The sequence below is a fragment of the Scomber scombrus genome, chromosome 10 (genome assembly GCF_963691925.1).
Source record: "Scomber scombrus chromosome 10, fScoSco1.1, whole genome shotgun sequence".
In the NCBI taxonomy this organism is placed as follows: domain Eukaryota; kingdom Metazoa; phylum Chordata; class Actinopteri; order Scombriformes; family Scombridae; genus Scomber; species Scomber scombrus.
In genome coordinates this window covers 24913772-25026682 of record NC_084979.1, presented here as the reverse complement: position 1 = coordinate 25026682, position 112911 = coordinate 24913772, and the positions used below count along the sequence as shown (strand labels likewise).

General features: G+C 38.7%; 8 protein-coding genes across 13 annotated transcripts; 5 read left to right on the top strand and 3 right to left on the bottom strand.

The window, feature by feature from the left end:
• The first annotated feature begins 12335 nt into the window (after positions 1 to 12335).
• On the top strand, positions 12336 to 23313 carry rap1aa (RAP1A, member of RAS oncogene family a). The gene is made up of 9 exons (XM_062427891.1): positions 12336 to 12366; positions 14663 to 14828; positions 16931 to 17018; positions 17544 to 17612; positions 17725 to 17781; positions 17887 to 18027; positions 20060 to 20203; positions 20390 to 20522; positions 22526 to 23313. Exons 3-8 carry the CDS (start codon positions 16962 to 16964, stop codon positions 20477 to 20479), a joined length of 558 nt encoding a protein of 185 aa, XP_062283875.1. The 5' UTR covers positions 12336 to 12366; positions 14663 to 14828; positions 16931 to 16961; the 3' UTR covers positions 20480 to 20522; positions 22526 to 23313.
• Positions 23314 to 25787: 2474 nt separating this feature from the next.
• Positions 25788 to 30275, top strand: xkr7a (XK related 7a). 2 transcript variants are annotated; one of them, XM_062427650.1, is made up of 3 exons: positions 25788 to 26326; positions 28888 to 29087; positions 29320 to 30275. In XM_062427650.1, exons 1-3 carry the CDS (start codon positions 25788 to 25790, stop codon positions 30273 to 30275), a joined length of 1695 nt encoding a protein of 564 aa, XP_062283634.1. The 2 variants fall into 2 exon arrangements, with proteins under 2 accessions (XP_062283634.1, XP_062283635.1); XM_062427651.1 differs by lacking the exon at positions 25788 to 26326 and adding an exon at positions 27130 to 27182.
• A 6047-nt stretch (positions 30276 to 36322) lies between these two features.
• Positions 36323 to 44074, top strand: cables2a (Cdk5 and Abl enzyme substrate 2a). Of its 3 annotated transcripts, none has more exons than XM_062427653.1 (9): positions 36323 to 36894; positions 37976 to 38068; positions 39976 to 40053; positions 40231 to 40330; positions 41324 to 41489; positions 41601 to 41698; positions 42026 to 42132; positions 42265 to 42469; positions 43400 to 44074. In XM_062427653.1, exons 1-9 carry the CDS (start codon positions 36323 to 36325, stop codon positions 43538 to 43540), a joined length of 1560 nt encoding a protein of 519 aa, XP_062283637.1. In that variant the 3' UTR covers positions 43541 to 44074. The 3 variants fall into 3 exon arrangements, with proteins under 3 accessions (XP_062283637.1, XP_062283636.1, XP_062283639.1); XM_062427652.1 differs by having other exon boundaries at positions 41324 to 41504; XM_062427655.1 differs by lacking the exon at positions 39976 to 40053 and having other exon boundaries at positions 41324 to 41504.
• A 2159-nt stretch (positions 44075 to 46233) lies between these two features.
• LOC133987182 (proteasomal ubiquitin receptor ADRM1-like) lies at positions 46234 to 53086 on the bottom strand. Its single transcript, XM_062426466.1, has 9 exons — positions 52856 to 53086; positions 52651 to 52767; positions 50905 to 51028; positions 50707 to 50793; positions 50494 to 50590; positions 49175 to 49416; positions 47541 to 47698; positions 47054 to 47156; positions 46234 to 46583 (listed from the first exon to the last, which is right to left on the bottom strand). The coding sequence occupies exons 1-9, from the start codon at positions 53063 to 53065 to the stop codon at positions 46480 to 46482; spliced, it is 1242 nt and encodes a 413-aa protein (XP_062282450.1). The 5' UTR covers positions 53066 to 53086; the 3' UTR covers positions 46234 to 46479.
• A 3598-nt stretch (positions 53087 to 56684) lies between these two features.
• Positions 56685 to 60145, top strand: LOC133987699 (serine/threonine-protein kinase pim-2-like). The gene is made up of 8 exons (XM_062427143.1): positions 56685 to 56733; positions 57463 to 57831; positions 58012 to 58106; positions 58209 to 58256; positions 58347 to 58553; positions 59060 to 59195; positions 59347 to 59529; positions 60054 to 60145. The coding sequence occupies exons 1-8, from the start codon at positions 56685 to 56687 to the stop codon at positions 60143 to 60145; spliced, it is 1179 nt and encodes a 392-aa protein (XP_062283127.1).
• A 1530-nt stretch (positions 60146 to 61675) lies between these two features.
• Positions 61676 to 75165, bottom strand: LOC133987881 (oxysterol-binding protein-related protein 2-like). Of its 3 annotated transcripts, none has more exons than XM_062427359.1 (14): positions 75085 to 75165; positions 74655 to 74775; positions 72900 to 73011; positions 72557 to 72632; positions 71781 to 71915; positions 71532 to 71629; positions 71243 to 71425; positions 70077 to 70184; positions 69893 to 69982; positions 69681 to 69807; positions 68088 to 68207; positions 67127 to 67250; positions 66921 to 67011; positions 61676 to 64525 (listed from the first exon to the last, which is right to left on the bottom strand). In XM_062427359.1, the coding sequence occupies exons 2-14, from the start codon at positions 74689 to 74691 to the stop codon at positions 64423 to 64425; spliced, it is 1404 nt and encodes a 467-aa protein (XP_062283343.1). In that variant the 5' UTR covers positions 74692 to 74775; positions 75085 to 75165; the 3' UTR covers positions 61676 to 64422. The 3 variants fall into 3 exon arrangements, with proteins under 3 accessions (XP_062283343.1, XP_062283345.1, XP_062283344.1); XM_062427361.1 differs by lacking the exon at positions 75085 to 75165 and adding an exon at positions 75020 to 75040; XM_062427360.1 differs by lacking the exon at positions 75085 to 75165 and adding an exon at positions 74868 to 74897.
• Positions 75166 to 80146: 4981 nt separating this feature from the next.
• Positions 80147 to 87476, top strand: LOC133987698 (protein SOGA1-like; the record flags this gene model as incomplete). The annotated part of the gene is made up of 8 exons (XM_062427142.1): positions 80147 to 80359; positions 81073 to 81231; positions 83370 to 83441; positions 83566 to 83895; positions 84064 to 84723; positions 84818 to 84937; positions 86195 to 86244; positions 86321 to 87476. Coding segments are annotated over exons 1-8 (2745 nt in total), but the record flags the coding sequence as incomplete, so codon positions are not given.
• Positions 87477 to 97025: 9549 nt separating this feature from the next.
• On the bottom strand, positions 97026 to 111216 carry dnmt3ba (DNA (cytosine-5-)-methyltransferase 3 beta, duplicate a). Its single transcript, XM_062426478.1, has 25 exons — positions 111096 to 111216; positions 109822 to 109967; positions 109082 to 109247; positions 107216 to 108960; positions 107010 to 107121; positions 106762 to 106821; positions 106496 to 106539; positions 105882 to 106019; positions 104469 to 104531; positions 104242 to 104391; positions 104045 to 104152; positions 102194 to 102323; positions 101789 to 101908; positions 101602 to 101646; positions 101419 to 101498; positions 101151 to 101263; positions 100201 to 100384; positions 99693 to 99777; positions 99436 to 99581; positions 99135 to 99225; positions 98799 to 98947; positions 98608 to 98693; positions 98421 to 98490; positions 98141 to 98259; positions 97026 to 97283 (listed from the first exon to the last, which is right to left on the bottom strand). The coding sequence occupies exons 1-25, from the start codon at positions 111214 to 111216 to the stop codon at positions 97139 to 97141; spliced, it is 4416 nt and encodes a 1471-aa protein (XP_062282462.1). The 3' UTR covers positions 97026 to 97138.
• Positions 111217 to 112911: the final 1695 nt, after the last annotated feature.

The window sequence follows — 112911 nt, the reverse complement described above, 5'->3', positions numbered from 1 at the left end:
CCTTACATACATTTGTACATATGAAAGCAGGGTATTCATTTAAATTAAATAAGTCATATCATATTAAATAATTAAAAATTCTGACTGTGGAGCTCACAAACTTGATATCACATTAACTACATCTGTATTGGGAGCTACAGTGTGCGGACTTTCTTCTGCCTTTAACAGAGGTCACAAACTTTAAAATATTGGTGTTTTTTATTTTCTTTCTAACCTCAGTTTAAGGTTTTTGTTTTAAATCAATATATTTTTAGCAGCTAAACCTTAAAGAGTTCTTTTTAAGACCAGACCAGACGATCCAGATAATAAACTGCTCTTAAAACGGGGAGATAAAGACAGAGAGGAGGCGACTGGCAGCAGGTTCAGGAGGAGATCTATCAGCGTGAGACTATAAATCAGAGTCGTGATCATCCTGAAGAGCATCCTTGACTTGCTCTGCAGTCTTAAACTCATAGGTCATTTTCTACGTGCACCTGCCTTTTAAGAATAAACCCAACGTCCCTCTGATGGATGTTTTCTTCCTTCCACCCTCATTATTATCTCCTTCACTCACAGGTCACTTCTTTACTCTAAATGACAACTCTCAACCAACAATCAGCTCTGAGCCGCCCGCGAGCTCAAATGACACACAGCTGCCCAACAGACACAGGATGCGAGTGTCCAATTACTTTTAAACCTCTAATCTGTGGACACTGTGTGTTAAAGGGGCTAAAACTCTCACACTGTGCTTTCTATACTGATGTAAACCTGCTCAATTTAAAAACTGAGACACTTTAAAGCAGCATCTATTACTTTATTTCAAATTGAATGTGATTTTACCTAGTTATCTTTATGTTGCCTTCCTTCACCAACCCCTGTTTGTTTGTTGATCTGTGTTTTTGACATGTAACATATTAGATGTTGTTTGTGTGATTGAGGACAAGCTGCAAATGATTTTCCCTCCTTGGGATCAATGAAGTCATCTGATTCTGAATACATGTAAGTATACAAAGAAAAATATCACCTACTGTGTGGAAATTATAGATCCTGGAGGAAATCAGACAGAAGAAGAAGAGAAATTAGGAATTTATATGTGTCAGAGGCTCGAGATTGTGTGACTATAAAGCATCTATAGCACCTTCAGGTCATCATCAAGCAGCAGTAACGGCCTCTCTGAAGACCTGCAGAATAAAAAGGTTTGAATGATTCACTGTTTCTATAGCAACAACGAGGCAGTTCAAAGTACATAACGTGATTTAACAAAACAAATATAATTCAATATAAGAAAACTGTGAAAAAAGACTTATTTAAGTGTAGAAAGATTACTTCGCTGATGTGCTAATAAATAGCTACAATAACTGAGGATTTATCAGATTAAAAACATTATGGTGTTTTTTTTGTTGGAGCATATAGGATTGAGATAAATACCATAATCTTTTTATCACTGTTTGTTCAAATGTACAGATCAGATATTCTCAACAGGGTTTGTTGTAAAAACGTAAAACAGATGATGGTTTTCCTTTTTATCAAGATAGTCATCAAACCAGGGCCGGCTCTGACTAACCACATACAAGAAGGGAGAACAAGTGTGTATTTCCAAAAGCTTTATAAAAATGAGCGTGCCTGTTGGTAAGAAAAAAAAGCCAAAAGAAAAACATGTCCCACTCATTCGGTGCCCCCTCCCTTATTTGGCACCCTCGCCAACTGCCTGTGTGGCCTCCAACATAAACACTGACCATGTGATGGTGATTGCTTAAGATCAGAGCTCTGACTATTCAGAGTTGTATGTTTTTTTTTTTAAATAACTGGAATAAAACTGTAAGAAATGAATAAAACATGTGTTGCAAAACCAAGAAAAACACAATATATTATGCTGTTATATTCACTATATATATATTTCACACGTTTCTGCTGGACTTCTATCTGAAGTCTTTTGTGTTTTGGGGTTGAAATTTTCTCCTCTAACAGCAGGAAATGGTGCTCGGATAATGAAACAGCTCCTGATGTGAAGACAAATTAAATTCCTTTACTGGAATCTGCTGCCAAAACCACAGAGTTGTTTAATGACTGGACAGACAAAGACCGTTCAGTAGTACTCTGTATCTGCAGCAGCTTGTCTTCAATACAACAGTCACAACGTTCAACATATTCACCAGCTAAACAAATAAAACTGTGACTTTTCATTTGCATTTCATCAGTAATATCCACCTTCTGTATGTCTTTCTTGCAGATTTAATTTAGCCGAGATGTTACTTTGTCATTTCCCTTTAAGACGTTCAGCTCTTAATCTACTTCTCACTGAAGGGGGAGCCAAAACCCGGCAAGAAAGAGAGAAAGAGGAGGCAAAAAATATGACAAACATGGAGGAAGGTCATGACAGCTGAGACATAATAACATAATAGTAATAATAATACTGTCACACATTAAATACTTACTCCATAGATTTAGATGTGCAGTAAAATACGTCATATAGAAATTACAAAGAAAAGCAATGCTGAAGTAGAAAAGGACAAAAACATATTCATTTCTGCAAGTTCAAGATGGAAAATAAGAAATAAAGGAAACAAAGGAATTCATGATGACCTAAATTAAAAGGTAAATGTGAATTAGGAGGATTTGCAGAAGAAAATTAAACCTGTGAAAGTAAATATTAATAAAAACAGCACAAAAACAAGAGTTAATGTGTATTTCATGGTAGCACATAGTCTATCAGAGGTTACAACATAACACAAAACTATGCAGACAAACAGAAAACAGAGCATGGATGACATTTTAAGTAAGTTTGATGACACTCAAACACCAAAAAACCAACAACCTTTAACGGGGGGAAAACTGGAGTAAACCTCAACAAAGGAGAGATCGCTCCTCCAGGACAAACAGACATGAAACAGATGTTACAATTGGCCCAAAGAAGGAAAATTGACAAAAAAACAAAACCAGACACATAAACACTACAAGTGGCACGGACTGAAAATGAGCTGCAAAATACCAAAAGTTTAGTTCAGTCCAAGGCAATGTTTATTTACAAGGTATTTCAAAGTGCTTCACATAAAACATAAAAGACATCGAGGCAAAATAAAAAGACATTTAAATACAATTAAAAAGTGTTAAACTGGAAATTAAAAAAAAGCTCAAATAGATAAGACATAAAGCAGGAGAGTAAAAGTTACGGTGCAGTTTAAGATAATAATTAAAAGCCTCTAATTAGATTTAATAAAAAAGCAGCAGAAAACAGAAACGTCTTCAGTCTTCATTTAAAAGAAAGAGAGTTGCAGTTTTCTGAGAGTTTGTTGTTTAGATATGTGGAGCATAAAAACTGAACGTCTCCATGTTTAGTTTTAACTCTTTGGACAGAAAGAGACGTCTGGATGGTTCATAACGAAGCAGCAGATCAGAAATAAACTTCATACTTTATACAACTTTATAAATCAACAGCAGTATGTTAACCTTTACATACATATGAGATTCATATAAGAATCCCCTCCTAAAAAGTGTCTATACTAAATGTTGAACCACAAATCTGTTTAGAAAGCTTCAATAATCGATCTGACTGATCAATAAATGAGTGATTAAACTTTGATTAATGTTTCAGAGAGCAGAGAGTGTATTTTTTTTAGGTTTTATACCACTACTATCACACAATATCATATCCCAAAATATAACATCAATAATGATTTAAATGTATTTTATTGAAACTGAAAATTACAAGAACTTTATAGAACTGTGGGGTTTATTGTATAACCATTACAGCCATGAGTCATCACTGCTACATCATAAAAAGAAATCCTCATAACTTCTATCTTATTTTAAAAAAAGGGTTAAAATCAATTATTGGACAAACAGGAAGCCAGAGTAAAGATCTGAGAGCTGGACTGATGTGATCCACTTTCTTGGTCTTGGTAGCCAACAAACTTTAAATAATATATAATAAAATTAACCAATAATGAATTCTGCTGTGGTTTGTTCAACTTGCAGTATATTGTAATTGGTTGTGTTTTCTGTACTTGCAGAAAGTTGTATGTATATGTATGTGTTATCAAATTGGATGAGATAGAAAGATGGAAAGTACCATAAAGCATGTAAGTTTTCTTACTATATAGTAAACTGAATATCTCAGTGGATTCAAAGGCTGAAACGATCTAAACAGACTAACATAAGAAAGCAAAACTAGAAGTGAAGATGGAGACTTTTCTACAAAGACGAGCTCCATACAAGTCAGCTGGATTCACAGGATCACGGCTCTGTGTGACAAACCATGTGGTGCATCAGGTTGCTCCTGTGGCGTTGTAGTAATGAAATCCTGAATAAAAAGGACTCAGGATTATTTTGTTGGCAAATACTTCTTAACTTGAAGAATTTTTAAAAGTCCTGCAACGATTAGTTGATTCATTGAAGTATTATCATTTTTAAGATCTAAATTCTCTTATTTCACTTTCTTAAATGTGAATATTTTCTGGTTTCTTCTACACTGTTAACTGAAACAAGACATTTGAGGACATCATCTTGGTCTTTGGGAAACAGTGATCGACATGCTTCAGTTTTATAAATAATAATAAAATAATTGACAGATTAATTAATAATGAAATGAATCATTAGTTGCAGTGAAAACAATTTTATCTTTAATGAGAATATTGAAAAATGAATAATAAATTGGTTAAGATGTTTTCTTTATTTGCTCCTTTAGTTTTCAGTATACAACACATTGAGATGATGGATTATTGTCAATACATACTGCTGCTGATGAATTAATAATTAAAACAAACATTTAATCTTAAAATATATTTGATTTTGAGTTGAATTAATTGGATGATTCTTGGAGCAGGAAGTGACACCAGCTGTAAGGATATTAAAACCTTTTTATTTTACAGCTGAAGTCTTGTTTACTCTCCTGATAAACTGTTTATCACTTCTGTTGATGTGTCATTTATTTTACATATATTGTCCTAAAGTTGAATCACAAGCGCTGCACCGAAGTTTCAGACTCAAATAAGGAAGTGTGAATCTGTTTTTATAGTAATCTGCGCTGTGGTCAGTCTGTTTGTAGAACAAAAGCGAAACTCTTTATATAATCCTGTTTACTTTACTCACAATCTACTCATAAGCCTGTCACTTATAACTTTCATATCTATAATTTATGAATACAGCTGCGGTAATAACTCTTTAATTTGTTTGTTTGAATAAAAGCAGGGACCTTTTTTTTGTTTGTTTGACCGACATGGCGACTCTGACCTCAGCTCACAGTCCATCAAATTATATTTGCAGTCATAAGTCATGACGGTGCACAGCCTCTGGTCTGTCATGAACTCGATATCCATATTTAGCCAGCGTAATGAGGAAGATATGCGGTCAGAGAAACTCATCTAATCCATTCAGTCACTGGGCTGTGACCAGCTGTGTGTTTGTTTGTCATGCAGGGAGTCACAGGAAGCAGACACACAGCGAGGAAGCATGGAAATATAAAGTGGAGGATTAAATGAGGCAAACATTTAGATACTACCAGTAATGTAAATGTTATAGCTATAATATACAAATAAATGTGTCTCAGGAGCAAACATGAAGTGCAGACTGTGCTCGGTGCTTATCACAAAGCTCAGGGTGAGACAGTCTGATGAGAACATAAGAAAAGAGTGAACATGTTGGTGTTTTAGTTACATCATCTAACATGACGTGTGTGTGCTTTCAAAAGTGTCCTTAAAGACCTTAAAGGAGTTCTCCAAAGATTTAGTGTTAAACCTCCATAAAAAAAGAAACTGAAGCACTAGAAGCCTACATAATCTGTGTCGAGCTTTAAAAAAAAAAAAAAAAGCAGGATCCTACAATTCCCATAATGCAGCTCAACTCGGCGCCAGCTAATTGTCCTCGTCGTTCAGCCTCCAAACTCCCAGCAGGTTTAACTCAAAATAACTATGACACCAGCAGGGTTAGAGGGAGGTAACACATGTCATCAGTCACTATATAATATACAGAGCATCACATTCATCCTCCACCATTTTATTTTAGTGTCTGAATGCTGAGTGTTTAAATATATCCACTACATACTGCCCTCAAATGGAGGACACAATGGAATAAAAGAAAAAGGGTCTTGGCATGTAGACTACTTCCTGCTGATAATCTCAGAATGCAATGCTCCACATTTTAAAGATGTTGAAAACTACCGTCACGTGACTCAGCTGATGGTGAGGAGACAAAATGAGGACAATTAGTTAGTGTCTGAAATCTTGATTTGCTGCTCACGATTAAGCAAACTATATAGCATTTATTATATTGGTGAATGAGTGAAAGAGAGAGAAACTGTCTCTAAACTGATCTCTATGTAAACAAGTGTCATTTCCCCTGTTAATAATAAAGTGCCATTTAAAGTTCATACTAACCATTAGAAGATCTCTTCATAATACACTTTTGATGCTAGTCATCTACACTACTTCCTGCTGATAATCTCACAATGCAATGCTCCACAAGATAAAGACAAGTAAAAACTACCGTCACGTGACTCTACAGCTGATGGTGAGGAGACAAAATGAGGACGATTAGTCAGCGTATGAAATCTTGATTTGCTGCTTACTATTGAATTAACCCTTACATACTATTCAGGATTATATTTGACCCATTTTTACATTTGAGAGCTGTTAAAACACCATATACACATTTCTTTTTGCTAGACTTTTCCTTATATGAACCACAATATAGAAATGGAAATAAAATGCATCATTTTTAAAATATGTGTGCAGCTGATACACATTTCAATATATGTAAATATACAAATTTGACCTGAGTTCATAAAAAATAAAATTAAAAAATCAGCATTCAAACATGTTGTATTCATCATAGTCTATAAAATGTTGTCCTGGGCCATAAAATAGTGATTGTAAATGTCTTTTAATAAGATTAATCATATGTATTAATGACTGATGGGGAATTCATGATCGTGAATTGGTGTAGAGACTAATTATGAGTCAGAATATGAGCAGTATGTGATGGTTAACTATTTAGCATCTATTATATTGGTGAATGAGTGAATAAGAGAGTCAAAGCGTGCATGACATGTTAACTGATCTCTATGTGAAAAATGGCTGGATTTCCCCTTTATTAAAGTTTCATTTCCCCTGTTAATACTAAAGTGCCATTTAAAGTGAACCATTAGAAAATCTCTTCATAATACACTTTTGATGTAAGTCAAGTTTATTTATACAGCACTAAAACACAACAGAGGTTATCTAAGGGTACTTCTCACTCAGAGCAGGTCTAGACTCTTTAATTACAGAGACTCCAAACCTCCAAACACCTGGCGACAGCGGCGAGGAAAACCTTACCTTTAATGAGAAGAAACCTCAAACAGAACCGGGCTCTAGCTGGGCGGTCATCTACCTTGATTGATCGGACGTAGACAGTGTGATGCCCCAGCCCTTCCACACTCAACCTACCTTAAATTCATTGATGCTAGTGTGGTTATGAGTTATTGTTATGTGCTTTTGTGTGCATAAAAGTATCCGGGAGAATGTGGGTGCGGCAGCGAACCAGGTTTGGAGCACCTGGGTGTAACGCTCCCATAGGATAAAAGACCAACTCCCAGCGTCGTTCAGGCTCTCTCTCTCACCTGGACTCATTCCAGTCATTTTTGCTTTTTGTTTGACTTTAGTTCAGTTTTCTCTCCACAACACCTTACCACTCATTGTTCACACATTCACACCTACATCATGGTACTGGCCGACACACTGCATATTTTTAGTTATTTCCTCCGTTGTTTACTTTACTATAATAAATACTTTAATAATTTATCACCATCCGTTGTGTCCATTCCCATATTTGTCATGGCCTAGCAGTCGGGTTATGATATAATGGGGGCTTGTCCAGGAAAGAGGAGGAGAGGGGAGAGGGAGACCCAGAGTGATAAGAGAAATATGACTAATAATAATAATAATAATAATAACAGTAAGTGATGGGGGACAAAATCCACAAGCCTACTGCTGTGCAAAAATGTATTTAAAAGTTGAAGCTAAAATTAAGCTTCAGCCGTCCAAATGAATCAAATCCAGCTGACATCTTTTCAAGTTACATTGTTTTTAGTGTTAAATTCCCTCTTTTTTATGATCCTTTCCACTGCAGCTGAACAGGAAAACACTGTCGGGTCACAAAGAAGGAATTTATTTTACTAAAAAGGCTGTAACTGTGAAAGATATCTCCACTTTTGTGACTAATTTGGACAGCTCAAGCCTCATATTATCTCCAGTTTTAACTTTTAAATATACTTTTGCTCAAACGAGGACTTTGGATTTTGTCCCTCAGCACTTATTGTATATTGAGAGCACCTTTGAAGGGGATCTTTTAATACTCAGTATGAACAGGAGGAATGATTACAGTGTTCATATGGGCACTTGATGAAAAACTGTGAACCTGTCCTTTAAATCATAGATTTCATTATTATTATTATTATTATTATTCAGTGTGTGTGTTCAGTTCAGTACACAACAACCTCCGAAGGTGAAGGTGACTAAATTCTCCAGCATTTTATTGATTTTATCTAATTACCAAAACATTGGCAGGACAGATGTGATATGACTCAGATGTGCTGCCTCCAACACACTGACCACAGCTGGAAAGCTACGTGGGTGCAGCTACATTATCACATCACCTCTGTGTCCACTGACTGCTGGCAGGCACTCAGTCTGCTCGGCAGCACCATGTGATCTAAAAGTTAAATATGCACTTAGTTATCAGATTAGTAGTTAAGAGGGACACAGTATGGCAGGTACATGTATTTCGGTTTTAAGAGTGAGTCTACACCAAACGGCTGCGTCACACATGTTACACACGTGCTTTGAATCATCTATCCAGCAACCAGGGAATAACATCACAGGATTTTGATCTAAAAATACAATGAAACAGGAACAGAGCTGACTCAGATTCATGCTTTAAACCACACACATCAACGCCAGACACCAAAACACAAACAAAAACAACAGCCTGAGTTGAGATGTTGACCGTATAGATGTTGAATATAATGTGGTTATGTTATATAGACAGAGCTCATTGCAAATCTAAAATCCCAACGTACACAAACATGAGACTCTTTAAGTCACCTGGGGTGCATCAAAGCACTTGTTTTTGGATTCAACTTCAAACGTCACCTTAAAAATCACCTGCCAAACATCAGATCTCAGTGCAGCTGTGCTATTTTTCACAATCTGAAAAAAGTCTCTGCCGTCTATTTTCTTCTTATTTCTTATTTTTGTCTCCAAGTTTTTGAGTATCAGAGATGTGCTGAGATGCTGTGAGATGCTCGACTACAAATATAAACAAATTAAAAAAGAATAATACAGTTAAAATATATACTGCAGTATGCATTAGGTCTGCCCTCCACTGATCCTGATGCAGTGACATTACTTACAGCTGAAGCATCACACACATATAATATAAAACCTTTGTCAGTAATTTCAGAGTCTTTAAGGCTCCATAAATTTCAATATTTGTCAGTTTCTTCATGAAATATATCGTCCTTCCAGATTGTATCATTACCACCTGTAAATACAATCAATTACTTTCCTGGTCTACTTTGAAAAGTGGCAAATTCAAACTGTAAAACTGTTCATTTTACAAGTCCTGCATTGACAAGACAAACAGGACATAACAGACTAAAATGCTTTCATTGTCACTGCAAAACAGTGCAACAAGATTGAAGGTGCAACTTTCTCAAAGGTGCTAAAAACAAGATACGCTACAAATAGAGCTAGACAAGACAAATGAATGAAAAGCACTGTTGAATATATATGATTTATTTAGATACACATTGAGCATTCACACATGCTCATGTTTATGCATACTAACTCTTGGTTACACACATTTATATAAACCAGCCTTGTCATTGTTGGACACTCACAGTTATTAGATGGTCAGTATTGCACATAAAACTTACTGCACACATGTAAGGCAGTAAAACAGAGAAGTCGTGGGTTGGGGTGACGTTAGGAGGGGAGAGGCCTTTGCATAAATTAAGTGATTAGACATCAAGGCATCAAAGAAGGCTGATTATTGAAGGAGATAGTGACAACAAGTCGAGGCACTTTACTTTTAGAGCTGATTTTAACAATTTTACTCATTTGTGAGCAGTTTATTCTATAAATGCTTCATATTTTATAAACTCATTAGTATGTTTTGTGTGAAATAATGTAACATTTGTAACATGATGGCAAATAGATTTAGAGTAGTAAAAAGTGTAATAATTTCCTTTAAAATATAGTGGAAGATAAGTATAAGGTGGCATCAAATGAACAGTCACCATGCTGTGCCTCATTTCATTGATCTTTTTATTAGAACATTTAAAGTTTAATTTAACTAATTTTATATTTACGAGGAATTCAGTGAGCACTGAAACAGCTACGACATCTATGAATGCTACGATTCATTTCACATTTCACATATTGTTTGATAAGCTGAGCACAGACTAACTTATCTACACTAAATCTACTTGAAATTGTGTATAAAAGTGCTCTTAAAGCTCTGGACCAGCTTCCACAGCTGTCAATTTTTTAAATAAATATAAACTCCTGAGCTGAGAAATGTTAGTAAAATATGTTAATCTTTGTATTGTTATTCATTTTTTTTAAATAATACTGCTTCTCCTCCAGTTCAGACTTTTATAACACAAAGAACAAGCCCTCAGACTGCCAGACTGCATCATTTGTATTTTTTGTTTGACTGGTGGGTGTGTACTATTTGTTTACCGTCTGTGCATATGATCTATGTCGTGTACCAAGAATTTTACGAGATTCATTCATTTTATTATAATTTTAGCTTCAACATTTGGCCTGGGACAACAGATGGAAATTATCCTGCTAGGCTCTGGCTCATTTACAGTTCTTTCATCTTTGGATTAATGAGCATTGTTCCTGTTAAATAAATAAATAAAATGTTCCTGAAGACAACTTGTAAACAACAAAACTGACTATTCCACACGGTTGTTGGCAGTAGTGGAAACACTTTAAAGGTTAAAATTTTTTCTCTCTTAAAACATCAGTCAGGTGCCCATATGAACACTGAAAGAGGTTTTCCTCACTCTAAATATTCCTCCTTGTCTTACTATCCGAACTGATAGAGGCCGAAATCCACAGTGTGTCCGCAGTCATTTAAAAGTAGATGTAAAGCTTATGAGGCTTCAGCAGTCTGAGTTAGTCATATCAAGTGGATATCTGCCACATTTCCTGTCTTTTTAGTGTCAAATTCCCTCTTTCCCTGTTGAGCTGCAGTGGAAGTAAAGTAACAAAAAGAAGCACTTTAACACTATAAAGACTTTCTTCTCTCTGTCCAGTAATCCCCACATGACAAATACTGTTAAAGTCTGAGAATTGGCAATAAACTTCATGTGAAATTAATCTTTAGAGGCAGTAAAACGTTTACTTGGAACAAATAAAGTTACAAGATTCAATCTGTTTGTGTTCAACTTGGCTCTGTGGTCAAAAAAACTCAAACTGAGAGCTCTTGGCTAAGACATAATTAGTAGCCTAATTAAAGAAGCATTTCAACGTTTTACCCACTACAATATTACCATGAGCACTAAATCACTAAATGCACACTTAATGGCCACTTCATTAAGAACACCTGTGCAATTTAATGCTATCCAATACGACAGATCTGCTATAAATTCTACTTTTATGAAGCTTTTACATTTTCAGTTTTTGCTGGCATTGTCAGAAAGGTGGTAATTCTACTTCGTGCTCATTATTGAAGTCGTAGTGGGTGGTGGTAGTGTGCTGGGGTGCATTATATTCATCACTTGAGGGGGACAAAATATTAGGAACACTTTTCAAGATAATGCAATCCAGTACACCACCACCACCCAGGTACCCAGGTATACTGGATAGCATTAGGTTGCACAGGTGTACCTCATGAAGTGGCCGGTGAATGTATCTTATTAATTTTTAACATGGCTATAACATCTACATACCGTAATGTTGAAAGATATCAGCTTGATTTAACTAATTTGGGCACCTGAAGCTTCATATTAGTTTTAGATAAACCTTTAAATCATTGAGGGAGTCTTGAGGGAGTCTTGTGGATATTAATCCCTATATATAACTTTCATTTTAAGTGCATTATTAAAGGATCTTCTAATGGTCAATATGAACAGCAGGAATTATTACAGCAAGAAAAACATGTCTCAATGTTAATTTGGGCACCTGCTGATTGCTTTTAGTCATATTTTAACATTTGTGACCCCTTCCTTTAAAAACAAAAAGAGGATGTAAAAGTGTGTGTTTGAATTTAAGAGGTTTAAATTGTACCTTCACCTGGACGGCTCTGATTGGCTGACCGCGGTCCAATCAGCAGCCGCCGCTGCCCCGTCCCTTCCGTACATTCACTCAGTGTGATTTAGCGCACACACAGCGGAGCACGGTGAGTGTCCTGACAAGCTTTACTTTTTGTTGTTCAAATCAGTTTCATACCTAATCATCCAGGATTTGACCTTATTAGTTTAGCGATTAGTACGTTAATATGTGTGTGTCTGCCCGATGAAGACTTAAAAAATGACTTCTGGCTTGGGATAATAATTGTGAAGTTAAATGTAGCTTTTTTAGCTCAGACGCTAGAGGACCGGTGTTATGGCGAAGTTCGTCCCCCCCCTCTCGAATAATGTTCCCCCTCCTGTTAAAATTGTGTTTCTCATAGCAGCTTGGAGTTAGATTATGGTTACGGTTATCTGATTTTGGATAACTAAGCTTTGGATAAGGTTAAACACATTAGAAGATGAGTAATTTGGGGGTAATAGAGAAGGGGGAACACATAACAAGGGGGGTAACCAACTTCGCCGTAACACCGTAGTGAGAAGCTAACAGCGGCTAGCTATTAACTAAAGCTGTCGATACAAACACGGGCTGTACTTCAAGTGATTCAAGCTCCGACTGAGTCTTACCCGCCTTTAATTTAATAGTAGTTTCTCTACATTTTAAACGCGAATCCGGTTCATGGTTTAAAAGAAAAGTTTAAATACACAAAAAAAGCGAAATTAGACACTTCTTTTAGCGCTAACTGTGTGTAGCTAACTCACAGCGGTGTTAGCTTCACACTTTAAAAACCTGATAAGTGTTAACATTAATGTGTGACTTTTGATGTTTATCAGGTAATAATAAAATAGCGTCAAAACTGCAAGATCAACTTAGTTTCTGTTTCTACTTGGTGAGTTTAACGCGCTGTTTGCGCCGTGCGTGAAGTCACTGCTAGCTGCGTGTTAGCTACATTTAGGTTGTCATAGTTACTCTATCGTGATTAAACTAGTTTTTCACCAACGTTATGTTACCTCTAAACTTATCATTAAAGCTGCTTTTTAATTTTCTGTCGACCCCCTTTTAATTGTAGAGATATTTAACTGTGTGTATGTTTCACCGTGGTAGTCTGTGTGTTGCATTGGGAAACTAATAGCCACACCCTTCCTCTCCAAATCAACTACGCTGCAAGTTGGCACGTAAATAAGTTCATTTACATTTTATTTAGCTGTCAAATACCAACTTGAGCACTAATAGGTTTAACTTATGTAGTCGTACTTTTAAAAGATAAACTTAAAAAAAAAAAAAAGTTTTATAAAATGGTGTCAGCTGTTGGTATGGTTGAGCTCTTCTGCTAATAAAATGTATTTGGGACTTTCTGTATGTTTATGAACCGAGGAGTCGTTTTTTTTTTAAAGCACAGATTATCATAATAGGCTGAAAACATCTAACCAGTGGTGGAAGAAGTATTCAGATGCTTAATTGGGTAAAAGTATCAAATCAGCAATGTATAAATACTCCATTACAAGTAAAAGTCTTGCATGAAAACACCTACTTTACTAAAAGTACACAAGTATTGGCAGTAAAATGTAGGTAAAGTATAATAAAAGTAGTGGTTTGGTCTCTCTGACTGATATATTATTATATATGACATCATTAGATTATTAATACTGAAGCATCAGTGTTAGAGCAGCATGTTACTGTTGTAGCTAGTTTACACTACTTTATATACAGTTAGCTAGTTTAGTTCTGTAGTTCCCAACCTGAGGGTCAGGGCCCCTCCAACGGGTCAGCAGATTAAGGTGAGGGGTCATGAGATGATTAATGGGAGAGGAAAGAAGAAAAAACAAAGTTCTGATACACCAATGTGTTTTCAGTTTTTGGACTTTTTCTCTAATCTTTGATTTTTGGTGAAATAGTGGATCATTTGAACATTTATTGAAATGAAACCATGTGAGAAGTAGCATCAAATGAAAATACTCAAGTAATGTACAATTACCTCAAAACTGTACTCAAAGCTCAAGTACAGTACTTTAACAAATATATTTAGTCTCCACCACTGTACTATTCTTCTGATTAATGTTTTAGATCAACATATTTTAGCAGCAGCTCTTTGAATGAGTACGTTTTTTTTGTTATGCAACATGTGACCACTCACCTCCTGACATCATGAAGTAGGCGCACTCAGCACTTTAATTGGCAACAGAAAAGTCAAAAAGCATTAAAAGCATTCATCACCTCGCTGCGTTGGTCGCACTCACAGCACAGCAGAGCTAAAACGTATGCAGATGACTTTAACCTTTCCTTCACATCGGTTCCTCTTGTGTCAAATAGAAAAGCAAAGCGTCGAGTTTCAAATAAAATATTTCACTTTTATGTAAAACGGAGCTGATTTTGAATGTTAACTCTTCAATGTTGTTATAATTTAGGGTCAGCTTCCTATCTGAACAGTTTGGTGTAGTCCAGCTCTTCTGGCTCCCACAACCGACCCTCAGCACCCGCCCGCTGACGTCAGTGTACCTGAGGATCTGCCCCCCTCGTCCCCCCTGTCCCCAGATGTAGAGGGAGTTGACATCTGCAGCAGCCGTGTACACAGTAAGTTAACCTGCTTATCACAGCATGAATGTGTTTTTTTATTTGCTGTTAGTGTTTGTTGTCAGTAGGGTTGTTTAATTTTATAACATGATTTTAATATTTCAGCCTCTCAACAGCAACAACTAGGCGCTCCCGCTCCGTCAGCAGAGCTAGCTAAACCTTCAGTAGTAGGATCGGTGAAGGTTGCCACCTCGAGTGGCGGCTGATACTTGAAAATATGCGAGTCCAGGCTCATATCTTATCAGAGGAAGGCTTAGGTTTGTTATCTGATGTTGAGGCTTTTAGGAAAGTTTTTTCTGACACCCACGTTTAAAATGAGCATTTAAACACAGTTACAATATGCACATTTCTAGGCAAAAGCATCGGGTACATGTTGGCGTCATCCTTTAGGTGCAGCCCCCCACCCACCCTCCTCCTCCTCACCCTGGTAATGATTTCAGTGTAGCGTCCATGCATGCACCCTCTGATCTCTATTTTCTGTTTGTATGGTGTACTTGAGTAGAGGAGGGTCATTACAATGGCCCTTTGTAGAGGGCCTCGTGTGCCTGTCTCTCGCTGTGGGTTTCTGGTGGTGCTTCATACGTCGTAGTTAGAATTGCAAATGCCGGTCGAGTGTGACAGAGTGGTTTTTGTATTGTTTGTCTCAGCGTACGACAAAGGTCCCACAGACCTAAGTGTGATTAGTGGATTCAAAGAGGTTCTCAAATGAGAATTTACTGCGCATCAACCTCTCTTTGACATTTATACATCAAATGAATATTACATTTGCATTTTAAAATAGAGTTTAAAACATTGCTCTTTTCTTTTTTTTTTCTTTTTTTTTAATAAAGCTTTCCCCCACGCACATGCCGCTGTACATGTTTATGATGTTTCATTACTGGCTGCCCCAGATTATTTTTCTCTTTTTTCCCCCACCTTTTAAAATTTAATTTAATATCCAAAGTGCAGCATCAAGATGAAAAAAATGTTCTCATTTTCTCAGTTCCATTCAGTCACATCTCCTGTTACTATTGTAAAAGTACACAGCAAATAAGTGAGGTCAGTAAGTTTCACCCACAACAATGACATGTTGTACTATCAGTGCGAGGTTGTGATTTTACCACCGGTCTCACATTTTAACGACCGGACACAAAAGCACAGTGAATAAAAGCATTCAGTGTGTTTCATCGGCTGCTTAAATGATTCATTAACTATTGTTTTACATTTTAAATTCACGTTAAAGTCAGACTGATTTAAATAAAAGGCGTCTTTCTTCTCGTCTATGACTCTTCTCCTGACTGCTAGTGTGTTTTTTTCTAGGCCACGTACTAAAACTGTGTCAGGCTGATGGAGTTGATGGTGGGTCATCCTTCGTGGCCTTTCTCCTCCGTATCGTAATGAGATTAAGTTATTTGTGGCACTGGAACCTGCCGACTTGCTCTCCCTTTTTCAGGATATATTACATTTTCTGGCCTCTCAGTGGGTCTTTTGGGTTGAAGAGTTTTTTTTATTATAGACACACTGTCAGAAAAACCTCCACCAGGTGAAAGTCTGGACTCGACTCTTTGAGTTCAGGATCCAACGTTCAGTTTCTTTAAATCCGTCTTTTAATTTTTTGATATTTTTTTTTTAGAGGCAACGCCCGGATAATCATGACAGCTGAAGTCCCCTGGTAGTGGGTGGGAAACGGCTCTCTTTTTTTTGGCAGAGGAATCACGTTTTAATATGATGATGACAGTTTCGCTGTTGTACACACTGGATTGAAGGGGGGGATTCACACTGATCAGCTCAGTTAAAGGTTTCAGTTCTGTAGAGACTCAGTTAGTGACTTTGGCTGCAAATAAACTGAATTTCAGTGAGTTGTTGATGTTAAAAACAGCCTGAAACCAATGTTGGCGAGATTAAGGCTATTAAGACCTCATTTCAAAGGGAATATTACTGTAATACTTAACTAAGACAGAAATGAAATTCCCTAAGTTCTTCACAAGAATAAAACTTGAAAAGACTATAAAAACATGAAAGAAAGGGAAATAAAAACATACTCTTGGTGGGGTATGAGCAAGAAAATCTAATAATAATAACTATAAAATGACACTCTCTCGGTCTCTCTCTCTCTCTCTCAGACCTTTGTGCTGTCGAGTGAAGTTGCCCACCATGCGCGAGTACAAGCTAGTGGTGCTGGGATCAGGAGGCGTGGGAAAATCTGCACTGGTGAGTGATTGCCGCTGCCGTACGAGGCGCAGTACAGGACTGACAACTGAGTCCACGTGTTTATCACAGATTTATAGTAAAGTGAAGTGAACTATTGATGTGATTATGAAGTATTTTACAAAATTATAGCGCATTCTTTTGTGGTTACACTATTTGACATTTTCATGAACATTCAGTCTTGCTTTTGGTAAAAAAAAGGGTGCAAATGTCATTTCAAATGACATAAATACAAAATATACATTTAAACAAACCTGATGCTGCTTTTAAAACTATTTTTAAAGATATTTTTGAATTGCTCGTCTTGCCAAACCACTGACCCATAAATGATCCTTTTTGAGCAATTAAAACGACTTTAGCCGGAGCTGAATGTTAACGATGAATCATAATATTCAGTTATTTTTATGTTGGAAATAGTACAGCATGGTGCGCTTTAGTCTTCCTGTCTTTGGTTACTGATAAGTGCAGTTTTTGATTAGTAATGATTCCTGTCTTGATGTTTTTCCTTCCTTCATTTATCCACTTCAGACAGTCCAATTTGTGCAAGGCATTTTTGTGGAGAAGTACGACCCCACAATAGAAGACTCCTACAGAAAGGTAAGCTCAAAAATCAAAATCAAAAACACATCCTGAACGTATTTTTTTTAAAAGCAACTCAATTATTGTTTGTTTTTAATCCATAAAAAAATGTTTATTTTTCCTCCGACAGCAAGTCGAGGTCGACGGGCAGCAATGTATGCTTGAAATTTTGGACACGGCTGGAACAGTAAGTCGAGTTGGACGTGACGAATAAGACGCAGATGTGTAAGACGGATGAAAACAGGTCACTGATGGTTTTTCTCTCTCTCTGTCGTGTGTTCTCGCTCTATAGGAACAGTTCACAGCTATGAGGGACCTGTACATGAAGAATGGTCAAGGCTTTGCCCTGGTGTACTCCATTACAGCACAGTCAACATTTAATGACCTACAGGACCTCCGGGAACAGATCCTGCGAGTAAAGGACACCGAGGATGTAAGTGTTATACTCCCAGTTACAGGTTTAAATTGACTGTTTTTCTCCTCATTCCCCACTACTTACTGTAATTGTAAGTAATGAAGTAGTGTTTTTTTGCTTTGCTTTTTATAGTATTTATTGTAGTTTGGAGGAAACGTGGCAATATGAAAATAACACATTAAAATAATAGTCATTAATATCAATAAGGTCTTTTTAAATATATAATTTCAATGTGAAGAATAAGAATAAACTGAGGAATTAAAGGATAAAACCGGCAATTTCTACATTTTTCTTATCGTCAATAAATCTCATGTATACAGCCAAACCAATAATAAACTGACTTATTGTGTTGTGTGTATCCTCAGCCTGATATGTCTTATTCCTTTATGCTGTAGACCTCCACAATCGTCCAAAAATGATTAAAAACACGACAATGAGCGTCACCAAGAGGTCAAAATGTTGTGATTTGTTGCACATCAAGCTGACAAAGTACTGTAAATTACAAGGAACTTCTCTCCTGAGACTGAAAATATGATTATTGATGATTATTAGACTTTTGAGCCCCTTTCTTAACAAGCTACAGTAACTATTGTCTTGGAGGTGAATGAACATGTGACCCGGTGCAGCGGTGTGTTCAAGTTTAAGTGAGACCCTTTTTTGTGAAGCAGCTCCGTTTTATCTGAACACTCTGGACATTTTCAACCAAATATTTTTATTCACAAATGAAAAAAGGCAAAAATATAATTGTACGAGACTTCCTGTTTGAGGGAGAAGCTGGTGGTCACCACAAAGACCCAGCAGCACTTGTACTCCCCAAGTGTCTTTGTGTTTTTTAGCAGTTTTGGGACAATGGAGGTCTATGTTACAGAGATAAATATATACAATATATTTCAGGCTTTGGATACTCACATAATACTTACAAATAGGGCGAGTTCATCTTTGGTTTGGCTCTGCACATGAGATTTGTTAATGATAAGAAAAATATAGAAAACTTCAACCATATTCTTTTAAGATCAGTAAAAAATATCATATAATTTTGAATATTTTTGGTATCTTGCAAAAAACACTTCTTTATGAATAAAAATTAATCAAATTGGGTTTTTTGGATAGTTCATTTATCTAAAAACAGGAGGAGAAATCCCTCAACTCAGAAAAGGACACACTTGATCCTTCACTAAATGGTTTTCATTGGGCAGAGACACCGTTAGTTGATATTATACTGATATTATACTATTATTGATATTATACTAAATAGCATGAGTTACTTTTTGGTTTGGCTCTGCACATGGCATTTGTTAATGATAAAAAAAGATGCAGAAATGTCATGTCTTTATTAATTAAAATGTTAATGTCTGTTCTTTATGTAGTTTATTTATCTTAAAACAGGAAGAGAAATCCCTCAACTCACAAAGGGACACTTGATCATCACTATATCTGATATATCTATCAAAATATTTGGAGATATATAGTTTTAATTGGACAGAAGAAATATTAGTTGATTATATTTGATTTATCAGTATTAAAATGGTTCATTTTCTTCCATATCACCCTGTAACACTATGAAGCGTCTCCTCCCTCTGCAGAGACTTTCCCTACAGTGATAACCTTTCAGTCTCTCTCTCTCTCTCGCTCTGTGTGTGTGTGTGTAACCTCGCAGGCTCGCTGCTGCCTCGTTAGAGCGCACTCGCAGTGGGAGAGAGAGGGCAGAGCGGAGGGGGGGCAGGAACTTTATGACAGGGTGGAAATGTCAGAGCCGTTGTTAGATGCTATCTGCCACTTTCAGTCTAGGTTTCTTCATCTCTTGATTTAGATAGAGAGGGACAAACAGCATGCTGAGTGTATGCGTTATTTATTCATAGCAGGTTTCATGATTGGTCTTTGTGTCTTGGTTAATGTCTCACTTTGCTGTTGAGTAGAATTTACTTTAAATAAGATCCTTAACCAAGATTGGATGATTAAAAACACGAGTTACACACAGTTTATCAATATGTTTTAGATGTTGATGAATAAAGATTTGAGTGTTTTTTTAATGTCATTGTGAATCAATCAGGTTCCCATGATCCTGGTGGGAAACAAGTGCGACCTGGAGGACGAGCGTGTGGTTGGGAAGGAGCAGGGTCAGAATCTGGCTCGTCAGTGGAACAACTGTGCCTTTTTAGAGACTTCAGCTAAATCAAAGATCAATGTTAATGAGGTGAGTTCAAACACTACAAGAGATGAGACCACGTGAAAGTTTTTCCTGAGTGACTTTATTTTTATATCGAGAGCTTCAACAGTCTTTCTTATTTCCTTTTTTAATATTCTCTCTCTCCCATTTCACAACGAGACTACTTTAGCTCTGAAGCAAACGCTGACCATTCGAAACTTTCTCTTGTTGCAGATTTTCTATGATCTGGTGCGACAGATCAACAGAAAAACGCCGATGGAAAAGAAGAAGACAAAAAAGAAGTCGAGTTGCACACTGCTCTAAAAAAAACAACAAAAAAAGCCCTCCCACAGCAGCTCCAGGCCAGGTGAGTGGGTGTCGACCGAAACAGACATGTGCAAAAGCTCCCCCGCCTCCCCCGCTGCTCACTTAGCTCTGGATTGTCACTTAGCATTTAGAGGTGATAATTGTAAAAAGTAATTTCATTGTTTTTGACAGCAATCAGCAAGGTTTAGGGTTTGGTATGTGTGTTGTAAGAGCAGGAATAAAATGACAAATGACACACAGTAAAATGGCTGAAAGCTTTGTGATGACTCATGAAGTATTTCTGCATGTCTCGAAGACAAATCTGTGTGGTGGAGTTGAATAAATTTAAACCCTCTGCTCCCCTTTTTTTGCCTCGTGGTGCCATTCAGTTGTACCATTTTTTTTTTTTAAAGATGTGATGATAAAAGGTTAAAATCATTATATTTCTTTAGGGGAAATATGAAACCAGTGTTCAGTCACACCCAAATTACTAAAATCTAAAGAGGGAATATATTTTAGGGCTTTACTTTTACATTGTATGCAGGTTTTATGTAAATAATGTCCAATCTTTAAACCTTTAATGAATCAATGTTCTGGCTCCATCTGCTGTGAGAATATTGTAACTGTACTTCAAATATACCATTTTTAAAAATGTTTTGGCCCATTTTACTACAATCGATGCACCGCTCTCATGAACAAGATTTAAAATTACCAGCCACTGCACGCTGAAGTGTTTTTGTATGTGGATGTAAATCACTGGTTTATAGTCTTCTCCCTGATGTGAAAAAAACAGCCTCTAGAGACTTAAAGCATGACTGAAACATAATCCATCTCAGCCAAGATCATGTGAAGGATTATTGAATTTCAAATCAACGCAATATTAAAAAAAACATCTTTAAAAATCTGAAAACATGACAGCAAATGTGTCAGATTTGTATTTAAAGTTCAAAGATGAAGACAAACACTGTTATGGTCCCTTTAAGAAACGCTCTGATGAACTCACTCACATGAAAAGCAGCACAGAGCTTCTCATTTCGTGTGTACCGTGTCGACTGTGAGAAGAGGATGTGTCAGTCTCACTCACACCTGCAGGATTTGCAAGTAGTCAAAGTGTCGAAACTATCGTGTCGAGTTTCCGGTTAGTGCCACGATGCCCGTTAAGACTGAAACCATGTGGAGAGTTCATCAGAGCTCGCTGGGACACAATCGATTAACGAAGCATCACGCTGCTGCTCACGCAAACACATGACTCAGTGGAGCTTTGTTTCCTTTTGTCTCTTTATTCTAAACCATGAACAAATAAGTAGGAACAATATATTATGTAAAAAAAAATATATGTTATCTAGAAACATGTTGCACTGATGTTCATAGAAAAGACAGAACATGTTGAATTGTCTGATAAAACTTTTAATTTTAAGGGAAGGAACATATTACTTAAAATCACTACTAAAAAATATTTAATATCTTTATGTCAAAAACTCTTTTCAGTCTCTTTTAAAAAGAAACTGTTTGATGTTGAGTGATAATGGATGATGGAAGTTCTACTGTAATTTCATAGTCATTAGACACAAATAGAATTTAAGGCTGAATCCACAAACACCGTCTTTTATATCTGATTATTGCTGGTCCTAAAAGGCAAGAGTACTGCCAAACACTGTACTGGGGAAACATTAATTATGGGTCATGTGTGGGTAAAGTTCACTGCATGTTCAGTCTATTAAACTTTATTTTTTATAGCAGCTTTCATAAAGGATTGGGTTTGCTTTACAGATGACTGACAATGCTGATTTAAAAGACAGCGCAGATGTATCTATACACAAGAAATGCAAATAAAAAACCCTAACCCTCGGTCAACGTATTGAAACAGACACAATGTTCACAGTTTGTTTCATTCTCTCCACTGTGGAGTCAATTTTAAAATCTGCTCTCATTTTAATCAACTCCCCCAAAGCAAATTGAATTTCTAAAGCGAGGACTCCTGTTTGCTTCTGCAAACAGCTTGACAGCAATTTTTTTTTTAACGAGATGCACTGACATGATTTTTTTTCTCTCTTTCGTCTGCAGAAACTTGTAATGATTAACTGTTCCCAGCGGATCGTGCCAGCATTCCCAGTCCTCTCCAGAACATTTTGAAAGAAAAAAAAAAAGGCTGACGGAGATACTTCACCACTCGCAAAATGGCAGGAGATGGCACATAACTCAAGATACTCTTCTGTGCTTTTTTAAATGGCAAAGAAATCCACTTTTTTTTTTTTCCCCCCTATATCGTCAGCCTGATGACAGCTTTTGGTTTTTTTTCTTCGTCTTCTCCAAGGTGTCTTTCTTTTGGATCAATATCAATGTTTAAAGAAGAGGCAATGGGTTTAAATCCATATACTGTACGGGAGCTAAAAATGTTTTTTATTATTACTTAAAAAAATAACATCAATCTTTGGCATATTGTGACGATACATTTGCAAATGAAAACCATGTGAAAATGTTGGCCTTTCTCTTACATCTCTGCACTAACAGTGTCAACGAAGATGCATCATTGTCCATAAGTTACTCGATCCTACTTACAAAAAAGGATGTGTATTGACGAGATAACATCTTTCCTAAGTGACTTTGTTTTATATTGAGAGCTGCAAGCCTTCCATATTTCCCATAATATATTCTACTTCCATTTTTTGCATAATAAAGCTAAGAAAATTAGTATTTTATAGACTGATGGGGGGGGAATATGGTGCGTTCTGATTTGTGTCTTGAGGCTGAAAATATATTGTACTAAACCAACTCTAATATTGCTTCTTGTGTTACCCTGTCACAGATGATTTTCCAGCTTTTATGAATGATTAAATTTTAGTACATTTTCATTATTTTTGGTCTGGGTTCTTTTGTGTCGTCTTTTTATTTGTTGTTTTTTAACAATTATGAAATGTTTCTCTTCAGCAGGTAACTGAAGTTGATTTTGGTGTTTTATAAGCAGCGCCTCGACAAGCTCAAAGTGTTTCCTGGAGTCGAAAGAAATGAAAAGAAAGTCAAAGGTCAACACAGTTTGTGAAATAGGAACTCTTTTGACTTCATTCTGGCAACGGCAGGCGCACATGTGAAGTGAAGCAAACGAGGCCGAAAGCAGAATAGAAACTGATCAGATGATGACTCGAAGTGGAGGCGGAAAGGGTTCAGTCAGCTGCTGCGCCTCAGAGTGACGGTGAGACACAAAGGCCTCAGTGTCATCACACATAACCGTAAATATAACTTCCTGATTAACAAAAGAGATACACCAGAACGTTCAGCTATGATAATATCTGCACACGTTGACGGAGGGAAAAAGGCTTCTGATAGGATTATGTGCCTTTAAAACATGGTGTAAGCATTAATGGAAATAACATGGAAGTACATTTATTGAATTTTTAAGCATTTCAGTAAGTAAATGTTTATCCAGAACTTCAGATGTCATAAAGGGCTTTGAGTATTTCCATTTTATGTTATTTGATACTTTGACTCCACATTACAGAGGAAGTTATTGTGCATTTGGGCAGCTATGGTCTCACATTAGCTTTAGATAAACTTAAAATATGCACAGAAGGACTGTGGGTTTTGTCCTCCATCACTTACATTATAAATGTGTTATGAAGAGAGCTTCTAATGGTCCGTATGAAAAGGAGGAGTTTCAATGTTTCTATGCACACCTGATTTGGGGGAAATGGTTTTAAGACAGACTTGGAAAAACTGTGAACTTCTCCTTTAAGGTTTTTCATTTAGAAAAAAAATTCAAAGCATTAAATATTAAACTAGTGGTTCATTCATCTTTTGACTTTTGACTTTTGTGCTGTTTCAGATGTGAGTTTGTGGTTTCACCAAAAGTTTTAAAGCTGCTTCTCAGATCATTTAAATAATTGATTGAAGCCTGAGTCTATCTAATATTTAATGAAACTGAACTCTCTCCTTTCCCCTTAATCAGCTCAGGACCCCTCAGAATCATCTTGTAACTTTTTTAAGGGGGTCTGACCCCCAGGTTGGAAACCAATAGACTAAAAATACATTGCATAAAGTGGCAGCATCTCAACTAGCTGCAATTTGAAGGTTTTCATATATTTGATATATCGTTAAAAAATGAAGTGATGTAATGGTGGAAAGTAAACAGCAGATTTACTCAAGTACTGTATTTGAGTACAGTTTTGATGCACTTCGATGCTACTTTTTACTTCCACTCCACTACGTTTCAGAGTGAAATATTGACTGAATACTTTCTATTCCACTTACATTTATTTGACAGCTTTAGTTACTATTCAGATGAAGATTTGACACAATGGATGATAAAACAAGCTTTTAAAATACAACATATTGTTAAAGATGAAACCTTTTGTCTTTTGATGTCATACAAAAAGCAGTGTGTAGTCGGGCTCACATTTCAGATCTCTATAACTTAACAGCTCCACTGTCATTTTTTTTGTCATGGTTTCATTTCAATAAATCTTTAAATCATCCAATATTTCACGAAATATCAAAGGTTAGAGAAAAACCTAGTCTGAAAACAGATTTGTGTATCAGAACTTTTTTCTTCTTTCCTCTCCCATTAATCATCTGCTGACCCTTTGGAGGGGCCTGACCCTTAGGTTGGGAACCACTGGACTAAACTAGCTAACTGTATATACTATAACTGTATACCTATTTAGGTAGGATTTTCATGCAGGACTTTTACTGGCATTAAGTATTCTTACATTGTTGTGCTTGTACTAAGTAAATGATATTGTGCAGAATATTTTCTGCAGAAGTACTTTTATTTCTTTTATTTTTATTAAATACAGTACTTTCACTTAAGTTGGATTTTGAGTACATGGATTTAGCCAGTAATGGAGTATATTTACTTATATTTACTGATCTGAGTCTATAAGGAAGAGGATTTCTGATTCTGTATATTCCTTAAAGGGCCCATGTGAACAGTCTCAGTGTTTCTGGTACCTGAGCAGGAATAAAACTTCATGTTCCAGATGTGATCCAGATTCAATCCCCCCTTTTATCTAACCGGACCAGATCAGACCTGCAGCTTTTATTTCCTCTCTACTAAATTCATGTTTATATACGATCACCGCTGATGGATGAGCAGCGGTGACTCCCATCTCCCTCACCTACCCTGGCCCTCCTCCACGCCTCCTTTCCCCTCCCTCTCTCTCTCTCTCGCTCTCTCTCACTCTCTCGCTCTCTCTCTCTCTCTCTCTCTCTCTCTCTCTCTCCCTCTCTCCCACACGCATGCATACAGACCGACAGGCTACGCGACCCCCCCTCCCCCTCCCCCTTTCCATCATTTTCCCATCTCTTACTCACTCTCTTCCCTACAACAAACATGGCCGCGAAATCTGATGGTGCACCCGTCTCCCTACGAAACGAAATCCCACCCGAGTGTCCTGCCAGGTCGGACCCGGGCCCTCCCCAGCGCCGTCCCGCCGAGCAGCGCTACTCCCTCCCGGACTGCTGCTGGACACTCTGCGCCCTTTTAGTCTTCTTCTCGGACGGGGCCTCAGACCTGTGGCTGGCCGCAGACTACTACCTAAGGAGCCAGTACTGGTGCTTTGCGCTGACTCTGGTCTTTGTGATAGTCCCGTCCGTGGTGGTTCAGGTGCTCAGCTTCCGATGGTTCGCCTACGATTTCTCGGACGCAGCCGAGAGCGGCACAGCTGCAGCAGCCGCCGTGGTTGCAGCGTCGGGACCGGAGGAGACAGACTTCAGCACCAAGGACAGCGACGAGCGGGGCGCTGGCCGTGCTGCCGGGGCCGGGGTGCTGCCCGGGCCGGGCACCGGGGGAGGAGCCCGGGGCTGCTGCAGAGTGCTCCTGTGGCTCTTCCAGGGCATCATTCACATATTTCAGCTGGCACAGGTCTGGAGGTAAGTGTAAGTGTGGACACTCAAAAACGTGATGTGAGGGGAGGGGGGGGGACTACACATTCAGCCTGACTGCCTTTGTGTGTGTGCGTGTGTGCGTGCGTGTGCGTGTGTGTGCACATGCATCCTCCCAAAAGCCCAGCATCACTCCCCTTGTAGCCAAAAACGCTTATGAAATCATTCAGAGAGGACTGTTCCCAAAATGCCAGAATGTCTTATTGTATTGTTTGACGTTTCTCTTCTCGGCTTGCAAAGAGGAGAATTATTAGACTCCACCCACCCACTCTTCCCCCCCCCCTCCTCCTCCACCACCCCTCACTACACCACCACCACCACCACCCCCCTGACGCGCTTTTAGGTCAATCATCTCCCGGGAAAATCATCAACTCATCCACATCAATCGCCTTATATATAGAAAAATAAAAAATAAAATCCTTTGTCTTTTGGGGGTTTGGGCGAGAAGGAGGCAGACTGCTGAAGAAAATGAATACTCATAAATGTCAAGAGAGTTGCTTCCTATTTGCAGTGATGAAGCCTGCTCTCCTCACTGTCACTGTTGAGTATATTTTCAGTTCAGTTCTCAGTTCAATGCTCCAGGCTCCTGCTCTTATATCTGTAAAAAAAATCCCCCAAGTGTTTCTATCATCTGAGTACAAACATGTTTAATTACTAGGCACGCCGTGAGACTAAAAACAAACTGGTGTACACTTTGGCATTACTCTCACATGGATGGTAGTAGGTCTGTAGGTCAGCTACTCAGTCAGTGATGGTGAGGCAGTGCTCAGGCTCAGAGTGCCCTGATCGGTTTTGACAGGCTTGAACTGCTGCCAGCCAGTAGGAGGCATTCAGCTGAAGAGTGGTGGGAGGTGGGCTAGAACAAACGTGATGATTATGAAGATATGTCATGTTTTATTGAGATGATGGGACGTAAACAGAAGCAGAAATGATGTGTTTGTATGTTAAAAATCAGATGCAAATCAATTGTTTATTTCATCTGTGAGCCTGCATAATCTCTGTGTTTCTATCTTTGTGGTCTCTCTCTCTTCCTGCCGCTTTAGACAGCCCAGTGGGCCGTATATATTGATTCCTTACTTCCTCCTGGAGATTTCAATGTGTGTGTGTGTGTGTGTGTGTGTGTGTGTGTGTGTGTGTGTGTGTGTGTGTGTGTGTGTGTGTGTGTGTGTGTGTGTGTGTGTGTGTGTGTGTGTGTGTGAGAGAGAGAGAGAGAGAGAGAGAGAGAGAAAGTGTGTGTGTGTGTGTGTGTGTGTGTGTGTGTGTGAGAGAGCACATTAAAACGTTGTGGCGGCACAGAATTACCGGTAATGCCATTAAAGCTGTTGTGTGTGTGTGTGTGTGTGTGTGTGTGTGTGTGTGTGTGTGTGTGTGTGTCCGTGCGTGCGTGCGTGCTCAGTTCATCGCTGCTGCTCTCAGACCAGCGTGTCTGCACATTAAGAGGATTACCGCTGTGTGTTTTACCCTCAGCTGTTAACTCAGGAATGATCCGTCACTGATACATGGTTAGTCAGGTGAACCGGGATCAATTTGGGCCAGCTACCAGAATTAAATGTCAGTGCAGGCGAGATGTGATACGAGTTGTGTTACAGACAGAGAGAGTGTGCAGGATGAAACTGGGCGTGTGTCTGTATGTGTGTGTGTCCTGCTGTGCGGCTGGGTCTTTGACCCTCATTACTACACGTATGCTCTATTTTCTCTGTGTGTTACGTCCCAAGGCACACTGTGTGTAGCAGGAAGCAGAACACAAAAAAAAGGGTTACACAAATTCACTTGTGGTTCACTGGGCTTGTTGACACAGGGCTCTACTGACCCTTCTCCCTGAGGCAATTACTGAGACATTTATAGCTTCAGTCCTCCGTGGCAACCACCAGTCTTTTTCAAACACGTACAGTTAAGTGCTGCGTGGTGATAAAGGAAATGATTTACACATTGTATATTTGTTCAAACAGATGCCACGTCACCTACTATCATAAGAAAAACACATTAGTGGAGGAATATGTTTACACAGTGCACACACGTGTGTTTACAGATGATGTGTGTTGATTATAGAAAGGTCATCATTAGAATAAGTTGAGACTGTGGTGGCACAACATAGGAGCAGAGCTCAGGACTTTAACAAGGGATTTACAGCGAGCTCTTTTCCCCCCGCAACACTCAATCTGACGACTGGATTGAGAGCATTTATTTGGATTTCTTTTCTCTCCTGAGTCTCTCATATTTTGCTTTTCTGCAGCCTTCTGACTTATTTTATTTGAAGAGAGATCGCAGACAAGCTCCACATTCTCCCCCTCTGATGCCTGTACTAAAATTAAAACCACAGAGCTGCTTAGTTCAGTTTCAGTCTAATCTAAATCCCGGAGGAGCGAGTAACCAGCTTTTTGGCAAGAACTACTGACAGCTCCCAGAGTTTGGAATAATGAGTTGTGACTTCTGAGAGTCTATGTTTGATGTCCAAAAGTTTTTGGAGCACAGTATTTAGACCTAAAATTCAGACGAATCTCACTTTTCTCAGCAATGCATTGACGTATGTTGCCGGTTTGTATCCTCAGGTATGTCCACGCCCTGTACTTGGGTGTGCAGAGTCGCTGGCACGGGGATCCCGAACGGCGCCACTACTACTGGCGCATGATGTTCGAGACTGCTGATATCAGCATGCTGCGTCTGCTTGAGTCTTTCCTGAAGAGCGCCCCTCAGCTGGTGCTGCAGCTCTCCATCATGATCCAGGCCAGTCAGGTGCTGCCCCTTCAGGGTGAGTGCCACAAAATGACCAATCAACAGCTATCATCAACATGTCAAAAATGAATCATGATGTCCGTCAATCACACGCCTACAGCCCACACTGTGCATGATGACTCACTTGTGCTCACCTCAGTCAGGCCCCCACAGAGCAGGGGATTGTATATCTCGCTGTGCTAAACGTGAAGACAGTTAGAGCCATTTCCATCCTGTCTAACTCCTCTCTCTCTCGATCTGTCTTACAGGGCTTTCAGCCTCGGCCTCCCTCATATCCCTCGCCTGGATGATCTCGTCCTATCAGAAAGTGCTGAGGGACTCTCGAGACGATAAGCTGCCCATGACCTACAAAGCCGTCATAGTTCAGATTCTGTGGCACCTGTTCACCATCGGGGCCCGCACACTGGCCTTCGCCCTGTTCGCCTCAGTGTTCCAGCTTTACTTCGGCATCTTCATCGTCGCGCATTGGTGCATCATGACATTTTGGATAATTCAAGGCGAAACGGACTTCTGTATGTCCAAGTGGGAGGAGATCATCTATAACATGATGGTGGGCATCGTGTATGTTTTCTGCTGGTTCAGTGTGAGAGAGGGGCGCACTCGTTGCAGAATGCTCATCTATAGCCTGACTGTGTTCGTTGAGAATGTGGCGCTCACCACTGCCTGGTACCTATACCGCGGCTCCCGTACCTCAGACTTCTACGCCGTCATCATGGTGTGCGTGGTGGCCAGCAGCTATGCTCTGGGCACCTTCTTCATGTTTGTGTATTACTGTCTGCTGCACCCTGACGGCCCGGTCTCAGGGTGGGGCTATATGGTGGAGAAGGAGGTGGCTGTGGAGTCACTGGCCTCTCCAGCTTCTAGCCTCCCCCCTGACCTGGTGAGCAGCCCCCCCAGGACCCTCCAGAGAACTAAAGGGTCAGACAGAGAGCAGGGTCCTGGGGTAGATGGAGATGTGTTTCAGGTGCGGCCGCCTCGGGGAGCTCAAGCCCTAGTGCGCCCCCTCACACCCAGGACAGAGGGGCCCGTCATCCGAATAGACTTGCCCAGGAAGAAGTACCCGGCCTGGGATGCTCACTTCATCGACCGCCGGCTGCGTAAAACCATCCTGGTGCTCGAAAGTGCTGCTCCGGTCACGCCAAGGATACAGTACCGCTGTCTGGGCACACCCAAAGAAGTGATGGAGTACGAGACCACCGTGTGATGCACTGAAGGTGCTGAGACTCAAATCGCTGCCGTGTGGACGTCCTGTCTTAAAAATGGCAGGTGGATGACTCTCACCGAGCAGTCTGTTTCAGCTCCACGCCTACTTGCTTGCTCTCTGTACTGTCAAGCAGTGGAGACAAACAGGCAAAGAGAAGGAAGGAGTGTACAAAGGCAAAGTGCTGTGGTGTTTGTGTCTAATGATGGTGCATATTTAGGTTTCTGTATCATTTCTCAGGTAAGGGTGTGGTACAGGAAGTGGTCAAAGAGAGGTTAAAGAGTCAGCAGCAAAGCTCGCTGTCACATGAACTTAGAGAAGCACAGGCAGGAAGAGAGATGGAGATGTACGTTATCAATCAGAGGCAGAAAGTCCTCCTAAGTGAAGGTGCTTCATTCAGCACATCTCACAACAACAGAGACAAGCCTTCAACATGCATGATTATTTATGGCAGCTAGACGTACAGGAGTGAGTGGGTGAGGCATTTAAAGACAGGAAACTCGCACTGTAATTTTTAAACACAGTCTACAATAAAATAAAAAACAACAAAGGTACTGATCTTCACAAACTTTCCGTAGGTATTCACTCATGTTGAAGGAGTCTCTAAAAACGCTGCTTCGAAGTTGAGGAACAGTTCAAAAGCAACATTTGAGTTGAATGTAAAAAAACAGTTGAAAATGTGATTATTTGTGACAAGGCTTTGAGCATTTACATGCTGTTAGTGGGATATACAACATTCCTGTGGTAATATATTTGTTTTTTTTGTTTGTTTTTTGAGGTAAGCTAGAAAATAAAAGAAATAAGTGTGTGTTTACAAAGCAATCTGTTGTTTTGGGCCATGCCATCACTCTCATTACAATAGGATACACTTTCTTCAAGAATGTGTATGTACTGAACTATAGCTTCATTATGGTTTCTTTTACATTTGCAGGATGTATTCTACTGACATGAATTTTCATACTGTATCCATTACACAGTGAAGGCAACAGGTTAGACACTAATTTTCATGTAAATTAAACTGTACAATGGAGATGAAGTTTTAGAGGGACAGCATTGTCTGTAATCGTACTGTATCCATACTTTGTTGTGTGAAAAATGTAAACAAAAAACAGAAAAAAAAGAAAAAAAGATATTAGCTGCCGACTCCAGACTCCTAACAGAATAGCTTTGATATTAACGATGGTACAGGCATGTGGTACTTTCTTTTATCAGGGTTGTTTTTTTCTATAGAATAGTCACAAAAGGGAAAGTTTCTGAACTGTGTGTGTAAGTGTGTGTGTGTGTGTGTGTGTGTGTGTGTGTGTGTGTGTGTGTGTGTGTGTGTGTGTGTGTGTGTGTGTGTGTGTGTGTGTGAGTGTGTGTGTGTGTTTGAGCTCACATACCAGCATGTGTATGGGTGTGTGTGTGTGATGAAAAAAGACTCCTGCCATGTGCATTTACGTTAATTTGAAATTGTGTCACTGAGATACGACAGTTTTGTTGTAAACACTGTCCAGTCAGCTCCTTTTTTTTTTTCTCCAGATGACACAAAAATAAATTTAAGAGCCCACAGATCACCTTAACCACGCCTGTTGCAGTAACAAAAAAGCCAAGAGAGGCTTTGATTATGGTGCTAACGGTTTGAGTCCATCATGTAACACCCACACGGTGTACCATAATATGAGCTTATCGTGGCAGGAGTTGGGTGGGGCTGTACCTCAAACACAAAGCTAGAATCAAAAAGCCTTAAACTGGTCATGCCAGACTGTTGCTGTTCAGAGCAAGATAAAAAAAAGAAGAAGATTAACAAGAAGGTGAAGACAATTTCATTATGTTGTTGTTGCTAAAATAAAGAGCAATGTGTTTACCTGACTTGTGCTGAGCTGCTGCCTTTTTACACACACTTACAGACCATAAGACAGACAGATAGAGAGAGTTGTTCTGAGTATATAAAGAAAAATTAAGGTTCTCCAGCCATGTTAGTGGTTCTATTAGATAATGTTATTGCTTGTGTATCATTCATTAACTTTATACCTTGACTTGAGTTTGGAATTTGTGTTTTTTTGGTACAGCTGAGATGCTGATGATGTTAATTGTGCAGCAGTAAATTTAATCAAATTGAACTAATCCAAATTTTGACCTGAAGGTAGCACTAGATTTAAAGTTATTGAAATGTATCTTAGTAACATGTCTGTACCAAATGTTATGGAACAGTCAAGAACTACAAATTTCAACCTCAAAGTTGCACTAGGGGAAAGTCAGAGAAATATGAATGACAGACATAACTTTTTGCCAGTCCATCTAGTAGATGTTGAGATAATTATCTGGATACGTGAAATTTCTCCTTGTTGCTGGTGACTCTACAGGAGATTGTATCATTGCCAAATTTCATGGCAATCCATCCAATATTTCTGGAATTTTCACTAAAACCCCCAAAATATAAACCTCATTGTGACACTAAAGGTAAACTCAGAGGATCACCAAAAACCAGTAGGATTCATCCTCTGGAGACCATAAATATATGAAAGTAATTTAAAGGAAATCCATCCGATAGTTTCAGATATTTCAGTCTGGACCAAAGTGGTGGACCGGCCATATTATATATAATATATTATTTCCTGTACATTGTATCTCTACATAATGGCCTGATGTCTCATTCAGGATGAGAAGGTGTGTCCAAAGCTTTGACTTACTGGTTCTGGTGGAGAGTGTTATATTCCTTTCATCATAATTTAATACATCAATCATTTATTTATATAATGCCAAATCACAGCAAAGGTAATCTCAAGGCACTTTACACATAGAGCAGGTCTAGACAGTACTCTTTAATTTAATTTAAAGAGACCCAACATTCCCACATGAGCAAGCACTTGGCGACAGTAGCAAGGAAAAACTCCCCTATAATGGGAACAAACCTCAAGCAGAACCGGGCTCTAAGTGGGCGGACATCTGCCTTGAGTGGTTGGGGTGGAGAGAAAAAATAGTAGGTCCAGGACAGGAATCTGTCAACCTGACATCTACAAGCCCACGTTACCTGTGAGACAAGAGAGCATAGAGAACTCTGGGGAAGAAGTTTAAGTTAGCGAAGGCATTAATAGTGCATGAATGTAAATGGATAGAGAGAGAGAGGAGGAAAGAGGAGCTCAGTCAGTGCATCATGGGAAGTCCCCCGGCAGTCTATAAGCCTATAGCAACATAAAGCATTTAGTTTATTCAGTTATTCATCCAAACATAATCAAGTTTAGTCTAAAAATCTATTTATAAATTGATCAAATATATTAGCCTTAAAAATCTAACATGTATGTGCATAATTGTACAACATAATGCTCCAAATTGTCAGAAAATGATCAAGTCCAGTGCTTCATGGTCGCTACAATCGATAGATACAGATATGTTTATCTAACCAAAGACACTGTAGAAACAGATACGTATAAGAAGATGGGGATCTTGACAGATTGCTCTGATTAGATTGAAACTAAATCCCATCTCTGTGTAACAGTGGATCAGTGGATTAGCAGCAGCAGTGAACTTGCCACCAATACCTACTGAACTGTATATCCACTGAGGTCAGTGACCTCTCAACACATGAACCTATTCTTCAACACGAACAGCGCTCCTTGGCATGCTTTTATCATTGTGATGCTCCTGAACTGTGAAGGGAGGATTTAGTTGATTGTATTGATCACTCCCACAGAGGAGATGGAAAAGCTTTCACACTCCAGTCTCAAGGAAACAGACTCATGCTTCGTGTTTGCAAGTCAATGAGGTGTGAAACCAGAATGAAAATCCAGCGCAAACTGTCCCATTAACTCCTGTTGCTGTAGTGAAATGAGAGAACGAGCAGTCGAGTCGGTTGCCAGAGAGCTCATCTTTGATCTCACAATCACAGTTTCACATTCCTCTGACTTGTTCACAAATGCTAAATAGATAAGACGAGATACAAGCTGCTGCCAATTTTATCAAAAGCAAAAATGTTGTGATGTGAAAGCTGCAAAGCTGGAGGCTGATGTGGTTGGTTATTTGGCTTTTTTTTAATAAACGACAACAGATCATTCACAAGACATCATATAAAAGAAGAGAGATAGATGAGAGATAGGAACAGCATCACCTATTATACTGATGGAAACTTAGTCAGAGGGAGGACAAATTAATGGAAACACAGTCCAATCTGCAGCACATTTTATCACCTTTGTGGAGCTGTATGTTCACTTTTTTTAACATATTAAAATATTTTCCCTTTAAAGCATTCAGCATCCCCCCTCCGTTTCTTTGATAAATTTATACTAATCCACTCACCTCACCTTTTTCCAATGTTTTCTGTGGATTAAATGGCTTTTGCTTTTGCTTGTGTGTCATTCAGCAGCGTTTAGACCTTAATTTGATTTAGTGAGAATTAATGGGATTTTCTTTCTTTAAATATTCATGATTAGGTTTAGGATAATAATGAACTGAGTGGCTCAATTAGTTCCTGTATAGCCTATATACAGTCACTGCCCACAGGTACACCTGTGCAATCTAATTCAATCTAATATAACAGCTCTGCTATACAAGCTACATTTATGAAGCTTATACATTTTCAAGAAGGTGATAATTCCACTTTATTTATTATTGATGATGGTGTATTAGGGTGCATTATATTGAGTGGTGTTCCTAATATTTTGTCTACACCATTAAAATACATGAGGGTGGCAAAATATTAGGAACACCAGTCAATATAATGCACCTTATCACCACCACCTATATACCTTACATATTTTATGTATTTAAGTATTTTAAGTATGATTTTATGGAGTTTAATGGATTCTATGGTTTTTATGTAATTTATGTCTGTTATTGGCGAGCAAAAGTTTTATTCTATTCTATTCTAAACTTCATAAATGTAGAATCTATGTCAGAGCTGTTTTATTATATTGAATTAGGTAGCACAGGTGTACCTAATGAAGTGGCTGGTGACTAAATGTAAATTGTTGTCAGAAAAGTCATCAAATTGAAGCGTCAGTCTTATGTTTTTCAGGGTACCTCAATTTTTTAATTTAGCACCTGCACATTTTAAGAAAGCTGTAAAAGGTTTGTTTTATCGTTGCAATATCATTCTTATGGATTATCTTTGTAAACAACCCACATATCCTAATTCAAGTTTTCTTTGTGCAAATGTACAGCATATATGTAAATGTATCTGTATCTCTTGTGAAAACTTAATCTCTCTTTTGACATTCCTTTTAACAATCTTTTTTTTCTATTTTTTCCTTTGATTAATGTAGCTCTCACACTGGAGTGTGCCTTGAATAATCTCCAACACCCTTTTAATGTTGTCTATGTGTATAATCTGTATCATTTGTATATGTGTAAACCAGGGGGGTCAAACTAATTTTCATTCAAGGGCCACATACAGCTCAATTTGATCTCATATGGGCCGAACCATTAAAAAGATGGAGGGAAGGAGGAAGGGAAGAAGGGAAGGGAAAGAAGACAGGAAGGAAGGAAGGAAGGAAGGAAAGATGGAAGGAACGAAGTAAGGAAAGAAGGACAAAAGAAATTAAGAAAGAAAGAAAGAAAGGACAGAAGGAAGGAAGGAAGGAAGGAAGGCAGGCAGGCAGGCAGGAAGGAAAAGAAGACAGGAAGGAAAGATGGAAGGAACGAAGGAAGGAAAAGACAGGAAGGAAAGATGGAAGGAACGAAGGAAGGAAAGAAGGTAAAAAGAAAGAAAGAAAGGGAGGAAGGAAGGAAGGAAGGAAGGAAGGAAGGAAGGAAGGAAGGAAGGAAGGAAGGAAGGAAGGAAGGAAGGAAGGAAGGAAGGAAAAAAAGACAGGAAGGAAAGTGGGCCGGATTGGACTCGTCGGCGAGCCGGTTCTGGCCCACGGGCCGCATGGTTGACACCCCTGGTGTAAACTAATAAACTAAACTAAACTAAATTTGCATATCATATCTCTAATCCAATCAGCTACGACTATGTGCAGAGTAGACGTTGCATAATGACCGTCACAGCCAATAAGGATGCAGTAGGGGCGGGGCTTCAGTCTTAGTACCGGTCACTGTTGCCGATGCGTTGAACAACCACATTTCAAATTAGAATGGCGACCGCTCTCTGCGGTCTACAGTCAACCGGCAGCAGCAGTAAACCGGCCAAGACACACCGGGAGCACCGGAGGAAAGCGAGGGACTCCAAGCGAAGGCAGGCAGCTTTGTTGTTCCTCAATAATATCTCGCTCGACGGACGGCCCCAGTGTCAGTTTAACGATGGAAACACCGACCAAAAACCCGCCGAGGAGCAACAGCGACCCGGGGAGAGAGACGTTGGAGCGGCGGTGGAGCCCCTGCCGGCAGACAGCCAAGCACAGGTCGCCCCGGTGACGGAGCCCGCTGCGGCCTCCAGCGGCTCGTCCTCCAGCTTTCCAGGAGTAGTCAGCCCCACTCCTACCCGACCTTCTTTGGTAATGTCTCCGGGTCCTGCTGGGACAAGTGCTGCTGTGGGGGCCAACGAGGTATTTTTGGAGGGTGTCTGTGAAGCCGAGACGCAGCAGCCCCCCGATACCCCTCTGTCTCCAGTGCCCGCCGGACAGCAGCCCTGCGGCCCCCGGGTCAAGTCAGCGCCGTCAACACTGAGCCCGGTGCCAGCGGGGAATACTGTGGATTCACGGCAGAGGTGAGCATGATGATGGTGGTGGTAGGTGTCTGCCTCGCTCCCCTCCCCTCCCCATGGGCCTTTAAACAGGACTTCCGCATTAAATGAAAGCTGCATTTAATGTTTTTATTTATTATTATTATTATTATTATTATAGTTGCGCGTGATTATATTGTATTTTAATAACTTTACAGCACTTTGGTCAACTGAGGTTGTTTTAAATGTGCTTTACAAATACACCTTGACTTGACTTGCAGGTATCAACAGAGGAATTCACTCTAATTATCATGTTGTACTCAGCATTTAATGTGCATTTTACGTGTTATAACCCCTTAAACTGTAATATATTATGATATTTGAAGTATAAATAGAGATAGAAAATACTATTTACACTGTGTTTACAGTAGGGTTGCTCTGCTGCTCCTTGTTGTCCTGTGTTGTTAGTTTCTTAGACATGAATCAGTCACTTACCTGCCTAAAAATAAGTTATATCTCATGTTTTAGTTGTCAAATTTATGATGTGAGAATGAAAATACCTATTAAATTGTTTAAATGTTGACATTTTTTAAAAAGTAAACTCAAAACCTACCTAATCTCTTTTTTAAATCTAGTTTTAGTCTAGCTTGTATTGAACTTTATCGATTTAACTTCATTTTACTTTTACTTTTGTCTTTTTTTAAAATCTATTTTAACCTAGTTTTTTTTACTACTCTTACTTTAAAAAAATAAGCCTTTTTCTTAATATCTCATTTTTATTTATTTATATAATTTCTTATTTGGTTTTTTGTCTTTTAATTTGTTCTTTTTGCTTTTGTCCTCATCGTCTTTATTCCTTTTTCTTTATGTTTACACCTTTTCTGTCTTTTCAGCTTGTTAATCTACTGTAAAGCACTTTGATCTACACAAACCTGTATGAAAGGTGCTATATAAATATAGTTTGATTGTGATTGATTGATATTTTGATAAGGAGGTTTGCGTTTGACCCCCTGCTTTGGTTTTACATTAAAATCTGTGATGTAAGCTGATTTACATCACAGTAAAAATGCAGATTACAGAGCATGTGAGAGTCACTCCGCGTCTAACTTTCTTCATCTCTTCCTAGGTTGAGGAATGTCTCCGGCTCCCCTGGACCCAAAGCGCCAAAGAAAGTCCACTTTATCAAGAGTATGAGGCAGTATGATACCAGGGGATGTAGGTGAGTCTAAAGGGGCCGTTCACATTAACACATTTACACACAGTTTCACAGTAGAGGAATTTACAAGGGATCCTGGCTTCCTACACCAAGTTTCCTGTCCAGAGAAATATATAAAAAAATGAAAGAAACAAAGGCTTTTTTTATGTTGGACTCTGAAACAGTAGTGTTACTCTCCTCCCCGCTAGTATTGTAATAAGCTGCTTATCTGGCATAGCGACTTAGTTTTGGCCCACAGAGGAATAACAGCGGTGCAGCTGCTGAGTGGTGATTGCCACAGTGAATTTAATCACCCTTGGAAGCTCGGCGAAAGCCCAAAGAGGTGCAAGTGAGGAAATGCTACACCCCTGTTTCAACAGTAAGGTTACCTCCTCCTGAAGCTCGACAGCACTGAAATATTACACTGTTGGCTGTCTGTTTGTGAAGCTGGTTGACCTGTTTTAGAAAGTTAGAAAACAATGAGTAGGGTAATCACTTCTTTTTAATTTAGTCTGTAGACACTGACAAAAGGCATGTAGTTTTACTTTCATTTTTGTATCCCTACTCACCATATCATCAAGTTTTTCCACCTTTTTTCCCCCATTTATCCTCCATTTCTCTCACATCAGCCTTCATATTCATACCCACATACATACTCATGTGTCATGTGTGAGCTTAAACAACGATGATGCAGCGACGACCCCCCCCCCCCCCCCCCCCCCCCACACTCCCCCCCACAAAACCCAAACCTGCCCCCTTTCAGGTTTGACTTTCTCTTTCTGTTTTGAGGCAGCCACACAGCGGCCCGTGCTACTGACTGAATTGAAAGCTCTCTAGATTATATAACTAAGCTAATTAACACTAGCAGACGTCTGTGTTGCAATGTTGTCGGCTGTAAAGAGGTTCATGTTTCTTCCCCCTGAAGGTCCGACCAGGCTGTTTACTGCTGAGCGTCACCACAGAGACCGCTGACTGTATGTTTTTGTTTTTTTGTGAGGAGATGAAGCTTCCCCTGTCTCGCCCCTGCTCACACACCCCCCCCCTCGATGTTTTTGCCGTTTTCTTACATACTTTCAATACTGCAGTGTTGTGTTCGCTGACTGTGGTGCTGTTAAATAAGCTGTGATCAATTGGTTTGTTCACATTTTTTATAAGGAAGGTTGAGATTTAATAGAGAATGTGTAGCCATGATTTTGTGGTTGTTTGTTCCCTGTTTTTTTTAGTAGTTCAGCTCTCAGTTTGTTCCTCTTGTGTTTTTAATATTATTATATTCAAATCACAGAGATGAGGTTCTGTAAACCTGAAGAAACAAGAACAAAACAGATTTTATTTCACTGTTTGAGGATATTTCCAGTATCTTTAAAGACTCTTTTAGCCATCTTAAAAAAAATATTCTGTCTGTTATCAGGTTTTTAACCATTTTTTCAAGTTGATATCTCCATGCTCAATTTGTACAACATAAACTTAACTGTAATAATATGATCAGTATATATATTGACAAATGTTGATTAAAGATTAGTCAAGGTTATTTTTCCATCTTAATGTCTAGAGGATTATTTTAGTATTCTAGAAGTATTTATTAATCAACTCTGCTATTCAAAGATATCCAGTTATGCATTTTTAGGGAAGCCTGTTGCTTATCTCAGTGATCTGATTACCAGTTAAAACACCAGAGGAACAAACTGGGGCTCGTCCAACTGTTGGACTCCCCTCCTCTTCCTCCTGCTTTGAGCTGTAGATCGTCGTCGATGGCCGCTGAGCTTCGGTTGTGACGCAGATCAACATAGACGTGTCTCTGTGGCCGCAGCTCGAGTCCTGATGATGAATGCAGTGTGTACAGTGACTGCTGAGTGGCAGAGAGTGACTGTGCTCGTTGCTTGTAGACTGACACACCATCTGTTTTGTCTGCCTGTACTTGCTGTGTCCTGCAGGATCATGCTGATTTGTGCCAAGCGGTCGCTATACGCTACTTTCTCAGTGCTGCCGTATGGACAGAGTGCTCACCTCAGGTACAAAGACAGCACCGTCCCACCCACCACCCATCCTCATCCCCACCACCAACCCCACCGCCCCGCTTTTATGTTACATCAACCTCCTCTTGTTTGATCCATTTCATTCTCAGGGAAAAGGGCAGCAAGTGTGAAGCATGTGGTGAAAATGACATACATGTGACTCTTTCTGAACAGTGATCCGAAGCTGGAGCCTCAGAAACAAAGGCTGTCTACTGTGGTGCCTGCAGACCATCTCCCCTGTCTGGAAGGTATGGAGTTGGGCACGTACGGCAAAGTAAGTATTTCTGACATTTACACGTGTCTCTGTGACGTGTGAACGAAGCAGAAACACTCACATCATTCAGTCAAACCAAAAAAAGTCAAAGTTCTTTATTTGTCATTGTTACAAGAACGAGACAGTACAGCATCTCTAGAAAATAGGTAATCAAAGTTAAAAAAAATTGAATATTAAATAAATGAATAAATGGCACCATACAGGGCTAAATTCAATAAAGTGCAAGAAAAATGAAAAAGTGCATGAGCTGAGTGCAAATGTTGCTGCTAAACTGGATGCCCCAGGAGTTCAGATACATTTTCTTAATTTGAAGGTTTTTGAATGAAGCAGAAACACTCACATCACTCAGATACAGTACTGTGCAAATGTCTTAGGCCACCATTAGATTTGTTGTTTTAGCAATGCTATAATGACCATATATATTTATTTCTCAGTCTCTTGATTAGAATACAAGAACATACAGGAAATGTGTATGCAGTATTAAATAATAACATCTAATGCAGTGAAATCATATTTGGAGAGAAAAACAGCTGATAAAACACTGAGAGTCATGGAATGGCCTCCAGACCTGAATATGAGAGAGGCAGTATGGAGTCACCTGGACAGAGAAATAAATAAAAGACAGCCTAAATCTAAAGAAAAACCCAGGGAAGTGATTAAAGAAGCCTGGTATATTAAACCAGAAGATTACTTCAGAAAACTTAAGGACAGTCTCTCCAAAAGAGTTCAAGATGTGCTTAGTGCCACAAGAGATCAAACTAAATACTGACTTTTGCCTGTTGGAGCCATTTTGTTTTGAAAATTGTGTGTTTAAAAAAAAAATGTTGTGTACATATTTCCTGTGTATTCGGTTTGTATCTTAATGAAGAGACCTAGAAATAAATATGGATGGTCATTAAAACAACAAAGCTAGTAGCGGCTTAAGACTTTTGCACAGTACTGTACATTTTCTTATTGTGAAGGTTTTTGACGTTCTCCTCTTTCCCTCCTCAGACGGTGTCCTACGCTCAGTTCCTCTACCCGACCAACGCCTTGGTAAGACAAAAGAGCGGAGCACCGGAGAACAGCACGGCTCAGACCCCTCAGTCGCGTTTCCGTGGCAACGGGCAGAGGAACTTCACCCCTGCTCGTCCTAACAATGCCGCGCCACAGGACCCATGTACGGCTCTCACAGGTTTTTTAGGCTCACAGACACCACAGAATCACACTTGCAGCCCGACTGACCTCAAACACTTTTAACACTCTGCTGCTGCTGTTTGTGTTTTTTTAGGTGTAGAAGAAGTCGCAGAGTACGATCCGAACCTGCTCAGTGACCCTCAGTGGCCCTGTGGGAGACACAAGAGAGTTCTTATATTTGCGTCATATGTGGTGAGTTTTTTATCTTATCTCATATCACAGCTTTCTGTCTTTATTCGTCTTGGAAATGGGTTAATTTGACTAGTAAGTTGTTCTGTTGCAGCCTGTAAATCAACCTCCAGCCCTCTAACACTGTAAAATACATCCATTATGTCCCGTTCACGTGATTTTATTGCTGCTCACTAGAACACATCACAAGACTGTAATTCCTAGTGCGTTAAATGAACCTCACTGACACTGTTTACAAGAAAAACTGTAAAGTTTTATTGAAGCTATAATTCACGCTCACATGAGGCTCTTCTGTATCGACATGCTCGTGTTTTTTTTCTGTTTCTGCAGACGACTGTTGTTGAGTATGTGAAACCATCCGACCTGAAGAAGGACATGAACGAGACCTTCAAAGAAAAGTTTCCTCACATCAAACTGACACTGAGCAAGATCAGAAGGTGCCGATATTTTAACTTCCTTCTAAGAAAACTTTTGAAAGCCAAACCGTTCCTTGTGGTGTTTAAGTCACATGATGCACTCTTTCTCAGAAAACTGATCAGTAAACATGACTTTTTCTTCCTCTTTACAAGCCTGAAGAGAGATATGCGGGCCGTGAGCGAGGAGTGCGGTCTCCAGCCAGTCACCATAGCGATGGCGTTTGTTTACTTTGAGAAGCTGGTGCTGCAGGGTCGCCTCAACAAGCAAAACAGGAAGCTGGTGGCGGCTGCGTGCGTGCTGCTGGCTGCAAAGATCAGCAGCGATTTGCGGAAGCCAGAAGTCAGACAGCTCATTGATGTGAGTAAAGGTTCCACAGAAACAAACCTTGCTGTTTAAAAGAGAATATAAACATAAAACAGAAGGGGACAGTAACCATCCTCATATTTAAAAGTGGAAAAACCTGCTCAGGTTTATTTACTAAACATTGTCACTGGATTGGAAACATGTTCTTCACAATGTTAGGACTGTAAACGCCTGCAAAGATTAAAGTTTAATTATTTAAACTGGTTAATACTGAAGAATAAAGTTATATTACTGCTCACTGACAGCTCCTCTAATTCAGCTGAACCGCAGATTCATCCACACATTTAACTTTTAACAATGTTTCCATTAAATATTGATCATATGTAGTGTTATTACAAGGGTGTGAAAGCACAAAAAGACCATAATAATGTGAATATTGAACATAAAACATTATAAATACATAAAATATATAGTACATATTTAAAAACAAGCTCATCAGTGACACACATAAACATAAAGTACATCCAGTTGTTTTCATCCCACATGATTACATAAAAATAAGTTCAATATTTCACACATTTTATACAATCATCTGGTGTTTTTCACATTTTTAGATTCAAACCATTTAAGTTTTAACAATGTTTCCATTAAATATTGATCATATGTAGTGTATGAAAGCAAAGAAAGGCCATAATTATATTAATCTTGGAACATAAAACATCATAAATACATCAAATATATTATAAAATATATAAAAACAAGCTCATCAGTGACAGCAGAATATAAAACAGAGTACATCCAGCTGTTTTTATTCTGCATGATTAAAACAAAATGAATTCAATATTTCACACATTTCATACAATCATCTGCATATTTTTGACATTTTTAAGATTCAAACCACATTATAACGTGTTTTCCTTTTAAAACCCCCTTCTACCCTCCACCCCCTCTACAACCCCCACCCAACCACCCACGGACGAGCAGAAGCTGGAGGAGCGTTTCCGTATAAACAGTCGGGAGTTGATTCCTCTGGAGTTCCCGGTGCTGGTTGCCTTGGAGATGGGACTTTACCTCCCCGAGAGCAAGGTCATGCCACACTACCGCAGACTGGTGAAGCAGGGTTAGACTGGTGTCGTCCGACTGTCCTCTGGCTTCGTTTTTATAACATCGGCCAGTGTGTGTGTGTGTTTGTTTGTGTGTGTGCATGTGTGTGCAGAGGATCGACCAGTTTATAAGCTGTGGTGTTTAAATCAAACAATTCTTGTACTATTTATTTTCCGTCAGTCTGAGGTTGAGTCTCTCACTGTAAAATGAAGAAGAATTAGTTTACACTCGTTTTTAGACTAGACTGTGTGTGTGTGTGTGTGTGTGTGTGTGTGTGTGTGTGTGTGTGTGTGTGTGTGTGTGTGTGTGTGTGTGTGTGTGTGTGTGTGTGTGTGTGTGTGTGTGTGTGTGTCTATCTGAATGTCTTTGTACGTGTGTGTGGCGTTTCTGGTGTTGATCCAGTCATGAGCTCTATGTTAGAGATGTCCAATAAGCACGTTAATTGTGCTTTCATTATTGGTTCCTCGTGACCTTTTTTTATTTTTTATTTTAAATTGGTACGTCGTAGTATTCTTTAACCTCCTATTTAAATGAAATGTACTGTGATGTTTGTGTTTGTGTAAAAAATACTCCTCTCCTGCACCTTTCTCGTTACTATACAGCCTGTATAGTATTTATTATGAGCAGTAATGACAAAGATTCATACTGTTGGTTTTTGTAAATGCCTTTTTAAACCCACTGTGACATTGAAGCATTTTTTAGCCATCAGACCGAAACATTAATACTGTAGATTGTTGATCGTCGAAAGAAGAAGGAAGCAGTCTTTTTAAAGGGAACATATCACACACAGTTACAGGTCTGTTTTTTACTCCGAGGAAACTCCTGAAATATAATAATAATAAGCTTGATTTACAGCTAGAATAACTCCTTATTTATCTTTCTCTTTATGCTCCCCTACGTTCAGCCTCTGTCTTAAACAGGCCGTTTTAGCACCTGTCTCTTTAAGACCCTCCTCATGATGAACCCGCTCTGTTCTGATTGGTCAAATCACGTCTGCTCGCTCTCAAGGACATCCGTACACATTCAATACGAAATCTGATCCGAAGTATGTGAGTATACGACATGGAAGAACCATGGCAACGGACACCACAGATAAGACGTGCTCGACTATCTGACGTCCGTTTGATCGTGAAGTAGCGGAAAACTTTCCAAAAGGAGCATTCAGATCATGGATGAATTATAAGAATTGCACACCAGACTTAAAGATGGCACCTATTCCGTCCGATGAAAATTACTCATCTGGCACATGAGCCAAAAAAAGATTCTATCCTCCAGGTTTGGTTCTGTGTTGTGTGACCCTCTGAATATGTGCAGTAGTTGGGCCCACTTACGAGATCCCACCCTGCTCTGGGGCATTTTTACAAATATAAAACATTCGTTGATTAAAAATTCATTATAAAAGAATAATAACTGACCTTATCTGCAGTTTGAAGTGTCCTGTCAATAGTTTTACAGAGGTATCCTTTATAGTGGCAATTTTACAGGAAAAGGCCTTTTTGAGCCAAATTTCGTTGCAATACCACAAGTGGCCACTGGGGGAAATTAGCAGCAAGGCTGAGCAGCAGCTCCGTATCCATTTATCTTAATACGTCCACAGTTCAGAGCATCTAAAGCCCTGACTTTTGAACATTTTTAACATATATTCACCGTAAGCTTTGAAAGTCTAACATCGTAACAGTATAAATATGAAAAAGTATGTTATGTCTTCTTCAGACGTTGAAAACTCTGTTAATCAGAATAACCGCTGTGGAAGAAAACAGGATTATAGACTCATTATTTATAGTAAATGGTTTTAAAAAAATATATATTTCATGTCATGATCCAGGGATGTTTTGTAAACTGCACTGGATTTTTTCCCCTCTCAATAGTCTGGCTAGTCGTCACATTTTTTCATTTCTCAGGAATTTTACTTCTTCATATCTTCAAATGGTTCATAAAATCTAAACCCAAAGAGAAGTTTAAAAGTTATTACTGTAGCTTTCATCAGTGAAATCACTTTTTCTCCATTATAAGTTAATGGAAGGTAAGTGATTGTGGTGCTTTTGATCAAGAGAGGGGAATTTAAAACCTTCAACGAGTGTCTCTTCTACACGTAGCAGACTGTATTAACCTGAATGCAGAACTGAATTGAAAAGTAAATCCTCAAATTTAGATGCCAATGGATGTACAAGTATGTTTTAAAAAAGAAAAAAAAAAGTGCCTGAAACTACAACGGGAGTGAAATGGTTAAACATCTTATCATAAGTGATATTTAGTGTTGACATTTCTGTCTTTGCTGTAGAGATCTTTAAATGTCAAGGTTGTTCTTGTCTGGGAGAGATAATCGCCAACACTTTGGGGGACAGTCGTTACATGATGGTGGTTCAGTTTATTTTGGTGTCTGCGGTGGTGAAATGAAAACTGTGTTACAAGAAACGTCCAAATAGAAATGAACTGAATGTTTGGTGTGAAATATGGTTTTATGGTGTTTGTTTGTTTTTTCATACTGTGAAATGAATTTTTTTGAAATATATTTTCAGACTCTGAAACGTTGCAGTTTGAGGTTTTTTTTTTCATGTCCGCAATTAATAATTTACAGTGTGAATGTAGCTGTTTCTCTTCAGGGCAGTGCTACAGAAAGTGAAGCGATTGTTCAAAAAAGAAAAGATTAAAAAAAAAAACAGAAAATACTGACTGGTAAATAAACAGAAACAAGACAAAGAAGTGTAGTTTTCATTACTTTACTGTTCCCTTGTGTTAGGACAGGACGGGCTTGTAGCTGACATGCAGGTCAAACATGTTCGATCGGTAAATATTAATTCAACGCTGACGGAGGATGAACACGGCACTATCAGCTGAGAGGGAGTCACAGTTTCTACTATGTTACCCATAATCTATATCCTTAATGTGTTACAAAACAGCAGAAGCAGCTAAATAAATACATTAAATAATAATTAGTTATTCCCCCCCAGAAAGAGTTATTAGTCCAAACTCATGTCTTCATCGTCGTCTTTCTTCTCTTTAGAGTCTCCGTCCTGGGGGGACTTTGTCTCGGTCTCCATGGCTTTGGCAAAAGCCTCAACGTCTGTGAAGATAAAAAAATGTTCAGAATTAAACAAAAGGCTCAAATCTCAGACTGGCACATCAGCTAAAGTCATACATGTCGGTTAAACCCAAATTGAATGGGTATAGTGTTACATTGTCCTATTTTTAACCCTCAATGATCAAACCTACTACTATAGCTGAACAGGAAAATATTGTCGGGACATACTAGAAAACAACTATGGAAGATATTAGGACAGCTGAAGCTTCAGATTATCTTCAGATAACCTTTTATATATATTTTTGCTCAGATTTGATCCCCCTTCTAATAGCATAAGCAGGAGTGACGATGATTACAGCAAGAAAAACATGTCAGTGTTCATTTGGTCGTCTGACTGTTTCAGGACAGACTTGAAAAACTGTGAACTTGTCTTTTAATTTGCAAACTAATTAGAGTTTTCCAGCAGTGAGACATACAGCGAGTGTCTGCATCAAGTGGACAAAAACACAGACCTCCTTTGTTAGCAGCGTCGACAGCCTCTGCAGGCAAACCAAACTGGTTCATTAGAGGTCCTAACTGCCCGGACGCCAGAGCGCTGCTGAACATGCTCATAGCCTGCGGAGACACAATAAATACCAGAACAAGAAGCTAAATACCAACAAAATGAGTCTCACGGTGACAAAGAGTGCTGCCAAAAGGAGAAAACACTCCTCTCGAGCTATTTCTGAGCCCGAGGACGTAAAAATGTTGAATGTCAAATTCAGTCTCAAGCTTTAATTGTGTTGCAAGCAACTTGCAACACAATTAATGAATAAGACGCTAATTTAATAATAGCAAGTCAAGAAACAGAGAAGCAACTTTTTCACATTGAATTTAAGCACAAATTTGTTCCAAATGAAGGAAGAACTCTGTGTTTTCGCCCCGTTTTCAAATGATATCGAGTTACAAACAAATACAGGTGAGTAAAAAACCACAGAGGGCATCCAGCGAACTCTCTACCTGCTGAAACTGAGGCGAGCTGAGCGTGTTGTGGAGCTCCTCTGTGCTCTGAAGCAGTGACTCTCCGGTGGGCAGATAGGGCATCAGCCGCTGCTGCACCTCGGGGTTCGCCAGGATGGGAGCCATGACCTCAGGTGTCAGGACGCTGGCCAGGTCCACTGCAGGTAACAAACATCACTGACTGGTTAGTTCAATCTCATTATAAATCACTACTTTTTATTTCTCTCTCAGGATTAACATCTTCGTTTTCACTCACTTCAGTTTAATTAGATTGTGTATTTTTTTTTCTAGGACTTAATCTTAATCCAGGTCATATCAATTGGGCCCTTTAAATGATGAGCAGGGGTTTTATTCCCTCTTAACTAACCAAAAGTAACTCAGCAGTTAGCGGCCACTGGTGCATTTAAATGTAATGGGAATCAAAATGCTCATGTAATAGTCATATTTTTATTTATTTATTTATCTATTTTTGAATTTATTGCACATAAAAGGAAAAAAATGGAGATTAGGAAAAGAAAACAATGACTAACTAGGGGCCAATTAAACCCATAAGGGCTCGTCAAGCAGCCTTCCTAAAGTGAGACATACAACATAAAAACTTAAAGACTAAAGAAGAGCAGACAAATACTAAACAAAACATAAAAAACTAAGGTGCTAAAATTAACTAGTGAACTAGAGAAAGAAATCCACTCTCATTTTATATTTCAGCACCAACTGCTTCAAACAATGACTCAACACCAGGCTGAGCAGCAGTGTTTTATCGCCCTCTCTGGTAGAAAGTGGAATAACAGTGATGTCACCTGGTAAACCTGAACGTCACTCCAGCAAAGTGAGAAATTAAACCACAGGGAGGTCAGAAAAAGACACGATTCTCTCTTTAAACTCAATTCAGAAACTTCACCATTTAAAACTCACACATAGGATAAATCCTAGAATAAAAAAACTGAATAAAAATATAGAGGATTAATTACTTAATATGTCCACTTTCAGTACTGGTGATGCTTCTCTTTGGTTTTCATGTCATCATATATAGTGCCAACATTCACACATAAGCACCAGGCCAACTATTATTTTTATTATTATTTCAACTAATCTATCATTTTATCATTTTAATCCATAAAATATGAGAAAGTAGGTGAAAAAACGTATTAATTATACCTTAATTAAAAATGTATAAACACTGTATTTATCTCATTATTAATGCACTTTCTTCACTGGTTAGACACTAACTTTGTCTTTCTGCCATTTGGTGCTGATTGTATATTCTTCATATATTTTATTTCCACTCTTCCTTCTCTTCATATTTCAGGCGTTCTTTAATTTATAGCTCTCATAGAAAGCAATCACACCATGTTCTCTTCAGGAAATGCATCCCTGGTCTTATATGTGAATCTGTGAGCTGTGTGAGGGCGATAAATATTATTCTGAGAGCAGAAACGATGAAGAGCTCGATAAAATTTAATCAAAACAGCGTCAGACTGCAGTGTTAGTGAGGGGGCTTCCTGCTTCTGCGACAAACTTAATTCATTATGTCAGAATTAAAGGGGACTGTGATGCTTATAATGCTAATTATTTGCTGTATAATTAGTTTAAATTAGATCTAATTATGCACTTCTCCCTTTTCGGTCGCTCACCTCCCTGTCCGCTGGCCGGTACGTTCATGGTCGCCAGGATGCTCTGCAGGTCTCTCAGCTGGATGGGCTGTGTGGGATTGGCCGCCCCCGCCGCCAGAGACGTCACGGCGGGGGTGGAGGGTGTGGTGGCTGTCGGGGAGGCCGCTGTGGTGGCGGAGGGGGTGATGGGCGTGGTGGGCACCTGGGAGGAGCCGAGCCGACTGGTGGTGGAGGTGGAGGTGGGGGTGACGGCTGTGGAGGGGCTGAGAGGAGAGAATAAAGCTGCATTTAACATCATCAGCCTGTGAAATATGAAGCTACTGTGTGATAAGTTTATGTTCTTGTTATATTCCATTTTTTTAACCTTCCTAATAAACTTCTGCGGCAGTATTGTTCTACATTTGTGTTTGTTTGTGAGCTTGTGAAGTCAGATTTGTGCATTGAGACTTTTTTTTGACTCACAACTTTGTAGTTTTTAATTGAGAAAAAATGTTTTTTGTATTAACTTGCTTGGTTATATTTTTTATCTTAATCCATCGTCTGCACTTGTTTATATTGAATGTGGTTTTTTTTGTTGTTGTTGCAGTTCCCTTCATACCAGACAATTTTCTTCTTTGGCAGATGATAAAAGTGACCTAGAAAGCATTTTGACAGCCTTAGAAAATGAAGGATGGACTTGATGTGTTCATAAAGAACAACAATGAGCATCATATGAGTAATAATAGCAGCCAGTTTCACAGTTGTGGCTCCTTTGTGTTCGGATCTATTGATGTAAGCCGAGCCGAAAATCCAATTAATTAATTGAATCAAATGATAGAAAATGTGTCTTTTCTGCCTTGGTCTTCCATAATTTTTAAAGATGATCTTTCAGTCGGGCAAATGAAGGTCTGAATACATCACCTTGAGCTTCAGGGAATTTAGATTTTTGTACTATTTTCTGATTTTTTACAAACCAAACAATTAATTGAGAACATAACAAGCAGATTAATTGATTGTAAAAAATAATCACTAGCTGCAGCTCTAAATGTAAAAATGAATGAGAAAACTGATATCTGATTTCTCATCTTTTTTTAAAAGGAGCACAAACTCAACTTTTATTGGACATTTTGGGGAATTTTAATCTCTGGAAGAAAGCTCTCGAATGAAAGCTCCAGCCAAGATTTCCTTATTTTTTTAATCTGCTATTTCTAAAGTCAACAATGAATCTTCAAGCTCAAGATTTTCCAACTGCTCCTCAAATATTTCTTAGCAACGTTGTATTTTGTTTGTTTGGTAAATGATGTGAAATAATAAGGAAAACGGCACCAAACAACCAAACACACCCAGCAGCATTAAGATACCTGGTGGAGGAGTTGCTGGCTGCAGGAACGCTGCTGCTGCTGCTGCTGCTTCCCAAAAGGTTGGCTAAACCTGGACCAGCCAGCGCTCCGAGACCACCTGTAATTAAAAACAATGAGACAGCATTTATTAAGATACTCCTTTCTTTGGATAATGTGTCAGCTCTGCAGCTCTTTGACACACTTCACTACATGTGAAGTAAAAAAGTTACACACCGATCCCTCCGAGTCCAGTCGGTCCAATGAGCTGCATGAGCTGGTTGTGGCTCATGTTACCCAGAAGGCTTTGAAGGCCGCCCTCGCCTTTACATGAAAACAGAAGACAGCATGTGACACCCACCATGACACTGAAATTCAGTTTTAATATGATTACTGACAGAGTATTTCAGGTTTTAGGATGTGAGCATGTGTTACCTCCCAGAGCAGACAGATCATGTCCTCCACTGCCGCCGCTGCCCAGGGCGCCGGGCATGGGCGGGTTGTTGAGGTACTCGTTCACTTTACGGCAGTGCTCCTCGTCCTTGTCGGTCTTAGGCTCCTTAAATCAGAAAAAAGAGAGAACTTAGTCAGGTTAGTCAGGGACTTATGTGATGAATTTATGAAAAATATATAGTTTAATCTGTTTCTTTAGTAGTTTAACTGTATTGATCCATGATAAAATAATGTGTCGTATTGTCTTCCTACTGTATGTTAATTTAAAGTTATGATATATCAGAAAAATAGTTTCAACTCTTTCTAACATTGTCATATTTGTGTTTTTTGTTTTTATGTGTGTATACTTCTGTTTGCACACTCACTAGCCTAGAATTGCTCCTTGGAAGGGAGAAATAACGTATTTTGACTTTAATCGAATTGAACATTTGTTGTTTTTTAATGTGGTCTATAAATACACTGATTTGACTATGTTGGCTCTTTGACAGGTACAAAGAAAGCTCAACATCAGGACTTAAAAAAGATGTGTGTGTGTTTGCAAACTGATTATTTTCAACAAATCCTGTGAAAAGACCAAAGTCTCTTAGTAATCTCTGACTTCACAGCTCATTTGTTTCTACTTAAGATCCAATTCCTTAAAAAGCTTCACAAATATATAATTTTAAGAAAAAAAAGCTGAGTAATATCCTAAAGCAGCTGGACTGTAGTTTTAAACAAACGATACTCAAACAGGAGTAAATAATGCGTTTACTGCAGACTATTTTCAGCGGTGAATTAACACACTTTTCTTTGCTCTGCTGAGTATTTACAGAAGCTCGACAGTGAATGTGGAACAGCCTCAAAGTAACCTACAGAGTGTGTTTGTGTGCTCGTCATTATAAAAGAACATGTCACCAACGCTGTGATGGTGTGACTCATTGTTGAGTTTTTTTATTGTTTTAAGAAGACAATGGAGCTCTGCAGCACAGAGAAATGAGTTTTATCGAGATTTAGACACACACACACACACACACACACACACACACACACACACACACACACACACACACACACACAATACTTGTTCGTGGGTGTGATGGCCACAACCACTCAGGGTAATATCCACCCAACTCACTCTCAAATTTAACTTGATTATCTACAAGCTTAATTTCATTTGCAAGCAACCACACCAAACAATTAAGATTACACAGCCTGTTTGATTTGGAATTAGTTTATTTTCTTTGAGCCTTTTTAACAATGTAGGGTTCTGCACAATTTTCTGTTATATTAATCATTTCTTTCTTTGTCTTTGAGTTAATGTGGTTGTGGGAGGACTTCCTGGCTGAGGACTCTTAAATCTAGTAGCAAGCTCATCAGGCCGAATCATGTGCTGCTGTGTCATGGGGGGTATTTGGGTTTAGTTAGTTTAATTGTAGTTCTTTTGTTATATTGAGTATAATTATCTTTTGTTGACCTCTTTGACAGGCTTCATTATTACGTTGCCTTGTTGCCTCACTGCTTGGTCTCTAACAGCGGGTGTAATTCATTGTTAGCTTTGGTCCTTTAATGAGATTTGTTGACAATGAGAAAAAAAATGTGTATCACAGTATGACAGAAAATATGTTGGAAAAGAAGTAATGAAATAATAAAGTTATTGCTTGTATGGTTTTTTTCTTGTAAATTTCCCATTATGAGTGTATTCAAGTTAAAACCAAAAGTGTGTGTAGCAGACGATCGGCAGCTGCATACCTGCATCCAGAAGAAAAGCCTTTTGGAGCCAGCTTTGAACTTCAGCACATAGACGCGTCCGGTGGTGCACTGGTTCACCCGTTTGAACTCGCAGTCATCAGGGAAGATGATCAGATCCTAAATCCAGACAAAAATAAAAAGCCAAACACATTAAACAAAGTCAAACACAGACCAGACAGTGTTACATGCAGACAGCGTCACCTACATCATCGACGTTCCCGGTGGTCCGATCCTTCCAGCAGAAGTGGATGAGGGAGTCGTCGGTCTGCTGGATGTAGACCTGACCTTTACGCTTGTCGGGGGTCACCGTGCTGCCCTTCATGGTCATCTTACCGGCACGAAACTCCACCAGATACTTGCTGGAGGAGCCGCGGGACCCGGACACCATGCTGGGGAACAACGCTCCGGAGGCCATGATGAGGATGAGGAGGAGTAACTGCTGCTGGGACAAAGAGGAGGAAGGGCTGTTATACACTGAAACACATGATAGCTGATTGAAAACACAGGTGACAGTAAATTATAATCACCAACTATTTTGTGTAATATCTTTCTATAATGTGCCATACTGGTGCAATATTATTTTCCTGGTTTTCTTGTGATTGTTTTTGTTTAAATTATGTAATTTATGTCTATCTGTTTGGAAGATAAATGTCTTGTGATGCAGCAACACTGAGCCCAAGAACAATTTCTATGAGGGGACAAAAAAGTATATCTGAATTATTTTGGTAACAGAATAATCATCGTAATCATTCTTTAATTAAAAATGACAAACATTTTCTGGTCAGATGTGAGTTTTTTATGTTCTGTGATAGTAAACTGGCTTTATTTGGGGTTTGGGCTGTGGGAAATTATAAAGGGCATTTCCCACAAATTTTATAGACATAACGATGAATTGATTAATTGAACAGATTAATCAATAATAAAAAGGAATCTATAGTTGCAGCTGAATTGTTCACCTAATTCTAACATACATGGACAATCCTGCACCTCATCACAGCTATATCCACCTGACTTATACTAATGTACAGTATATTATAGCATATCAATTAGGGCCTGACTGATACTGGATATTTGGGGCTGATACTGACATTAAGGAGTAAGAAATATCCAATAGATATATCAGCCGATAATTTTATATATACAGAATATACAGATAAACTTACATTTTGATTTGTTGCAATGACCCCTTAAAAACACTTCTGACAAAGATGTTTAATAAAGCTGTGATATTTTACCATTGGACAATAAACATTAGTGTACTGAAACAGTAAACTACACTGGGAATGTAATAGTTATAAATAACTAAAACTAACTTAATAACAAAATGACATATAAACATAAGAACCATGTAAGTATATTTAAACTTCAATTAAGAAAAAGGGTCAAATAAACATTAAATGCAGCCTATATAACTTAAAGAAATATATATATCAGCACATATGGAACAACATATTCACCAATACCAATATACCTGTGGTCAAAATCAGCTGATAATATCAGCTGACCGATATATGGGTCTGGCTTTAATATCAATAATATTACACTCAGCAAATAGTATATTCTACACATGGTTATATCAATAATGTCTATTATATTGTATTTATTCTATTATATTTATGTTAGTCTGTTTAGTTATTGGATATAATTAAGCATTTTACTCTATTTATTTCCTTTATCTGCCTCATTGTTTTAGTATTTTGTGATATTTGTCATGTGGCTGCTGTAACATTGTTATTTTACCTTATTAATTAATAAAGTACCATTTCTATATTTGTATGATCCTGAGAGAGAAATGAGAGCAGCTTTGGTCCCTGACATCAGATATCAGGCTGCTGCAGGTTGATTTCTTCTTCCTGCTGAGTCACTCCACTCTGCTCATAACCATATTGACTATATATGTATTGATATATTAATTCCTGTATATTATAAACAGTAATTATTATTTGCAAATACATTTTATTGATTTTTTCTAACCTTCAACATGTTAGTTTTTTTTTTTTTTTTTAAATATTACACTAAAAATATAATAATGCTCTTTTTGACTGAGATAAGCATCATATTGAGCAGAGAATAAGAACCAGGAGCTGATTAGAGAAAGAAAACGCCTGAAACCAGTCTGATCCCACTGCTCCCATAATAAACCAGATACTGGTGCAGCCTGAAGCCCCACAGATGACTGTGCAGCTTGTTGTCAGCTCCCTGAGGCCGCAACACAGCGACACTTTCTACATTTTATACCAGCAGATAAAAGGTGCAACTGTCTGCCTCTTTAACAACCTGAACACACATAAAATAAATAAAAATAAATAAAAATAATTGTACTTACATTTCTCTTTGGAACAGCGTTCAGTCGCAAAGCAGACACACTGACAGAAGATGGCTGGGATTGGCTGACTGGTGCTTGTGCCTCGATGTGATTGGTCGAGCCATGTGTCAGTTATGTCTTTATGCGCATGTTTGGTTGAGATAACACAACCTGCTGTTAAATAGAGACTGTACGGAAGCTGAGAAGGGCCGAAACTGCAATTAATTTTAATGCAGTTATGTCTGAAAAAAACACTGACACAATGATTTCATTCTCTCGAGAGAACAGAAGTATATCGTACTTGGAGATTGTTTTTATTGTATATAGTATCTCATTTAATTTAATAATAATAACAATAATATTACATGTTATTTATAGGGCGCTTTTAACAATACTCAAAGACGCTTTACAAAATCAAAGACAATTAAAACAATAAAACCATACAGAATAAATGAAAAACATAATCAATAAAAGCAATGCAGAGAAAAAGAAACAAAATAGAAAAACAAAACAAAAGAAAAACATCAAAACATCAAACATTAAAAGCAGATTTGAAAAGGTGCAGTACAATCAATCAATAATCACTTTTAAAGAATAATGTTGTGTCAATTTTGAATTTCACCCAAGGGGGATCAGTAAAGTTACCCTACCCTACTTGTAAAATATTTAACTCTCATCAAACCAACATATTTAACATACCAAGTATAAACTATCTTAATTAACAACCATCATCAATCTTTATTTATCAGTCAATCTTTATTTATATAGCAAGAAAGGTTATTTTCAAAGCACTTTTCACATAGAGCAGGTCTAGACCATATACTCTTTAACCCTTACATACTGTTCATATTCTTACTCGTAATTAGTCTCTACATCAATTCACATGAATAAATGATCGACCAGTCATTAAGTTTGATTAATCGTATAGAAAAAAAGACATTCACTATCATTATTTCATGGTCCAGGAGAACATTGTATACAATATGATGAATACAACATGTTTGAATGGTGATTTCTGATTTTTGATTTTTTTAAACACAGGTCAAATTGGTACATTTGCATATATAAAAATGTGAATCAGCTGCACATACACACACAAATGATGCATTTTATTTCCATTTGTATATATTGTTGGTCATATTAGGAGAAGTCCGGCTAAAAGAAATGTGTATATATAGAATATATATAGAATAGAAAGTCTTTATTGTCATTGTACAAAGCACAACGAAATTGAGATGCCGTCTTTAAAGTGCAGAAACAAAAATAAGTAAATAAATAATTGCCATTATTTAATGCAGTTTAGTGCATTTATGGCTTTAGCGTAAAAGCTGTGTTGAAATCTATTAGTGACAGCTCTTAAATGTAAAAAAGGGTCAAATTTGACCCTGACCAGCATCTACCTATCCATCTATCCTTCTATCCATTCATCATCCATCCATCTATCCATCTATCCATCTAGCCATCTATCCATCCATCAATCCACCAATCTATCCATCCATCCATCTAAAAGCTCCAAATTGCATTTAAATGATCTCATAAAATGCCATATTCCACATGATGTCACACATTCCATTTTTTGATGTAACAGTTGAACCCGGGTCATCACATTCTAAACCTAGAGACTTTCACTGAGACTAGACCACTAGATCTACACCAGCTCTAGCTATCACTGCATTAGATAAACACTTGTTTGTTGAAGCATCCTTTTTAAACCTACAACGACCACGAGATGGCGTCTATGCATTCCCATGAGCCTCTGAGCCATGAGAAATATCACAGTGAGTACGAAGCCCGCACTAAATTACACAGGACTCATTTCAGGATAATCCATGATTTACTTACCTGGTACAATGTGCACTCAGTTTGAGTTTGTACCTTGAGTTGTGGCTCAAATCTCCTTTTTTCCTTGTTTTTAAACTTTAAAAGATCTTAGTTTTCTAATGTGTTATCTTTGGGTTGTGAGTTGATGACAATTTACATGTGACGACATTTCGGTCCCCGCAAATGTTGAACAATTTCTTTATTTGCTTAAAATGTCCAATAAGTGTTCACCCTTTTTTTTTTTTTTTTTTTTTTTTGGGGGGGGGGGGGGTTTCTGGGGTTTTTTGCACTTTTGTATACATATTTGCATATGTGTTGAAATTATATTGGTATACTTGTAATACAGTCAGTTAATAGATAAATCAAGAGTGAGACTGCTGATACAGCAAATTATGATTCACCAACTTCTGCCCAGTGGGTGTGTGTAAATTAAAGGCAATTGAATACACTTTATGTTCTTAAATAAAAAGTCTGCAACAGTTTGTAGAACAACCACAATAGGAGGAAGAATCACCCAAAACATTTTGCGCCTTTTAACCACCACACAGGATGTCACTGCATATCATGGGACTTTATATACCACTTGGCATCGATTTATTTTGATACCTTAAAAGTATTGAGTACTGATTCCAGCCGTACATGCAATCAAGAATGAGATGATTTACACTTAAATTTCTTATTTCTAGAAAACAAAACCAGCATCATTGAGTCAGGCAGTGGTTTGAATAGCTGCAACTCCACTGACACCAGCCCGACAACCAGTGACACCAGTACCTGCAGCAGCAAAGCATCTGCAGATGTCCAAGAATTGAGGAAGAGAAAGGCCAGCCCTCATGATGAAATGCCCAGTAAGAGGCAGAGGTGCACTTCCAGTAGCACCAGCGAAACCAGTCCCAGCAGCAGCAAGGCTCAAAAGAGGACTAGGGAGTCCAGCGCTGGTGAGGAGGAGCCCAGAAAAAGGCAGAAGAGCTCTGAGCGCAGCCAGAACTCCTGCGGCTCTTCATCTTCACAAGAGGAGAAAGAAACGACACTCCCCGGCGTGAACACCAGCAAAGGTGAGTGAGTTAAACAAATTGAAGGTCCCACCCAGGAAGGTCAAAGATTACAGTGACCAGTCACCATTTAGTGCGCGCTCTTCTTTAAAGGAATAGTTTGAGGCCTACTCAATGTCAGTAGTTGTAGTTTTAGCAATGTACATTTGTTACAGAGACCAATATCTGTGTTTCTTTGTGCAGCTGATTTTGATGCCAAGTACATGCGGCTCGGCAACGTCAGAAATGATGATTTTGGATTTGCCTATGACGGCTGCCGAACAAGGGATTTTTTACCAGTAAGTATCACATACATGTTCCCTCTCTCATACACACACAATGAATCATTCCCCACATCTTCGGAGAGTGTAAATCTAAGTACTTGTGCTTTTGTCTTATAGGTCACGATCAAACATGTTCAGGGAGCACATGTGATACGTCAAATGGATGTAAGTAAACTGACATCATCTTAATATTGAACTTCTCTCATCACGGATGTGAACAGCAACCAATCAGTTTAATTTATTTTGGTTTCTCAGCTGTTTAAGATCCCGATAGAAGTGGCCCTCATGAAGAGAGCTTCAGGTGGACCGGAGTCTGTTGGGAAGTCTGCCTCTCTAACCCTTTTGGACTGGTACTACGTAGAACATGACGTTATCTTGGTCATTGAGAGACCAGCTCCTTGTTTGGGATTAAAGGAGTACCTTGATTTCAAAGGAGGCACTCTTCAGGAGCAGGAGGCTAAGGTACTGAAGTTGTGTGTGTGGAGGATCGTAAAAAATGGTTGACCGGCCACAAAAATAATCTTTAAAATGTACATTTTCCTTATTAATTTACCTGCTGTTTTAAAGTCCACACGTTTTTTTAAATCCCAAATGTCCTGAGGACATGTCTTCAGTGTCCTCACTCAATATAGAGGACACATGGATTCAAAATTAAACAACTGGCTTATCACTGGTAATTTATATTACTGGGTCATGATAGAATAATGAGTCTAAAGTTCATTTTATTATAGAGTGCTTACTGATCTGAAATCTGATCACTGACCTGCTGTTTGGATACTACAGTGTTTTAAATACCTGTGTAACCTGGTTTGTTGTGTGTATGTGAACATAAGGAGTAACAAACTGCAGTAAAATTGAAGGACCCAGTCCAAACCTCTTTGTTAAGACAACAGCCACATTGTCTTTAATAGCTGGATTTTGTTTCACGGGGAATTTTTAAAGCTCACCAGCTCATTTGTTTCTCTCAGGTCTTCATGACACAGTTGGTGGAGGCATCAATTGAGATGTTCTGTAAGGGTGTGTTTCACCGAGACATTCGCTCAGAGAACATACTCATTGAAATGGATCCTCCAATCCCACGATGCCGCATAGCAAACTTCGCATGTAGTAGCTATGTTCAGAGAACATGCCAACATATGCTTTCTGGTATGATACCTGGATTTTGCTTTTCCTATTCACTCATAGGCCAGTTTCTGATATAATTATTTCCATGTTTGAATAAACTTGTTTTCATTGTGTCTCTTTGTGTATTCAGGTACCCTGGCATGTGCCCCTCCAGAGTGGTACGTCTACGGAGAGTATCACGCTGGTCCCACTACAGCGTGGCAGCTGGGAGCCATGCTGTACCGCTGGCTGCATGGATTTAAAAACAGCACCTTTGGTATACTAAGTGGCAAAATGCAACTCAGCAAGGACTCAGCTACACCACTGTCCGAAGGTGAGAAACAATTTCTTTATGAGAGCAGCAACACTAATGCTGTTGGGTCAATGATGTTTATTTGTGTCCATTTTGAGAGAATATATTAGAGGATTATGGTAAAAATGTATACGTGGTGTAACCATAAAAACTTTGTACCAAATAATTCAACTTGCTTAAAAATGCTAAATTCCCAATAAAACACCATATCAACTAGTTTGGCATGATCTTATATTATAATTTGAACAAACCTGATGCTGCTTTTAAGACAATTTTTTGAAGATATTTTTGAATAGCTCATCTTGCCAGCCCTTATTTGTTACTGACCCTGCCATATTTCTGTTGGCCAGACCAGCCTGACGACTCACAACCTTTCAATCAGATTTGATGAGTCGCAGCTAATCTGAACACTTGATGTGAATTTTACGTCTTCCTTTAATTGAACTTGCATTGAGTTGGTGCTGACATCTAAAGAAAGCTGACAGACAGTCTAATGTTTAGTTATCTCTGGATCACTTCATCAGCATCTTTTATCTTTGTTCCAGACTGCCTTGACTTCTTACAGCTGTGTCTCAGAAAAAACCCTTCAGAGCGCGGCAACCTGCGGCAGCTACAGCGCCACCCCTGGCTGAAATGAGCCAAGTCCTCTTTTTCCTCCTCCTTCGTCATCGACTATAAAAGTCTTATATTCATTTTTGCCTTTCAATATGTACTTTGTTTTTTATGTATTGTTTTTTATATTGTTTATTTTTCTTTTTAAAAAAAATTTCATTTCAATATGTACATTATTTTTTATGTATTGTTTTTTATATTGTGTTCATTTTTCTTTAAAAAAAAAAAATTCATTTCAATATGTACATTATTTTTTATGTATTGTTTTTTATATTGTGTTCATTTTTCTTTAAAAAAAAAAATTCATTTCAATATGTACATTTTATATGTATTGTTTTTTATATTGTGTTTATTTATTTTTGTTTGTTTGTTTTATTTTTTTAACATATCTTTTCATATATTATTTATGTTGTATATTTTTTTATTTCAATCTGTACATATCTTTTCATATATTATTTATATTGTATATTTTTGTATTTCAATATGTACATATCTTTTTATATATTGTGTTTTATATTGTATATTTTTGTATTTCAATATGTACATATCTTTTTATATATTGTGTTTTATATTGTATATTTATTTTTGTATTTCAATCTCGCTTTCAATTAAATCATGAAATCAACTACTGCTTTCTCTTCATTTCATGATAGTAATTGAACAGGTGCATTTTCTGGTCAACCATTATCTTTTTTTTTTAGATAAAATTTAATCTGTTGGTCTGTCGTAATGCTTTACTTTAGTTTAATTCCTATCTTCATAACCAGCAGATGAAGGGCCGCTATTTGCCCCCCGCTGCTGTAGAGACTCTACGACTGATATCAGATAATCAGTCAGTATTGGTTTATTACAGATATATATCAGTATCAGCATATATGTTGTCCAATATGCACCAATATTTTTTAAGTTCTACAGGCAGCATTTGGTGTATTTTTTTGTCTTTTTCTTAATTCAAGTTTATTATATATATGCATGTTTTTATGTTCTGTGTTTACAAAAATGTTAGTTATTTATAATTATGAAATTCCAAGTGAAGTTTTCTGTTTCAATGATGCCTCTATTACTTATATTTATCACATTTATTGGATCTTTGAAAAAAAAGAAGTGTGTTCATGTATATATTCTGTATAAGATTATCTACCAATATATTGAAATTGGGATTTTTTACTCCCTAATATTCTTATCAGCCCCAAAAATCCAGTATCTCTCGTCCTAGACTGCACAGATCAATGGTTCCCAACCTTTTTACCTCACGAACTTGTAAAGAACAGTCATTTTTTCCTTCTCAGATTGTTTCATTTGAATGTTTTTTAGAGACTAAAATAATTAAAAGTATCCAGTCCAGTAACAAGCAAAGGTTAAAATGCATCACTTTGTGGAATAGAAACTTGTTTAATCTTCTTTCCTATCCTATGAATCCTCTAACGAAACTTCAGGTCTAACATGAGACCACTTATGAACGTCACACTCTGTTGTTGCTGTAAAGGAGAGATGATACACAGAGAGAAAAAACCTGATCACATTATCACACAATGATGAAGCCGATCATTTGAATAGTCCATAATTTATTTCTTAAATATGCCTTGTAAGCATATAGATGTGTGGGTGTGGTAATGAAGCGGAAACAAAAGATCACTGAACATACAATGTAAACATTTTCAAACGGATTCTAGACATAAAGACAAAGAGGGTAAAGAGTATGAGATCGGATCGAACCGGCACCTTTGAGTATTTGCAGCCGTCACAAAAAGTGCTTTGAGTCCAGAGAGCAGCCGGGGGAAGACAGACACGAAGGATGTTTCACTATACAATATGTGCATAGGACAATGAGCGTTCAAATGTGCAGTTTTACGCAATGTTAGTGCTTGAAAACACACAAAAAAACACTTCTCTACTGTCTAACAACCGCACAAAGCGTTATATTATCATCAGCACACGACATTCATTAAACTGGTGCCTCTGTAGCGTCTCAAGCTCACAGTCGACTACGAGCTACAGAAGAACTAAGTGTTTTATTTGTATTTTTCACATTTCAGGAGGGCAGACTGGATGGATCCGTTTGCATAGGTTTAGGATGCCTGTACCATTTGGTTACCACTTTCTGATAAGTCACCCCTTATAAAGAGTTTAAGCATGAATTAAAGGCTCTATTAATGCTTTATAATAATTAACTAATGCTTTATAGATTATTTATAATAGCTAAGAATAACTTCTGGGTTTCTAGATTGTGGAAAATCCTCCAACAGCATCGAACTTTCTTTGTCTTTTTAGCGCTTTAGCTCATCAGGAAGATCCTCCAGTATCAGTAATAAAAGATTGTTTCTCACTTTCTAAAAAACCATCAAGGTTGTAGTTTTTAACTGTTAGTACGCTGTTAATAATGGGTGTTTAGTTTCTTAGTTTCTAGTATGATATCAGCTTTTATGTGTCAATAAATCACTAAAGCCCAAATGAACACTTTGCTCTCTGTGATCATTCCTCCTGTTCATACCGACCATTAGAAGATCCTTTAAATGCATTTATGATGTAAGTGATGGGGAACAAAAACTAAATTGTATTTAAAAGTTTATCTAAATATAACTTGAGGATTCAGCCACCGTAGTCAAATATCATCGTTTTTGTTTTTTTGCCATCTATCAAATTTTTTTTTTAATAAAGTGGGTATCTTCCACAGTTTTTGTGTCTCGACAGTCTATTTCTTTTCAGCTTCAGTGGAAGCATCAAACAAAAACAGTGACTTTGGCACAAATAAGATAAACACTGAAAGATATCTACTTGATTTGACTCATTTGGACGACTGAAGCTTCATATTAGCTTTAGATAAACTTAAATACATTTTGCACAGAATGATGGACTCCCCCATCACTTACATTGTAAGTTCATAATGAAGGGATCTTCTAATGGTCAGTATGAACAGGAGGATAAAAATGTTTAAGTGTTCATTATGGCGTCTGACTTTTGTTTTAGGACTGACTTGAGAAAAATGTGAACATTAAATAAAGTGTTCTTCCTTAATCAAGTCTGCAGTTGTTAATGTTAAGAAGCATTGGCAGCCCACGTAGTCTAGTTAAGATGCCTCAACATCTGTAGTTCGATTCCAGCAGTGGACCACTGATGCGATTTTAAGGCGCAAAAATGCCCTAAAAATATATTTAAATGTTAATCATTCAGGTCCAGATGTTTTGTGCAGCTAAAAAAAAAAAAAAGACAAAGCAAGCTTTTCCACAACCTGGCAACCCAAAAGTTGTCTATTAATAATCTTTAAAGCATCAGACAATGATGTATTAACCCTTGATTAATGCTTACCAGAAAGTGCTACTCTTATTTGCTGCTATCGTGTCTTGAAAACACGGCTTTGACTGATGGAAAAAAGGACGTCAAATTGGAAAGGCAGAAACAGAGTGACTTGAAAATAAATGGCTATAATCAATAATCAAAGAGTCAATATGACGCAGCGTTCTCTTTAAACCAAAATGCTCTGAATCCCTTTGCTTTAAAGTTCTATATGAATACATTTACAGTATTTTTCTCAGTGCAGAAAACATTTTATGGCTTTAAATTTTGTGTAAATAGTCATCTTGGTGGCCATGCATGCACCAATTATTATAATTACACATAATCTATGTTACAGCGGAACAATAATATAATGTACCAACAATATGTGTTTACTGTGTCAGTAAACATGGTTAGAAGCAGCTTTCTTTTCTACTGTAAGTCTCTATTCACAGAAAAGGATCACACTGTGATGTTTTAGGGATGTTTAGTGCTAACTAAAAATAGACATCTAATATTCAAATAGGTTATATAAAAGTAGCAGATGTGTTTAAATTACCCCTGATATCTGAATGCAATTTTTAACAGAAGTGTGTGGTGAGTTACGTTACTACAGTATGATTGAGGATGAACTAAAATTGAAAATATTTCTTCTAGAAGTCAGAGGTTTGAGTCCTGCAGCAGCAGTTCCGTCACCGCTCCAGAGATTAAAACCTTCGACGGGTGAGTAACATACACGTGTACTATGAGTCAGAATCATGATTAGGGCGTATAAAGATGAAGGTGGTTGATGAAATATCAACATTTACAGTAAGTAAACTCTAAAATTCTCCTCAGTTTGACTTCCTGTGGTTCACAGTTAACTGATAAACTGTCTGATAGCATTTTTTGATATCAGCTTTTCATCGATTCAAGCACAGAAACGGTACCGGCGAGCGGTCCCGAACATCAAGACAGACAAAAATCTTAGATGCTGAGAGAAACAAAGTGAATCCTATCAGAGGAGAGATGTTCACACCCCCCCCTGTGTCAATAAATGTTGGGAGAGTCAATGTAACTCCTTTCAAAGTATCCACCTGTGTACAGCCAGTCCTCCGCTCCTGTGTGAGGGTTTGTTCCCAGCTCGAACCACCTGGAGACACCAAAAAAAAGGGTTAACGGAATTATTACATAACGTACAGTAATATACAGTCCTGAGAAAATGTTAAACTATGATCTGGGGAGCCAGAGACTGTAGGAAGGCCACAGGACTTAAATGTGAGTTACAGCTTTTGCACCATCAAGACACACAGCTGCTAAATAAATCATTTGCTGCAGTTTTTCTCCTATTTATAATGTCTTCTGTTCCTTTTACATTTTGTCTTAATGCCTTTTATGTTTTATGTAAAACACTTTAACCCTTACATACTGTTCATATTCTACACCGTTGCAGTATGTTCCTGGTCAATTTTGACATAAAAAGTGTCTATATCAAATTTTGAACAACAGATCTATTTAGAAAGCATCAATAGTCGATCTGACGGATCAATAAATGGGTCAGTGACAAATAAGGGTTGGCAAGATGAGCAATTCAAAAATATCTTTAAATATTGTTTTAAAAGCAGCATCAGGTTTGTTAAAATATACATTTTGTATTTTTGTTGGTTTTATTTCATTTGAGTTCACATTTATTTACCTGTACATAATCAGATTTTTGTGAACAAATACTGGTTACACCAACTGACACTGGGTTACATCACAAAATTAACGCAAATGTGTGATTAAACCTTGATGAATGTTTCAAAGAGCAGAGAGTGTATTTTTTAGGTTTTACACCACTACTATCACACAATATCATGTCCTATTTTACCTAAGACATGAAAATATAACATAGCAATAATTATTTAAATGTATTTTATTGAAACTGAAAATTACAAGAACTTAATGGAACTGTGTGGTTTATTGTATAACCATTAGAGCCATCAGTCTTCACTGCTACATCATAAAAAGAAATCCTCATAACTACAATCTTATTAAAACTATCAACTATTAATTAAACAAAAAATGATGATTTTACAGCTGTCGAATTTCAAAATGGGTCAAATTTCACTTCAATAAACTGCCTTTTTGTTGAAAGGTGAAACAGAAATAATCTCGCCTTGCTTCGCTTATTTTATGACAGTTATGTTTTTTTAATTCACTGATTTTACAATGGCAGACTTCCAGGGACTCTGAGACCTTTATTACCTTACGAGACAGCTGGCTTCAAGTTATGCGCTTGTGTCCGAACCAATCAGCGTCATGAATGCAGCTGCCTCGCGAGGTAAGACGGTGACGGACAGATGGTTCATCAGCATCACCTGCCAAGTTTTTTTGAAAGCGGTCTGCCCTTTTTCCACAGACGACCTCTCAGGTGGTTCAGTGTAACAAACCATCTGGGGCATCTGGTTAAAACCCTTATATCTCCTTTTCAAACATTGAATATGAAACATTAAAATTACAGATTTTTGTGATTCAGACAGAAGTCAATTGTATATGAATGTTCTTTACGGCTTTATGCAGTTCCACATTAAGCCAGGTGCATTTATAAACGCATCTTCTTCTCTCTGTTTCAGTCCTCCATCCTGAATAAATCACCATTTTTCTATCCTCAAAAAAATGTGTATTTTGCAAACAGCCTCCTGAGCTGAAACACACTTGTCTAGACAAATCGTTTTTACACAGAAACTGTATTTATAGGCGGCCCAGTATTGATTTAGTCTCAGATATGACATGAAAGTTATGGAAAGAGCAGAGAGGTGATCTGAAAGTAAAGATATGAAGGAAGAAGAGTTTCCTGTTCTCTCACAGCCTGCCTCAGTGATGGATTTTAAAACGTATTTTTTGTCACTGAAGATTCAATTATAAAACTGTGTGAGCAGGAGTCACATTTACCCCGACGAACGGTAAATTCTCTTAAAATAATAAATAAATAAATAAAAGTGTGTTTATTTAACATTATTAGACAGCAAATTCTGCTGCCTTTTTTTATATGGTTGAAGAGCTTTCACGTACACAGTTAATAAATGGCAAGACGTTTATTTGAGTCTCTTTTTTTATTCCCATTTGTTCACATGCTGTACGTTAAGTGTGGATATCTGTCATCCTCACAGCTGGCATGAGGGAAAACTGAAAATAGAGATGTAGCTCGGGTGTGCTTATATTGTGCTTTTTTTTTTTTTTACTTCCCTTAGCCGCCCACCAGGGATATATAAAAATGTAATTTATCTTTTTAAGGGATAAAATTGTGTCATTCGCAATGTTTCACAGTTGAATAAACTTATTTTCTTTCCTTTGTGTATAAGAGATAAGTGAGTGCTAAACTTACAGAGTCTATTCAGTCTCTGAGTATTTAACATTGCGTTGTTATCTGAGGCCGCCTTGTTCTACTATCATCACATTAACATAACAAGGTTTATGACAGAAAGGGGAGATATTTGAACACTCTTGAAAATTCACCACACAAAGGTACAAATTCACGGTCTTATAAACTCCATACACACACTCACCTGGTTGACCAATCCTCCTCATCCTTGGAGCGCTCTTTGCGAGCGTCCCTCTGTTTCTCCTCTAACCGCTCCTTCTCTGTACTTGATGTGTCTGTAAAAACACAAAAATATAAATGAAGAAACCATTCGAGAAATACGTGAGGGTCCTGGTGATGAAGTCTTGTGTGTTTCAGCTTCATTTTGCATATATGTGAGGTTGGTGTTACCTCTGTCTCCGTTTTCCATAGCTCTGATGTCAGGCCTCAGCCGGCAGTCAGTTGCTGGCAGTAGTCTCTCCATGCCGGGCTCCAGCTCGTTTAGTGTCATGGCAAAGCTGGTGAAGTTATACATCTACGCAGCAGGAAACACGGCACAGGTTAGAGTGGAAATGAATATCTCTGTTCAGAAACTGTTAATAAACATTACTGTCAAAAATAATTATATAGGGCCAAAAAAACATGTCCATATCTGTGTTTGAGGAACTGTGAGAACAAGTCAGACACCCACTTAAGCTTTAAAGGTTCAATCCATCCAAATCATGAAATAACAGCAGACAGTTTTATTTGTGCAGGTTTTTTTAATATATATTTTTGAGTCGTATTTCTGCCTCCACTTGAACAGAATGAAGGTGAGTTAGATTTTGTTTGTGTTGCTCACAACATTAAAAATTCAACGTCTTTTTCCAGGAGCACTATCCATGTTCTCCCTCTGGATGACCCGCAGAGCCGTTTGTCAGCAGTTTTCAGACTGTAGAGCTGCAACAGTTAGCCGATTCATTTCTAAGTTGCTCGACAAAATATTAATCGGCGCATATCAGAAATTAAATTCTTAAATTTGTTCATTAATTTGAAGATTTAACATTTGGACTCTGGGATATAACAACAGGCATTTCTGCACGATTTACTGGTTTTATATAGACTAAACAATGATTGAAAAAGTACCTCCAGTAAAAACTGCTGAAGTCTGGTTTTACTGTTACATACTGTTTAATGTACAGTAAGCAAGTTTTTTATTTTAATAATTTAGGCCATCATGAAAGAACAACAGAAACATAGCAGAGAGAAACTATGTCAACATTAAATATACAAAAACATTTATTATCGTCCTCAAAATGTTAGTTGTCTCGGCTGAGGTCAATCGTGCATCATCATTTTCACCATTTTCTCTGTGTGTGTGTGTGATACTGACCTGTGCTGAGTGAGCAGGCCGTGGCATTATCCTCCACAGTAAGGCACTTCCTGGTATCACGGTCACAGTCTCTTGAACGTCTGGCATCTCATCTGCTTCTTCGCCTTCACAACTATGTTCCTACACACACACAAACACACACAAACACAGATTAATAACATCATCAGACACGAACCACTCCGCTTGATTTCACAGTACGTACAATCCAAATGCAAACAGCTGATTCACAGAACTACAGTTGCAACAAATTCAACACTCAACGTCTCTCAAGCAACAACGTTTGCCATTGCAAGACATCACGGATCAGTGCTGGCAATGATCTAATCATACACTACACTCTGAACATAACTCCAACTAGACAACAGCAGTAGCACACTACAGATACCAAATACATGTTTATACCTTACCTTCCAACTAAAGCCACTGCATGTTAATGTGAAAGGAAAGATACTGTTTGAGAAAATAATTCAGAGCGATGAGCAAAAAAATTCACAGATTACTTCATGATGTTAAGCAGAGAAAACATGTCAAACACAAACAGGAGAACAAAGTGAAGGCAGGAGGAAGGTCTGGGTCTGTACTCATCAAGCGTCTCAGAGTAGGAAATCAATCCTAAATGGCCGACAATTTTCAGACTGATTGTTGGTGTGTTGATGTCACATTTCATCAATTTTCTTCACTCAGGAAATCACTCCAACTTTCAAGCCAATATGTAGGAAAGTCCCAAACCTTTTAGAAAATGCTAGGAAATGGAGTTCAGGCAGAAACATACACGCACATTTTAGGAGAGGAGAGATATTTGTTGATGTTAAAAAGGATATAGGATATCGTTTAGCAAAAAATGAATGAATTTTGTGTAGGAAACGTAAGGCAACAGGGAAAATGCAGCTTTGCAACACTGATGATTTTGCTCTGAAACAAAGTTTAAGCAGTAAAGCGTTATATTATTTTAATGCATTTCCTAAGACTGGGTGACAGTACAAAAATAAATGTTTCCCCCTCCTGTGAGGACACATTAGCTCACAGGGAGTGTCACTGAGAAGGAAATAGGATGATGAAAGAGAAGATTTCATGATGTGCATGGTGAAATGGTTAGAAACATCAGTCCTATTAAACTATTTTTAATGGTTTTAATGTTTATTTCTTTATTTTACTTACAGCATAATATGCAGATGGTTTATTTATGACCATCATGAGGAGATTTCTTAACTTTGGCATCATATTTTGCACAAATAACCTATATCACTACATTACCAACATCATTTGGTTATTATTTTATACACATAAAGCGAGCACATTAAAAGCACTATTTCCTGTCTGGTTTTCCTCCTGTCTAATCAAACCACACCTCAGAAACCTGTCATCACAACTTCTACTTTGTGGCTCTGCATGTAGCAAAGGTCACAATAAGTGCTGAAAGTTTGTGCAAGAAGCTTCATAAATCAATGTCAAGTTTTAGAGTATTTTAAAGTAGGTTGAGAGTCGGTCCTCGGTTCCTACGAGTGATTCTGAGACGCTTGATAAGAGATGTCGGTCTGCTCACATCAGATTTCAGTCAAAGTCAAATCTACTGTAATTTTAAGCACCGCTCACCTGTTTCAGCTTTTTCGTGTCTCCTCCTGACTTCTTATCTGACTTCTTGTATGATTCGTAAACCTTGGCGTCCACGCTGTACATGCACTCTGTCCACTTCCCGTAGATCACTCTCCTCTTCTTCTTACTGGTTCGACAATAAAGACGTAAGTTCAATTCAGAGAAAGTGAAATCACACCAATTACCTGTTAGTGGTGGTGTTATGTACTTACTTTTTGTCTAGGATATGACCTTCTACTTTGTGCAGCTCTTTCCCAAACATGCCGCACGGTTTGAAGTTCAACACGCACTTATCTCCCGTGCTGACAAATGAAATGCAAAAGAAATATGTCAATCAAAAATTTGCAATCCAAACATTTGAAATCTTACAATAAAGGATATAATTTATCACCGTACCTGTGGTTGACTATCTCCACTGTTCCGTATTGCTCAATCCAAAGTTTTCCCAAGATGATGTTATGCACACAGCACATCGGGTTTGACCACGTGTATGCTTCCTTATGTCTGTAAGAAATTTACAGCTTGTTTATATTGACTTCATGGCTGTTTTGTGAGTGTTCACCAGTCTGACTGTGATGAGTATAAAGTTACAGTCTGTGTGTAAATATCTGAGCAAGAAAGCAAACAAAGCTTTAACAGAAATTCTATATCACGCTTCATTTTGAAGGAAAAAAATCAAAGAATATTCAAAGCATGCAAACACAAAGTACTAACAAGTTCCACACACTGGCCCGAATATAAGACAGACCCCCTTTTTTCCACTTTCAACGTACTTTCACAGTCGTCCTTTGGGTAAAGTTTCTACCTTTGATCTGATCTCTCATAAAAGTGAAATAATACATCAAACATTTGTGTATCTCATCGATCAGTCACACTCTCTCCAGTCAGGCTCTTAGAAGTGGTCAAAAAAAATGTTCAGACTGTCTTTTTGAGTTTTTCTTCATCTGTGACAGCAATAATTCTTGTCGTGCTTCTACAGTTAAGATGTTTTAATTCAGCATGAGTCTATTTCCTTTGTGGCAGAAAAACATGTTCAGAAACTCCTGCAGTTTAAATAAAAACACTTTCAGGGCTGACTTTAACTGACCTCAATACACTTGCTATCAGAGCAACATTAAGATAAGATAAGATATTAGTCCCACAATGGGGACATTTGCATTGTCACAGCAGTAAGTGGACAGTAAATAGAATATAAGAGCAGCAATAAGAAAAAGAATAATAAATAATAAGTACAAAAAAACTATAAGAACAATAATAGTAAGAAATATGTAGTAAAATAATCGGGACATTATTTACAACATTAAAGCTATAAACGATCCCTAATAAAACACTCTGTGTAGGAGATTGTGTTACACCGTAAAACTTACATTCAAAAAGAACATCTGATGTTGCGAACATGTAATTGTCTACTCCTCAAGTATAAGCCAACCCCACTTTTTCAAACATTATTAACAGAATAAAAATATATTCTTATATTCAGGCCAATACGGTAATTAAGACCATAAATCAAAATTGAGTGAGCATGCAGAAATTTACAGATAAAAAAAGACACAAATACTCACTTTAGTAACTCCAACGTCATGATGCCTTTCGGGTCAGCCTCGACACTTTTACCCCAGAATTTGAGTTTCGGGTAAATGGAGCCGTGAAACTCGAAATCTTTCTTCAGAGACTGAGCGTGGAAGGCACTGACGGGGGGGTGGTGGCTCACCTGCTCTGAGATCAACCTGTATCCCTCATCCTCTCTGTGAAGAAAAAAAGAAAAGAAAAAATAAACTCACATTAATGGACAAAATTTCAAATTACCCGCAATTTAAGCTTCTAAAGGCGTAAAACAGTCTTCTTTGATACCTTGTGAGTTCATACGTCTCCCCTAGTAGAGGGTTAAATGGCTTTCCAGTCCTTTCCCACTGAGATGCTACAGCCGAAACTGCAAATGCAGCAACCATCTGTCACAGAGACACAAATGTCTATTACTGCACATTTATCTGACCAGGTGTGTTTTAGAACAATGTTGACAACACAGAGAGGAGAGAGGAAGCAAAAAATAAGCACAAAACCTGACAAAATAAAAGCCCACATCATCAGTGTTCATTTTACCTGCATACGGTCTATGGAGTCGGGTAAACTGCAGGCTTTGTGGATGAGGTGAGTGTGTTCCATGTACTCCGAGATTCTCTGGAGGAAGCTGAGCGGCTCGTTAAACTCAACCGGCATCGCTATTTTAGACAGCTCCTGTAAGAAGAAAAGAAAACACACACACACACACACACACACACACACACACACACACACACACACACACACACACACACACACACACACACACACATATATACACAAAAAAAATCAGACTAGACAAATAAGCATTAACATATATAAACAGTTTTAAACCAGACTCAGATTGTGACTCAGCAGTGTTACATAATGCCTCACATACAGCTCCTGCATCATACTAGTTTGCTTTTATCTAACAATAATGTGCTGCCTTTTTTTAACTGTAGTGGTGACGAAAGATGTCTTTTGTATCCGTTGCATTCAGATGTTCTTTTAAGTTATTTTTGGTTCTTTCAGGTGGCTGTAAAAAATGCATTTCCCAAACCAATTATAGCCAGCCCAGCAGACATAAGAGCAGAAAGACTTCACACATGACTGATCTTCTAGCAGCACGATGAAAGCGGAAACATTGAATTATTTATTAAAAAAATACTTGTCACACTCGCCCCAGGACTCTGACTACAGCTTGTTTGTAGCAATTCTGATGATAGAAAATTCATATTATATCATCTAAGAGAGTAGCTGCATAAAATATGAGCTTTTCGTAGTAGCTTTTTATTCTCATAGTTTGTTTTTAGCAGGCAGCGTGCAGGACTCACCATGCCGATGCATTTCTTCAATATGCTCCACACACTGAAGTTGTTTCTGGAGATCATTTCAGCTGGAAGCGTTTTCCTGGAAGACATTTTGACGAAAAAAAAAGATTAAAAGACCAAACCTCCTTCAGTGTGTCTATTAACAGCTGACTCCTGGGCGTAAAAAGTGACAACCGACTCGCTACAATGAAATACACTCTGCAGTCGAGGAGGTGCTCTCTGGAAAATACCATAAAAATGTGGCTGCACTGGTCTTGCCGTCTTCTACATGTTAATGCATGCAAAGATAGAGCACCTCACCTGAAAGGGGGTAACATGCATACCACACTAGTGTAGGACTCCTCACCTGCGCTCCCACACTCCATTCTCCTGTGCAGCGCCGCCGTCAGTCACCTGCTTGTTATCGAACACCAGGGCATCCTTAAAACTGACCTCACAGGAATCATCTGACTCCAGCCCTGAAGAAGACACACAGAAAAATACGGTTTTAATCCATTTTAACACAAGAAGCAAGTATATTTAACTAAATGAGACCTCTGGCAGCCAGTGATTAAGTTTAAAAAGTGACCCTGTTAACTGGCGACTTTCGGCCGAATGCCTCTGCGGTTGCTCGTAGGGACGGCAGTTGTTGCCTTGTAAGGGCCTCATTCATTTTACTTTAAAGGTCCAGCCTGACGGAGGTGTGATTGGCCAGCTCGCTCATATGAATAGTTTGCACGAGTCGAGGGATAGACTACCGCTACGTCCATGTGAAGAGAATAAAAGTAAAGAAATTGAGTGATGAGTCAAACCGATGAAGTCAATTACACACAGAGTAGCCGATTAGAAGATTGCACAACAGTAGGTTATGAGGAACTGATAAGTCAAACATGTTATTTATTTAATTTACGTGTAGATACTTAAAGTTTACAGCTTGTACCCTTTGGTTTATTGCACAGCTATGCTTGTGTTTCCAATGTTGGGACATTTTTATTTGAGTGAATCCCAAAAGACAAAGCATCATATAATTACATTACTTTTTCTTTTTTTTTAAGAATGTGGCTATATTTGTAGGTGGTGTTTAACAATCATTCATCTCAGTAAATACAAGTTTCTGAGATTTCACATCTACACCTATTTGTTCTCTTGGTTATGACTCACATACGATAATGTTCCTCAAACTATGATCATTTGAAGCCTCTGGAACGATACTTAAACATTTCCCATCTGATTGGCTAGCTTCATTAGCAGCATTAAAACAGGTCAAAACAACAACATATGGAAATATTTAAAGCTCTTTGTTCAACAGTACAAGCGGAAGCAGCCACAGTGATGATGATGTTTGATGAAGAGCTCCAGACGACCAGCACACCTCCAACATGTAAACTACTTATCTTACTTTTCCTGTTGTGTAATGGAAAAAAATTACGTAACAATATACAACTCAGATATGTTATCATTCACCACCAATATTACTCTTGTACACAATGTCTTTTATCGCTTGTGTACTTATTTATTGTTCCCAAAACAAACGAAGAACATGCCATAACGTTAGTGGAATGGAAAAATTCACTACGTGAATACTTCAAAATAGAGTGGCTGAAAGTGAAAATTGCTCTGCAGTAGTTGTTTATGAACTCTTCATAGTAGACTACACAGCTCAACTCTTCATTAAAGTTTTTCAATGGAAAAAAAAAGACTACAACACAAAGCTCAACTTTAGCCCCGCGAACAGTCGGATTAGTAAATTTTAATGACACATCCCTAATCGATAACCAACCCTAGTCACGAGATGACGTCAGCTTGGGTTTTAAATAGAAAACCACTTTGGAAACCGAGCGTTCAGTGCAGGCTGATGCTGTTGCTTTTAGCTAAGAGGGATAACTTCTACATACATTTACCTCATTGCTTGACACATTTAACATTAACATCCAACATTATAACACCATATACATGACTGAAAATAAAGAAAAAGCTTAGTAAGTCCCCTTTAAAGCTTCTTGACCTGCACACATTTCCCTTGCGTAATTAGTTAAGAAGACAGATTCATATGTGTGTGTGTGTGTGTGTGTGTGTGTGTATGTGTGTGTTTTGTGTTAAATTCATGTTAAAACTGTCTTACCTGTCTCAGCGTCGTAAAACTCCTCCTCGCTGTTCATACTGAGCAGACAAAGTAACTGAGCGTTACTCAGAAGTCATGTTTCCAGCAGCTTCTCTGCAAAGCATCATATCCAGACACACACCTGCAACAAGCACAGAGACCCCTGTTACACAGAGCCCGGCAGCTACAGTCAAACATGTGTCTAAAGCTCGCTTTGCATTTAAAATAACCCACTTTGCTCGCTCTCTGCTCCTCCTCCACCCCTCCAAAAAATACACACAATCCTCGGCTACTAGTTAACTTAGCTCACTGAGGAGCTAACTAGCTGTTAGCATCGCTGAAGAGTGGGCAGCAGAGATTAGATCAAAGGTTACAAACACACTCACTGACACACGGAAAAGCCGACACGGAGACAGACACGAAAATTTAAGCACAGTTCAGTTGGGTATACCTGTGATTTAAGGTCAAATTTGAGCTCTAGTAACATAAACAATCGAGAAGAGAACAGCCGCTGGAGCTGGGCGGAAGTGGGCGGCAAGGACACCGTGACTGACTGGAGCGTCGGCCAATCAGAGCGCAGGAAAGAAAAGCCTAGAAATAGAAGGCAAAGAGCTGAAGTTCAGTGTTTAGTAGCTTTATTGTTATTATATTGAGGGTTAGACAACAATATAATGAAATTTAGAAAGCACTCCCTGAGCCATAAGAAATTTAAGCCATTTAAGAAAATTAAAAACAATTTAAGGACATAAATAAAATATTGATAATCTATATAAGTGCAATAAAGTGCATTATAAAAATGTGCAACCACAGCAAACAGTAGCAGTCCAGCTTCTTTTAACTAATAAATAATGTGTTATTAAAAGTTTTTAAAGGACTTCTCTAAAGGCTGGATGGAGGTCACTTTATCAAATATATAGTTAATAGGTAAATTCATCAATTTTACTACACGGTCGCCCATAAAGTTGGAATAAAATATTTTTTACTTGTGACAATGTGATTTATTCTTGATAGATAAAGTGTATATATTCTCAAAATTGTATTGATCAATCTTATTGCATCTGGTCAAAGATGGTGATTACTGATGTGTATAAATAGAAAATAAAAAGAGGAATGTGTCTGAAAACCAAATTATTCCAACTTTATGGGCGATACAATAAACAATGTCTGTGTAAATAAATCTGCATTATATAAATGTGAAATATGCAAAAGTTCCTGAGATTATATTCATGTGTACAATGTTCCTGGGATTAACGTAGTAAGGATAGCATCAGTCTTTTTTGCTGGGAGTGGGAGGTACTGGGAGCTGTGGTGTTTCGATGGTTGATGGTATGAAAAAGCCCCGCCAAGCACTTTGAGGCACATGTCTGGATGTCTTAAAACATATATTTCATATCTTCAGATATAAATGTGTGTGTTTTATGAATGATACATTTCAACCATTCTGGTTCAGATGCCTTACAGACCACCTCTAGAAGGTCAAACAGTACATTGAAGGTCCTCATGATGAATTAAAGGGCTAAAACTACAAATGTACCAGTAGGAGGATAAACAACAGCCAACTAAACAACAGCCAACTTGGCAATCCAAAAGTCGGGGTCCTTAATAATGTTTTATAACTAATCTATGAAACATTTGTAAAGGATTTATTATTTATAAGCATGCAATAAATGGTTTATAATAGACATTATTGGAGTTATAAGCAGATATAAGGACATTTTAAGCTTTATATTTGTCAACAACCCTCTTATGATGACACATTTTATGTTATAATTATGTTTTACTATATTGTCATTCATTATATGTTTATACACCAGCATTCACTTACAGTAGGTGAACCCACAGGAGGAGTTATAGCTGTTGCAAACCCTTTAATAAATACTTAAACAGCTTAAAACTTAGTTATAGTATGTAATTAAATATTTATACTCTGCTTGTTCTAGCTAATATTGAGTTAGATACATGTTTTATGCTTCCTTGGTTGATGAAAGTGACATTTATACAGATTTTATAATTGCATGTTCTTTATTGTTTTTCTATGATGGATGTCTTGATGGACAACACACTGAGCAAATCAGAAACCCCGCGTGTCTCTCACACCTACTCAAGTGTCCAATGAGATGAGGAGGAAGAGGATGGTGGTGAATGGTGGTGAAGGAGTTAAATGAGCCGAACATAAAACCATCTGAATTCTGTGGTCAATACGGGGGCGAAGTTGCGGAGCAGAGAAAAAGTAATTAAAGAGTTAATTACTTAATCAAAGCATGTTAATATCATCCCATAAAATATGATATTAAAAAAAACAAAGACATTAAATCATGTGACGTTGCCTCCATTCATAAAACCAGAGTGACTTCAGGATGTGGACTTTATTTTAATTCAAAGCAGCACGAGGGCGAACAATATTCAACATTTTGGGCAAATGACCAAACAGATAAAAGGCATGAGGCAAAATGCCCCCAATTTATGACAGCACGACTGTTCAATTAAATAGATTATAGTTGAATTACTTTAAACTCTGCAGGGCAACAGAGGATGCTGTTGTCCCCACTAAACATAACTCAAGTCCTCCACAAGATGGCAGCTTCATACCTGTGATCAATTAACTCTGAAGTTAAAGATTGATTTAAAAATACATTAAATATATGTTATTTTATATGGTAAATACCTTAAACCTCTTTAATCAGAACCACATTCAAAGTGACACAAAGGAGTGAATATCGTTTTTCCAGGATCTGTTGAAGCCTAGAGAGCAAACAGTGTTTAGTTTAATTTGCAATTAAGCTGCTGATGTAAATATGTAATAACTACATACACAGAATATGTGTAAACGGTGTGTTTAATTGATTGTCAGATTTCTAAAAGAGAAAGTGGAAATGTGGTAGCAACACCAACTCAAGATGTATTGAAAGAAATGTCGGTTGTAAATCCATTTTGGGAAATAGGAAACATCTCCATTATGGCAGTATAATTATGTTATTTATATTATATTTTATTTTGTGATGTGTAACCTTGACCTACGCCACCTAAATTAATTTGATAACTATAAAATGATCAAAACTGTGTAAATGTGTAGTTTAAGTTATACAGATGGTTTATAAAGATGACAAATTAAGGGGAGGGAAAAACACATTGCGGAACTTTTTTTGTTTTTGTCAAGGGTCAATTAAGGAGTTTTATTTTGCAAATGAAGACCGGAAATCATGATTCAGTTGCGTGGCAGTGACCGTGCGGGTGATTGCGTGCCCTCATCTGTACGTGCATCATGGCAAAGTTTCAGTCCTCTGGATGGAGAGCACCCGGCCGGATCTCTCAAGTGAGCTCAAAGCTGCGGACTTTTTAAAAACTTTTAACACATTTTTAACACTTTTATGAAAAGAAAACTCCATCATGATCGCCTCAAACTGAAGAGGGTGAACTTATATTTTTCACCTCTAACATAAAAAGAAGTTGTGGGCAAAAGTTGGGATGAACAGAGACGGAGACAAGAGCGTAAAGTATGGGCTCCGGAACCAAAAACTACCCAGGACGCAGCAGCAGAGCGCCGTCCAAAAGAAGAAGAAAGACCCATCGTCTAAAGATGCTCAAGGTGTCTTTTATTCAAAGGAGGCGCAGTCAGGTCAGTGCGACCCCGGGAAGGAGGTGAAAACACCGGGGATGCAGGGGAGGCGTCCCGGGAAAGCCTCATCAAGTGTCCCCGCAGAGTGCCAGAGGAAACTGTCCGATGCCAGCAACGCTTCAGAGGACCTGAGCAAAGACTCCGGCTGCCTGTCTGGGAAACTCTCCTCCTCAGACAGCAGCTCAGAAATATCCGATTGCCCCTCCGACGGCAACAAGCAGGACTGTCCGAGCAGCGACAATGAATTAAGCTGGACAGACGGGAAAGCTTATGTGAACCCGGACAGGGAGGAGAAGGACGACGGTGAACCGTGCGTAAAAGCAGCGCCAGATCCGTGCGCTCTCCCCACAGATGCTCCAGGTGGGGGTCCCAGTTTGTTCAACTCTTCAGGGGCTTTTATTGATCTTATGATGGGAGAAACAACCGAGGACCTCGTGAGGGAAGTGGAAGATCTGAGATCAGAGAACGAGTATTTAAAAGTAAGTACTCATTTACTTCAGATTGAATTTAGTTTAATTCAATTTCTTTAATTTGATTTGCAATTTTAATTATTTTTGCATGACCTCCGGGTTGGTTTGCATCTACATTTCCACATCTCTGTATGTTGGTTTGTTGTTATTTATGAGATCTATACTGAGTCCCAGTGAGAGGCTCAGACTGTGGACACCAGAGCCGATTGTCTGTAAATGCTCAACGTCAGTCTGCATTAGTGACTGCAGGACTAGTGAGGGGAAGCTAGCACGAGAATCAAGAATCAATCAATCAATCAAGAATTTATAGATTAAAATTATCTTTGACACCAGAGACATTTTCCATGTTACACTGGAAAGAAAACCACAGAGAAGTCATTGTAATTTTAAAAAAAACTGTATGAGACTGTAAATCAAAGTGTCTTTTCAAATTAATCTGTTAGTTGTCATTTAATTGAGCAATCATATAAATGCAGGGAGGGTGATGGAGACTATTTGCTTTTAAATGTTTTGTGTGCTTGCTTTACAGATACTGTAGTTTATACAGTCACTATATCACTTGAGCATCAGTGTTTTTACAGGAAGAAGAAGAAATTAGTTGGGAGTTCTTTGCTTCTTCTTCTTTATTGTTGCAGTAAATTAAAAATAAATAAATACATTCATAAGAAAAAGGTTTCTAGTGGAAAAGACTTGGCACAAATGGAATATAATATCCACAAGTATGTTTTAATTCATGTATAATCACCTAAAAATAAGAATCATTGTGTTTTTTATAGCTTTAAATGGGCTCTTTATATCTACATAGTGAGAAGGTCCTCTTCAACGGAGTCCGCCATGTTTCTACAGTAGCCCAGAACAGACAAACACTGACTCTATAGAGGACCTCTAACGTTTTTGCATGTTTTGTGACCACCGTAGGATCTCCTACATACTTGGAAGTGGAGGGGAGGGGTATTCATTTGGTTGCAATCTGCAACTTCACTGGTAGATGCCACTGAATCCTTCACACTGGTTCTTTAAATGAAGCCTGGAAGCTGTAATCATACCACTCTGAATTAAACCATCCATCAGCACTTTGATAACTTACTGACCTTTAATGGTATATGTTTGTCTCTATAATGTAAGTGAGGCTTTTAATTCTGCTACTCAGAGGGAATGTGAGTTTGAGTTACAATAATAGACAATAATTAAAAGCCCAAATGTCAACCTGCTGGTGATGCTAGTGGAAAAGTCGAGGTATCACTAAAGTCGGTGGGAGTCATCCTCTGGAGATCATGAATGTATATACAAAATTTACAGTCGATTCATTAAACAATTGGTGAGATATCTCAGTCTGAACCAAAGTGATCTGACTAAATCCAGTTTTGAACAATCTTTCTGCATTCCTGGCCTTAACATTTATGTGTTTGTCCCAGGATGAGGTGGAGGAGCTGCGCTGTGAGATGCTGGAGATGCGTGACATGTTCCAGGAGGAGGAGGTGTTCCAGCTGCAGGAGCTTCGGCTGCAGCTGGAGCAGGCCAACAAGTCCTGCCGCATCCTGCAGTACCGCCTCCGCAAGGCCGAGCGCCGCAGCATCCGAGTGGCTCAGACAGGACAGGTGGACGGGGAATTAGTCAGGACGCTGGAGCACGATATCAAGGTCAGAAGTCCCGTCATTCCTCCTCCCTCTATGTGGTCACACTCACTCATTCACTCACTCACTCAACCACCCAGAAAACAGTAAAAGTCCCTTCTCTGAAAATTGGCTTTTGACTGAGTCACTGCCATTCCCGTTGCCGACATCAAAGTGAACACTTGCTGTTTGTGCCACAAAGCTGTTTTTCATTGCAGCACACTAAACAGCGATTGCCTTTTTCATACACAGTGAGGGACTGTAATCAGTTGACAGCACACTGATTCCCGCACCACAAAAATTTCATTAGGTCTAAATGTCTTCATCATGCATCCTGTTTATATTTTTGTCGCACTGTAGTGTAATTATGTGGTGAGTTATCCTCCGTGAGTAGGAATCATAAAAGCACAGTAACCTTCATCAGAATCACAGCAGGTCAGTTTCTCAGTTGTTAAATGAGACTCTGTGGTGGCAGACGTACTCTGTTTCTTTGAATGTGCATGGTGTAGCATTCCCACCAGCCTCGCTAAACTCCCTCGCCCTCATCTCATCCATCCACTCATATGAATTCCTGTCACTAGCACTTTCCTTGTAAATTCTCTCAAGCTTAAGCCAAACCAACTGCAGCACTGACTCACAAAATATATTATGTTCATGAGGATAAAAAAAAGGGGGGGAGGCAAAAGAGATTTTCTTACAGCTCTTTTCACTGTGGGAGTAACCTGCTTTGTTGCTTATAGGTTGCAAAGAGTGTTTCCCTGCGGCTATACAACGAGCTGGAGGCGGTGCAGAAGAAGAACTCCCAGTTGGAGTGGGAAAACGAGGCGCTGCGCGAGAAGACGCAGGAGATGGAGGTGGCCAAGCAGGTCCTGCAGGCGGAGGTGGAGAAAGCAAGAGAGGTGGGACATTAAAGCAGTATATTTTAGATGAAGCGGGTCTCTATACATGGCCTAAATCTTGACAGAGCCGTAAGCTGCCACCGCCAAAACGCTCCATAAACATCTATCCCTCTCGTCAGGAATCCTCCTCTCCATTTCTGCCGTTGCCCCACACAGCTGCACCCATCCCAGCCAGTTGTCACCCTCATCCCTCTGTCACCCTGATGTCATATGACACATGACCCCCTGCAGATCAATGATATGAGAGGAGGGCACGGCCCGCAGCTGCCTGGTGCCTTGGTGGGGTGAAGTCGCCTGGTATGCTGAAGCCTGACCTCAAGGCACAGCTGACATCCTCAGCTGAGAGGGCAGAGAAGAGGGAGACAGGGTGCAAACGAGTGACAGATTACAAATATAGATTCCCCCCCCCCCCCCCCCCCCCCCCCCCCCCCTCTCTCTCTCTCTCTGCTTCTATTAAGCTCGGCTAAATCTGGATCAGTGTGTATTATGGCAGTCAAAAAGGCATAGTGACCTACAACCATCAATGAATGGTGGCTGCCACACCCTCACAGTGACTGAATTTCCAGTCCACCTTTTATTCTCGTGCGATAACGATCATGCACTCCAGAGACACGTGTTCAGTTTAATCCAGGATTCGGTGCTTTGGTATGAACTCAGTCTGGCTCACTCAGCTGAGACAGTTGCTAGTCCCTTTGATCCCAGCAGGGAAATCCACTTACATTACCTAATCTAGAAGCACAAAACACAGTCGGGATAGATGGGAAGGAGGAGGCTGAACATTTCAGACTCAACACTACAACTGGACTGTCTGAAACCCAGATTGTGGGACTTGAATGTCAACACAATGCTGTCAGGTCACAGCGAGCTGCACATTAAACAAAAAAATTGAGAATACAACACAGCTTAAAGAAGAAATGCTGACATTTATCTCCATCATGCATATTTTTATTAGTAATGTCACATTCAGGCCACATTGTATTGCACTCAGCCTCACTGACCTTGTATTGAAAAGGCTGTTATTCAGTGCTTATGTTCTCCACTTCTAGCCTGTAGAAGATGACTATTATTAACACTGCGACATCCTGTCTAGTGTCTCAGAGCGAGACAATACTGCCAGACAGACGCTTACATTCCTCTCATGCTCAGACTCAGAAATGAATTCACTAATGTAGGGGTGCACTCAGAGGTGAGAAAAAGCTTCAATGAAAGTAATTTGTAGTTTTTGTAGCACATCATGGACATCGCATCCATTGCATATAGATGTCTCTGAATGAAGCACAAAGACACTTTTTAATTTACATTTATTCAAAAGAATAGTCCGACTTCTTTTGCTTTATTTTCAAGAGTAACACGACGAAACTGATACGACCTTAATGTCTGTTTGTTTATTTTGAAGCTGGAGCCAGGGGCCGACCAGCTTAGTTTAGCATAATGACTGAAAACAGCTAGCCTGGCTCTGTCCAAAGGTAACACAATCCACCTGATAACACCTTTAAAGTCCACTAATTAACACTTTATATTTTGTTTATAATGGTAATTTGTAGGTGTTATGTGCCACATGGTCACAGCAAGACTCCAGGAAGGCACTGTGTCCGCATATAGTCCTCCAAATAGTCCTCCCCATAAAACTAAAAATTATAGTTTTTACTCTCCCGTTTTTGTACATTTTACACAAACATTTCTGTTAATTTTGTCGCCTTTGGACAGAGCAACGCTAACTGTTTCCCCGTTTCCAGTCCTTATGCTAAGCTAACTGGCTACTGACTACAAACAAAAATGAGCGTTGTATCAATTATCTCATCTAACTTTCGACCAGAAAGTAACTAAACTCGTTCCCGATGGTGTCAAACTCATCTGTGATCTATATTTGTATGCTGAAGAATCCCTTTTAGGGATGTTTCAGTGAGGTTTCTGTAGAGCTAAAGTTCTTCATATTGTTGTGTATATCACAGTTTTAAAAGGCTGATAAAGAAAGTGCAGTTGAACTGCCTAAATTTAAGAAATCGAGGCATCTAAAACCATTTTCATGTTTTTAAAAAAATGGCTCCTCAGTGGCAACTTGCTCAGTGGAATCCGTTTTTGGCTAAGATATTTTATTTATCACACTTTTGATCAAGCTCTCTTTTTTTGTTCCCCAGAGCTCTGTGAAGAGGAAAAGCTTCAGATCAACAGCCAGTAAGGCTGAGAGGAGGCTTTCTCAACAGATTGAGGTTTGATACATTCATTATTTATGTCTCTCTTCTTCAAATTTGGCAGCACACATGAGAAATTGCATATTGCAGTATACTCGTTCATCCTCCCCACCAGACTGATTTTCATTGTTGTGTGTTAAAGGATGACAGCGCTGATCTCAAGTGCCAACTCCACTTTGCCAAAGAGGAATTAGCCCTCATGTGCAAGAAGCTCACCAAGTTGGTATCAGAGAGTGAAGGCATGCACGAGCGGCTGGCCAAATACCACGCAGCCTACGGCGACGTAGACGCCACCCAATCACCTACGGGCAAACAAAACTCCGACCACGCCAGGGTGGCAGAAGTCAAAGTTCACTTGAAACTGGTCGAGGAGGAGGCGACGCTCCTAAGCCGGCGCATTGTAGAACTGGAGGTGGAGAACCGAGGACTGCGAGCAGAAATGAGTGACCTGAGAGAGAAAATAGGAGGAGGAGGAGGGGAAGAGGAAGAAGAAGAGAATAGGGATGTGTTGGAGGAAAGTATGTCACCTTCCACGCCAGTGAAGGACAGAAAGGGAAGGGAACAAAGTTTGAAGATGGATGAAGAAGCAGCTAAAGGTAAAAGCACAGAGGAGACATCTGTGCTTTGCAGCCAATCACAGGCTTGTCATATTACTCGTGAAGGTCCAGTAGGCGGTGAGTGGGACCCGTCAGACAGTCATGAGAGCGATAGCAACAAAAACCTTGACGGTGGACTCAAAGGAACCCTGAAAGACCACGAAGGTCTTCTCACTCTCAGAGATCATTCCTGCATTTTGATTTCAGCCATCCAGCTCCTGATGACACCACCTAAAAACGGCCATTGCTCATCTCCCTCATGTGCTATTAACTCTCCGACAGATGTGGACTCAAAGGGAAAAGCACAGGCGATTTTCCAACCGGGGCCTTTAAATGAGGCGTTAGAGCTTCTGCAGGCCATGCTGTTGGCTTTCATCGGGAGGGTGGAGACGCTTCTAACAGGAGAAGATTTAGGCAAACTCTCCCATCACGAGGAAGGACATGCCTGGGATACTTTCTCCTCTGTCTGTGGAGAAAGTGCAGATCATGATGTGGGTCAAGACTTACCGAGTAAGAAGGAGTGTGTTGAAGATCTCCGCACAACAGAGGTTAAAGAGAGAGCAAAACAAGTGGCGCAGCACCCTTCCCTCCAGTGGGACCCCAACCACAGCTGCAGGGACCCGAAGATGAAACTTTCCCTGCAGGTTCTGTGGATCCTTCACGAATGGTGTCAAGTTAAAGGAGCCGGCCTGAACGGAAAAGAGGTACAACTGAAGATAATAAGATAATTAAAAAAAAAAAAAAAAAATATGGATCAGACAGGCAATAAGGTAAATATCTGCTATGTCTTTTATTCAGGGTAGAGACAAAACCGTGTCTGTGTTGCGAGGGTTGTTGCAAAGCCTCGGCACAGAGCTTCGGGATGAGTGGATCACATTCGACAACGACGCCAAAGTCACACAGGACAAGGCAGCTGAGGTAAGGATGATGTTTACCCTTCAGGCATGTGTCTCCCCCGCTGTGCAATACAGCGGGAAGTCCTTCTGATGATCTGCCGCCCTGGCCACGCGCCCCCTGAACTCTCAGTTCAAGAGGCATCATGAAAAGACTCACGCCAGCCAGAGTATTTAGGCTAATCTCTTGTAGAGGCCAAAGCCAAACAGGACAGGCATGTTCAAATCTGCTGCATGATGAACGCACACTGGACTGATTCTCTTTGTCCAAACCTGGGGCGGTACATGCATGTTAACTATTCAAACGTACAGTTCCTTAATGAGTGTTTCCAGCTGTTTGATAATACAAATACCGATATTAATGCACTCCAGATAAGAAATGTAATCTAACATTTGAGTTGTTGGCACTGGACTGTTGGTGCTTTGCGCAGCATGAGTTAAGATCTGCTTTGCAAAAAAGAGATTTATTTCTTTAATGGTTGTTTTTCATCCTTACTCAACTGACTGAACTGTAATCCCTCCTTCTCTCAGATGCACATTTAGTAAAACAAGAATTTTGTAAAACAGGATTGACACACTAATGGCTTTGTGAAGCTGTACTTTGGCACAGTGGTTCTTGGAGCTAAATGCTAACAAGCAATGTTTGTCTTCCAGCTTAGGGTGTTAGCATTGTAGCATTTGCTAATTAGTGTCAAACACAAAGTACAGCTGAGGCAGATAAGAGTATTCTTTGTTTTGCAAGAATTTAGTCAAAACCCAAAGTTAGGGACAAGTTGAAATAATCATTTTTTATTTCTAGTTGTAGCAGGAAAGACAGCAGAGCAATGTAAAACAATACCAGCTCTGATTCAGTTCAGACACTGTTTTCCATCAGGTTTCCTGTCGTCTCACAGTGAGAAGAAAGAACAATAAAAAAGCATTAAAAACATGAAAAATTAGGAAAAAATAAATATGCACAGGCTAGACAAACATTTATCTGTATGTCACATATGGAATAAACAACATGCTTATTTTAGGAGTGATATGGATTGGCGATGGCTCTCAATGAAAAGTTTAGGCATCATCAAAGCTGTTATAATTGATCCTGAGGGGCTCGAGAATATTTGAACCAAATTTCATGGAAATCCTTTTAATCGTTGATGAGATATTTCAGTCTGGACCAAAGTGGTGGATAAATAGTAATGTTGCTATCATCAGCTCCACTTTACTAGTGGGGCTAAATCAGAAGTAACACGATTCACGTGTTCATAATCATTATTTGCTTGTTATTTTCTTTTTTCAGAGTGCTGTCTGCGGCATCTTTGATGACGATCGACAATCTGAAGTTGACAGGTTGGTGTTTTTTCTGCCACCATTCAAACTGAGGTCACTGAGATCATAACTCATTAATCACCTGCTGTGTTCACAGAATCTGCCGCTCAAAAGGAAAAAGACTGGGGCGACAGTTTCCTCCGCACAACTCCAAGGAGAAGAACTGGTGCTATCTGAATCAGGAGGCTGCCCAGCTGGACCGAGAGGACCCCGTTAAGACGTGGGACCATCAAATCATGCCGCTTAGCTTCCCTGATCTTAACTTTGAGCAGATTTTCATGGAGAGAAGCCACACTGCCCCGGAGAAATCTACTGTCCGCATCTACTACAGCCCCCCGTCGGCTCGCAGAGTCCAGCTGGCTCAGCTGAAGCAAAGCCCTGTCGCTGACACAGAATCTGTTGACACGTCCTCTCCCTGGTGCACGCCGCCGACCTCCTTTTCTCCTCTCTGTCTGGACTCATCTGCTAACCTGAGCGACGACATGAAGGAGATGACGGCCAGCTGGAGGCAGACAGTTCAAGGTAGTTCACAGGTGAAGAGAGGGAGAGTACTGGGCCGGTGGGTGGACGTGGCCTGCTCAGGGACTCAGACCCACACGAAGCCACAGATGGTGAGTGTTGGTCTGCAGACAGATGGGACACACGTACCTGTTAGTGTGAGAAACAGTCCTTCTCGGGTCCTGAACTCCTCCTTGGTCTCTGCCCGCACTCACCACATCTCCACCTCACTGGAAGGAGTGTCAGGCAGAATCGAGAGGACCAGATCCTCCACCTCCTCGCCTAAATTGTACCGAAGACACTCTGCGTCCGGTGTGTCTTCTGTCCCTTCATCCCCCAGTTTGAGCTCGTCATCATCTTCATCCACTTCAAGAGATCGAGCACTGTGGAACCTGTCCCGCCAAAACCAGTCTGGCCTCTCGTGGACCCGCCAAACTAGTCACAGAGTAGCTGCAGGACAGAACCACAGCTCTCTAAACAGTGAAATTTCAGGCCGGAGCACAAAGCCTCCCAGCAAATCTGCAGGCGCCAACCGTTACGGTTTAGTCTCAGAGTTCCTGCGCAGGGTGAGCGGCCGGACGGCAGAGAAACCGACACTGGTATCGGGGTCGGGGCAGAAGATGAAGAGCAATGTAAAGAGCCTAGAGCGGGTTCCAACAAGACCTCCGACCGCCCCACTGCAAAGGAACGACAGCGTGACCCGGATCGTCAACCAGAGGTTCATGAAGCAGAGAGAGGAGGCCAGTCGGGCCCAGAGAGAGGACAAGGGGAGCAGCCTGAACCACAGCGTGAGAAACAACGTGAGCACCATCACAGCAGAGGTGAGCATCATAAAAAACAATATATCTGTTACTGACGTTTCTGACTCCACAGGTTTATTATCGCGTTGAAGTTTTGTTTATCTGAAAAGTACTCAGATTACAATTCACCATTTATGTAAAGAAGTGGAGAAAATTACAGAAACACCAGTCGATAACAGTTTGATGAAGCACATAAAGCTTGTTTATGTTGAAACTAGGACTGCAATCCTCCTCTCATTATCCTCCTTTCATTATCAATTGATCTGTTGATTATTTTCTTTTTTAATCATCTTGTCTATATAAAGTTAGTAAATATTAGGAAATTGCCAATATAATTTACCATAGACAAAAGTTGACGTCGTCAAATGTCCTGTTTTGTCCAACCAACAGTAGATATTCAGTTTATCATCATATATGAAAAAAGAAAAGCATGATTATTTAATGATCAAAATAGATGCAGAAACATCTTCTGTACATTGAGTAATTGTTTCAGCTCTAGTTGAAACTACTGTATGTCACCTATAAGGCTGAAGCTATTGCTGTAAGGGGGAAAACTACTACTCCACCAGTGCAGGTTTCTTGTATTTAATGTATAAATTGTAATTTTTACAAGATTTACAGCTTTCCACATTTCATATTTTTTCTTCTTTTGTGATGGATGTAGCAACAATTCAAACAGTAAAAAGACAGCCATAAAAAATAAGCCCTTAGGTTGGATACCACTTAGTTGTATACATCAGCTTTAAAAGAGTTTTACAAAGATCTTATGTGGGAACACAGAAGCGAGATTGAGTTGAATCATCAGAAACTGAGCATGATCTCTGGTTCTGCAATGAAAAGTCAAATAAAGTCAATCAACAAAAAATAATCGACAACAGTTTTGATAAATGGTTAATCATTAAAGTTATTTATCAAGCAAAGTGCAGAACATTTCCTGGTTTTAGCTTTTCTCTGGTTTGTATGATTGAGTGTTTTTGGGGGGTTTTGGACTCACTGTCAGGCAAAAGAGGTAATTTGAAGATGTTACTTTGGGGTCTGGAAAACTGGGATAAAATGTTTCATTTTATAGACTTAATAGTTGCTCAATTACTCCAAAAAATAAGCTTGTTTAATACTTTATCATTAGAATTACCATTAGGTCTGTGACAGGCGCTCTAACAAACATTTTTCTTATTATTTTTCTTATTATTTTTATTAAAGTGAATCATTTCCTCCTCCTCTTATGATTGTCTCTGTCTCATCTATCCCTCTCCAACCAGGACGGAAACTACGACTGCAGCTCCAGCAGCACCCTGACCTTCTGCTTTGCTCGTCCGTCTCGCTCCACTCAGAGACAAACGTCAAACCAGAGCAAACTACAACGACACAGATACTCGCCTCCAGTGAGCGCGGCCGCAGACTCCAACCGTGACTGAACGGGAGGAGGAGGAAGAGGAGGAGGAGGAGGAGGAGGAGGAGGAGGAGGAGGAGGAGGAACGGCAGCTATACTGACACCACCGAACAGCTGAGAGCCACAGCAGCACCATTTAAGATGTAATCCTTAAACGTAAACCCTGCTTAACTTACAGGATGGTGAACTGGGTGAAATGGTAGACTATATATGGTATGTTTAGGAGAGTTTTATTTTCTTTTGGTGCACTTTTTTCCTTTTACTTAATCCTTATTTTAATTACTAGAAACTACAATCTTCAATGAAATGTTGGATATTCATTCATACTTAAACATTTTAAACAAAAAAAAAACCTTTGCACTTATATTGTGAATTCATTTTATATCATTGTTGTGATATTTTGTAGAGAATAACCTCATGTTTAATTGAATAAACTAAGATCTGACCTACAGACGTGCACTTTACTGTGATTTGTCTTGACACCTCCAACTCTTAAAATGTGTAGGTTTTATTTATGTTGTAGAAACTTGCACTAATCAGCTGTTTCACAATGGGCTTGCAGGCAATTGCGTCACATGTTAAAAAAAGATAAAGCAACTACTAAGTAGTTAATAAGATAAGGTTTACCCCTCGTGTCAGGGGCATGATCCCCCCCCCTCATCTCTCTGTTCTAAGTGTGTGACTTTCACTGTCACTGAAAACAAGACAGACAGCACGTTTGCAACTTTAAAACAAACCTGGATGTTAAAGTTTGAATCATTGTGTCAAACAGGAACTCAGATTTTCCTCGGAGCTCTCACATCTCGATCCCGAGCAGATCAGCTGACATACTTTGCCTCCTCTCGGTGCGACTGGCAGCTGGCCGGCTGTGGTCAAGGGCAGAGCGAATGTTGGGAGTCGCACAATCACACGGTGTCACATTTCTACTCGCCACACGTGTGCGTCCTCTACTGTTACACACATAAAGACACACAACAATGTGGGTTACTTCCCAGAGGAGTATCTCCAATTCACTATAACCCAGTTTCACAAGAGCAGTGGAAAGGTTGCAAAAACATGCAAAATGGGCCAATGCAGTAAACAAGTAAAGCTAGATTATGTGACAATGGTTCATGAATAATCCTTCTTCAGTCACATCTACTGTATTTTACAAATGGTCCAAAAAGCTGTAAACACAGATTTTACAATACATATTCAAATGAACACATGAGATTGTTGTTACAAATCTTTTTGTGGGTAAATATATTTCATTTTGTGCACTTTGCAGAGCATACTGTTTAGCCACAAAACCCCCAGATAAACTATTATGCCATTGTCCTTGTTAACAAAACAAACCCCCCAAATCCTCTATTAGCAGAGAGAGCGCAGTGGCAGAGGACTTGTTTAGTTGATTATGTGACTCTAGTCTACCTGACTCATTGTTCCTTTATCTGATTTAGGTTTGCGACTCCCATCATGGCTCCGAAATATCAGGAGCCTAACAGTGCTGTGTATTGATGAATCCAGGGCTCTGTCCGTGGTGCTGAAGCAGCCGACAGATTTGTAATTGATACACATTTTAATCTCAGTCTCGCCCTTGGATCTATGAAACGTATGCAACGAAAGACATTTTTCTTTTTCAAAGAAAAAGCATGGTGAATTCTGGATATAAAAAAGCAGATAAATCCTTTCAAACACCCCCAAAAAGGTGAATGGCAGCAGTTTGGCTAAATTAAAGTATCATCTAAAGTGGATCAGTTAATATATAGTTATAAGAGCATTATAAGGGTATTTTTTAGGAAGGAAACAGTCAGTGTACAGTTAAAGAATACTCTTACTTGCTTGATTACCACTTTCATGCATTGACTGTGTATAAATATTGATAGTATATTAAACGCTTATACAGTCTATGCTTTCATGCCAGTCTGATCAGCTAGAACCATCAGCTCAACTTAGTTTAGTGACTGAATATGGAGAAATTACAAGCCTGGTTCTGTCCAAATGTATAACATATGATATAAACCCACACTTCAGTTTTCAAACAAACAAGATATAACATGTTAATTTATGATATTGTTGTTTTTTGGTAGAGTTTTATAACCGTTGGACTGAGCAGGCTTGTTATTTATCCCTTACACTTAAAGGGGATCTTTAAATAACCAGTGTGAACAGGAGGAATGATGACAGCGATGAAAACCTCTTTCACTGTTCATGCGGTCACCTGACTGTTGTTTTAACCTCCTGCGACCCTGCATCCTCGTATGGGGACATTACGTTTTATGTGTTATACTTCATTCTGCTTAACTTTGACCTGTTGTTCTCGTTCATACTCACTTTTTTGTGCCACCTGGTGGTAAAACATTAATCACAGTACATTAATCAGTGCAAAAACCAGATGGCAGGCATCTTGGCCAAATCAATCAACAGCTGATCCAAAGACAAAAGTGGACCAGGCACAAAACGGTATCATATTTTATGATTGGAACTTGTTTATTTATGCTTAATAACGCTTATAGTTTGATATACTCAGGGTTGGGAAGGTTATCCCCTAGGTAATGTAACTATTTCAATTATTTGATCAAAGTAATTATTACATTTGATTACTTTTCTAATTTTCTAACCAATGTTTTCAGCTGTTAGGGTAAGTGTACCCATTAAGCACCAAAATCTACATGATTTATAAGGGAGATCATTTCTTATAAAGCAAGATTTATCTCTCATTTGGAAATGTATTCATTAGTTCATGTAGATTTTGGAATATGAGAATGAAGATATTTATGAAAAAAGTCATAAGTCTGGCGTGGGCTTAATTGGTACTGTGACACCATTTAGGCCCACATCATGATGTATCATTTATGTTTATGTTTAATATTTTAAAAATTAGGAGATAAACCCCCCTGAGCAAAATCCTGTCTGTCTTTAAAATGTTCCCCCTTTGTAATCATCAACAAATCTTCATAAGTAACTGTAATTTAATTACACATTTTTTCTCACTTACTGTAATGGATTACAGTTACATCTATTCTTTTAAATTAAATTACATAACGTTACATGTAACTAGTTACTCCCCAACACTGGATATGCTGTACAAATTTGACAAGTTACGACACTGCTGATCAGGAAGTACTTGTTTGAGGACATTGGGACTTTATTATCTTTGGTGTAAATGTAAGGAAATAAACAGTTGTATACACTAGTGAATTAATCGGTTATACAGTAAAATAAACCTTCTGTCCCCATATAAAAACTTTTTTTTTCTTTTCTAAGACAACTTTCTGTCCAAAGACGATGCTTAGTTTTTGTACGTATCAGGTCCTACTAATCCCAAATATCTAGGAGAAATTTAAAATGAATACCAAACAAAAGCTTTGGTGTCAGGAAATTAAGAAAACCTGTGAACTTGTCCTTTAACTTTGTGCTGATGTTGCAGTACCCGTTTTCTCCACAAGAGGCGCTGCAGCTTTAGTCCTGCTCTCTCAGACAGCTGTGAACCTTCTTTATCACTTTTGTTGATGCCAAATAAACAAAACAATACCGGAAGTGCTATTTGTCTCTGCTCTGAAAACAGAAAACAATCCTCAGATCTGATGATTAAAGTCGGTTAAATGAAAGATAAAACTTTGCTGAAATGGAGTCCGTTTTCTCAAGGTTTGACTCGTATAACTTTGAGGCTGATCGCAGGTTTCAGGAAGGTCTGAAGGGTCTGAACAAGTCCAACATCTGCAGGGATGAAACCAAACAGCTGGACATGAAACTCTTCTTCTACAACAGGTCTGAGATCATTTATATAATAATATACTAATAATCATCTATGACCTGTGACTGTTTCATTTATTATATACATTTAGTATTATTATTTATTATTATTATTTAACCTCAAGTGCTGGAAATATAAACACACTACAAATATTTCTGTTCACTTTTTAATTGTTTTGTTAATTACATTATTAAACATATTTGGGAGTTTTTTTTAATTGTATTACATTTTATAAGGTGATACTTAAAACATGGTTGCAGCTTCTCAATTGTGATAATTTTCTCTTTTTTGTTATCATATTTGACAGTAAATTTAATCTCTTGAGGTTTTAGACTATTAGATCAAATAAGCAGACTGAGGGTAAGATAAGATAGTTCTATAATAGTCCCACAGTTTGAAAAATACATTACATATTTAAATTAGGCCAAAGGGTATAGTAAAAATAAAGAGCTTCAATAAAAAAAAACCAATAAGTATTAAATACAAAAGCAATAAAAAGAATAGTAGTAAAAAAAACAAAATAGTAACATTAATACAAGAGTGATATTGGTGGTGAATGATAATAAACCAAATCAAAACATTTCCTGTGAAGGATCAATGAAGTCTATCTATCTATCTATAACACCGGATGTTATTCTCCCACAGGAAATAAATCTTGTCGTTCCTTTAATCCCAAACATCTTCATCTCTCCTCTCTCTGTCATCACCAGGTTCATTGAGCCCATCGACCAGACCAGCTACAAACAGCGGCGCTCTGCTTCCTCTCATGTGACACCGGTGGACTGCAGCAGCATCGTCGAACAGCTGAACCAGGCGACACCTTCAGATTCAGACTCTGATATCAGTAAAAAAGAGACAACAGAAACATCTGCGGAGACGGAGCCGGAGCAGCTCTCCTTCGCCGAGGTGATGCGACTGATTCAGGAGGGAAAGGAAGTTCCCGGAGTGAAAAATCTGGACATACGGCCGACCAACGAGAGTCCAACTCCGCCTCAAATGGAGAGGATACTGAAACCCTGGGAAGTGGCATCAGTATCCAAGTGACATTTCCCTCTTTTTTAAAGCACTGTGTACATAAAAAATAAATCGTTTCTTGATTAAAAGTGTGAAAAATCTGCTGCCGGATGGACTGACAGGAGCTGAAATGTGCTGAGACAGATTACAGAAGTTATTTTGTTGAGTTTAGAGGCAAAAAACAAACCTCCCTTTTCGCTGAGCAGATGATTTATTGCAGCAACTGAACACTGTTGACCTCTTGTGGTGGAATATAAATGCCTTCAGCTGTAACATAACTTGATATACAATAAATCAGGAGCATTTCAGAGTGGCAGATAGTCTGCAGCGGAGATATTACTCCACTAGATGATGTTTCAGTGTCTCTGATATCTGCAGGAGATGATGTGTTGTTTTTAATAAAGAAGGAGTCCAGAACATTATATCCTTAATTTATGGGTGTTTAAGTGATAATCATAAGCAATAAAACGAGTCAAAGCTGCTATAGAAAGGCCTTTCCTGGTGATAAATAATTTTGGAGCCAAAATAATGGAGTTTAAAAGGAAAGGTTCACAATTTTTAAAGTCTTAAAACAGCAGTCAGGTGTCCATAAGAACACTGAAAGAAGGTTTTTCTTGCTGCAATCATTCCTCCTGTTCATACTGGATATTAAAAGATCTCCTTCTAATGAATTTTCCATGTAAGTGATGTTTATCTTAAACTTATATGAGGCTTCAGCAGTCTGAGTTAGTCATAAAGTGGATATCTGCCACATTTATGGTATTTTTCGCATCAAATTCCCTCTTTGTGTTTCCTCGGACAAACAAATGAACACAAAAAGCAACACCTGTTAAATTGTTCCACACTCCAATGAAAAAACAAACAAAACATAACGAGAGCATCCATTGAACTAACACTTTTATTAATAGTTTTCTTACCATTCTTTGTTTTAACTGATACATCACACTAATATTTCACTAAATCACTTTCTTGTCCTTTCATTAAAAAAAACATAAAAGACACTTTTAATAAACCAACACACTGTAAAAAACAACAGCCTACCAGAAAAGTTCACTTTGAGCTGCTGCCCAGTTAAGGTCAGAGGTAAAACAAAACAATAAAACCCAGAAACTGTACACACAGAGTTAGCACAGAGCACCATCAGGAACCCAAAAATCCCAAAGAAACAATCTGAGGTAAAAGTGTGAACAGTAAGAGTTCCCTGTTGGCTTTTTCTTTTTTCCAAATCACAGCTGAAGAACGAGAACATGAATGTGGATCACAGGAAACAGTGATTCAAACCGAAGGCAGCACCATTATTTTAACTTTCAGTAAAGCTAAAATAAACACAAAGGTGCATGAAGTTTCAGAGACACCTGAACAGTAAGGTCTATGTTTCAAGAGGAATAAAACTATCATTTAAAAACATAAAAACATCACAGCGAACACTGAGAAAAATAAAACAGATACTACACTCTAATGTAATAATGCTAAATGTTGGGTCACGACTCGCTGAGATTTAAAAGATCGTAACAGTGGTTTTGCCTGTTTACGGAATACTCTCACATTTAAAAAACAAAAACGTTACAGCCAGAACTGTTTTAAAATGAACTTTCATGACGCCACTTTTCAGTCAGTCAAGACAAACGGAGCAGAGCGAGCCTTGTGATTGGCTGTTGCTTTGAACTGAATGAGCAGACGGCCAATCACATGACTTTGTCTTCATTGATGCTAAGATGGAAAAGTGGCTTCATGATATAAAATAAAAATAACTATAATAAAATGAGAGTGTTGGATAAAAACTCGATGGAGGAAAGTTTGCTGGAAAAAAAAAACACGACTTAAGTATATAATAAAGAAGTGTGTTATCTTTCACAAGCAACAACATGAGAATCAGGGAAAGACGCTACATTGATGTGAAACACAAAGCAGGCGGTCCTCGAGCACTCTGTGTTTTGTTTCAGTATTAAACGTTTTAAAATGAATTTAAACAGGTGGTGTTCATTTTTCATGATTTATTTATTTTTTAATGTTTTTCATTTTAAAACAATTCAAATGATTTTTTCAGTTTTTATTACTTGCTTTTTGCTGCAATTATTTTTTTTATTTTGTGCTCTTTTTTCAATTATTTCTTTATAATTATTATTATTATTATTATTAATTTAAAAAAACAAAAACAAAGATGCTGCTGCATTAATTCTCCCGTTGGATTAAAGCATGTGTTCTTACATAATTCACATTTGTCTGTATATTAGTTTTGACCCAGAGGAGACCAGCGTGTGGTCGATATGCGTCGGCCCTTTAATGTTTGTATTTCAACCAAGCAACATTCATTAAAAAGGATCAAACATGCAAAACCACTGCGGCGCTCCTTTAAAAAGGCACGGACCTTCTTCTTTAGAGGACACTGTCTGACCTCTGCAGTATTGTAGTGAAAGTTTTACAGTAACTGACGATTTAATTACATTATTATTTAAGAAAGCACCTGTTGAAATATTGTGAGTTTGTCCTTGATGAGCTGACACAAAATATATTTTTGGTCATGTATAAATAACAGTCTTTAAAATAGATAAAACGTTAGCACCGATGCAAACCCAGTGAGGTAAATTTGGACCAAAATCACTGGTGCAGCTTAGCGACTATTTCCTTTGGATAGAAATATTTTAGTAAAAAAAAAAAAAAAAAAGCTAGTAAATTAAATTTCCAAAACTCTTCACACTGTAATTAAACATAGCGCTAATGATGAACATGGTTAAACGCCACTAAGAATCCCATAGATTATAAAATAAAACAATATAAAATACAGATTATGTAGAAGGAAAAACAAGTTAACATTTTTCATATTCAATAAAATTAAATACAGGATAAAAAGTGTATCTGCAGATTTTTAACCAGTAAAATTTGAGGTAGAGACCTGGGGCCTGCGTAACGAAGCACGTTTGACTCTCTGCGTTTCCTGGATTCACTGAAACTGAACGCTGCTAATCTTGAACATGATTATATATTAATAATTATCATTTACTGGCTCGTCAGTGATGTAATTATTGTATAAAATGTCTCTATCATTCTTTCGTTGTAAACTCCAGTGATGTGAACAGGTTTAGATTTAGGCTGAAGCTCGTTAGTGCAGCGTGTATTCATCTAAACATGTTAACGGTGAAACAGTTCTGTGATCCAAGAAAACCGAAGTAAAAGCCCAAAGACAGCTGAGTGACGCGCTAATCTGGCCTCCAGATACAGGCCCGTTCTTACTGTTTGAACATAGCACCATTATCTATCAAAGGAAACCTGAGAAGTGTCAGTGCCTGCTGGTGATAGCGGATCACAGAGGAGTGACGACTCACAGGATCGAAGGCAAACATTTCTCAAAGTCAAAATCGGGAACGCTAAACTCGGTCTTTCAGGGGAAAAAAAGACGGGAGAGGCTGAACTACTTAGTGATGCAGCCCGGGACACGGCTGTAGATTTACCGCTGCTGCTCTGATATGAAAACTCTGCTCACAGCTCGCATTCAAAATAATCCTTCAGTGGGGCGAAGAGGTGACGAATAACTGGGACGCTCCAGGAGCGACCCAAGACTTTCTGCCTTTGCATCCGGCCCATGTTGTTCACATCCGTGTAGTGTTTGGGGAAGCCGAAGATCCTAAAAGAATTAAGCACGATACAGAACATCAAATGAGCTAAAATGTGCTAAAAATCAGACAGAACAACATTTCTACATTTACAAAAAATGTCAAAATTTAGCTCAACTTCTTAAAAAAAGAAAGATTTTGTGGTATTTACTTTTTCAAAATGGTGACAGAATAAACAACAAGAGAGTAAGAGTGATGCCATGCAAGAAAGGGTCATTATGTGTTTATAACATGCATATTAACTACTGTTTTTTTTAAAGTTAATAAATAGAGAGATATTTAAGACATCCGACAGAGTGCAAAAGCTTTTTCACTTTTGATTTTTTTCCCTCGTGGAAGTAGAAACTAACTGGAGTGTGTGAGTTTGTCTGAAATCACTCCATATTTACTCTACAGTGTTCTGTTTTCTATCCTCTGCTATTTTATTTAAGTGTGTATTTTATCCGTTATATAGTGCCGACAATAATGGAAAGAAAAACTACAGTCAACGGCAGGTTCGCTGCTCTCTTCTCATAATCTCACAATACAGTGCGCTGCTTTTTATAGATGTGAAAATTAGTTGTGTAAAACAGCACCATAAGTGACAACACCAAAAAATGATTATTATATATATATTGTAGTCTACTGCTCAGTATAGAATAAACTACTGTGGTTCTATTATTTAGGGAGTACTAAATGAGTGAATAGGGTGAGTCAATTAAATTAGAGTTAGAGTTCAGAATGTGGTTCAGTGACTCTTCTTTTTTCTCTTTTGGGTGTCCTACAGTCTATAAACGTTCTGATATTTAAAAAAAAAAGAAGCTTTGTTTAACATCTACATACTAAACTAGAGATTACAGCTTTACATATTAAATCCAGAATTACTTACTGTTCCATTTCGGTGCACCACAGGTAGTCCTCTTTGCCATTCATGGAGACAGGTAGCGGCCCCATCTTGCCCTGCCTGATGGAGTTTGACTTGGTTGTTATGGTGCGGACTTTGTCGAACTGCAGGAAAGAAAAAACATCAGAATCAGAGCATTTAACTTTTATGTGACCTTTCCTGGTCACATTATACAACAACAGACTATATCACAGAGTGGAAATATTCACTCTTTAAAACTACACACTGAACATTATGTGACAATATGACAAAAAACTGATCCTACCTTGGCTGTGCGTCCATTTTCCAAACAATCCTGGAGAGCCACTTTGTCATCTAGAGATGTAGCGAGAGGTCTGAAGAGAAAGGTGGAGGAGCATGTTCATAATTAAAGTTCATTTAAGAAATGATTATTGTCTTTTAGTATGAAAACATGCAGGTTAGACCGGATACGATTGTGCGTTAGTATGTACCTATTCATGCCAGGAAGGTTTCCCCAGAAGTAACGTGCTCTGTGAGCAGGACTGACTTTCACTGCGTCGATAAGAATTGGATTACACTGAAAAAAGAAAATAAATAATGAGCAATAAAACTTAAAGGCGCCTGTTTCCTGCCGTTCAGTTGAAAGGAAGCTTTCAGCAGTAATGACATTCAGTATAATCACCTCAAGGAATCTACAGATATCCGATTTGTCGTGGGCGCTCATGAAAACCACGTTCTCAAACAACCAGAAGAAAGGACGGTCGTCGTTCTCCTTTGGCTTCAACAAGGTCAGTATGCGGTAGTACTCGAAAAAGAGCCTTCCGGTTCCCTCTGCAGGACAAAGCCAGACAAACAAAGAGGAATTAACTAATTAATTATTTATTTATTCTTATTTTTTAAGAGCGTGCTTAAAACCTACACTGACCTAATTTTCTTCAGTATTTTATCACTAAGTGCTTTGATAACTGTTCAGCATGCACAGCTACATAAATGTTTTGGATGTTTGGAAGCTGCATACCAAATAATCCTTTCCGGAGAGGATTGACCATGGACAGGTCGTTACACGGACTGCCTCCAATGAGAAGATCGAAGGGACCCCATTCAGCCAGCTGCAACACACAACCACAGAGCGTAAGTTCATATTTTGTTTGGTATTGTTTTTATTTTTGGTGTGACACAAACTCACATAAATCAGTCAAATTCACTTAAATATAAAAACAAAATGAAGCGGGGCTGAAAGTGACTTCAGAGTAGTTTTCAGTGGTTGTAGTTGCGTCACAGACAAAACACATGAGAAATCTTTCTCAGCTCGCACTCACGTGTTTCCTCGTGATGGTGCGAACATCGTTGACATATTCTATCTGGCCACTATGTTTCACCATGCCCACGGTGATCGAGTCCTCACAGATTTCTGAAGCGATGTACAGATCAATCTTGAAGCCCAAATCTCTGAGCACCAGGTATCCTGTTATGATGCCACAGTGATAAAGAGCAGATTATTCACACAGTTCGTTACTGTCTTTTATTTTTGATTCAGGTGATTGTCTGAAAGATGACTGTCAGAGGATGAACTCACCTGTTGCAATACCATCAAAGAGCGAGAGCACCCTGATTGGTCTGCGCTGATCGGTAGGGATGGAGGGGTAAACTCTGTGAGGCTCCTGAGATATATAAAAAGAAAAAGAAAGAAAAAAAAATCACTTGTAAATTTAAGTCGCATCTTAAACTACATCAATTGATTCTTCAGTCTGGATGAAAGTGATGAAAGAAGTCTCTCTTTCACCAGTTTGCTCATCTTTTACAGGTTTATACACAGTGGGAGATCCATTTAAGTTGGAAATGGATTTTTAGGTGTTTGTAATATTTGGTATATTAAAATTTGAAACACATTTTTATCACGCAAAACATTTCAACAGCAACACAAAGTGTAAGAGTAACAATGATGATAAGCTGAATCCACACCTCTCTACAAACACTAAACATGACAAGTTCCCCAGTGTTTGGATTTAGTTGTTATATTAGATTTCACCGGATGTTGTTAGGTGTACCTAATGTGTATTAAGACAGAAAAGTGTTGTACTTACAAACTCCATGGCGCTGTTGTTAACAAAGAATTCCTGGACCTTAACACTCCAGTCTGATCTCAGCTTGAGGTTTCCTTCGCACATCGACGGCTTGCACATATAGCAGCTCCAGGGATCGACGTCCTTCAGCTTGTCAAAGGTTCCTGGACCGACCAGGATGTCCAGACAGTCCTTACAGAAACATCTGGGGGCGACAGACACCAAGAAAACATATAAATGAATATGAACATCTGTGTTTCCCACAGAATTTTGAGAGACTGCAGTGTTTGGAGACTGGGTGTCCAGCTCCCCCTGGAAAAACTTTTGTGCATTTTTAAATCAAATGCATCATTCTGGTGCACTCTGACAGCAAAATTAAGAGGCTATATCTATAAAAAAAAATTGTGCTCTAAACTATTTTGTGCTTTAGTAATTTTACTGTGTAGGTATAAATGATGGTGACATATCCACAAAGCAAAGGGAAGACATTTTACCAGTTCATAAATGTTCCAAACAAACCATCAAAAAAGACTAATGCCCATATTTCAGCTCTGAAACAAAGAAAGTGATTATCCAAGTTCAACTAGTTCATTACTGAGAAAACATATCAAACACTGTTTAGATTTGGACATTTTTCAGTAAATATATTTTTCTACATTCTTTCAAGTTCGCATTGTGTTTCTTCAAATAACTAAACTACAAATAAGTGGCACAAATTAAACTGTGGTGGGCCGCTACACTCTGTATAATTAATGGGAAATGCTGGAACATGACAGATGTTTTTGTTCATTTAAGCAGGAGACTTAATTTAATTGTGATCTATATGTAGATATTTCTTTTACATACAGGTCAAAGTCCAGCTGACGACAATAACATGGATAGCTGTGGTTGTGTAACACAATTCAAAATATAAAAGAAACCCCAAGTATGGTGACACTGATGAATAATAAGCAATAAATATCAGTGTTTACCTGCAGCAGCTGGCATTGCCACACAGAATGACTTCTAAGCCTGCGCAGCACACGGTGCAGTACGACTGGTAGCCGTCTTCATCGTAGCGATACAGCGTCTCTACGAAATTCCCCTGTTAACAGTGTTAAAGGTTGTTGTGCAGCATTTGGGATGTTAATAGTTGCTGATTTTCAGATGGAGGTTAGACATTTACAAACTGGAGTGGAATGAAGTAAAGCGGACCACATCACGAAGACAGAGATAGATCATTGGGGTTATTAAAATTACCTTGCATTTTAGACAAAGACCACCTTCAAACAACGGGTGCTGCACTTCAATCTCAGATGTGCCACAAGACAAACACAAATCTGAAATAACAAACGTTTATCTTAGAACTGAGAATGATGATCATTTTATATCAAACCTAATTTTAAATCACAGACTTCTTCAATACTCTCGCACAAAACGTACCTGCAATTTTTGTCCCTTTCTCCTTGAGCTTCTCTGTGATCGATTCTGTGAAGTAAAATATTCAAACAAATCACACAAAGGGAAACATGATGATGATGATAATAACATAAAACCTGACTGAATCAAGCAGCTTCCTCAAATATTTTAATCTCTTGACAAGTTAACTGTTATTTTCATCGGCACACACCTTTGTTGCTGGAGGGAGTGACGACAGCATTTGCCTTATTTTTAAAAACATATTTCCTTTTTGCCGGGGGCTGGTAGTCGGACGGAGCGGAGTCCGAGGAGTCAACATGTGGAGCAGAATCTGCACCAGAAAAACAAGGAATCATGAGGAATTTTATGGAAAAACAGGAAATACAAACTGACAGAGTAAAACAAAGTGTGACAGATAATCACTGGTTTACTTCAAAATGCTAAAAATACTGCATAGCAACAGTGTCTGAACCAGTCTACAAAATCAAGCTTTATATAAATCTGCCCTGAAGAAACAAATTACCATAATATGCTTTATTTGTTTATAAATTATAGATAAAATATTTGCACATAAAGGTCAGTGTGTTGGAGAGGAGCTGTTTAAATGTGCGTTTACCAGGAGGAGTGAATCCCTCGGGTCCTTTTGGCAGAAATCCCTGAAAGGCCCAGTCGAGCATCAGCTTGAGCTCTTTTTCTTTATTTCCTCCGGCTGCAGCAAAAGACTTCCCGCTACGCTCGCCTGCCAACTGCAAATTACAGGTGTAATCAAAATCTGGAGTGTTGGTGAAACATTTCCCGGCTCCGAGTTAACACATTCTCCAAGTGATTACGAACAATCTGCTCGCACCATAATACATAAAACATGTTTCCAAAAATGACGCTGTGGACAGGGCTGCATGGTCATTCAGTGGTTTGAAAGGTAATCAGTGTTTGGAAAAAGCATCTTGTTTCATGATTATTTCCATCAGCTGTTAAATGATTTGTCATAGAGAAATGTTTGTTCACAGTTTGGATCCTGATCAGTAAACATGATGCTGTAGCCAACTTTCCACTTCACTTATTTGTGTCAAGGTTTATGACACTCTTTGACACTCTTCATTTAACAGTGGAGGTTTTGTACCACTCGCTCTGTGTTGGCTGTGCAGTATTTACCACTCACGAATGCCTGGTGGCACTGAGCTTATCTACTTCTGGTTATCTGATGGACTGTCACACACAAAAATGTAAAAAACAAACAAATAAAAAAATTAAAAGCTAAAATGCTAACGTTGGAAGCAGTAAATCTCTACATTTACTGTGGATCCCAATTATGGAATAGAAATTTGCACTTACTTATTGATTCTCTGTCTTTGCCCAGATACAAAATGAAACTCAAACATTTTTTAAAAATGTTTTGTTTATAATTTTTTGCTGTATTATATTTCTCAATGTTTGTTCGTAATATTATTTAGGTAAATTATATTTATGTTTATTTTTTATATTCTACTTTGCATTGTTATTGTGTTTTATCTCTTATAGGTGAGGTTTTAGGATAAGCCCACAGTGGGTTTCTACCTCACCCACACATGTGTTTTTCTCTGACTTTTACTTTACAAAATGTGCAAATAAACCAAAAACCATTTCAAAGACTCAAACAGTGTTTTGTAACAATAAAGTCTAGTATCTGAAATTGCCCCATTCAGCACTGTGTTATTCACTGTGTGGGTCAGACGTTCCTGAACAGAGCCAGTAGCTGCTGCTGCATGCTGATATTTCACTGAGCACATTTTTCTTGTCTGGTTTCAACATGTGGTCAATTTGTTACTGTACAGTTTTGGAAATTCAGAAACAAAAATAATGAATTTTTCGTCCACCAAATGCAAAGGGGCTGTTTTTACACAATAATGTCAATAATACACAGTGATTATGCTGCAATTACCTTTAGCACAACGTAAGGCATGGTAACAGTGAGATATGAACTAATAAATGAGCTGAATGGTATCGAATATGACGTTTTAAAAGTTTCAAATATCCCAGTGTATCACAATAATGAACAATTATTCTCATTAAACTAATGGTTGCAGTAGAAAGAAGACAGAAGGAATTTGAAGGAATCTGGGGCATCTTCACTACAGTCAAGTAAAAAATTGGTAAAAATGATGCCTCTGAATTACATCATTATGGGTGAGATCTCACTTCATCCATACTTTCCATCCTTCATCTGTACTTTCAGATGTGCAAACCTTGTCGGAAGAAGCATCACACAACATTACAGAGCCAACGTGACAAGGGTCATTTAGTCATGGTTTCCCGAGTTTGAGCACTGACAAATTCTGCCTTTAACAATGTGGTAGTACAACATGTATAGGTGTTATAGTGGTGAGCGAGTAAAAAGAGGATATGAAAATCAACCTTGTGTCATTTTAAATGTCTGCTGTCGATAAATGTACAGAATGCTGATTGTGAGACAGTTTCAGTCTTGTTTTACCTCGATGATCTGGAAGATGGCCTCCTTGTAGACGGGCAAGCTGGCGAAGGAGTTTTTGCAGAAGCACTTTGTAAAGGTACTAAACGCCAGCAGACCCTCCGTATAGACCTGCAACAGAAAGCAACGATGATGTGAAAACTATCATCAGCTCGAGTCCACAAAGATCAAAACTAACAACCGAGCACTGCGCTACAAACCTCTGAGAACATCCCGTCGCCGAACCACTCCACCCTCCGCATACCCGGAGGAGCCGTCTTGGTTTTCCACGGCATCACCATCCCAGGCCACCAGGAAAACCCCTTCACTTTCCCCCACACCAGCTCTCCTCTCAGAAACCCTTTACCATCCTGCAGAGAGAAGCAGCGATATGAGCAGACTTGAAGAAAACTGTATTGTGGGATCATTCCTGTAGCTGTAACGTTACCTCATAGACATTTTTCCGTCGTCCTCTGGTCGTAGGTTTACTGGATGGTGATGTCTCTTCCTCCTGGGGACAAAGAAGTCAAAGGTTTAAAGGGATTTAGGAGGAGACGTTAATCTAGTTGTATCCGATAGTGAGTTTAGGTAAAAGTGTTTTTAAATTTACCATGAATCACTTTGATTTGTTTGATTTCAGATGACAAGAGGGAGTGAATTTGTTAAAAACAAGAAGCAATGACCCTAACCCTCCATCAATGTTAAAATGTGAGCGAATGGGAACCCTGAAATGAAGGTGTGTTAAGACGTGGCACCAATAGTCAGCTCTGTTTTCCATGTTTTTATTTCCATTTAATCAAATTTAACAATCGACACCAACTCTGAGTCACTATGGGACACTTTGAATATATTTGTTTTCTCTGCCGTGTTTGCTGAAACATCGACTCCACAGAGAACTGCAGGAATCACACAGATCTCCTGCAGTTTATTTGTTGTGAACTTTTTAATAGGATGAAAGGGAAAATAAAATCAATGAATCAATTTCACATCCACTGGAGGTGTGTTGCTGACAGGAGACTCGTGCTGGTGTCAATGTAGATAAAACAAATGAATGTTTCATAGATGTGAAGATTCTCATAACACATCTTTCATAGTATATTCATTTAAAGGTGGCCTGTGGAGTTTTCTTGTATCATGAAAAACACATTGTATTTATCCTTGAGGTTTAACCATAGCGTTGTATTTAAATCCTGCAATGTTTACATCCATGAAGAGATGCAAGGATTATCGAATAGTTGAATGACAGAAAATGTACTGGCAACTGTTTTATCAAATAATCATTGTATGTATTTATTAAGGAAAAAGCCAAATATTGCTTCCAGCTTCTCATTTATAATTAATTGAATATCTCCAGGTTTACGTGTTAGTTGCAGCCCCATGTCTGTATTTACTTTCAGTCTTTTTCTTTCACACCTTTACAGACGCACTGCTGTGGGTCTTTGCAAATTACAGCCATTGGAATAGTGTGAAACCATTGGTGGGACTGTGTATCGCTACAGCTACAAATAAAACAGGGACTTGCTCATAAATAAACAGCACTACTAGACGAATAAACTCCACAGGGTGCCTTCAACTAAATAGCAAATATGTGATCTATCTTTAAATGTTATTCTTTAGAGTTCTGAAGTGTTAAGTTACAGCAAGCTTTTGTTATTTAAAAATGTTGATGCTGAACCTAAATTAATTTGATTAAATGCTGTCGAGCCCCAGCTCTAGTTGTAATCATGTTTGTCATTGTGCAGGATGCTTACAGATTGTAAGGCAAAGCAATACGTTTTTTTTTGTCTTGCTGGTCTTTCAGAGGACAGAGAGACCTGTCATGGCCCAGGAGTATTTTGGTAGTATACCAGAGTATACCTACCACCTCATCTTGTGACTGCGGACCCTTATCAAGAGCTACGGGTTTGCCCCAGGTGTTACGACCAGCCTGAAACAGTGTACGGGCCTGTGGCGTCTGGCGCAAGCTGCTCTCCCAGCCAAAACCTCCCCTAATGGTCCCCTGAGAGACAACACACTCTCATTACACACACAAATATCATGCACATGCAAATATACACCAACACACACACACACACACACACACACGCACGCACGCAAACTGCACCTCATCATACCAGTGTTAATGTTGGCCAGATAAAAAGAATGAAGAAGTAAGACAAGGAAAAGTGTTAGTAAGGTGAGAGGGATTAAAGAAAGGGTGGTTCACGCTACAAAAGTAACTACTTTAAACTACTTAAATGATATACACATATGAATGCAGCAAAATTACATTTCTCTGGAAACTTCTGGCTTGTTTAAGCTGTCAACTGCCATTATTTAAGGTGACACACTAGACATTGTTTTTAACTTCAACACAATAAAGTCCTCATTGTCATTAAACATCTGACTTTTTTTTAATCAAGTTGTTTGTTTTCTATGTAGATGCAGTAGATTAAGAAGCAGAGCAGAGGAAGAACAGAATATATAATGTGTTACCTCTCTCAATGAGAGTCCATTCTCTCCATGATCACTCTTTGGTTCTTTGGAGGGAAACAAAGTATTTCAGTATTTTTAGTGTTGAAATCAGAGACATCTTAAAAAATCATAGAAGATGCCAAATATGATGTACAACACAAAATACTTCATGTTTTTCTTTTCTCAGCTAAAGTTACTGTAAGATTTACTTAATTTAACTTTCACTCAGTATATTTTACGGATAAAATTACACTTCAATGATAATGAGTTTAAGAGGTTTTTCTTACCGTCTATCTTTGTAAGGCGGACTTTACATGGCTTCACTGCCAAATTAAGACCATTGAATCCTACAAAATAAGATAAATACATAAATAACACATATAATCCAGTGTTTGGACTTCTAACACCGTACAGCTCTGCTTAAAGTCTCAAATCATTATCATTATCTCAAGAAACATCATTTATTTATCAAATTATTGAATTAAGTTACATGAACATTTTATTTTATTACACCACCTATGAACTATCTTCTAACCTTCAACTTTTACTGAGGAGTCCTTTTTGCTGACGCTGTCGCACGTGTCACTCTCACTTTCTGTTAAGGCTTCGCTGTCAGAGAACAACGTAGCATTGCCTTTCTCCAGGGCCTTAGATCGGAAAAAACAACAAGTGCGTGAAATTAATTAAACACACAAAAACTAAATACAAAATATTTTGATAGACCTCTTATTCTTTCTATACCTGAGTAAAAACCAGCTGAGCATCAAGTGGAGGACAGGGGAGGCACAACAGGGTGAAAACAAGCTTCCTGAGGATTGAGGTTAGTTTGATTTCTGTCAGTACGCCGGCCCAGTGTTTCTCCAGTGAAACCACCTCCGACTTTTCCTTTTCTCCCTTTTCTCCTGCTCCCTCCTCAGCCAGCTGATACTCAAGGAATTCACTTGTGAGCTGACTGACCTCCTCAGGGGAGCTGCAGACTCCCAGTGTGATGCCAAGCTCTCCTACTGCTTCCCCCGTTACTTTCAGCCTGCTCTCTGGGTTCAGGAGCTGAGCCAAGCTCCTGAGCACCTCATCACTTAGAGGCAGCTCTTCTGCAATGCTGCCTGTGAGGGCGATGTAGAACGGCAACACCTCCTCTTGTAGCTGTGGCAGTGCTTCTGCAGCCTTAGACTCGTTTAGGAAGTCTTCCACGGCTTTCCCACCCAGACTGAGTTCAGAGCTTGACAGGTGGAATTCCTTGTTTTTAAGGATTTGGGCATCTCGTTCTTTGAGGAAGCGAGCAGCAGCTTCAGGATGAAGGAAGCAGGAGGCATAGGTGCTCAGCAGGCTACTGGCTTCATCTAAGATGAGCAGCAAATCAGCTCTGGCAGCGCCGTCGTTTATCTGCATATGCCTTTGGAAGTTGTGCAGAGGCTTTAGGGCCTGCTCCAGGAACATAAATGTTGCCCTGATTTTGGGATCCTGCAGCTGGGAGCAGATTAACCTGGCTTTGTCATCTTCCTTGCCACAAGAGCTAAAGTATAATATAAGATCTGTCCATATTTCCAAGATTTTTGTGATTAACAGGCAAAAACTAAGGCAGCTGGTGTTTAAAGGAAATGATGGACTGTCTCCAGCGATATCTGAGCCAAAAAGAGCCTTGAGGTTATCATTCTTGGTAGAGCAGGAAGAATAGTGGGCATGAATGTCTATCATCAACTCTTGAGCCTGGTTAGAGAGCATCTTAACTCCGGCACGGCAAGCAGCATCAGCAATGTTGTACAGCCTTCCTAAGGCTACAATGTTTCGGTTGAGCTCCCTGAGCTGTGAGCACATCTGGTGTGGGGCTTCACTTTTACTGTCAGAATAAACATTGACAAGATTATCCGTGGGAAACTCAAATTTCTTCAAGGTTTCCATCACTGCTGCTGCTGCTGTTTGATCTCCTCCATTATCTGCTGGAGACTGGAGAGCATCCACAAATCGGATGCAGTGCTTGGAGGCTTTGACATCAAAAAACCCGACGAGAACCACAGAGGCAGCCTCATCCTCACCCAGTGTTACCCCTTCATAAACGTATACACAGTAAGGAGTATGTTGGCAAGCAGATAAAATATCTTTAGGGTACTGCAACCCCAGCTTACAGCGTGCAAAACGAGTAGACGCCTGCCCATCATCACCAGAGCCATCCTTACAGTGTTTATGAATAAAACTGATAGCCGCGTTACTACAGGGAAGCGGCTCAGACTGTCGCGTTTGCCGGCCACTACGTCTGGCGATTTTAGCCCTTTTCATGTGCATTTGTGTTACTGAGTGTCTCCTGATGTCAATAAGGCCTTTATAAATAGTGCTCAGGTTTCTGTCACAAAAACGGCAGTAGGTATAGTTCTTTCCAAGAGTACTTCTGTCAGCCCAGTCGAAAGCATCCTTCCACTTTTCAGTGTATGGGAATCTTGACGTTGTTACAGCGTCGTTCTCCTCAGTGTCTGACTCCATTTTAGTCTTACCTGACAAAGTAAAAACAAAACAATATTACGACTGCACAATTACTGTAAATGTGGTAAACAAAACCCATGCACTGCTGTATTTTAAAGTCACTAATGAATGAAAATGTTATGTTATATTTACATGGTTGTGGAGAGGCCAGAATGGGGCTGATATCATGACTGTCCCGAGCTTTCACAGGGTCGTATTCCTCTTTTTTCTCATTTGCGATGTAGAAGGCTTTGAACCACTTCAGGATCTCAAAGTTGCTTTTAAAATCCCCATTTATAAGCTCTTCAACTGGAATGGTCTAAATCAAATCAAAGAGGACAGGTTTTTAAATGAATCTAACTTCCACATTGAATACATTTGGTACAGGGATATCCGAGGTCAGAAATAATTACACCTAAATGAAGTTATTCAAAGTAAACTTCCCTGTGAATAGTCTGTAATCTTAGTCACTTTCTTAATTGTCTGTAATTGACCAGTGTTAAAGGAATATTTCAACATTTTGGGGAAATACACTTAAACACACACAGGATTTAGATAGGAAGACTGAATGTTAAAATGGTAATTTGTGGCTTTACAGGGAGTAATGTGGAACAGAACTATGTCTTAATGGGCACAGTGACTTCCTGGAGTTTAACCATCAACATGGGATCGCAAGGCAACCAGAAGCAACTCCAGGAAGTCAGTTTTTCCCAGCTCAACAATATTTTCATATTGTAACTATTACAAAATCTGTTACTACCAAACATGCAAAGACACTGGCATACTTTCGGTTAGTCAAATGTCCCTTCATAATTAATGGATAGACAATGACAGGTAACTAACTCCTCAAACAAGCAAAGAAAACAGAGATGTGAAAAATATAGGCTGCACACCTTGGTGATGCCGTTCTTGCTGAAGGCCTCGTGGAGGAGACTGAAGTTGTGCTTACAGTCATCCTCACCTTGTGCATCAAATTTCACCTTGGACAGGTCAACAGAGCCGGGGATAACACAGTCCATGATCTGACACTGACAGGCACCTGTGGGATCAGACACACATTAAAAACAATCCAGGAACTGTTGTCGGAACCAGGCAAGTGAAAGAAAGATTGCTTGTATGTTGTTTTTTTTATGGGAGCTTTTATAACTGCATCCAGGTGAGCTGTTAGCGGACGTGGCCATTCAAGCTCACTGTGACTGTTTCTGCTTGTGATGTTCCTTCCTGCAATATTTCAAACTGATCTGTGAACCAAAGAGTGTTGAATATTTGTATATCTTGTTATGCTGACCATTTTTCATTGAAATATAGCAATTCTACCAAAGTACAGTTGAATATAAAAGTCGCAAATTCCATGCACTTCCTCAACCTGCCTCACAATAAATGGCGCCTGCTGATTAGCCAGTGGAAAACGTTTTAATGTGATGCAGCGGCCGTAACTTAACTGCTCAAAAACAGTCTGAACGATATCAGATAACAGTAAAATAGGGCAGATATCTAAAAGTTGAAACCACGCAGATTTTGGTTACAAGAACAAATACTTTAAGTGAGTTTAGCCACAAGACATGCCTTTATCAAGATTTAGCAAAGGCTATAACATTAACAAAAAGGTTTGTTGGTCTGCCTAAACAGACAGAAGGAAGCGGCATTGTATGCTGTTTATTTACAAAGCCTTATTGGAAAAACTGCCCGGTTATCTTTGTTCATTAATCACGTTCAAGTACAATACCTATAATGTCAGGTCTCATGATATTCTAACTTCATCTATACCTCTTGTACACAGAGAACGTGGTTTCAGATATTTTGCTGCACACAAATAGAAAAGGCTTCAGAAGACTTTAAAACTGGATTCTCTTATTTCATTGCGACTTTTTAAAAGGTTATAATTGTATGTTGTCAGTCATGCTTGTACATGTTTCTCTTAATGTGGAATATATGTCTGAATTATTTATTGTCTGTTTATCTATCTGTATGTGTGAATTTTTTGAACATGGCTCTCTCTTGAAAAAGAGATTCATATCTCAATGAGACTACCTGTTTAAATAAATAAATCTCCATTACTGTGAGGCAGCAGTGGAAAGACAGGCATTCACAGCTTTCTGCAACAAAAGCGGGCTAAACAAGCTCTGCGGAAAAAACAACATTAGGTCTGCTAATACTGACGACCCACCTGAACCAGTCTGCCGCACATCTTTGAAGTTTGTCTTCAGCAGGTTGTTGAGCCAGTTCACCAATTTAAAGCGGCTGGTTTTATCCTGCCAGGTGTCTGGTGTCACGACTGGACTGGTCATCGTGCAGCTCTCTAAGAAAAAAACCCAGCAACAATCACATTTTTATAAATTCAGAGTATTGAGAATGAATCAGAAACATTATTGTTGTAGTTTATACGTATTTAAGTCTATAAATTGTACATTGAGATCTATTTCAAACATGAAAACACAACATTTCTCTCATCTTGTCTGCTCTGCCCCTATGCAAGTGTATTACTATAATATTCATACAGTACTGATATATCAGTGATATATCCCACAACTTTTTTTCATATTGCTACTCTGACAAAAACAAAGCAATCAGTGTTGCCAGAGGTAATGTCAACTCTACCCCATGACTGACTTTCAGGGGTGGGGGTGGTTGGTGAGACCGGGCCAATGGGTGAATGCTAATCTCCTATTGTCTGACAGACTGTGGAGGATAAAGGCTTTCTACCAAAAATCGTGAAACCAAACACTTTCACCGCTGCATCTTTTGGGGGTTGCTCTGACTGCTTTCTATACAAATGAAAAGTCGAACCACAGAGCTGTAGCTAAGTGGAGCAACACTTTCTCTCCTCCCCCTTCTACAATGTATAGAAAACGTCAATGAAATCTCGCGTTGTCCATTTTTTGCCGCGAATGTCTTGTGGTGCACGACTTTCGCTGACAACGAAACTTGAACTTAAACATATGATCCTTGAGTTTACTTATAAGAGAAACAAATACAGTGCACTACAATGCTCTGGTACTGTACCTACAAAACCGACCGGCATGTCAATTTCAATAGACACGGTTTGTTTTGCACATTTCACATTACATGCATGGTGCAGCCTGGTTTCACATGCAGGGAGCAAAGGGAAGAAAGTGACTTAAAAGTGATTTGCACCAACATTATCTATGTGTTTTGAAGGTGCAAATTTCAGAAGATTGTTATCACGCATATGCACTTTTTTGCAGCAACCGGCGAAAAAGAAACTAACCGAAGTCAATTTCATTACTATAAATTGAAACCCACCCCCGGCTCACTATCCCGTTTGCCATGATATCGCCTTGTGTTTAGCATGAGCCGGTCTTTGTGCTGTGAGCCTGCAGAACACTGGATATATACAATAAACCAGTGCAATAATCACAGTAACACTAACCCTGCGTATTTCACCTGCAGACCAGCTTTACATGGCGGAAGTCACAGTGGGTTATAGGCGGCTGTTTTTTATCTAGGATATGCAATGGTTGACTTACCTCGCCGACCCCTTATAATGTTAGGTAGAGAAGATCGGCTCTTTGCTTCGTCCCTTCAGCACATTTTCCCCATAGGGGCAGAACCAGTGACGCCCGCATGATCCATTGGACGGCCGGTCCAGGGAGGCTGTCTTTCTGCTAGCTGCTATGACTGCTATAGGCTTATGAAAACGTCCACCCCTCCCAACCTGAGCACCGTCAATATAATATTAGCGCCACATTTAATTTTGACAAAAAAAAAGAAAAGAAAAACTATGTCTCGCCGGTTTCCAGCTGGCCGAAAAATACAGCTGGTACCATTAAATCGTAAAGTTTAGTTGCTACGTTACTAAACATTAACAGTTAACCTAAGTGCTTCGGGAACCACCATTTTTATTGTAACCATAGTAACGTCTTATAGCTACAATAGTTAAATGTTTTAACTATTTCATTTATTTCCTGTAAGTTAAATATGTGACAGTGACACAAAATTAGTGTTAGTGTAGTAGATTAGAC

What these genes read in the sequence shown, in the direction of transcription:
- rap1aa (XM_062427891.1), top strand. Translation starts at nt 16,962, where the DNA reads ATGCGCGAGTACAAGCTAGTGGTGCTGGGATCAGGAGGCGTGGGAAAA. An exon ending in TAGAAGACTCCTACAGAAAG is followed by an intron (nt 17,613 to 17,724) that starts GTAAGCTCAAAA and finishes TTCCTCCGACAG; the next exon opens with CAAGTCGAGGTCGACGGGCA. An exon ending in CAAAGATCAATGTTAATGAG is followed by an intron (nt 20,204 to 20,389) that starts GTGAGTTCAAAC and finishes CTCTTGTTGCAG; the next exon opens with ATTTTCTATGATCTGGTGCG.
- xkr7a (XM_062427650.1), top strand. Translation starts at nt 25,788, where the DNA reads ATGGCCGCGAAATCTGATGGTGCACCCGTCTCCCTACGAAACGAAATC. An exon ending in CAGCTGGCACAGGTCTGGAG is followed by an intron (nt 26,327 to 28,887) that starts GTAAGTGTAAGT and finishes TTGTATCCTCAG; the next exon opens with GTATGTCCACGCCCTGTACT. An exon ending in TCAGGTGCTGCCCCTTCAGG is followed by an intron (nt 29,088 to 29,319) that starts GTGAGTGCCACA and finishes TCTGTCTTACAG; the next exon opens with GGCTTTCAGCCTCGGCCTCC.
- cables2a (XM_062427652.1), top strand. Translation starts at nt 36,323, where the DNA reads ATGGCGACCGCTCTCTGCGGTCTACAGTCAACCGGCAGCAGCAGTAAA. An exon ending in ACTGTGGATTCACGGCAGAG is followed by an intron (nt 36,895 to 37,975) that starts GTGAGCATGATG and finishes ATCTCTTCCTAG; the next exon opens with GTTGAGGAATGTCTCCGGCT. An exon ending in GGACAGAGTGCTCACCTCAG is followed by an intron (nt 40,054 to 40,230) that starts GTACAAAGACAG and finishes CTTTCTGAACAG; the next exon opens with TGATCCGAAGCTGGAGCCTC.
- LOC133987182 (XM_062426466.1), bottom strand. Translation starts at nt 53,065, where the DNA reads ATGGCCTCCGGAGCGTTGTTCCCCAGCATGGTGTCCGGGTCCCGCGGC. An exon ending in GGCTTTTCTTCTGGATGCAG is followed by an intron (nt 51,029 to 52,650) that starts GTATGCAGCTGC and finishes TTCTGATTTAAG; the next exon opens with GAGCCTAAGACCGACAAGGA. An exon ending in TGATCTGTCTGCTCTGGGAG is followed by an intron (nt 50,794 to 50,904) that starts GTAACACATGCT and finishes TTTCATGTAAAG; the next exon opens with GCGAGGGCGGCCTTCAAAGC.
- LOC133987699 (XM_062427143.1), top strand. Translation starts at nt 56,685, where the DNA reads ATGGCGTCTATGCATTCCCATGAGCCTCTGAGCCATGAGAAATATCAC. An exon ending in GAACAAGGGATTTTTTACCA is followed by an intron (nt 58,107 to 58,208) that starts GTAAGTATCACA and finishes TTTGTCTTATAG; the next exon opens with GTCACGATCAAACATGTTCA. An exon ending in AGCTACACCACTGTCCGAAG is followed by an intron (nt 59,530 to 60,053) that starts GTGAGAAACAAT and finishes TCTTTGTTCCAG; the next exon opens with ACTGCCTTGACTTCTTACAG.
- LOC133987881 (XM_062427359.1), bottom strand. Translation starts at nt 74,691, where the DNA reads ATGAACAGCGAGGAGGAGTTTTACGACGCTGAGACAG. An exon ending in AATGGAGTGTGGGAGCGCAG is followed by an intron (nt 72,633 to 72,899) that starts GTGAGGAGTCCT and finishes AATGTCTTCCAG; the next exon opens with GAAAACGCTTCCAGCTGAAA. An exon ending in ACTCCATAGACCGTATGCAG is followed by an intron (nt 71,630 to 71,780) that starts GTAAAATGAACA and finishes TCTCTGTGACAG; the next exon opens with ATGGTTGCTGCATTTGCAGT.
- dnmt3ba (XM_062426478.1), bottom strand. Translation starts at nt 111,216, where the DNA reads ATGACCAGTCCAGTCGTGACACCAGACACCTGGCAGGATAAAACCAGC. An exon ending in AAAATGGACGCACAGCCAAG is followed by an intron (nt 98,260 to 98,420) that starts GTAGGATCAGTT and finishes TCTTTCCTGCAG; the next exon opens with TTCGACAAAGTCCGCACCAT. An exon ending in TGGTGCACCGAAATGGAACA is followed by an intron (nt 97,284 to 98,140) that starts GTAAGTAATTCT and finishes TAATTCTTTTAG; the next exon opens with GATCTTCGGCTTCCCCAAAC.